Source organism: Chiloscyllium punctatum, chromosome 39, assembly GCF_047496795.1.
Source record: "Chiloscyllium punctatum isolate Juve2018m chromosome 39, sChiPun1.3, whole genome shotgun sequence".
NCBI lineage: Eukaryota > Metazoa > Chordata > Chondrichthyes > Orectolobiformes > Hemiscylliidae > Chiloscyllium > Chiloscyllium punctatum.
This window is the reverse complement of record NC_092777.1, coordinates 30,407,225-30,539,664: the sequence shown is the minus strand read 5'-3', so window position 1 is coordinate 30,539,664 and position 132,440 is coordinate 30,407,225.

Below are 132,440 nucleotides of genomic sequence, written 5' to 3'. Positions count from 1 at the left end.
AGAGAAAAGAAGAGAAAGGAAGAGAAAAGAAGAGAAAGAGAAAGGAGAGAAAAGGAAAGAAGAGTTTAGAGAAAAGAGAAAAGAAGAGACAGGAAGAGAAATGACGAGAAAAGAGAAAATAGAAAGAAAACAAGCGAAAAGAGAAAAGAGAAGACATAGAAAAGAATAGAAAAGAGAAAAGAGAACAGAAGAGAAAAGCAGAGAGATGAAAAAAGAGAAAAGAAGAGAAAAGATGAAATTAGAAAAGCGAAAAGAGGAGAAAAGAGAAAAGAAGAGAAAAGAAAAGAAGAGAAAAGAGAAAAGAGAAAGGGTTAAAGAAGGGTAAACAAGAGAAAAGAGAAAAGAAGAGAAAAGAAGTGAAAAGAGAAAGGGGTAAAGAAGAGAAAAGAAGCTAAAAGAGAAAAAAAAGCTAAAAGAGAAAAGAGAAAAAAGTGAAAAGAAGAGAAAAGAGAAAAGAGAAAGGGTGAAAGAAGAGAAAACAAGAGAAAAGGGAAAAGAGAAAAGAAGAGAAAAGAAGAGAAAGGAGAAAGGTGTAAAGAAGAGAAAAGAAGAGAAAAGAGAAAAGAAGAGAAAAGAAGAGAAATGAAGAGAAAAGAGAAAAGAAGAGAAAACAAGAGCAAAGAGAAAAGAGAAAAGAAGAGAAAACAAGAGAAAAGAGAAAAATGAAAGGGCCAAAGAAGAGAAAAGAAGAGAAAAGAAAAGAATAGAAAAGAAGAGAAAAGAGAAATGAGAAAAGAAGAGAATTAGAAAAGGAAAGAAGAGAAATGAAGAGAAAAGAGAAAAGAAGAGAAATGAAGAAAAGAGAAAAGAGAAAAGAAGAGAAAAGAAGAGAAAAGGGAAAAGAAGACAAAACAAGAGAAAAGAGAAAACAAGAGAAAAGACAAAAGAAGAGAAATGAAGAGAAAAGAAGAGAAAAGAGCAATGAGAAAAGAAGAGAAAACAAGACAAAAGAGAAAATAAGAGAAAAGAAGAGAAAAGAGAAAAGAGAAAGGGGTAAAGCAGAGAAAACAAGAGAAAAGAGAAAAGAAGAGAAAACAAGAGAAAAGAGAAAAGAAGAGAAAAGAAGAGAAAAGAGAAAGGGGTAAAGCAGAGAAAACAAGAGAAAAGAGAAATGAAGAGAAAACAAGAGAGAAGAGAAAGGAGAAAAGAAGGGAAAACAAGAGAAAAGAGAAAAGAAGAAAAAAGACAAGAAGAGTAAAGAGAAAAGAGAAAAGAAGAGAAAAGAAGAGAAATGAAGAGAAAAGTGATCCGAAGACAAAAGAAGAGCAAACAAGAGAAATGAGAAAAGAAGAGCAAAGAAGAGAAAACAAGAGAAATGAAGAGAAAAGAAGAGAAAGAGAAAGGAGAGAAAAGAAAAGAAGAGTAAAGAGAAAAGAGAAAAGAAGAGTAAGGAAGAGAAAAGAAGAGAAAGAGAAAGGAGAGAAAAGAAAAGAAGAGTTTAGAGAAAAGAGAAAAGAAGAGACAGGAAGAGAAATGACGAGAGAAGAGAAAATAGAAAGAAAACAAGCGAAAAGAGAAAAGAGAAGACATAGAAAAGAATAGAAAAGAGAAAAGAGAACAGAAGAGAAAAGCAGAGAGATGAAAAAAGAGAAAAGAGGAGAAAAGATGAAATTAGAAAAGCGAAAAGAGGAGAAAAGAGAAAAGAAGAGAAAAGAGAAAAGAGAAAGGTTTAAAGAAGAGAAAACAAGAGAAAAGAGAAAAGAAGAGAAAAGAAGTGAAAAGAGAAAGGGGTAAAGAAGAGAAAAGAAGCTAAAAGAGAAAAAAAACCTAAAAGAGAAAAAAGTGAAAAGAAGAGAAAAGAGAAAAGAGAAAGGGTTAAAGAAGAGAAAACAAGAGAAAAGAGAAAAGAAGAGAAAAGAAGAGAAAAGAGAAAGGGGTAGAGAAGAGAAAAGAAGATGAAAGAGAAAAAAAACCTAAAAGAGAAAAGAGAAAAAAGTGAAAAGAAGAGAAAAGAGAAAGGGTTAAAGAAGAGAAAACAAGAGAAAAGAGAATAGAGAAAAGAAGTGAAAAGAAGAGAAAAGAAGAGAAAGGAGAAAGGGGTAAAGAAGAGAAAAGAAGAGAAAAGAGAAAAGAAGAGAAAAGAAGAGAAATGAAGAGAAAAGAGAAAAGAAGAGAAAACAAGAGCAAAGAGAAAAGAGAAAAGAAGAGAAAACAAGAGAAAAGAGAAAAATGAAAGGGCCAAAGAAGAGAAAAGAAGAGAAAAGAAAAGAATAGAAAAGAAGAGAAAAGAGAAATGAGAAAAGAAGAGAATTAGAAAAGGAAAGAAGAGAAATGAAGAGAAAAGAGAAAAGAAGAGAAATGAAGAGAAAAGAGAAAAGAGAAAAGAAGAGAAAAGAAGAGAAAAGGGAAAAGAAGACAAAACAAGAGAAAAGAGAAAACAAGAGAAAAGACAAAAGAAGAGAAATGAAGAGAAAAGAAGAGAAAAGAGCAATGAGAAAAGAAGAGAAAACAAGAGAAAAGAGAAAAGAAGAGAAAAGAAGAGAAAAGAGAAAAGAGAAAGGGGTAAAGCAGAGAAAACAACAGAAAAGAGAAAAGAAGAGAAAACAAGAGAAAAGAGAAAAGAAGAGAAAAGAGAAAGGGGTAAAGCAGAGAAAACAAGAGAAAAGAGAAATGAAGAGAAAAGAAGAGAGAAGAGAAAGGAGAAAAGAAGGGAAAACAAGAGAAAAGAGAAAAGAAGAAAAAAGACAAGAAGAGTAAAGAGAAGAGAGAAAAGAAGAGAAAAGAAGAGAAATGAAGAGAAAAGTGATCCGAAGAGAAAAGAAGAGCAAACAAGAGAAATGAGAAAAGAAGAGCAAAGAAGAGAAAAGAAGAGAAATGAAGAGAAAAGAAGAGAAAGAGAAAGGAGAGAAAAGAAAAGAAGAGTAAAGAGAAAAGAGAAAAGAAGAGAAAGGAAGAGAAAAGAAGAGAAAGAAAAACGAGAGAAAAGAAAAGAAGAGTAAAGAGAAAAGAGAAAAGAAGAGACAGGAAGAGAAATGACGAGAGAAGAGAAAATAGAAAGAAAACAAGCGAAAAGAGAAAAGAGAAGACATAGAAAAGAATAGAAAAGAGAAAAGAGAACAGAAGAGAAAAGCAGAGAGATGAAAAAAGAGAAAAGAGGAGAAAAGATGAAATTAGAAAAGCGAAAAGAGGAGAAAAGAGAAAAGAAGAGAAAAGAGAAAAGAGAAAGGTTTAAAGAAGAGAAAACAAGAGAAAAGAGAAAAGAAGAGAAAAGAAGTGAAAAGAGAAAGGGGTAAAGAAGAGAAAAGAAGCTAAAAGAGAAAACAAACCTAAAAGAGAAAAAAGTGAAAAGAAGAGAAAAGAGAAAAGAGAAAGGGTCAAAGAAGAGAAAACAAGAGAAAAGAGAATAGAGAAAAGAAGAGAAAAGAAGAGAAAGGAGAAAGGGGTAAAGAAGAGAAAAGAAGTGAAAAGAGAAAAGAGAAGAGAAAAGAAGAGAAAAGAAGAGAAAAGAAGAGAAAAGAGAAATGAGAAAGGGTTAAAGAAGAGAAAACAAGAGAAAAGAGAAATGAGAAAAGAAGAGAAAAGAAGAGAAAGGAGAAAGGGGTAAAGAAGAGAAAAGAAGAGAAAAGAGAAAAGAAGGGAAATGAAGAGAAAAGAAGAGAAAAGAGAAAACAGAAAGGGTAAAGAAGAGAAAAGAAGTGAAAAGAGAAAAGAAGAGAAATGAAGAGAAAAGAAGAGAAAAGAGAAAAAAGAAAGGGGTAAAGAAGAGAAAAGAGAAAAGAAGAGAAAAGAAGAGAAATGAAGAGAAAAGAGAAAAGAAGAGAAAAGAAGAGAAAAGGGAAAAGAAGACAAAACAAGAGAAAAGAGAAAAGAAGAGAAAACAAGGGAAAAGACAAAAGAAGAGAAATGAAGAGAAAAGAAGAGAAAAGAGAAATGAGAAAAGAAGAGAAAACAAGACAAAAGAGAAAAGAAGAGAAAAGAGAAAAGAGAAAGGGGTAAAGCAGAGAAAACAAGAGAAAAGAGAAAAGAAGAGAAAACAAGAGAAAAGAGAAAAGAAGAGAAAAGAGAAAAGAGAAAGGGGTAAAGAAGAGAAAAGAAGTGAAAAAAGAAAAGAAGAGAAATGAAATGAAAAGAAGAGAAAAGAGAAAAGAGAAGAGAAAAGAAGAGAAAAGAGAAAAGAGAAAGGGTTAAAGAAGGGAAAACAAGAGAAAAGAGAAAAGAAGAGAAAAGAAGTGAAAAGAGAAAGGGGTAGAGAAGAGAAAAGAAGATGAAAGAGAAAAAAAAACCTAAAAGAGAAAAGAGAAAAAAGTGAAAAGAAGAGAAAAGAGAAAGGGTTAAAGAAGAGAAAACAAGAGAAAAGAGAATAGAGAAAAGAAGAGAAAAGAAGAGAAAGGAGAAAGGGGTAAAGAAGAGAAAAGAAGAGAAAAGAGAAAAGAAGAGAAATGAAGAGAAAAGAGAAAAGAGAAAGGGTAAAGAAGAGAAAAGAATTGAAAAGAGAAAAGAAGAGAAATGAAGAGAAAAGAAGAGAAAAGAGAAAAAAGAAAGGGGTAAAGAAGAGAAAAAGAAAACAATAGAAAAGTAGAGAAAAGTAGAGAAAAGAGAAAAGAGAAAGGGTTAAAGAAGAGAAAACAAGAGAAAAGAGAAATGAGAAAAGAAGAGAAAAGAAGAGAAAGGAGAAAGGGGTAAAGAAGAGAAAAGAAGAGAAAAGAGAAAAGAAGGGAAATGAAGAGAAAAGAAGAGAAAAGAGAAAAGAGAAAGGGTAAAGAAGAGAAAAGAAGTGAAAAGAGAAAAGAAGAGAAATGAAGAGAAAAGAAGAGAAAAGAGAAAAAAGAAAGGGGTAAAAAAGAGAAAAAGAAAAGAATAGAAAAGAAGAGAAAAGTAGAGAAAAGAGAAAAGAGAAAGGGTTAAAGAAGAGAAAAGAAGTGAAAAGAGAAAAATTAAAAGGGTAAAGAAGAGAAAAGAAGAGAAAAAGAAAAGAATAGAAAAGAAGAGAATTAGAAAAGGAAAGAAGAGAAATGAAGAGAAAAGAGATCCGAAGAGAAAAGAAGAGCAAACAAGAGAAATGAGAAAAGAAGAGCAAAGAAGAGAAAAGAAGAGAAATGAAGAGAAAAGAAGAGAAAGAGAAAGGAGAGAAAAGAAAAGAAGAGTAAAGAGAAAAGATAAAAGAAGAGAAAGGAAGAGAAAAGAAGAGAAAGAGAAAGGAGAGAAAAGGAAAGAAGAGTTTAGAGAAAAGAGAAAAGAAGAGACAGGAAGTGAAATGACGAGAAAAGAGAAAATAGAAAGAAAACAAGCGAAAAGAGAAAAGAGAAGACATAGAAAAGAATAGAAAAGAGAAAAGAGAACAGAAGAGAAAAGCAGCGAGATGAAAAAAGAGAAAAGAAGAGAAAAGATGAAATTAGAAAAGCGAAAAGAGGAGAAAAGAGAAAAGAAGAGAAAAGAAAAGAAGAGAAAAGAGAAAAGAGAAAGGGTTAAAGAAGGGTAAACAAGAGAAAAGAGAAAAGAAGAGAAAAGAAGTGAAAAGAGAAAGGGGTAAAGAAGAGAAAAGAAGCTAAAAGAGAAAAAAAAGCTAAAAGAGAAAAGAGAAAAAAGTGAAAAGAAGAGAAAAGAGAAAAGAGAAAGGGTGAAAGAAGAGAAAACAAGAGAAAAGGGAAAAGTGAAAAGAAGAGAAAAGAAGAGAAAAGAAGAGAAAGGAGAAAGGGGTAAAGAAGAGAAAAGAAGAGAAAAGAGAAAAGAAGAGAAAAGAAGAGAAATGAAGAGAAAAGAGAAAAGAAGAGAAAACAAGAGCAAAGAGAAAAGAGAAAAGAAGAGAAAACAAGAGAAAAGAGAAAAATGAAAGGGCCAAAGAAGAGAAAAGAAGAGAAAAAGAAAAGAATAGAAAAGAAGAGAAAAGAGAAATGAGAAAAGAAGAGAATTAGAAAAGGAAAGAAGAGAAATGAAGAGAAAAGAGAAAAGAAGAGAAATGAAGAGAAAAGAGAAAAGAGAAAAGAAGAGAAAAGAAGAGAAAAGGGAAAAGAAGACAAAACAAGAGAAAAGAGAAAACAAGAGAAAACAAGAGAAAAGACAAAAGAAGAGAAATGAAGAGAAAAGAAGAGAAAAGAGCAATGAGAAAAGAAGAGAAAACAAGAGAAAAGAGAAAAGAAGAGAAAAGAAGAGAAAAGAGAAAAGAGAAAGGGGTAAAGCAGAGAAAACAAGAGAAAGGAGAAAAGAAGAGAAAACAAGAGAAAAGAGAAAAGAAGAGAAAAGAAGAGAAAAGTGAAAAGAGAAAGGGGTAGAGAAGAGAAAAGAAGATAAAAGAGAAAAAAAAACCGAAAAGAGAAAAGAGAAAAAAGTGAAAAGAAGAGAAAAGAGAAAAGAGAAGAGAAAAGAAGAGAAAAGAGAAAAGAAGAGAAAAGAGAAAAGAGAAAGGGTTAAAGAAGGGAAAACAAGAGAAAAGAGAAAAGAAGAGAAAAGAAGTGAAAAGAGAAAGGGGTAGAGAAGAGAAAAGAAGATAAAAGAGAAAAAAAACCTAAAAGAGAAAAGAGAAAAAAGTGAAAAGAAGAGAAAAGAGAAAGGGTTAAAGAAGAGAAAACAAGAGAAAAGAGAATAGAGAAAAGAAGAGAAAAGAAGAGAAAAGAAGAGAAAGGAGATTGGGGTAAAGAAGAGAAAAGAAGAGAAAAGAGAAAAGAAGAGAAATGAAGAGAAAAGAGAAAAGAGAAAGGGTAAAGAAGAGAAAAGAAGTGAAAAGAGAAAAGAAGAGAAATGAAGAGAAAAGAAGAGAAAAGAGAAAAGAAGAGAAAAGAGAAATGAGAAAGGGTTAAAGAAGAGAAAACAAGAGAAAAGAGAAATGAGAAAAGAAGAGAAAGGAGATTGGGGTAAAGAAGAGAAAAGAAGAGAAAAGAGAAAAGAAGAGAAATGAAGAGAAAAGAGAAAAGAGAAAGGGTAAAGAAGAGAAAAGAAGTGAAAAGAGAAAAGAAGAGAAATGAAGAGAAAAGAAGAGAAAAGAGAAAAGAAGAGAAAAGAGAAATGAGAAAGGGTTAAAGAAGAGAAAACAAGAGAAAAGAGAAATGAGAAAAGAAGAGAAAGGAGAAAGGGGTAAAGAAGAGAAAAGAAGAGAAAAGAGAAAAGAAGGGAAATGAAGAGAAAAGAAGTGAAAAGAGAAAAGAGAAAGGGTAAAGAAGAGAAAAGAAGTGAAAAGAGAAAAGAAGAGAAATGAAGAGAAAAGAAGAGAAAAGAGAAAAAAGAAAGGGGTAAAAAAGAGAAAAAGAAAAGAATAGAAAAGAAGAGAAAAGTAGAGAAAAGAGAAAAGAGAAAGGGTTAAAGAAGAGAAAAGAAGTGAAAAGAGAAAAATGAAAAGGGTAAAGAAGAGAAAAGAAGAGAAAAAGAAAAGAATAGAAAAGAAGAGAAAAGAGAAAAGAGAAATGAGAAAAGAAGAGAATTAGAAAAGGAAAGAAGAGAAATGAAGAGAAAAGAGATCCGAAGAGAAAAGAAGAGCAAACAAGAGAAATGAGAAAAGAAGAGCAAAGAAGAGAAAAGAAGAGAAATGAAGAGAAAAGAAGAGAAAGAGAAAGGAGAGAAAAGAAAAGAAGAGTAAAGAGAAAAGAGAAAAGAAGAGAAAGGAAGAGAAAAGAAGAGAAAGAGAAAGGAGAGAAAAGGAAAGAAGAGTTTAGAGAAAAGAGAAAAGAAGAGACAGGAAGTGAAATGACGAGAAAAGAGAAAATAGAAAGAAAACAAGCGAAAAGAGAAAAGAGAAGACATAGAAAAGAATAGAAAAGAGAAAAGAGAACAGAAGAGAAAAGCAGAGAGATGAAAAAAGAGAAAAGAAGAGAAAAGATGAAATTAGAAAAGCGAAAAGAGGAGAAAAGAGAAAAGAAGAGAAAAGAAAAGAAGAGAAAAGAGAAAAGAGAAAGGGTTAAAGAAGGGTAAACAAGAGAAAAGAGAAAAGAAGAGAAAAGAAGTGAAAAGAGAAAGGGGTAAAGAAGAGAAAAGAAGCTAAAAGAGAAAAAAAAGCTAAAAGAGAAAAGAGAAAAAAGTGAAAAGAAGAGAAAAGAGAAAAGAGAAAGGGTGAAAGAAGAGAAAACAAGAGAAAAGGGAAAAGTGAAAAGAAGAGAAAAGAAGAGAAAAGAAGAGAAAGGAGAAAGGGGTAAAGAAGAGAAAAGAAGAGAAAAGAGAAAAGAAGAGAAAAGAAGAGAAATGAAGAGTAAAGAGAAAAGAAGAGAAAACAAGAGCAAAGAGAAAAGAGAAAAGAAGAGAAAACAAGAGAAAAGAGAAAAATGAAAGGGCCAAAGAAGAGAAAAGAAGAGAAAAAGAAAAGAATAGAAAAGAAGAGAAAAGAGAAATGAGAAAAGAAGAGAATTAGAAAAGGAAAGAAGAGAAATGAAGAGAAAAGAGAAAAGAAGAGAAATGAAGAGAAAAGAGAAAAGAGAAAAGAAGAGAAAAGGGAAAAGAAGACAAAACAAGAGAAAAGAGAAAACAAGAGAAAACAAGAGAAAAGACAAAAGAAGAGAAATGAAGAGAAAAGAAGAGAAAAGAGCAATGAGAAAAGAAGAGAAAACAAGAGAAAAGAGAAAAGAAGAGAAAAGAAGAGAAAAGAGAAAAGAGAAAGGGGTAAAGCAGAGAAAACAAGAGAAAAGAGAAAAGAAGAGAAAACAAGAGAAAAGAGAAAAGAAGAGAAAAGAAGAGAAAAGTGAAAAGAGAAAGGGGTAGAGAAGAGAAAAGAAGATAAAAGAGAAAAAAAAACCGAAAAGAGAAAAGAGAAAAAAGTGAAAAGAAGAGAAAAGAGAAAAGAGAAGAGAAAAGAAGAGAAAAGAGAAAAGAAGAGAAAAGAGAAAAGAGAAAGGGTTAAAGAAGGGAAAACAAGAGAAAAGAGAAAAGAAGAGAAAAGAAGTGAAAAGAGAAAGGGGTAGAGAAGAGAAAAGAAGATAAAAGAGAAAAAAAACCTAAAAGAGAAAAGAGAAAAAAGTGAAAAGAAGAGAAAAGAGAAAGGGTTAAAGAAGAGAAAACAAGAGAAAAGAGAATAGAGAAAAGAAGAGAAAAGAAGAGAAAAGAAGAGAAAGGAGATTGGGGTAAAGAAGAGAAAAGAAGAGAAAAGAGAAAAGAAGAGAAATGAAGAGAAAAGAGAAAAGAGAAAGGGTAAAGAAGAGAAAAGAAGTGAAAAGAGAAAAGAAGAGAAATGAAGAGAAAAGAAGAGAAAAGAGAAAAGAAGAGAAAAGAGAAATGAGAAAGGGTTAAAGAAGAGAAAACAAGAGAAAAGAGAAATGAGAAAAGAAGAGAAAGGAGAAAGGGGTAAAGAAGAGAAAAGAAGAGAAAAGAGAAAAGAAGGGAAATGAAGAGAAAAGAAGTGAAAAGAGAAAAGAGAAAGGGTAAAGAAGAGAAAAGAAGTGAAAAGAGAAAAGAAGAGAAATGAAGAGAAAAGAAGAGAAAAGAGAAAAAAGAAAGGGGTAAAAAAGAGAAAAAGAAAAGAATAGAAAAGAAGAGAAAAGTAGAGAAAAGAGAAAAGAGAAAGGGTTAAAGAAGAGAAAAGAAGTGAAAAGAGAAAAATGAAAAGGGTAAAGAAGAGAAAAGAAGAGAAAAAGAAAAGAATAGAAAAGAAGAGAAAAGAGAAAAGAGAAATGAGAAAAGAAGAGAATTAGAAAAGGAAAGAAGAGAAATGAAGAGAAAAGAGATCCGAAGAGAAAAGAAGAGCAAACAAGAGAAATGAGAAAAGAAGAGCAAAGAAGAGAAAAGAAGAGAAATGAAGAGAAAAGAAGTGAAAGAGAAAGGAGAGAAAAGAAAAGAAGAGTAAAGAGAAAAGAGAAAAGAAGAGAAAGGAAGAGAAAAGAAGAGAAAGAGAAAGGAGAGAAAAGGAAAGAAGAGTTTAGAGAAAAGAGAAAAGAAGAGACAGGAAGTGAAATGACGAGAAAAGAGAAAATAGAAAGAAAACAAGCGAAAAGAGAAAAGAGAAGACATAGAAAAGAATAGAAAAGAGAAAAGAGAACAGAAGAGAAAAGCAGAGAGATGAAAAAAGAGAAAAGAAGAGAAAAGATGAAATTAGAAAAGCGAAAAGAGGAGAAAAGAGAAAAGAAGAGAAAAGAGAAAAGAGAAAGGGTTAAAGAAGAGAAAACAAGAGAAAAGAGAAAAGAAGAGAAAAGAAGTGAAAAGAGAAAGGGGTAAAGAAGAGAAAAGAAGCTAAAAGAGAAAAAAAACCTAAAAGAGAAAAGAGAAAAAAGTGAAAAGAAGAGAAAAGAGAAAAGAGAAAGGGTCAAAGAAGAGAAAACAAGAGAAAAGAGAATAGAGAAAAGAAGAGAAAGGAGAAAGGGGTAAAGAAGAGAAAAGAAGTGAAAAGAGAAAAGAGAAGAGAAAAGAAGAGAAAAGAGAAAAGAAGAGAAAAGAAGAGAAAAGAGAAATGAGAAAGGGTTAAAGAAGAGAAAACAAGAGAAAAGAGAAATGAGAAAAGAAGAGAAAAGAAGAGAAAGGAGAAAGGGGTAAAGAAGAGAAAAGAAGAGAAAAGAGAAAAGAAGGGAAATGAAGAGAAAAGAAGAGAAAAGAGAAAACAGAAAGGGTAAAGAAGAGAAAAGAAGTGAAAAGAGAAAAGAAGAGAAATGAAGAGAAAAGAAGAGAAAAGAGAAAAAAGAAAGGGGTAAAGAAGAGAAAAGAGAAAAGAAGAGAAAAGAAGAGAAATGAAGAGAAAAGAGAAAAGAGAAAAGAAGAGAAAAGAAGAGAAAAGGGAAAAGAAGACCAAACAAGAGAAAAGAGAAAAGAAGAGAAAACAAGGGAAAAGACAAAAGAAGAGAAATGAAGAGAAAAGAAGAGAAAAGAGAAAAGAGAAATGAAGAGAAAACAAGAGAAAAGAGAAAAGAAGAGAAAAGAGAAAAGAGAAAGGGGTAAAGCAGAGAAAACAAGAGAAAAGAGAAAAGAAGAGAAAACAAGAGAAAAGAGAAAAGAAGAGAAAAGAAGAGAAAAGAGAAAAGAGAAAGGGGTAAAGCAGAGAAAACAAGAGAAAAGAGAAATGAAGAGAAAAGAAGAGAAAAGAGAAAAGAAGGGAAATGAAGAGAAAAGAAGAGAAAAGAGAAAGGGTAAAGAAGAGAAAAGAAGTGAAAAGAGAAAAGAAGAGAAATGAAGAGAAAAGAAGAGAAAAGAGAAAAAAGAAAGGGGTAAAAAAGAGAAAAAGAAAAGAATAGAAAAGAAGAGAAAAGTAGAGAAAAGAGAAAAGAGAAAGGGTTAAAGAAGAGAAAAGAAGTGAAAAGAGAAAAATGAAAAGGGTAAAGAAGAGAAAAGAAGAGAAAAAGAAAAGAATAGAAAAGAAGAGAAAAGAGAAAAGAGAAATGAGAAAAGAAGAGAATTAGAAAAGGAAAGAAGAGAAATGAAGAGAAAAGAGATCCGAAGAGAAAAGAAGAGCAAACAAGAGAAATGAGAAAAGAAGAGCAAAGAAGAGAAAAGAAGAGAAATGAAGAGAAAAGAAGAGAAAGAGAAAGGAGAGAAAAGAAAAGAAGAGTAAAGAGAAAAGAGAAAAGAAGAGAAAGGAAGAGAAAAGAAGAGAAAGAGAAAGGAGAGAAAAGGAAAGAAGAGTTTAGAGAAAAGAGAAAAGAAGAGACAGGAAGTGAAATGACGAGAAAAGAGAAAATAGAAAGAAAACAAGCGAAAAGAGAAAAGAGAAGACATAGAAAAGAATAGAAAAGAGAAAAGAGAACAGAAGAGAAAAGCAGAGAGATGAAAAAAGAGAAAAGAAGAGAAAAGATGAAATTAGAAAAGCGAAAAGAGGAGAAAAGAGAAAAGAAGAGAAAAGAAAAGAAGAGAAAAGAGAAAAGAGAAAGGGTTAAAGAAGGGTAAACAAGAGAAAAGAGAAAAGAAGAGAAAAGAAGTGAAAAGAGAAAGGGGTAAAGAAGAGAAAAGAAGCTAAAAGAGAAAAAAAAGCTAAAAGAGAAAAGAGAAAAAAGTGAAAAGAAGAGAAAAGAGAAAAGAGAAAGGGTGAAAGAAGAGAAAACAAGAGAAAAGGGAAAAGTGAAAAGAAGAGAAAAGAAGAGAAAAGAAGAGAAAGGAGAAAGGGGTAAAGAAGAGAAAAGAAGAGAAAAGAGAAAAGAAGAGAAAAGAAGAGAAATGAAGAGAAAAGAGAAAAGAAGAGAAAACAAGAGCAAAGAGAAAAGAGAAAAGAAGAGAAAACAAGAGAAAAGAGAAAAATGAAAGGGCCAAAGAAGAGAAAAGAAGAGAAAAAGAAAAGAATAGAAAAGAAGAGAAAAGAGAAATGAGAAGGGAAATGAAGAGAAAAGAAGTGAAAAGAGAAAAGAGAAAGGGTAAAGAAGAGAAAAGAAGTGAAAAGAGAAAAGAAGAGAAATGAAGAGAAAAGAAGAGAAAAGAGAAAAAAGAAAGGGGTAAAAAAGAGAAAAAGAAAAGAATAGAAAAGAAGTGAAAAGAAGAGAAAAGAGAAAAGAGAAGAGAAAAGAAGAGAAAAGAGAAAAGAAGAGAAAAGAGAAAAGAGAAAGGGTTAAAGAAGGGAAAACAAGAGAAAAGAGAAAAGAAGAGAAAAGAAGTGAAAAGAGAAAGGGGTAGAGAAGAGAAAAGAAGATAAAAGAGAAAAAAAACCGAAAAGAGAAAAGAGAAAAAAGTGAAAAGAAGAGAAAAGAGAAAGGGTTAAAGAAGAGAAAACAAGAGAAAAGAGAATAGAGAAAAGAAGAGAAAAGAAGAGAAAAGAAGAGAAAGGAGATTGGGGTAAAGAAGAGAAAAGAAGAGAAAAGAGAAAAGAAGAGAAATGAAGAGAAAAGAGAAAAGAGAAAGGGTAAAGAAGAGAAAAGAAGTGAAAAGAGAAAAGAAGAGAAATGAAGAGAAAAGAAGAGAAAAGAGAAAAGAAGAGAAAAGAGAAATGAGAAAGGGTTAAAGAAGAGAAAACAAGAGAAAAGAGAAATGAGAAAAGAAGAGAAAGGAGAAAGGGGTAAAGAAGAGAAAAGAAGAGAAAAGAGAAAAGAAGGGAAATGAAGAGAAAAGAAGTGAAAAGAGAAAAGAGAAAGGGTAAAGAAGAGAAAAGAAGTGAAAAGAGAAAAGAAGAGAAATGAAGAGAAAAGAAGAGAAAAGAGAAAAAAGAAAGGGGTAAAAAAGAGAAAAAGAAAAGAATAGAAAAGAAGAGAAAAGTAGAGAAAAGGGAAAAGAGAAAGGGTTAAAGAAGAGAAAAGAAGTGAAAAGAGAAAAATGAAAAGGGTAAAGAAGAGAAAAGAAGAGAAAAAGAAAAGAATAGAAAAGAAGAGAAAAGAGAAAAGAGAAATGAGAAAAGAAGAGAATTAGAAAAGGAAAGAAGAGAAATGAAGAGAAAAGAGATCCGAAGAGAAAAGAAGACCAAACAAGAGAAATGAGAAAAGAAGAGCAAAGAAGAGAAAAGAAGAGAAATGAAGAGAAAAGAAGAGAAAGAGAAAGGAGAGAAAAGAAAAGAAGAGTAAAGAGAAAAGAGAAAAGAAGAGAAAGGAAGAGAAAAGAAGAGAAAGAGAAAGGAGAGAAAAGGAAAGAAGAGTTTAGAGAAAAGAGAAAAGAAGAGACAGGAAGTGAAATGACGAGAAAAGAGAAAATAGAAAGAAAACAAGCGAAAAGAGAAAAGAGAAGACATAGAAAAGAATAGAAAAGAGAAAAGAGAACAGAAGAGAAAAGCAGAGAGATGAAAAAAGAGAAAAGAAGAGAAAAGATGAAATTAGAAAAGCGAAAAGAGGAGAAAAGAGAAAAGAAGAGAAAAGAAAAGAAGAGAAAAGAGAAAAGAGAAAGGGTTAAAGAAGGGTAAACAAGAGAAAAGAGAAAAGAAGAGAAAAGAAGTGAAAAGAGAAAGGGGTAAAGAAGAGAAAAGAAGCTAAAAGAGAAAAAAAAGCTAAAAGAGAAAAGAGAAAAAAGTGAAAAGAAGAGAAAAGAGAAAAGAGAAAGGGTGAAAGAAGAGAAAACAAGAGAAAAGGGAAAAGTGAAAAGAAGAGAAAAGAAGAGAAAAGAAGAGAAAGGAGAAAGGGGTAAAGAAGAGAAAAGAAGAGAAAAGAGAAAAGAAGAGAAAAGAAGAGAAATGAAGAGAAAAGAGAAAAGAAGAGAAAACAAGAGCAAAGAGAAAAGAGAAAAGAAGAGAAAACAAGAGAAAAGAGAAAAATGAAAGGGCCAAAGAAGAGAAAAGAAGAGAAAAAGAAAAGAATAGAAAAGAAGAGAAAAGAGAAATGAGAAAAGAAGAGAATTAGAAAAGGAAAGAAGAGAAATGAAGAGAAAAGAGAAAAGAAGAGAAATGAAGAGAAAAGAGAAAAGAGAAAAGAAGAGAAAAGAAGAGAAAAGGGAAAAGAAGACAAAACAAGAGAAAAGAGAAAACAAGAGAAAACAAGAGAAAAGACAAAAGAAGAGAAATGAAGAGAAAAGAAGAGAAAAGAGCAATGAGAAAAGAAGAGAAAACAAGAGAAAAGAGAAAAGAAGAGAAAAGAAGAGAAAAGAGAAAAGAAGAGAAAAGAAGAGAAAAGTGAAAAGAGAAAGGGGTAGAGAAGAGAAAAGAAGATAAAAGAGAAAAAAAAACCGAAAAGAGAAAAGAGAAAAAAGTGAAAAGAAGAGAAAAGAGAAAAGAGAAGAGAAAAGAAGAGAAAAGAGAAAAGAAGAGAAAAGAGAAAAGAGAAAGGGTTAAAGAAGGGAAAACAAGAGAAAAGAGAAAAGAAGAGAAAAGAAGTGAAAAGAGAAAGGGGTAGAGAAGAGAAAAGAAGATAAAAGAGAAAAAAAACCTAAAAGAGAAAAGAGAAAAAAGTGAAAAGAAGAGAAAAGAGAAAGGGTTAAAGAAGAGAAAACAAGAGAAAAGAGAATAGAGAAAAGAAGAGAAAAGAAGAGAAAGGAGATTGGGGTAAAGAAGAGAAAAGAAGAGAAAAGAGAAAAGAAGAGAAATGAAGAGAAAAGAGAAAAGAGAAAGGGTAAAGAAGAGAAAAGAAGTGAAAAGAGAAAAGAAGAGAAATGAAGAGAAAAGAAGAGAAAAGAGAAAAGAAGAGAAAAGAGAAATGAGAAAGGGTTAAAGAAGAGAAAACAAGAGAAAAGAGAAATGAGAAAAGAAGAGAAAGGAGAAAGGGGTAAAGAAGAGAAAAGAAGAGAAAAGAGAAAAGAAGGGAAATGAAGAGAAAAGAAGTGAAAAGAGAAAAGAGAAAGGGTAAAGAAGAGAAAAGAAGTGAAAAGAGAAAAGAAGAGAAATGAAGAGAAAAGAAGAGAAAAGAGAAAAAAGAAAGGGGTAAAAAAGAGAAAAAGAAAAGAATAGAAAAGAAGAGAAAAGTAGAGAAAAGGGAAAAGAGAAAGGGTTAAAGAAGAGAAAAGAAGTGAAAAGAGAAAAATGAAAAGGGTAAAGAAGAGAAAAGAAGAGAAAAAGAAAAGAATAGAAAAGAAGAGAAAAGAGAAAAGAGAAATGAGAAAAGAAGAGAATTAGAAAAGGAAAGAAGAGAAATGAAGAGAAAAGAGATCCGAAGAGAAAAGAAGAGCAAACAAGAGAAATGAGAAAAGAAGAGCAAAGAAGAGAAAAGAAGAGAAATGAAGAGAAAAGAAGAGAAAGAGAAAGGAGAGAAAAGAAAAGAAGAGTAAAGAGAAAAGAGAAAAGAGAAAGGGTTAAAGAAGAGAAAACAAGAGAAAAGAGAAAAGAAGAGAAAAGAAGTGAAAAGAGAAAGGGGTAAAGAAGAGAAAAGAAGCTAAAAGAGAAAAAAAGCTAAAAGAGAAAAGAGAAAAAAGTGAAAAGAAGAGAAAAGAGAAAAGAGAAAGGGTGAAAGAAGAGAAAACAAGAGAAAAGGGAAAAGTGAAAAGAAGAGAAAAGAAGAGAAAAGAAGAGAAAGGAGAAAGGGGTAAAGAAGAGAAAAGAAGAGAAAAGAGAAAAGAAGAGAAAAGAAGAGAAATGAAGAGAAAAGAGAAAAGAAGAGAAAACAAGAGCAAAGAGAAAAGAGAAAAGAAGAGAAAACAAGAGAAAAGAGAAAAATGAAAGGGCCAAAGAAGAGAAAAGAAGAGAAAAAGAAAAGAATAGAAAAGAAGAGAAAAGAGAAATGAGAAAAGAAGAGAATTAGAAAAGGAAAGAAGAGAAATGAAGAGAAAAGAGAAAAGAAGAGAAATGAAGAGAAAAGAGAAAAGAGAAAAGAAGAGAAAAGAAGAGAAAAGGGAAAAGAAGACAAAACAAGAGAAAAGAGAAAACAAGAGAAAACAAGAGAAAAGACAAAAGAAGAGAAATGAAGAGAAAAGAAGAGAAAAGAGCAATGAGAAAAGAAGAGAAAACAAGAGAAAAGAGAAAAGAAGAGAAAAGAAGAGAAAAGAGAAAAGAGAAAGGGGTAGAGAAGAGAAAAGAAGATAAAAGAGAAAAAAAAACCGAAAAGAGAAAAGAGAAAAAAGTGAAAAGAAGAGAAAAGAGAAAAGAGAAGAGAAAAGAAGAGAAAAGAGAAAAGAAGAGAAAAGAGAAAAGAGAAATGGTTAAAGAAGGGAAAACAAGAGAAAAGAGAAAAGAAGAGAAAAGAAGTGAAAAGAGAAAGGGGTAGAGAAGAGAAAAGAAGATAAAAGAGAAAAAAAACCTAAAAGAGAAAAGAGAAAAAAGTGAAAAGAAGAGAAAAGAGAAAGGGTTAAAGAAGAGAAAACAAGAGAAAAGAGAATAGAGAAAAGAAGAGAAAAGAAGAGAAAAGAAGAGAAAGGAGATTGGGGTAAAGAAGAGAAAAGAAGAGAAAAGAGAAAAGAAGAGAAATGAAGAGAAAAGAGAAAAGAGAAAGGGTAAAGAAGAGAAAAGAAGTGAAAAGAGAAAAGAAGAGAAATGAAGAGAAAAGAAGAGAAAAGAGAAAAGAAGAGAAAAGAGAAATGAGAAAGGGTTAAAGAAGAGAAAACAAGAGAAAAGAGAAATGAGAAAAGAAGAGAAAGGAGAAAGGGGTAAAGAAGAGAAAAGAAGAGAAAAGAGAAAAGAAGGGAAATGAAGAGAAAAGAAGTGAAAAGAGAAAAGAGAAAGGGTAAAGAAGAGAAAAGAAGTGAAAAGAGAAAAGAAGAGAAATGAAGAGAAAAGAAGAGAAAAGAGAAAAAAGAAAGGGGTAAAAAAGAGAAAAAGAAAAGAATAGAAAAGAAGAGAAAAGTAGAGAAAAGAGAAAAGAGAAAGGGTTAAAGAAGAGAAAAGAAGTGAAAAGAGAAAAATGAAAAGGGTAAAGAAGAGAAAAGAAGAGAAAAAGAAAAGAATAGAAAAGAAGAGAAAAGAGAAAAGAGAAATGAGAAAAGAAGAGAATTAGAAAAGGAAAGAAGAGAAATGAAGAGAAAAGAGATCCGAAGAGAAAAGAAGAGCAAACAAGAGAAATGAGAAAAGAAGAGCAAAGAAGAGAAAAGAAGAGAAATGAAGAGAAAAGAAGTGAAAGAGAAAGGAGAGAAAAGAAAAGAAGAGTAAAGAGAAAAGAGAAAAGAAAAGAAAGGAAGAGAAAAGAAGAGAAAGAGAAAGGAGAGAAAAGGAAAGAAGAGTTTAGAGAAAAGAGAAAAGAAGAGACAGGAAGTGAAATGACGAGAAAAGAGAAAATAGAAAGAAAACAAGCGAAAAGAGAAAAGAGAAGACATAGAAAAGAATAGAAAAGAGAAAAGAGAACAGAAGAGAAAAGCAGAGAGATGAAAAAAGAGAAAAGAAGAGAAAAGATGAAATTAGAAAAGCGAAAAGAGGAGAAAAGAGAAAAGAAGAGAAAAGAGAAAAGAGAAAGGGTTAAAGAAGAGAAAACAAGAGAAAAGAGAAAAGAAGAGAAAAGAAGTGAAAAGAGAAAGGGGTAAAGAAGAGAAAAGAAGAGAAAAGAGAAAAGAAGGGAAATGAAGAGAAAAGAAGTGAAAAGAGAAAAGAGAAAGGGTAAAGAAGAGAAAAGAAGTGAAAAGAGAAAAGAAGAGAAATGAAGAGAAAAGAAGAGAAAAGAGAAAAAAGAAAGGGGTAAAAAAGAGAAAAAGAAAAGAATAGAAAAGAAGAGAAAAGTAGAGAAAAGAGAAAAGAGAAAGGGTTAAAGAAGAGAAAAGAAGTGAAAAGAGAAAAATGAAAAGGGTAAAGAAGAGAAAAGAAGAGAAAAAGAAAAGAATAGAAAAGAAGAGAAAAGAGAAAAGAGAAATGAGAAAAGAAGAGAATTAGAAAAGGAAAGAAGAGAAATGAAGAGAAAAGAGATCCGAAGAGAAAAGAAGAGCAAACAAGAGAAATGAGAAAAGAAGAGCAAAGAAGAGAAAAGAAGAGAAATGAAGAGAAAAGAAGTGAAAGAGAAAGGAGAGAAAAGAAAAGAAGAGTAAAGAGAAAAGAGAAAAGAAGAGAAAGGAAGAGAAAAGAAGAGAAAGAGAAAGGAGAGAAAAGGAAAGAAGAGTTTAGAGAAAAGAGAAAAGAAGAGACAGGAAGTGAAATGACGAGAAAAGAGAAAATAGAAAGAAAACAAGCGAAAAGAGAAAAGAGAAGACATAGAAAAGAATAGAAAAGAGAAAAGAGAACAGAAGAGAAAAGCAGAGAGATGAAAAAAGAGAAAAGAAGAGAAAAGATGAAATTAGAAAAGCGAAAAGAGGAGAAAAGAGAAAAGAAGAGAAAAGAGAAAAGAGAAAGGGTTAAAGAAGAGAAAACAAGAGAAAAGAGAAAAGAAGAGAAAAGAAGTGAAAAGAGAAAGGGGTAAAGAAGAGAAAAGAAGCTAAAAGAGAAAAAAAACCTAAAAGAGAAAAGAGAAAAAAGTGAAAAGAAGAGAAAAGAGAAAAGAGAAAGGGTCAAAGAAGAGAAAACAAGAGAAAAGAGAATAGAGAAAAGAAGAGAAAGGAGAAAGGGGTAAAGAAGAGAAAAGAAGTGAAAAGAGAAAAGAGAAGAGAAAAGAAGAGAAAAGAGAAAAGAAGAGAAAAGAAGAGAAAAGAGAAATGAGAAAGGGTTAAAGAAGAGAAAACAAGAGAAAAGAGAAATGAGAAAAGAAGAGAAAAGAAGAGAAAGGAGAAAGGGGTAAAGAAGAGAAAAGAAGAGAAAAGAGAAAAGAAGGGAAATGAAGAGAAAAGAAGAGAAAAGAGAAAACAGAAAGGGTAAAGAAGAGAAAAGAAGTGAAAAGAGAAAAGAAGAGAAATGAAGAGAAAAGAAGAGAAAAGAGAAAAAAGAAAGGGGTAAAGAAGAGAAAAGAGAAAAGAAGAGAAAAGAAGAGAAATGAAGAGAAAAGAGAAAAGAGAAAAGAAGAGAAAAGAAGAGAAAAGGGAAAAGAAGACCAAACAAGAGAAAAGAGAAAAGAAGAGAAAACAAGGGAAAAGACAAAAGAAGAGAAATGAAGAGAAAAGAAGAGAAAAGAGAAAAGAGAAATGAAGAGAAAACAAGAGAAAAGAGAAAAGAAGAGAAAAGAGAAAAGAGAAAGGGGTAAAGCAGAGAAAACAAGAGAAAAGAGAAAAGAAGAGAAAACAAGAGAAAAGAGAAAAGAAGAGAAAAGAAGAGAAAAGAGAAAAGAGAAAGGGGTAAAGCAGAGAAAACAAGAGAAAAGAGAAATGAAGAGAAAAGAAGAGAAAAGAGAAAAGAAGGGAAATGAAGAGAAAAGAAGAGAAAAGAGAAAGGGTAAAGAAGAGAAAAGAAGTGAAAAGAGAAAAGAAGAGAAATGAAGAGAAAAGAAGAGAAAAGAGAAAAAAGAAAGGGGTAAAAAAGAGAAAAAGAAAAGAATAGAAAAGAAGAGAAAAGTAGAGAAAAGAGAAAAGAGAAAGGGTTAAAGAAGAGAAAAGAAGTGAAAAGAGAAAAATGAAAAGGGTAAAGAAGAGAAAAGAAGAGAAAAAGAAAAGAATAGAAAAGAAGAGAAAAGAGAAAAGAGAAATGAGAAAAGAAGAGAATTAGAAAAGGAAAGAAGAGAAATGAAGAGAAAAGAGATCTGAAGAGAAAAGAAGAGCAAACAAGAGAAATGAGAAAAGAAGAGCAAAGAAGAGAAAAGAAGAGAAATGAAGAGAAAAGAAGAGAAAGAGAAAGGAGAGAAAAGAAAAGAAGAGTAAAGAAAAAAGAGAAAAGAAGAGAAAGGAAGAGAAAAGAAGAGAAAGAGAAAGGAGAGAAAAGGAAAGAAGAGTTTAGAGAAAAGAGAAAAGAAGAGACAGGAAGAGAAATGACGAGAAAAGAGAAAATAGAAAGAAAACAAGCGAAAAGAGAAAAGAGAAGACATAGAAAAGAATAGAAAAGAGAAAAGAGAACAGAAGAGAAAAGCAGAGAGATGAAAAAAGAGAAAAGAAGAGAAAGGATGAAATTAGAAAAGCGAAAAGAGGAGAAAAGAGAAAAGAAGAGAAAAGAAAAGAAGAGAAAAGAGAAAAGAGAAAGGGTTAAAGAAGGGTAAACAAGAGAAAAGAGAAAAGAAGAGAAAAGAAGTGAAAAGAGAAAGGGGTAAAGAAGAGAAAAGAAGCTATAAGAGAAAAAAAAGCTAAAAGAGAAAAGAGAAAAAAGTGAAAAGAAGAGAAAAGAGAAAAGAGAAAGGGTGAAAGAAGAGAAAACAAGAGAAAAGGGAAAAGAGAAAAGAAGAGAAAAGAAGAGAAAGGAGAAAGGGGTAAAGAAGAGAAAAGAAGAGAAAAGAGAAAAGAAGAGAAAAGAAGAGAAATGAAGAGAAAAGAGAAAAGAAGAGAAAACAAGAGCAAAGAGAAAAGAGAAAAGAAGAGAAAACAAGAGAAAAGAGAAAAATGAAAGGGCCAAAGAAGAGAAAAGAAGAGAAAAAGAAAAGAATAGAAAAGAAGAGAAAAGAGAAATGAGAAAAGAAGAGAATTAGAAAAGGAAAGAAGAGAAATGAAGAGAAAAGAGAAAAGAAGAGAAATGAAGAGAAAAGAGAAAAGAGAAAAGAAGAGAAAAGAAGAGAAATGGGAAAAGAAGACAAAACAAGAGAAAAGAGAAAACAAGAGAAAACAAGAGAAAAGACAAAAGAAGAGAAATGAAGAGAAAAGAAGAGAAAAGAGCAATGAGAAAAGAAGAGAAAACAAGAGAAAAGAGAAAAGAAGAGAAAAGAAGAGAAAAGAGAAAGGGGTAAAGCAGAGAAAACAAGAGAAAAGAGAAAAGAAGAGAAAACAAGAGAAAAGAGAAAAGAAGAGAAAAGAAGAGAAAAGAGAAAAGAGAAAGGGGTAAAGCAGAGAAAACAAGAGAAAAGAGAAATGAAGAGAAAAGAAGAGAGAAGAGAAAGGAGAAAAGAAGGGAAAACAAGAGAAAAGAGAAAAGAAGAAAAAAGACAAGAAGAGTAAAGAGAAAAGAGAAAAGAAGAGAAAAGAAGAGAAATGAAGAGAAAAGAGATCCGAAGAGAAAAGAAGAGCAAACAAGAGAAATGAGAAAAGAAGAGCAAAGAAGAGAAAAGAAGAGAAATGAAGAGAAAAGAAGAGAAAGAGAAAGGAGAGAAAAGAAAAGAAGAGTAAAGAGAAAAGAGAAAAGAAGAGAAAGGAAGAGAAAAGAAGAGAAAGAGAAAGGAGAGAAAAGGAAAGAAGAGTTTAGAGAAAAGAGAAAAGAAGAGACAGGAAGAGAAATGACGAGAAAAGAGAAAATAGAAAGAAAACAAGCGAAAAGAGAAAAGAGAAGACATAGAAAAGAATAGAAAAGAGAAAAGAGAACAGAAGAGAAAAGCAGAGAGATGAAAAAAGAGAAAAGAAGAGAAAGGATGAAATTAGAAAAGCGAAAAGAGGAGAAAAGAGAAAAGAAGAGAAAAGAAAAGAAGAGAAAAGAGAAAAGAGAAAGGGTTAAAGAAGGGTAAACAAGAGAAAAGAGAAAAGAAGAGAAAAGAAGTGAAAAGAGAAAGGGGTAAAGAAGAGAAAAGAAGCTAAAAGAGAAAAAAAAGCTAAAAGAGAAAAGAGAAAAAAGTGAAAAGAAGAGAAAAGAGAAAAGAGAAAGGGTGAAAGAAGAGAAAACAAGAGAAAAGGGAAAAGTGAAAAGAAGAGAAAAGAAGAGAAAAGAAGAGAAAGGAGAAAGGGGTAAAGAAGAGAAAAGAAGAGAAAAGAGAAAAGAAGAGAAAAGAAGAGAAATGAAGAGAAAAGAGAAAAGAAGAGAAAACAAGAGCAAAGAGAAAAGAGAAAAGAAGAGAAAACAAGAGAAAAGAGAAAAATGAAAGGGCCAAAGAAGAGAAAAGAAGAGAAAAAGAAAAGAATAGAAAAGAAGAGAAAAGAGAAATGAGAAAAGAAGAGAATTAGAAAAGGAAAGAAGAGAAATGAAGAGAAAAGAGAAAAGAAGAGAAATGAAGAGAAAAGAGAACAGAGAAAAGAAGAGAAAAGAAGAGAAAAGGGAAAAGAAGACAAAACAAGAGAAAAGAGAAAACAAGAGAAAACAAGAGAAAAGACAAAAGAAGAGAAATGAAGAGAAAAGAAGAGAAAAGAGCAATGAGAAAAGAAGAGAAAACAAGAGAAAAGAGAAAAGAAGAGAAAAGAAGAGAAAAGAGAAAAGAGAAAGGGGTAAAGCAGAGAAAACAAGAGAAAGGAGAAAAGAAGAGAAAACAAGAGAAAAGAGAAAAGAAGAGAAAAGAAGAGAAAAGTGAAAAGAGAAAGGGGTAGAGAAGAGAAAAGAAGATAAAAGAGAAAAAAAAACCGAAAAGAGAAAAGAGAAAAAAGTGAAAAGAAGAGAAAAGAGAAAAGAGAAGAGAAAAGAAGAGAAAAGAGAAAAGAAGAGAAAAGAGAAAAGAGAAAGGGTTAAAGAAGGGAAAACAAAAGAAAAGAGAAAAGAAGAGAAAAGAAGTGAAAAGAGAAAGGGGTAGAGAAGAGAAAAGAAGATAAAAGAGAAAAAAAACCTAAAAGAGAAAAGAGAAAAAAGTGAAAAGAAGAGAAAAGAGAAAGGGTTAAAGAAGAGAAAACAAGAGAAAAGAGAATAGAGAAAAGAAGAGAAAAGAAGAGAAAAGAAGAGAAAGGAGATTGGGGTAAAGAAGAGAAAAGAAGAGAAAAGAGAAAAGAAGAGAAATGAAGAGAAAAGAGAAAAGAGAAAGGGTAAAGAAGAGAAAAGAAGTGAAAAGAGAAAAGAAGAGAAATGAAGAGAAAAGAAGAGAAAAGAGAAAAGAAGAGAAAAGAGAAATGAGAAAGGGTTAAAGAAGAGAAAACAAGAGAAAAGAGAAATGAGAAAAGAAGAGAAAGGAGAAAGGGGTAAAGAAGAGAAAAGAAGAGAAAAGAGAAAAGAAGGGAAATGAAGAGAAAAGAAGTGAAAAGAGAAAAGAGAAAGGGTAAAGAAGAGAAAAGAAGTGAAAAGAGAAAAGAAGAGAAATGAAGAGAAAAGAAGAGAAAAGAGAAAAAAGAAAGGGGTAAAAAAGAGAAAAAGAAAAGAATAGAAAAGAAGAGAAAAGTAGAGAAAAGAGAAAAGAGAAAGGGTTAAAGAAGAGAAAAGAAGTGAAAAGAGAAAAATGAAAAGGGTAAAGAAGAGAAAAGAAGAGAAAAAGAAAAGAATAGAAAAGAAGAGAAAAGAGAAAAGAGAAATGAGAAAAGAAGAGAATTAGAAAAGGAAAGAAGAGAAATGAAGAGAAAAGAGATCCGAAGAGAAAAGAAGAGCAAACAAGAGAAATGAGAAAAGAAGAGCAAAGAAGAGAAAAGAAGAGAAATGAAGAGAAAAGAAGAGAAAGAGAAAGGAGAGAAAAGAAAAGAAGAGTAAAGAGAAAAGAGAAAAGAAGAGAAAGGAAGAGAAAAGAAGAGAAAGAGAAAGGAGAGAAAAGGAAAGAAGAGTTTAGAGAAAAGAGAAAAGAAGAGACAGGAAGTGAAATGACGAGAAAAGAGAAAATAGAAAGAAAACAAGCGAAAAGAGAAAAGAGAAGACATAGAAAAGAATAGAAAAGAGAAAAGAGAACAGAAGAGAAAAGCAGAGAGATGAAAAAAGAGAAAAGAAGAGAAAAGATGAAATTAGAAAAGCGAAAAGAGGAGAAAAGAGAAAAGAAGAGAAAAGAGAAAAGAGAAAGGGTTAAAGAAGAGAAAACAAGAGAAAAGAGAAAAGAAGAGAAAAGAAGTGAAAAGAGAAAGGGGTAAAGAAGAGAAAAGAAGCTAAAAGAGAAAAAAAACCTAAAAGAGAAAAGAGAAAAAAGTGAAAAGAAGAGAAAAGAGAAAAGAGAAAGGGTCAAAGAAGAGAAAACAAGAGAAAAGAGAATAGAGAAAAGAAGAGAAAGGAGAAAGGGGTAAAGAAGAGAAAAGAAGTGAAAAGAGAAAAGAGAAGAGAAAAGAAGAGAAAAGAGAAAAGAAGAGAAAAGAAGAGAAAAGAGAAATGAGAAAGGGTTAAAGAAGAGAAAACAAGAGAAAAGAGAAATGAGAAAAGAAGAGAAAAGAAGAGAAAGGAGAAAGGGGTAAAGAAGAGAAAAGAAGAGAAAAGAGAAAAGAAGGGAAATGAAGAGAAAAGAAGAGAAAAGAGAAAACAGAAAGGGTAAAGAAGAGAAAAGAAGTGAAAAGAGAAAAGAAGAGAAATGAAGAGAAAAGAAGAGAAAAGAGAAAAAAGAAAGGGGTAAAGAAGAGAAAAGAGAAAAGAAGAGAAAAGAAGAGAAATGAAGAGAAAAGAGAAAAGAGAAAAGAAGAGAAAAGAAGAGAAAAGGGAAAAGAAGACCAAACAAGAGAAAAGAGAAAAGAAGAGAAAACAAGGGAAAAGACAAAAGAAGAGAAATGAAGAGAAAAGAAGAGAAAAGAGAAAAGAGAAATGAAGAGAAAACAAGAGAAAAGAGAAAAGAAGAGAAAAGAGAAAAGAGAAAGGGGTAAAGCAGAGAAAACAAGAGAAAAGAGAAAAGAAGAGAAAACAAGAGAAAAGAGAAAAGAAGAGAAAAGAAGAGAAAAGAGAAAAGAAGGGAAATGAAGAGAAAAGAAGAGAAAAGAGAAAGGGTAAAGAAGAGAAAAGAAGTGAAAAGAGAAAAGAAGAGAAATGAAGAGAAAAGAAGAGAAAAGAGAAAAAAGAAAGGGGTAAAAAAGAGAAAAAGAAAAGAATAGAAAAGAAGAGAAAAGTAGAGAAAAGAGAAAAGAGAAAGGGTTAAAGAAGAGAAAAGAAGTGAAAAGAGAAAAATGAAAAGGGTAAAGAAGAGAAAAGAAGAGAAAAAGAAAAGAATAGAAAAGAAGAGAAAAGAGAAAAGAGAAATGAGAAAAGAAGAGAATTAGAAAAGGAAAGAAGAGAAATGAAGAGAAAAGAGATCCGAAGAGAAAAGAAGAGCAAACAAGAGAAATGAGAAAAGAAGAGCAAAGAAGAGAAAAGAAGAGAAATGAAGAGAAAAGAAGAGAAAGAGAAAGGAGAGAAAAGAAAAGAAGAGTAAAGAAAAAAGAGAAAAGAAGAGAAAGGAAGAGAAAAGAAGAGAAAGAGAAAGGAGAGAAAAGGAAAGAAGAGTTTAGAGAAAAGAGAAAAGAAGAGACAGGAAGAGAAATGACGAGAAAAGAGAAAATAGAAAGAAAACAAGCGAAAAGAGAAAAGAGAAGACATAGAAAAGAATAGAAAAGAGAAAAGAGAACAGAAGAGAAAAGCAGAGAGATGAAAAAAGAGAAAAGAAGAGAAAGGATGAAATTAGAAAAGCGAAAAGAGGAGAAAAGAGAAAAGAAGAGAAAAGAAAAGAAGAGAAAAGAGAAAAGAGAAAGGGTTAAAGAAGGGTAAACAAGAGAAAAGAGAAAAGAAGAGAAAAGAAGTGAAAGGAGAAAGGGGTAAAGAAGAGAAAACAAGAGAAAAGAGAAATGAGAAAAGAAGAGAAAAGAAGAGAAAGGAGAAAGGGGTAAAGAAGAGAAAAGAAGAGAAAAGAGAAAAGAAGGGAAAAGATGAAATTAGAAAAGCGAAAAGAGGAGAAAAGAGAAAAGAGAAAAGAAAAGAAGAGAAAAGAGAAAAGAGAAAGGGTTAAAGAAGGGTAAACAAGAGAAAAGAGAAAAGAAGAGAAAAGAAGTGAAAAGAGAAAGGGGTAAAGAAGAGAAAAGAAGCTAAAAGAGAAAAAAAAGCTAAAAGAGAAAAGAGAAAAAAGTGAAAAGAAGAGAAAAGAGAAAAGAGAAAGGGTGAAAGAAGAGAAAACAAGAGAAAAGGGAAAAGAGAAAAGAAGAGAAAAGAAGAGAAAGGAGAAAGGGGTAAAGAAGAGAAAAGAAGAGAAAAGAGAAAAGAAGAGAAAAGAAGAGAAATGAAGAGAAAAGAGAAAAGAAGAGAAAACAAGAGCAAAGAGAAAAGAGAAAAGAAGAGAAAACAAGAGAAAAGAGAAAAATGAAAGGGCCAAAGAAGAGAAAAGAAGAGAAAAAGAAAAGAATAGAAAAGAAGAGAAAAGAGAAATGAGAAAAGAAGAGAATTAGAAAAGGAAAGAAGAGAAATGAAGAGAAAAGAGAAAAGAAGAGAAATGAAGAGAAAAGAGAAAAGAGAAAAGAAGAGAAAAGAAGAGAAAAGGGAAAAGAAGACAAAACAAGAGAAAAGAGAAAACAAGAGAAAACAAGAGAAAAGACAAAAGAAGAGAAATGAAGAGAAAAGAAGAGAAAAGAGCAATGAGAAAAGAAGAGAAAACAAGAGAAAAGAGAAAAGAAGAGAAAAGAAGAGAAAAGAGAAAGGGGTAAAGCAGAGAAAACAAGAGAAAAGAGAAAAGAAGAGAAAACAAGAGAAAAGAGAAAAGAAGAGAAAAGAAGAGAAAAGAGAAAAGAGAAAGGGGTAAAGCAGAGAAAACAAGAGAAAAGAGAAATGAAGAGAAAAGAAGAGAGAAGAGAAAGGAGAAAAGAAGGGAAAACAAGAGAAAAGAGAAAAGAAGAAAAAAGACAAGAAGAGTAAAGAGAAAAGAGAAAAGAAGAGAAAAGAAGAGAAATGAAGAGAAAAGAGATCCGAAGAGAAAAGAAGAGCAAACAAGAGAAATGAGAAAAGAAGAGCAAAGAAGAGAAAAGAAGAGAAATGAAGAGAAAAGAAGAGAAAGAGAAAGGAGAGAAAAGAAAAGAAGAGTAAAGAAAAAAGAGAAAAGAAGAGAAAGGAAGAGAAAAGAAGAGAAAGAGAAAGGAGAGAAAAGGAAAGAAGAGTTTAGAGAAAAGAGAAAAGAAGAGACAGGAAGAGAAATGACGAGAAAAGAGAAAATAGAAAGAAAACAAGCGAAAAGAGAAAAGAGAAGACATAGAAAAGAATAGAAAAGAGAAAAGAGAACAGAAGAGAAAAGCAGAGAGATGAAAAAAGAGAAAAGAAGAGAAAGGATGAAATTAGAAAAGCGAAAAGAGGAGAAAAGAGAAAAGAAGAGAAAACAAAAGAAGAGAAAAGAGAAAAGAGAAAGGGTTAAAGAAGGGTAAACAAGAGAAAAGAGAAAAGAAGAGAAAAGAAGTGAAAAGAGAAAGGGGTAAAGAAGAGAAAAGAAGCTAAAAGAGAAAAAAAAGCTAAAAGAGAAAAGAGAAAAAAGTGAAAAGAAGAGAAAAGAGAAAAGAGAAAGGGTGAAAGAAGAGATAACAAGAGAAAAGGGAAAAGAGAAAAGAAGAGAAAAGAAGAGAAAGGAGAAAGGGGTAAAGAAGAGAAAAGAAGAGAAAAGAGAAAAGAAGAGAAAAGAAGAGAAATGAAGAGAAAAGAGAAAAGAAGAGAAAACAAGAGCAAAGAGAAAAGAGAAAAGAAGAGAAAACAAGAGAAAAGAGAAAAATGAAAGGGCCAAAGAAGAGAAAAGAAGAGAAAAGAAAAGAATAGAAAAGAAGAGAAAAGAGAAATGAGAAAAGAAGAGAATTAGAAAAGGAAAGAAGAGAAATGAAGAGAAAAGAGAAAAGAAGAGAAATGAAGAGAAAAGAGAAAAGAAGAGAAAAGGGAAAAGAAGACAAAACAAGAGAAAAGAGAAAACAAGAGAAAAGACAAAAGAAGAGAAATGAAGAGAAAAGAAGAGAAAAGAGCAATGAGAAAAGAAGAGAAAACAAGAGAAAAGATAAAAGAAGAGAAAAGAAGAGAAAAGAGAAAAGAGAAAGGGGTAAAGCAGAGAAAACAACAGAAAAGAGAAAAGAAGAGAAAACAAGAGAAAAGAGAAAAGAAGAGAAAAGACGAGAAAAGAGAAAGTGGTAAAGCAGAGAAAACAAGAGAAAAGAGAAATGAAGAGAAAAGAAGAGAGAAGAGAAAGGAGAAAAGAAGGGAAAACAAGAGAAAAGAGAAAAGAAGAAAAAAGACAAGAAGAGTAAAGAGAAGAGAGAAAAGAAGAGAAAAGAAGAGAAATGAAGAGAAAAGTGATCCGAAGAGAAAAGAAGAGCAAACAAGAGAAATGAGAAAAGAAGAGCAAAGAAGAGAAAAGAAGAGAAATGAAGAGAAAAGAAGAGAAAGAGAAAGGAGAGAAAAGAAAAGAAGAGTAAAGAGAAAAGAGAAAAGAAGAGAAAGGAAGAGAAAAGAAGAGAAAGAAAAAGGAGAGAAAAGAAAAGAAGAGTAAAGAGAAAAGAGAAAAGAAGAGACAGGAAGAGAAATGACGAGAGAAGAGAAAATAGAAAGAAAACAAGCGAAAAGAGAAAAGAGAAGACATAGAAAAGAATAGAAAAGAGAAAAGAGAACAGAAGAGAAAAGCAGAGAGATGAAAAAAGAGAAAAGAGGAGAAAAGATGAAATTAGAAAAGCGAAAAGAGGAGAAAAGAGAAAAGAAGAGAAAAGAGAAAAGAGAAAGGGTTAAAGAAGAGAAAACAAGAGAAAAGAGAAAAGAAGAGAAAAGAAGTGAAAAGAGAAAGGGGTAAAGAAGAGAAAAGAAGCTAAAAGAGAAAAAAAACCTAAAAGAGAAAAGAGAAAAAAGTGAAAAGAAGAGAAAAGAGAAAAGAGAAAGGGTCAAAGAAGAGAAAACAAGAGAAAAGAGAATAGAGAAAAGAAGAGAAAGGAGAAAGGGGTAAAGAAGAGAAAAGAAGTGAAAAGAGAAAAGAGAAGAGAAAAGAAGAGAAAAGAGAAAAGAAGAGAAAAGAGAAATGAGAAAGGGTTAAAGAAGAGAAAACAAGAGAAAAGAGAAATGAGAAAAGAAGAGAAAAGAAGAGAAAGGAGAAAGGGGTAAAGAAGAGAAAAGAAGAGAAAAGAGAAAAGAAGGGAAAAGATGAAATTAGAAAAGCGAAAAGAGGAGAAAAGAGAAAAGAGAAAAGAAAAGAAGAGAAAAGAGAAAAGAGAAAGGGTTAAAGAAGGGTAAACAAGAGAAAAGAGAAAAGAAGAGAAAAGAAGTGAAAAGAGAAAGGGGTAAAGAAGAGAAAAGAAGCTAAAAGAGAAAAAAAAGCTAAAAGAGAAAAGAGAAAAAAGTGAAAAGAAGAGAAAAGAGAAAAGAGAAAGGGTGAAAGAAGAGAAAACAAGAGAAAAGGGAAAAGAGAAAAGAAGAGAAAAGAAGAGAAAAGAAGAGAAAGGAGAAAGGGGTAAAGAAGAGAAAAGAAGAGAAAAGAGAAAAGAAGAGAAAAGAAGAGAAATGAAGAGAAAAGAGAAAAGAAGATAAAACAAGAGCAAAGAGAAAAGAGAAAAGAAGAGAAAACAAGAGAAAAGAGAAAAATGAAAGGGCCAAAGGAGAGAAAAGAAGAGAAAAAGAAAAGAATAGAAAAGAAGAGAAAAGAGAAATGAGAAAAGAAGAGAATTAGAAAAGGAAAGAAGAGAAATGAAGAGAAAAGAGAAATGAAGAGAAAAGAGAAAAGAAGAGAAAAGAAGAGAAAAGGGAAAAGAAGACAAAACAAGAGAAAAGAGAAAACAAGAGAAAACAAGAGAAAAGACAAAAGAAGAGAAATGAAGAGAAAAGAAGAGAAAAGAGCAATGAGAAAAGAAGAGAAAACAAGAGAAAAGAGAAAAGAAGAGAAAAGAGAAAAGAGAAAGGGGTAAAGCAGAGAAAACAAGAGAAAAGAGAAAAGAAGAGAAAAGAAGAGATAAGAGAAAAGAAGAGAAAAGAAGAGAAAAGAGAAAGGGGTAAAGCAGAGAAAACAAGAGAAAAGAGAAATGAAGAGAAAAGAAGAGAGAAGAGAAAGGAGAAAAGAAGGGAAAACAAGAGAAAAGATAAAAGAAGAAAAAAGACAAGAAGAGTAAAGAGAAAAGAGAAAAGAAGAGAAAAGAAGAGAAATGAAGAGAAAAGTGATCCGAAGAGAAAAGAAGAGCAAACAAGAGAAATGAGAAAGGAGGAGCAAAGAAGAGAAAAGAAGAGAAATGAAGAGAAAAGAAGAGAAAGAGAAAGGAGAGAAAAGAAAAGAAGAGTAAAGAAGAAAGAGAAAAGAAGAGAAAGGAAGAGAAAAGAGAAAAGAAGAGAAAAGAGAAATGAGAAAGGGTTAAAGAAGAGAAAAGAAGAGAAAAGAGAAATGAGAAAAGAAGAGAAAAGAAGAGAAAGGAGAAAGGGTTAAAGAAGAGAAAAGAAGAGAAAAGAGAAAAGAAGGGAAATGAAGAGAAAAGAAGAGAAAAGAGAAAAGAGAAAGGGTAAAGAAGAGAAAAGAAGTGAAAAGAGAAAAGAAGAGAAATGAAGTGAAAAGAAGAGAAAAGAGAAAAAAGAAAGGGGTAAAGAAGAGAAAAAGAAAAGAATAGAAAAGAAGAGAAAAGTAGAGAAAAGAGAAAAGAGAAAGGGTTAAAGAAGAGAAAAGAAGTGAAAAGAGAAAAATGAAAAGGGTAAAGAAGAGAAAAGAAGAGAAAAAGAAAAGAATAGAAAAGAAGAGAAAAGAGAAAAGAGAAATGAGAAAAGAAGAGAATTAGAAAAGGAAAGAAGAGAAATGAAGAGAAAAGAGATCCGAAGAGAAAAGAAGAGCAAACAAGAGAAATGAGAAAAGAAGAGCAAAGAAGAGAAAAGAAGAGAAATGAAGAGAAAAGAAGAGAAAGAGAAAGGAGAGAAAAGAAAAGAAGAGTAAAGAGAAAAGAGAAAAGAAGAGAAAGGAAGAGAAAAGAAGAGAAAGAGAAAGGAGAGAAAAGGAAAGAAGAGTTTAGAGAAAAGAGAAAAGAAGAGACAGGAAGAGAAATGACGAGAAAAGAGAAAATAGAAAGAAAACAAGCGAAAAGAGAAAAGAGAAGACATAGAAAAGAATAGAAAAGAGAAAAGAGAACAGAAGAGAAAAGCAGAGAGATGAAAAAAGAGAAAAGAAGAGAAAGGATGAAATTAGAAAAGCGAAAAGAGGAGAAAAGAGAAAAGAAGAGAAAAGAAAAGAAGAGAAAAGAGAAAAGAGAAAGGGTTAAAGAAGGGTAAACAAGAGAAAAGAGAAAAGAAGAGAAAAGAAGTGAAAAGAGAAAGGGGTAAAGAAGAGAAAAGAAGCTAAAAGAGAAAAAAAAGCTAAAAGAGAAAAGAGAAAAAAGTGAAAAGAAGAGAAAAGAGAAAAGAGAAAGGGTGAAAGAAGAGAAAACAAGAGAAAAGGGAAAAGAGAAAAGAAGAGAAAAGAAGAGAAAAGAAGAGAAAGGAGAAAGGGGTAAAGAAGAGAAAAGAAGAGAAAAGAGAAAAGAAGAGAAAAGAAGAGAAATGAAGAGAAAAGAGAAAAGAAGAGAAAACAAGAGCAAAGAGAAAAGAGAAAAGAAGAGAAAACAAGAGAAAAGAGAAAAATGAAAGGGCCAAAGAAGAGAAAAAGAAAAGAATAGAAAAGAAGAGAAAAGAGAAATGAGAAAAGAAGAGAATTAGAAAAGGAAAGAAGAGAAATGAAGAGAAAAGAGAAATGAAGAGAAAAGAGAAAAGAAGAGAAAAGAAGAGAAAAGGGAAAAGAAGACAAAACAAGAGAAAAGTGAAAACAAGAGAAAAGACAAAAGAAGAGAAATGAAGAGAAAAGAAGAGAAAAGAGCAATGAGAAAAGAAGAGAAAACAAGAGAAAAGAGAAAAGAAGAGAAAAGAGAAAGGGGTAAAGCAGAGAAAACAAGAGAAAAGAGAAAAGAAGAGAAAAGAAGAGATAAGAGAAAAGAAGAGAAAAGAAGAGAAAATAGAAAGGGGTAAAGCAGAGAAAACAAGAGAAAAGAGAAATGAAGAGAAAAGAAGAGAGAAGAGAAAGGAGAAAAGAAGGGAAAACAAGAGAAAAGAGAAAAGAAGAAAAAAGACAAGAAGAGTAAAGAGAAAAGAGAAAAGAAGAGAAAAGAAGAGAAATGAAGAGAAAAGTGATCCGAAGAGAAAAGAAGAGCAAACAAGAGAAATGAGAAAGGAGGAGCAAAGAAGAGAAAAGAAGAGAAATGAAGAGAAAAGAAGAGAAAGAGAAAGGAGAGAAAAGAAAAGAAGAGTAAAGAAGAAAGAGAAAAGAAGAGAAAGGAAGAGAAAAGAGAAAAGAAGAGAAAAGAGAAAAGAAGGGAAATGAAGAGAAAAGAAGAGAAAAGAGAAAAGAGAAAGGGTAAAGAAGAGAAAAGAAGTGAAAAGAGAAAAGAAGAGAAATGAAGAGAAAAGAAGAGAAAAGAGAAAAAAGAAAGGGGTAAAGAAGAGAAAAAGAAAAGAATAGAAAAGAAGAGAAAAGTAGAGAAAAGAGAAAAGAGAAAGGGTTAAAGAAGAGAAAAGAAGTGAAAAGAGAAAAATGAAAAGGGTAAAGAAGAGAAAAGAAGAGAAAAAGAAAAGATAGAAAAGAAGAGAAAAGAGAAAAGAGAAATGAGAAAAGAAGAGAATTAGAAAAGGAAAGAAGAGAAATGAAGAGAAAAGAGATCCGAAGAGAAAAGAAGAGCAAACAAGAGAAATGAGAAAAGAAGAGCAAAGAAGAGAAAAGAAGAGAAATGAAGAGAAAAGAAGAGAAAGAGAAAGGAGAGAAAAGAAAAGAAGAGTAAAGAGAAAAGAGAAAAGAAGAGAAAGGAAGAGAAAAGAAGAGAAAGAGAAAGGAGAGAAAAGGAAAGAAGAGTTTAGAGAAAAGAGAAAAGAAGAGACAGGAAGAGAAATGACGAGAAAAGAGAAAATAGAAAGAAAACAAGCGAAAAGAGAAAAGAGAAGACATAGAAAAGAATAGAAAAGAGAAAAGAGAACAGAAGAGAAAAGCAGAGAGATGAAAAAAGAGAAAAGAAGAGAAAGGATGAAATTAGAAAAGCGAAAAGAGGAGAAAAGAGAAAAGAAGAGAAAAGAAAAGAAGAGAAAAGAGAAAAGAGAAAGGGTTAAAGAAGGGTAAACAAGAGAAAAGAGAAAAGAAGAGAAAAGAAGTGAAAAGAGAAAGGGGTAAAGAAGAGAAAAGAAGCTAAAAGAGAAAAAAAAGCTAAAAGAGAAAAGAGAAAAAAGTGAAAAGAAGAGAAAAGAGAAAAGAGAAAGGGTGAAAGAAGAGAAAACAAGAGAAAAGGGAAAAGAGAAAAGAAGAGAAAAGAAGAGAAAAGAAGAGAAAGGAGAAAGGGGTAAAGAAGAGAAAAGAAGAGAAAAGAGAAAAGAAGAGAAAAGAAGAGAAATGAAGAGAAAAGAGAAAAGAAGAGAAAACAAGAGCAAAGAGAAAAGAGAAAACAAGAGAAAACAAGAGAAAAGAGAAAAATGAAAGGGCCAAAGGAGAGAAAAGAAGAGAAAAAGAAAAGAATAGAAAAGAAGAGAAAAGAGAAATGAGAAAAGAAGAGAATTAGAAAAGGAAAGAAGAGAAATGAAGAGAAAAGAGAAATGAAGAGAAAAGAGAAAAGAAGAGAAAAGAAGAGAAAAGGGAAAAGAAGACAAAACAAGAGAAAAGTGAAAACAAGAGAAAAGACAAAAGAAGAGAAATGAAGAGAAAAGAAGAGAAAAGTGCAATGAGAAAAGAAGAGAAAACAAGAGAAAAGAGAAAAGAAGAGAAAAGAGAAAGGGGTAAAGCAGAGAAAACAAGAGAAAAGAGAAAAGAAGAGAAAAGAAGAGATAAGAGAAAAGAAGAGAAAAGAAGAGAAAATAGAAAGGGGTAAAGCAGAGAAAACAAGAGAAAAGAGAAATGAAGAGAAAAGAAGAGAGAAGAGAAAGGAGAAAAGAAGGGAAAACAAGAGAAAAGAGAAAAGAAGAAAAAAGACAAGAAGAGTAAAGAGAAAAGAGAAAAGAAGAGAAAAGAAGAGAAATGAAGAGAAAAGTGATCCGAAGAGAAAAGAAGAGCAAACAAGAGAAATGAGAAAGGAGGAGCAAAGAAGAGAAAAGAAGAGAAATGAAGAGAAAAGAAGAGAAAGAGAAAGGAGAGAAAAGAAAAGAAGAGTAAAGAAGAAAGAGAAAAGAAGAGAAAGGAAGAGAAAAGAGAAAAGAAGAGAAAAGAGAAAAGAAGGGAAATGAAGAGAAAAGAAGAGAAAAGAGAAAAGAGAAAGGGTAAAGAAGAGAAAAGAAGTGAAAAGAGAAAAGAAGAGAAATGAAGAGAAAAGAAGAGAAAAGAGAAAAAAGAAAGGGGTAAAGAAGAGAAAAAGAAAAGAATAGAAAAGAAGAGAAAAGTAGAGAAAAGAGAAAAGAGAAAGGGTTAAAGAAGAGAAAAGAAGTGAAAAGAGAAAAATGAAAAGGGTAAAGAAGAGAAAAGAAGAGAAAAAGAAAAGAATAGAAAAGAAGAGAAAAGAGAAAAGAGAAATGAGAAAAGAAGAGAATTAGAAAAGGAAAGAAGAGAAATGAAGAGAAAAGAGATCCGAAGAGAAAAGAAGAGCAAACAAGAGAAATGAGAAAAGAAGAGCAAAGAAGAGAAAAGAAGAGAAATGAAGAGAAAAGAAGAGAAAGAGAAAGGAGAGAAAAGAAAAGAAGAGTAAAGAGAAAAGAGAAAAGAAGAGAAAGGAAGAGAAAAGAAGAGAAAGAGAAAGGAGAGAAAAGGAAAGAAGAGTTTAGAGAAAAGAGAAAAGAAGAGACAGGAAGAGAAATGACGAGAAAAGAGAAAATAGAAAGAAAACAAGCGAAAAGAGAAAAGAGAAGACATAGAAAAGAATAGAAAAGAGAAAAGAGAACAGAAGAGAAAAGCAGAGAGATGAAAAAAGAGAAAAGAAGAGAAAGGATGAAATTAGAAAAGCGAAAAGAGGAGAAAAGAGAAAAGAAGAGAAAAGAAAAGAAGAGAAAAGAGAAAAGAGAAAGGGTTAAAGAAGGGTAAACAAGAGAAAAGAGAAAAGAAGAGAAAAGAAGTGAAAAGAGAAAGGGGTAAAGAAGAGAAAAGAAGCTAAAAGAGAAAAAAAGCTAAAAGAGAAAAGAGAAAAAAGTGAAAAGAAGAGAAAAGAGAAAAGAGAAAGGGTGAAAGAAGAGAAAACAAGAGAAAAGGGAAAAGAGAAAAGAAGAGAAAAGAAGAGAAAAGAAGAGAAAGGAGAAAGGGGTAAAGAAGAGAAAAGAAGAGAAAAGAGAAAAGAAGAGAAAAGAAGAGAAATGAAGAGAAAAGAGAAAAGAAGAGAAAACAAGAGCAAAGAGAAAAGAGAAAAGAAGAGAAAACAAGAGAAAAGAGAAAAATGAAAGGGCCAAAGAAGAGAAAAGAAGAGAAAAAGAAAAGAATAGAAAAGAAGAGAAAAGAGAAATGAGAAAAGAAGAGAATTAGAAAAGGAAAGAAGAGAAATGAAGAGAAAAGAGAAAAGAAGAGAAATGAAGAGAAAAGAGAAAAGAGAAAAGAAGAGAAAAGAAGAGAAAAGGGAAAAGAAGACAAAACAAGAGAAAAGAGAAAACAAGAGAAAACAAGAGAAAAGACAAAAGAAGAGAAATGAAGAGAAAAGAAGAGAAAAGAGCAATGAGAAAAGAAGAGAAAACAAGAGAAAAGAGAAAAGAAGAGAAAAGAAGAGAAAAGAGAAAAGAGAAAGGGGTAAAGCAGAGAAAACAAGAGAAAAGAGAAAAGAAGAGAAAACAAGAGAAAAGAGAAAAGAAGAGAAAAGAAGAGAAAAGAGAAAAGAGAAAGGGGTAAAGCAGAGAAAACAAGAGAAAAGAGAAATGAAGAGAAAAGAAGAGAGAAGAGAAAGGAGAAAAGAAGGGAAAACAAGAGAAAAGAGAAAAGAAGAAAAAAGACAAGAAGAGTAAAGAGAAAAGAGAAAAGAAGAGAAAAGAAGAGAAATGAAGAGAAAAGTGATCCGAAGAGAAAAGAAGAGCAAACAAGAGAAATGAGAAAAGAAGAGCAAAGAAGAGAAAAGAAGAGAAAGAGAAAGGAGAGAAAAGAAAAGAAGAGTAAAGAGAAAAGAGAAAAGAAGAGAAAGGAAGAGAAAAGAAGAGAAAGAGAAAGGAGAGAAAAGAAAAGAAGAGTTTAGAGAAAAGAGAAAAGAAGAGACAGGAAGAGAAATGACGAGAGAAGAGAAAATAGAAAGAAAACAAGCGAAAAGAGAAAAGAGAAGACATAGAAAAGAATAGAAAAGAGAAAAGAGAACAGAAGAGTAAAGCAGAGAGATGAAAAAAGAGAAAAGAGGAGAAAAGATGAAATTAGAAAAGCGAAAAGAGGAGAAAAGAGAAAAGAAGAGAAAAGAGAAAAGAGAAAGGGTTAAAGAAGAGAAAACAAGAGAAAAGAGAAAAGAAGAGAAAAGAAGTGAAAAGAGAAAGGGGTAAAGAAGAGAAAAGAAGCTAAAAGAGAAAAAAAACCTAAAAGAGAAAAGAGAAAAAAGTGAAAAGAAGAGAAAAGAGAAAAGAGAAAGGGTCAAAGAAGAGAAAACAAGAGAAAAGAGAATAGAGAAAAGAAGAGAAAGGAGAAAGGGGTAAAGAAGAGAAAAGAAGTGAAAAGAGAAAAGAGAAGAGAAAAGAAGAGAAAAGAGAAAAGAAGAGAAAAGAGAAATGAGAAAGGGTTAAAGAAGAGAAAACAAGAGAAAAGAGAAATGAGAAAAGAAGAGAAAAGAAGAGAAAGGAGAAAGGGGTAAAGAAGAGAAAAGAAGAGAAAAGAGAAAAGAAGGGAAATGAAGAGAAAAGAAGAGAAAAGAGAAAAGAGAAAGGGTAAAGAAGAGAAAAGAAGTGAAAAGAGAAAAGAAGAGAAATGAAGAGAAAAGAAGAGAAAAGAGAAAAAAGAAAGGGGTAAAGAAGAGAAAAGAGAAAAGAAGAGAAAAGAAGAGAAATGAAGAGAAAAGAGAAAAGAGAAAAGAAGAGAAAAGAAGAGAAAAGGGAAAAGAAGACAAAACAAGAGAAAAGAGAAAAGAAGAGAAAACAAGGGAAAAGACAAAAGAAGAGAAATGAAGAGAAAAGAAGAGAAAAGAGAAAAGAGAAATGAAGAGAAAACAAGACAAAAGAGAAAAGAAGAGAAAAGAGAAAAGAGAAAGGGGTAAAGCAGATAAAACAAGAGAAAAGAGAAAAGAAGAGAAAACAAGGGAAAAGAGAAAAGAAGAGAAAAGAGAAAAGAGAAAGGGGTAAAGAAGAGAAAAGAAGTGAAAAAAGAAAAGAAGAGAAATGAAGTGAAAAGAAGAGAAAAGAGAAAAGAGAAGAGAAAAGAAGAGAAAAGAGAAAAGAAGAGAAAAGAGAAAAGAGAAAGGGTTAAAGAAGGGAAAACAAGAGAAAAGAGAAAAGAAGAGAAAAGAAGTGAAAAGAGAAAGGGGTAGAGAAGAGAAAAGAAGATAAAAGAGAAAAAAAACCTAAAAGAGAAAAGAGAAAAAAGTGAAAAGAAGAGAAAAGAGAAAGGGTTAAAGAAGAGAAAACAAGAGAAAAGAGAATAGAGAAAAGAAGAGAAAAGAAGAGAAAAGAAGAGAAAGGAGAAAGGGGTAAAGAAGAGAAAAGAAGAGAAAAGAGAAAAGAAGAGAAATGAAGAGAAAAGAGAAAAGAGAAAGGGTAAAGAAGAGAAAAGAAGTGAAAAGAGAAAAGAAGAGAAATGAAGAGAAAAGAAGAGAAAAGAGAAAAGAAGAGAAAAGAGAAATGAGAAAGGGTTAAAGAAGAGAAAACAAGAGAAAAGAGAAATGAGAAAAGAAGAGAAAAGAAGAGAAAGGAGAAAGGGGTAAAGAAGAGAAAAGAAGAGAAAAGAGAAAAGAAGGGAAATGAAGAGAAAAGAAGAGAAAAGAGAAAAGAGAAAGGGTAAAGAAGAGAAAAGAAGTGAAAAGAGAAAAGAAGAGAAATGAAGAGAAAAGAAGAGAAAAGAGAAAAAAGAAAGGGGTAAAAAAGAGAAAAAGAAAAGAATAGAAAAGAAGAGAAAAGTAGAGAAAAGAGAAAGGGTTAAAGAAGAGAAAAGAAGTGAAAAGAGAAAAATGAAAAGGGTAAAGAAGAGAAAAGAAGAGAAAAAGAAAAGAATAGAAAAGAAGAGAAAAGAGAAAAGAGAAATGAGAAAAGAAGAGAATTAGAAAAGGAAAGAAGAGAAATGAAGAGAAAAGAGATCCGAAGAGAAAAGAAGAGCAAACAAGAGAAATGAGAAAAGAAGAGCAAAGAAGAGAAAAGAAGAGAAATGAAGAGAAAAGAAGAGAAAGAGAAAGGAGAGAAAAGAAAAGAAGAGTAAAGAGAAAAGAGAAAAGAAGAGAAAGGAAGAGAAAAGAAGAGAAAGAGAAAGGAGAGAAAAGAAAAGAAGAGTTTAGAGAAAAGAGAAAAGAAGAGACAGGAAGAGAAATGACGAGAAAAGAGAAAATAGAAAGAAAACAAGCGAAAAGAGAAAAGAGAAGACATAGAAAAGAATAGAAAAGAAAAATGAGAACAGAAGAGAAAAGCAGAGAGATGAAAAAAGAGAAAAGAGGAGAAAAGATGAAATTAGAAAAGCGAAAAGAGGAGAAAGGAGAAAAGAAGAGAAAAGAGAAAAGAAGAGAAAAGAAGAGAAATGAAGAGAAAAGAGAAAAGAAGAGAAAACAAGAGCAAAGAGAAAAGAGAAAAGAAGAGAAAACAAGAGAAAAGAGAAAAATGAAAGGGCCAAAGAAGAGAAAAGAAGAGAAAAAGAAAAGAATAGAAAAGAAGAGAAAAGAGAAATGAGAAAAGAAGAGAATTAGAAAAGGAAAGAAGAGAAATGAAGAGAAAAGAGAAAAGAAGAGAAATGAAGAGAAAAGAGAAAAGAGAAAAGAAGAGAAAAGAAGAGAAAAGGGAAAAGAAGACAAAACAAGAGAAAAGAGAAAACAAGAGAAAACAAGAGAAAAGACAAAAGAAGAGAAATGAAGAGAAAAGAAGAGAAAAGAGCAATGAGAAAAGAAGAGAAAACAAGAGAAAAGAGAAAAGAAGAGAAAAGAAGAGAAAAGAGAAAAGAGAAAGGGGTAAAGCAGAGAAAACAAGAGAAAAGAGAAAAGAAGAGAAAACAAGAGAAAAGAGAAAAGAAGAGAAAAGAAGAGAAAAGAGAAAAGAGAAAGGGGTAAAGCAGAGAAAACAAGAGAAAAGAGAAATGAAGAGAAAAGAAGAGAGAAGAGAAAGGAGAAAAGAAGGGAAAACAAGAGAAAAGAGAAAAGAAGAAAAAAGACAAGAAGAGTAAAGAGAAAAGAGAAAAGAAGAGAAAAGAAGAGAAATGAAGAGAAAAGTGATCCGAAGAGAAAAGAAGAGCAAACAAGAGAAATGAGAAAAGAAGAGCAAAGAAGAGAAAAGAAGAGAAATGAAGAGAAAAGAAGAGAAAGAGAAAGGAGAGAAAAGAAAAGAAGAGTAAAGAGAAAAGAGAAAAGAAGAGAAAGGAAGAGAAAAGAAGAGAAAGAGAAAGGAGAGAAAAGAAAAGAAGAGTTTAGAGAAAAGAGAAAAGAAGAGACAGGAAGAGAAATGACGAGAGAAGAGAAAATAGAAAGAAAACAAGCGAAAAGAGAAAAGAGAAGACATAGAAAAGAATAGAAAAGAGAAAAGAGAACAGAAGAGAAAAGCAGAGAGATGAAAAAAGAGAAAAGAGGAGAAAAGATGAAATTAGAAAAGCGAAAAGAGGAGAAAAGAGAAAAGAAGAGAAAAGACAAAAGAGAAAGGGTTAAAGAAGAGAAAACAAGAGAAAAGAGAAAAGAAGAGAAAAGAAGTGAAAAGAGAAAGGGGTAAAGAAGAGAAAAGAAGCTAAAAGAGAAAAAAAACCTAAAAGAGAAAAGAGAAAAAAGTGAAAAGAAGAGAAAAGAGAAAAGAGAAAGGGTCAAAGAAGAGAAAACAAGAGAAAAGAGAATAGAGAAAAGAAGAGAAAGGAGAAAGGGGTAAAGAAGAGAAAAGAAGTGAAAAGAGAAAAGAGAAGAGAAAAGAAGAGAAAAGAGAAAAGAAGAGAAAAGAGAAATGAGAAAGGGTTAAAGAAGAGAAAACAAGAGAAAAGAGAAATGAGAAAAGAAGAGAAAAGAAGAGAAAGGAGAAAGGGGTAAAGAAGAGAAAAGAAGAGAAAAGAGAAAAGAAGGGAAATGAAGAGAAAAGAAGAGAAAAGAGAAAAGAGAAAGGGTAAAGAAGAGAAAAGAAGTGAAAAGAGAAAAGAAGAGAAATGAAGAGAAAAGAAGAGAAAAGAGAAAAAAGAAAGGGGTAAAGAAGAGAAAAGAGAAAAGAAGAGAAAAGAAGAGAAATGAAGAGAAAAGAGAAAAGAGAAAAGAAGAGAAAAGAAGAGAAAAGGGAAAAGAAGACAAAACAAGAGAAAAGAGAAAAGAAGAGAAAACAAGGGAAAAGACAAAAGAAGAGAAATGAAGAGAAAAGAAGAGAAAAGAGAAAAGAGAAATGAAGAGAAAACAAGACAAAAGAGAAAAGAAGAGAAAAGAGAAAAGAGAAAGGGGTAAAGCAGATAAAACAAGAGAAAAGAGAAAAGAAGAGAAAACAAGGGAAAAGAGAAAAGAAGAGAAAAGAGAAAAGAGAAAGGGGTAAAGAAGAGAAAAGAAGTGAAAAAAGAAAAGAAGAGAAATGAAGTGAAAAGAAGAGAAAAGAGAAAAGAGAAGAGAAAAGAAGAGAAAAGAGAAAAGAAGAGAAAAGAGAAAAGAGAAAGGGTTAAAGAAGGGAAAACAAGAGAAAAGAGAAAAGAAGAGAAAAGAAGTGAAAAGAGAAAGGGGTAGAGAAGAGAAAAGAAGATAAAAGAGAAAAAAAACCTAAAAGAGAAAAGAGAAAAAAGTGAAAAGAAGAGAAAAGAGAAAGGGTTAAAGAAGAGAAAACAAGAGAAAAGAGAATAGAGAAAAGAAGAGAAAAGAAGAGAAAAGAAGAGAAAGGAGAAAGGGGTAAAGAAGAGAAAAGAAGAGAAAAGAGAAAAGAAGAGAAATGAAGAGAAAAGAGAAAAGAGAAAGGGTAAAGAAGAGAAAAGAAGTGAAAAGAGAAAAGAAGAGAAATGAAGAGAAAAGAAGAGAAAAGAGAAAAGAAGAGAAAAGAGAAATGAGAAAGGGTTAAAGAAGAGAAAACAAGAGAAAAGAGAAATGAGAAAAGAAGAGAAAAGAAGAGAAAGGAGAAAGGGGTAAAGAAGAGAAAAGAAGAGAAAAGAGAAAAGAAGGGAAATGAAGAGAAAAGAAGAGAAAAGAGAAAAGAGAAAGGGTAAAGAAGAGAAAAGAAGTGAAAAGAGAAAAGAAGAGAAATGAAGAGAAAAGAAGAGAAAAGAGAAAAAAGAAAGGGGTAAAAAAGAGAAAAAGAAAAGAATAGAAAAGAAGAGAAAAGTAGAGAAAAGAGAAAGGGTTAAAGAAGAGAAAAGAAGTGAAAAGAGAAAAATGAAAAGGGTAAAGAAGAGAAAAGAAGAGAAAAAGAAAAGAATAGAAAAGAAGAGAAAAGAGAAAAGAGAAATGAGAAAAGAAGAGAATTAGAAAAGGAAAGAAGAGAAATGAAGAGAAAAGAGATCCGAAGAGAAAAGAAGAGCAAACAAGAGAAATGAGAAAAGAAGAGCAAAGAAGAGAAAAGAAGAGAAATGAAGAGAAAAGAAGAGAAAGAGAAAGGAGAGAAAAGAAAAGAAGAGTAAAGAGAAAAGAGAAAAGAAGAGAAAGGAAGAGAAAAGAAGAGAAAGAGAAAGGAGAGAAAAGAAAAGAAGAGTTTAGAGAAAAGAGAAAAGAAGAGACAGGAAGAGAAATGACGAGAAAAGAGAAAATAGAAAGAAAACAAGCGAAAAGAGAAAAGAGAAGACATAGAAAAGAATAGAAAAGAAAAATGAGAACAGAAGAGAAAAGCAGAGAGATGAAAAAAGAGAAAAGAGGAGAAAAGATGAAATTAGAAAAGCGAAAAGAGGAGAAAGGAGAAAAGAAGAGAAAAGAGAAAAGAAGAGAAAAGAAGAGAAATGAAGAGAAAAGAGAAAAGAAGAGAAAACAAGAGCAAAGAGAAAAGAGAAAAGAAGAGAAAACAAGAGAAAAGAGAAAAATGAAAGGGCCAAAGAAGAGAAAAGAAGAGAAAAAGAAAAGAATAGAAAAGAAGAGAAAAGAGAAATGAGAAAAGAAGAGAATTAGAAAAGGAAAGAAGAGAAATGAAGAGAAAAGAGAAAAGAAGAGAAATGAAGAGAAAAGAGAAAAGAGAAAAGAAGAGAAAAGAAGAGAAAAGGGAAAAGAAGACAAAACAAGAGAAAAGAGAAAACAAGAGAAAACAAGAGAAAAGACAAAAGAAGAGAAATGAAGAGAAAAGAAGAGAAAAGAGCAATGAGAAAAGAAGAGAAAACAAGAGAAAAGAGAAAAGAAGAGAAAAGAAGAGAAAAGAGAAAAGAGAAAGGGGTAAAGCAGAGAAAACAAGAGAAAAGAGAAAAGAAGAGAAAACAAGAGAAAAGAGAAAAGAAGAGAAAAGAAGAGAAAAGAGAAAAGAGAAAGGGGTAAAGCAGAGAAAACAAGAGAAAAGAGAAATGAAGAGAAAAGAAGAGAGAAGAGAAAGGAGAAAAGAAGGGAAAACAAGAGAAAAGAGAAAAGAAGAAAAAAGACAAGAAGAGTAAAGAGAAAAGAGAAAAGAAGAGAAAAGAAGAGAAATGAAGAGAAAAGTGATCCGAAGAGAAAAGAAGAGCAAACAAGAGAAATGAGAAAAGAAGAGCAAAGAAGAGAAAAGAAGAGAAATGAAGAGAAAAGAAGAGAAAGAGAAAGGAGAGAAAAGAAAAGAAGAGTAAAGAGAAAAGAGAAAAGAAGAGAAAGGAAGAGAAAAGAAGAGAAAGAGAAAGGAGAGAAAAGAAAAGAAGAGTTTAGAGAAAAGAGAAAAGAAGAGACAGGAAGAGAAATGACGAGAGAAGAGAAAATAGAAAGAAAACAAGCGAAAAGAGAAAAGAGAAGACATAGAAAAGAATAGAAAAGAGAAAAGAGAACAGAAGAGAAAAGCAGAGAGATGAAAAAAGAGAAAAGAGGAGAAAAGATGAAATTAGAAAAGCGAAAAGAGGAGAAAAGAGAAAAGAAGAGAAAAGACAAAAGAGAAAGGGTTAAAGAAGAGAAAACAAGAGAAAAGAGAAAAGAAGAGAAAAGAAGTGAAAAGAGAAAGGGGTAAAGAAGAGAAAAGAAGCTAAAAGAGAAAAAAAACCTAAAAGAGAAAAGAGAAAAAAGTGAAAAGAAGAGAAAAGAGAAAAGAGAAAGGGTCAAAGAAGAGAAAACAAGAGAAAAGAGAATAGAGAAAAGAAGAGAAAGGAGAAAGGGGTAAAGAAGAGAAAAGAAGTGAAAAGAGAAAAGAGAAGAGAAAAGAAGAGAAAAGAGAAAAGAAGAGAAAAGAAGAGAAAAGAGAAATGAGAAAGGGTTAAAGAAGAGAAAACAAGAGAAAAGAGAAATGAGAAAAGAAGAGAAAAGAAGAGAAAGGAGAAAGGGGTAAAGAAGAGAAAAGAAGAGAAAAGAGAAAAGAAGGGAAATGAAGAGAAAAGAAGAGAAAAGAGAAAAGAGAAAGGGTAAAGAAAAGAAAAGAAGTGAAAAGAGAAAAGAAGAGAAATGAAGAGAAAAGAAGAGAAAAGAGAAAAAAGAAAGGGGTAAAGAAGAGAAAAGAGAAAAGAAGAGAAAAGAAGAGAAATGAAGAGAAAAGAGAAAAGAGAAAAGAAGAGAAAAGAAGAGAAAAGGGAAAAGAAGACAAAACAAGAGAAAAGAGAAAAGAAGAGAAAACAAGGGAAAAGACAAAAGAAGAGAAATGAAGAGAAAAGAAGAGAAAAGAGAAAAGAGAAATGAAGAGAAAACAAGACAAAAGAGAAAAGAAGAGAAAAGAGAAAAGAGAAAGGGGTAAAGCAGAGAAAACAAGAGAAAAGAGAAAAGAAGAGAAAACAAGAGAAAAGAGAAAAGAAGAGAAAAGAGAAAAGAGAAAGGGGTAAAGAAGAGAAAAGAAGTGAAAAAAGAAAAGAAGAGAAATGAAGTGAAAAGAAGAGAAAAGAGAAAAGAGAAGAGAAAAGAAGAGAAAAGAGAAAAGAAGAGAAAAGAGAAAAGAGAAAGGGTTAAAGAAGGGAAAACAAGAGAAAAGAGAAAAGAAGAGAAAAGAAGTGAAAAGAGAAAGGGGTAGAGAAGAGAAAAGAAGATAAAAGAGAAAAAAAACCTAAAAGAGAAAAGAGAAAAAAGTGAAAAGAAGAGAAAAGAGAAAGGGTTAAAGAAGAGAAAACAAGAGAAAAGAGAATAGAGAAAAGAAGAGAAAAGAAGAGAAAAGAAGAGAAAGGAGAAAGGGGTAAAGAAGAGAAAAGAAGAGAAAAGAGAAAAGAAGAGAAATGAAGAGAAAAGAGAAAAGAGAAAGGGTAAAGAAGAGAAAAGAAGTGAAAAGAGAAAAGAAGAGAAATGAAGAGAAAAGAAGAGAAAAGAGAAAAGAAGAGAAAAGAGAAATGAGAAAGGGTTAAAGAAGAGAAAACAAGAGAAAAGAGAAATGAGAAAAGAAGAGAAAAGAAGAGAAAGGAGAAAGGGGCAAAGAAGAGAAAAGAAGAGAAAAGAGAAAAGAAGGGAAATGAAGAGAAAAGAAGAGAAAAGAGAAAAGAGAAAGGGTAAAGAAGAGAAAAGAAGAGAAAAAGAAAAGAATAGAAAAGAAGAGAAAAGAGAAAAGAGAAATGAGAAAAGAAGAGAATTAGAAAAGGAAAGAAGAGAAATGAAGAGAAAAGAGATCCGAAGAGAAAAGAAGAGCAAACAAGAGAAATGAGAAAAGAAGAGCAAAGAAGAGAAGAGAAGAGAAATGAAGAGAAAAGAAGAGAAAGAGAAAGGAGAGAAAAGAAAAGAAGAGTAAAGAGAAAAGAGAAAAGAAGAGAAAGGAAGAGAAAAGAAGAGAAAGAGAAAGGAGAGAAAAGAAAAGAAGAGTTTAGAGAAAAGAGAAAAGAAGAGACAGGAAGAGAAATGACGAGAAAAGAGAAAATAGAAAGAAAACAAGCGAAAAGAGAAAAGAGAAGACATAGAAAAGAATAGAAAAGAGAAAAGAGAACAGAAGAGAAAAGCAGAGAGATGAAAAAAGAGAAAAGAGGAGAAAAGATGAAATTAGAAAAGCGAAAAGAGGAGAAAAGAGAAAAGAAGAGAAAAGAGAAAAGAGAAAGGGTTAAAGAAGAGAAAACAAGAGAAAAGAGAAAAGAAGAGAAAAGAAGTGAAAAGAGAAAGGGGTAAAGAAGAGAAAAGAAGCTAAAAGAGAAAAAAAGCTAAAAGAGAAAAGAGAAAAAAGTGAAAAGAAGAGAAAAGAGAAAAGAGAAAGGGTGAAAGAAGAGAAAACAAGAGAAAAGGGAAAAGAGAAAAGAAGAGAAAAGAAGAGAAAAGAAGAGAAAGGAGAAAGGGGTAAAGAAGAGAAAAGAAGAGAAAAGAGAAAAGAAGAGAAAAGAAGAGAAATGAAGAGAAAAGAGAAAAGAAGAGAAAACAAGAGCAAAGAGAAAAGAGAAAAGAAGAGAAAACAAGAGAAAAGAGAAAAATGAAAGGGCCAAAGAAGAGAAAAGAAGAGAAAAAGAAAAGAATAGAAAAGAAGAGAAAAGAGAAATGAGAAAAGAAGAGAATTAGAAAAGGAAAGAAGAGAAATGAAGAGAAAAGAGAAAAGAAGAGAAATGAAGAGAAAAGAGAAAAGAGAAAAGAAGAGAAAAGAAGAGAAAAGGGAAAAGAAGACAAAACAAGAGAAAAGAGAAAACAAGAGAAAACAAGAGAAAAGACAAAAGAAGAGAAATGAAGAGAAAAGAAGAGAAAAGAGCAATGAGAAAAGAAGAGAAAACAAGAGAAAAGAGAAAAGAAGAGAAAAGAAGAGAAAAGAGAAAAGAGAAAGGGGTAAAGCAGAGAAAACAAGAGAAAAGAGAAAAGAAGAGAAAACAAGAGAAAAGAGAAAAGAAGAGAAAAGAAGAGAAAAGAGAAAAGAGAAAGGGGTAAAGCAGAGAAAACAAGAGAAAAGAGAAATGAAGAGAAAAGAAGAGAGAAGAGAAAGGAGAAAAGAAGGGAAAACAAGAGAAAAGAGAAAAGAAGAAAAAAGACAAGAAGAGTAAAGAGAAAAGAGAAAAGAAGAGAAAAGAAGAGAAATGAAGAGAAAAGTGATCCGAAGAGAAAAGAAGAGCAAACAAGAGAAATGAGAAAAGAAGAGCAAAGAAAAGAAAAGAAGAGAAAGAGAAAGGAGAGAAAAGAAAAGAAGAGTAAAGAGAAAAGAGAAAAGAAGAGAAAGGAAGAGAAAAGAAGAGAAAGAGAAAGGAGAGAAAAGAAAAGAAGAGTTTAGAGAAAAGAGAAAAGAAGAGACAGGAAGAGAAATGACGAGAGAAGAGAAAATAGAAAGAAAACAAGCGAAAAGAGAAAAGAGAAGACATAGAAAAGAATAGAAAAGAGAAAAGAGAACAGAAGAGAAAAGCAGAGAGATGAAAAAAGAGAAAAGAGGAGAAAAGATGAAATTAGAAAAGCGAAAAGAGGAGAAAAGAGAAAAGAAGAGAAAAGACAAAAGAGAAAGGGTTAAAGAAGAGAAAACAAGAGAAAAGAGAAAAGAAGAGAAAAGAAGTGAAAAGAGAAAGGGGTAAAGAAGAGAAAAGAAGCTAAAAGAGAAAAAAAACCTAAAAGAGAAAAGAGAAAAAAGTGAAAAGAAGAGAAAAGAGAAAAGAGAAAGGGTCAAAGAAGAGAAAACAAGAGAAAAGAGAATAGAGAAAAGAAGAGAAAGGAGAAAGGGGTAAAGAAGAGAAAAGAAGTGAAAAGAGAAAAGAAGAGAAAAGAGAAAAGAAGAGAAAAGAGAAATGAGAAAGGGTTAAAGAAGAGAAAACAAGAGAAAAGAGAAATGAGAAAAGAAGAGAAAAGAAGAGAAAGGAGAAAGGGGTAAAGAAGAGAAAAGAAGAGAAAAGAGAAAAGAAGGGAAATGAAGAGAAAAGAAGAGAAAAGAGAAAAGAGAAAGGGTAAAGAAGAGAAAAGAAGTGAAAAGAGAAAAGAAGAGAAATGAAGAGAAAAGAAGAGAAAAGAGAAAAAAGAAAGGGGTAAAGAAGAGAAAAGAGAAAAGAAGAGAAAAGAAGAGAAATGAAGAGAAAAGAGAAAAGAGAAAAGAAGAGAAAAGAAGAGAAAAGGGAAAAGAAGACAAAACAAGAGAAAAGAGAAAAGAAGAGAAAACAAGGGAAAAGACAAAAGAAGAGAAATGAAGAGAAAAGAAGAGAAAAGAGAAAAGAGAAATGAAGAGAAAACAAGACAAAAGAGAAAAGAAGAGAAAAGAGAAAAGAGAAAGGGGTAAAGCAGAGAAAACAAGAGAAAAGAGAAAAGAAGAGAAAACAAGAGAAAAGAGAAAAGAAGAGAAAAGAGAAAAGAGAAAGGGGTAAAGAAGAGAAAAGAAGTGAAAAAAGAAAAGAAGAGAAATGAAGTGAAAAGAAGAGAAAAGAGAAAAGAGAAGAGAAAAGAAGAGAAAAGAGAAAAGAAGAGAAAAGAGAAAAGAGAAAGGGTTAAAGAAGGGAAAACAAGAGAAAAGAGAAAAGAAGAGAAAAGAAGTGAAAAGAGAAAGGGGTAGAGAAGAGAAAAGAAGATAAAAGAGAAAAAAAACCTAAAAGAGAAAAGAGAAAAAAGTGAAAAGAAGAGAAAAGAGAAAGGGTTAAAGAAGAGAAAACAAGAGAAAAGAGAATAGAGAAAAGAAGAGAAAAGAAGAGAAAAGAAGAGAAAGGAGAAAGGGGTAAAGAAGAGAAAAGAAGAGAAAAGAGAAAAGAAGAGAAATGAAGAGAAAAGAGAAAAGAGAAAGGGTAAAGAAGAGAAAAGAAGTGAAAAGAGAAAAGAAGACAAAACAAGAGAAAAGAGAAAAGAAGAGAAAACAAGGGAAAAGACAAAAGAAGAGAAATGAAGAGAAAAGAAGAGAAAAGAGAAAAGAGAAATGAAGAGAAAACAAGACAAAAGAGAAAAGAAGAGAAAAGAGAAAAGAGTGGGCGGCACGGTGGCACAGTGGTTAGCACTGCTGCCTCACAGCGCCTGAGACCCGGGTTCAATTCCCGCCTCAGGTGACTGACTGTGTGGAGTTTGCACGTTCTCCCCGTGTCTGCGTGGGTTTCCTCCGGGTGCTCCGGTTTCCTCCCACAGTCCAAAGATGTGCAGGCGAGGTGAATTGGCCAGGCTAAATTGCCCATAGTGTTAGGTAAGGGGTAAATGTAAATGTAGATGTAGGGATATGGGTGGGTTACGCTTCGGCGGGGCGGTGTGGACTTGTTGGGCCGAAGGGCCTGTTTCCACACTGTAAGTAATCTAATCTAATCTAATCTAAAAAAAAAAAAGAGAAATGAAGAGAAAAGAAGAGAAAAGAAGAGAAAAGAGAAATGAGAAAGGGTTAAAGAAGAGAAAACAAGAGAAAAGAGAAATGAGAAAAGAAGAGAAAAGAAGAGAAAGGAGAAAGGGGTAAAGAAGAGAAAAGAAGAGAAAAGAGAAAAGAAGGGAAATGAAGAGAAAAGAAGAGAAAAGAGAAAAGAGAAAGGGTAAAGAAGAGAAAAGAAGTGAAAAGAGAAAAGAAGAGAAATGAAGAGAAAAGAAGAGAAAAGAGAAAAAAGAAAGGGGTAAAAAAGAGAAAAAGAAAAGAATAGAAAAGAAGAGAAAAGTAGAGAAAAGAGAAAGGGTTAAAGAAGAGAAAAGAAGTGAAAAGAGAAAAATGAAAAGGGTAAAGAAGAGAAAAGAAGAGAAAAAGAAAAGAATAGAAAAGAAGAGAAAAGAGAAAAGAGAAATGAGAAAAGAAGAGAATTAGAAAAGGAAAGAAGAGAAATGAAGAGAAAAGACATCCGAAGAGAAAAGAAGAGCAAACAAGAGAAATGAGAAAAGAAGAGCAAAGAAGAGAAAAGAAGAGAAATGAAGAGAAAAGAAGAGAAAGAGAAAGGAGAGAAAAGAAAAGAAGAGTAAAGAGAAAAGAGAAAAGAAGAGAAAGGAAGAGAAAAGAAGAGAAAGAGAAAGGAGAGAAAAGAAAAGAAGAGTTTAGAGAAAAGAGAAAAGAAGAGACAGGAAGAGAAATGACGAGAAAAGAGAAAATAGAAAGAAAACAAGCGAAAAGAGAAAAGAGAAGACATAGAAAAGAATAGAAAAGAGAAAAGAGAACAGAAGAGAAAAGCAGAGAGATGAAAAAAGAGAAAAGAGGAGAAAAGATGAAATTAGAAAAGCGAAAAGAGGAGAAAGGAGAAAAGAAGAGAAAAGAGAAAAGAGAAAGGGTTAAAGAAGAGAAAACAAGAGAAAAGAGAAAAGAAGAGAAAAGAAGTGAAAAGAGAAAGGGGTAAAGAAGAGAAAAGAAGCTAAAAGAGAAAAAAAAGCTAAAAGAGAAAAGAGAAAAAAGTGAAAAGAAGAGAAAAGAGAAAAGAGAAAGGGTGAAAGAAGAGAAAACAAGAGAAAAGGGAAAAGAGAAAAGAAGAGAAAAGAAGAGAAAAGAAGAGAAAGGAGAAAGGGGTAAAGAAGAGAAAAGAAGAGAAAAGAGAAAAGAAGAGAAAAGAAGAGAAATGAAGAGAAAAGAGAAAAGAAGAGAAAACAAGAGCAAAGAGAAAAGAGAAAAGAAGAGAAAACAAGAGAAAAGAGAAAAATGAAAGGGCCAAAGAAGAGAAAAGAAGAGAAAAAGAAAAGAATAGAAAAGAAGAGAAAAGAGAAATGAGAAAAGAAGAGAATTAGAAAAGGAAAGAAGAGAAATGAAGAGAAAAGAGAAAAGAGAAAAGAAGAGAAAAGAAGAGAAAAGGGAAAAGAAGACAAAACAAGAGAAAAGAGAAAACAAGAGAAAACAAGAGAAAAGACAAAAGAAGAGAAATGAAGAGAAAAGAAGAGAAAAGAGCAATGAGAAAAGAAGAGAAAACAAGAGAAAAGAGAAAAGAAGAGAAAAGAAGAGAAAAGAGAAAAGAGAAAGGGGTAAAGCAGAGAAAACAAGAGAAAAGAGAAAAGAAGAGAAAACAAGAGAAAAGAGAAAAGAAGAGAAAAGAAGAGAAAAGAGAAAAGAGAAAGGGGTAAAGCAGAGAAAACAAGAGAAAAGAGAAATGAAGAGAAAAGAAGAGAGAAGAGAAAGGAGAAAAGAAGGGAAAACAAGAGAAAAGAGAAAAGAAGAAAAAAGACAAGAAGAGTAAAGAGAAAAGAGAAAAGAAGAGAAAAGAAGAGAAATGAAGAGAAAAGTGATCCGAAGAGAAAAGAAGAGCAAACAAGAGAAATGAGAAAAGAAGAGCAAAGAAGAGAAAAGAAGAGAAATGAAGAGAAAAGAAGAGAAAGAGAAAGGAGAGAAAAGAAAAGAAGAGTAAAGAGAAAAGAGAAAAGAAGAGAAAGGAAGAGAAAAGAAGAGAAAGAGAAAGGAGAGAAAAGAAAAGAAGAGTTTAGAGAAAAGAGAAAAGAAGAGACAGGAAGAGAAATGACGAGAGAAGAGAAAATAGAAAGAAAACAAGCGAAAAGAGAAAAGAGAAGACATAGAAAAGAATAGAAAAGAGAAAAGAGAACAGAAGAGAAAAGCAGAGAGATGAAAAAAGAGAAAAGAGGAGAAAAGATGAAATTAGAAAAGCGAAAAGAGGAGAAAAGAGAAAAGAAGAGAAAAGACAAAAGAGAAAGGGTTAAAGAAGAGAAAACAAGAGAAAAGAGAAAAGAAGAGAAAAGAAGTGAAAAGAGAAAGGGGTAAAGAAGAGAAAAGAAGCTAAAAGAGAAAAAAAACCTAAAAGAGAAAAGAGAAAAAAGTGAAAAGAAGAGAAAAGAGAAAAGAGAAAGGGTCAAAGAAGAGAAAACAAGAGAAAAGAGAATAGAGAAAAGAAGAGAAAGGAGAAAGGGGTAAAGAAGAGAAAAGAAGTGAAAAGAGAAAAGAGAAGAGAAAAGAAGAGAAAAGAGAAAAGAAGAGAAAAGAAGAGAAAAGAGAAATGAGAAAGGGTTAAAGAAGAGAAAACAAGAGAAAAGAGAAATGAGAAAAGAAGAGAAAAGAAGAGAAAGGAGAAAGGGGTAAAGAAGAGAAAAGAAGAGAAAAGAGAAAAGAAGGGAAATGAAGAGAAAAGAAGAGAAAAGAGAAAAGAGAAAGGGTAAAGAAAAGAAAAGAAGTGAAAAGAGAAAAGAAGAGAAATGAAGAGAAAAGAAGAGAAAAGAGAAAAAAGAAAGGGGTAAAGAAGAGAAAAGAGAAAAGAAGAGAAAAGAAGAGAAATGAAGAGAAAAGAGAAAAGAGAAAAGAAGAGAAAAGAAGAGAAAAGGGAAAAGAAGACAAAACAAGAGAAAAGAGAAAAGAAGAGAAAACAAGGGAAAAGACAAAAGAAGAGAAATGAAGAGAAAAGAAGAGAAAAGAGAAAAGAGAAATGAAGAGAAAACAAGACAAAAGAGAAAAGAAGAGAAAAGAGAAAAGAGAAAGGGGTAAAGCAGAGAAAACAAGAGAAAAGAGAAAAGAAGAGAAAACAAGAGAAAAGAGAAAAAAAGAGAAAAGAGAAAAGAGAAAGGGGTAAAGAAGAGAAAAGAAGTGAAAAAAGAAAAGAAGAGAAATGAAGTGAAAAGAAGAGAAAAGAGAAAAGAGAAGAGAAAAGAAGAGAAAAGAGAAAAGAAGAGAAAAGAGAAAAGAGAAAGGGTTAAAGAAGGGAAAACAAGAGAAAAGAGAAAAGAAGAGAAAAGAAGTGAAAAGAGAAAGGGGTAGAGAAGAGAAAAGAAGATAAAAGAGAAAAAAAACCTAAAAGAGAAAAGAGAAAAAAGTGAAAAGAAGAGAAAAGAGAAAGGGTTAAAGAAGAGAAAACAAGAGAAAAGAGAATAGAGAAAAGAAGAGAAAAGAAGAGAAAAGAAGAGAAAGGAGAAAGGGGTAAAGAAGAGAAAAGAAGAGAAAAGAGAAAAGAAGAGAAATGAAGAGAAAAGAGAAAAGAGAAAGGGTAAAGAAGAGAAAAGAAGTGAAAAGAGAAAAGAAGAGAAATGAAGAGAAAAGAAGAGAAAAGAGAAAAGAAGAGAAAAGAGAAATGAGAAAGGGTTAAAGAAGAGAAAACAAGAGAAAAGAGAAATGAGAAAAGAAGAGAAAAGAAGAGAAAGGAGAAAGGGGCAAAGAAGAGAAAAGAAGAGAAAAGAGAAAAGAAGGGAAATGAAGAGAAAAGAAGAGAAAAGAGAAAAGAGAAAGGGTAAAGAAGAGAAAAGAAGAGAAAAAGAAAAGAATAGAAAAGAAGAGAAAAGAGAAAAGAGAAATGAGAAAAGAAGAGAATTAGAAAAGGAAAGAAGAGAAATGAAGAGAAAAGAGATCCGAAGAGAAAAGAAGAGCAAACAAGAGAAATGAGAAAAGAAGAGCAAAGAAGAGAAGAGAAGAGAAATGAAGAGAAAAGAAGAGAAAGAGAAAGGAGAGAAAAGAAAAGAAGAGTAAAGAGAAAAGAGAAAAGAAGAGAAAGGAAGAGAAAAGAAGAGAAAGAGAAAGGAGAGAAAAGAAAAGAAGAGTTTAGAGAAAAGAGAAAAGAAGAGACAGGAAGAGAAATGACGAGAAAAGAGAAAATAGAAAGAAAACAAGCGAAAAGAGAAAAGAGAAGACATAGAAAAGAATAGAAAAGAGAAAAGAGAACAGAAGAGAAAAGCAGAGAGATGAAAAAAGAGAAAAGAGGAGAAAAGATGAAATTAGAAACGCGAAAAGAGGAGAAAAGAGAAAAGAAGAGAAAAGAGAAAAGAGAAAGGGTTAAAGAAGAGAAAACAAGAGAAAAGAGAAAAGAAGAGAAAAGAAGTGAAAAGAGAAAGGGGTAAAGAAGAGAAAAGAAGCTAAAAGAGAAAAAAAGCTAAAAGAGAAAAGAGAAAAAAGTGAAAAGAAGAGAAAAGAGAAAAGAGAAAGGGTGAAAGAAGAGAAAACAAGAGAAAAGGGAAAAGAGAAAAGAAGAGAAAAGAAGAGAAAAGAAGAGAAAGGAGAAAGGGGTAAAGAAGAGAAAAGAAGAGAAAAGAGAAAAGAAGAGAAAAGAAGAGAAATGAAGAGAAAAGAGAAAAGAAGAGAAAACAAGAGCAAAGAGAAAAGAGAAAAGAAGAGAAAACAAGAGAAAAGAGAAAAATGAAAGGGCCAAAGAAGAGAAAAGAAGAGAAAAAGAAAAGAATAGAAAAGAAGAGAAAAGAGAAATGAGAAAAGAAGAGAATTAGAAAAGGAAAGAAGAGAAATGAAGAGAAAAGAGAAAAGAAGAGAAATGAAGAGAAAAGAGAAAAGAGAAAAGAAGAGAAAAGAAGAGAAAAGGGAAAAGAAGACAAAACAAGAGAAAAGAGAAAACAAGAGAAAACAAGAGAAAAGACAAAAGAAGAGAAATGAAGAGAAAAGAAGAGAAAAGAGCAATGAGAAAAGAAGAGAAAACAAGAGAAAAGAGAAAAGAAGAGAAAAGAAGAGAAAAGAGAAAAGAGAAAGGGGTAAAGCAGAGAAAACAAGAGAAAAGAGAAAAGAAGAGAAAACAAGAGAAAAGAGAAAAGAAGAGAAAAGAAGAGAAAAGAGAAAAGAGAAAGGGGTAAAGCAGAGAAAACAAGAGAAAAGAGAAATGAAGAGAAAAGAAGAGAGAAGAGAAAGGAGAAAAGAAGGGAAAACAAGAGAAAAGAGAAAAGAAGAAAAAAGACAAGAAGAGTAAAGAGAAAAGAGAAAAGAAGAGAAAAGAAGAGAAATGAAGAGAAAAGTGATCCGAAGAGAAAAGAAGAGCAAACAAGAGAAATGAGAAAAGAAGAGCAAAGAAAAGAAAAGAAGAGAAAGAGAAAGGAGAGAAAAGAAAAGAAGAGTAAAGAGAAAAGAGAAAAGAAGAGAAAGGAAGAGAAAAGAAGAGAAAGAGAAAGGAGAGAAAAGAAAAGAAGAGTTTAGAGAAAAGAGAAAAGAAGAGACAGGAAGAGAAATGACGAGAGAAGAGAAAATAGAAAGAAAACAAGCGAAAAGAGAAAAGAGAAGACATAGAAAAGAATAGAAAAGAGAAAAGAGAACAGAAGAGAAAAGCAGAGAGATGAAAAAAGAGAAAAGAGGAGAAAAGATGAAATTAGAAAAGCGAAAAGAGGAGAAAAGAGAAAAGAAGAGAAAAGAGAAAAGAGAAAGGGTTAAAGAAGAGAAAACAAGAGAAAAGAGAAAAGAAGAGAAAAGAAGTGAAAAGAGAAAGGGGTAAAGAAGAGAAAAGAAGCTAAAAGAGAAAAAAAACCTAAAAGAGAAAAGAGAAAAAAGTGAAAAGAAGAGAAAAGAGAAAAGAGAAAGGGTCAAAGAAGAGAAAACAAGAGAAAAGAGAATAGAGAAAAGAAGAGAAAGGAGAAAGGGGTAAAGAAGAGAAAAGAAGTGAAAAGAGAAAAGAGAAGAGAAAAGAAGAGAAAAGAGAAAAGAAGAGAAAAGAGAAATGAGAAAGGGTTAAAGAAGAGAAAACAAGAGAAAAGAGAAATGAGAAAAGAAGAGAAAAGAAGAGAAAGGAGAAAGGGGTAAAGAAGAGAAAAGAAGAGAAAAGAGAAAAGAAGGGAAATGAAGAGAAAAGAAGAGAAAAGAGAAAAGAGAAAGGGTAAAGAAGAGAAAAGAAGTGAAAAGAGAAAAGAAGAGAAATGAAGAGAAAAGAAGAGAAAAGAGAAAAAAGAAAGGGGTAAAGAAGAGAAAAGAGAAAAGAAGAGAAAAGAAGAGAAATGAAGAGAAAAGAGAAAAGAGAAAAGAAGAGAAAAGAAGAGAAAAGGGAAAAGAAGACAAAACAAGAGAAAAGAGAAAAGAAGAGAAAACAAGGGAAAAGACAAAAGAAGAGAAATGAAGAGAAAAGAAGAGAAAAGAGAAAAGAGAAATGAAGAGAAAACAAGACAAAAGAGAAAAGAAGAGAAAAGAGAAAAGAGAAAGGGGTAAAGCAGAGAAAACAAGAGAAAAGAGAAAAGAAGAGAAAACAAGAGAAAAGAGAAAAGAAGAGAAAAGAGAAAAGAGAAAGGGGTAAAGAAGAGAAAAGAAGTGAAAAAAGAAAAGAAGAGAAATGAAGTGAAAAGAAGAGAAAAGAGAAAAGAGAAGAGAAAAGAAGAGAAAAGAGAAAAGAAGAGAAAAGAGAAAAGAGAAAGGGTTAAAGAAGGGAAAACAAGAGAAAAGAGAAAAGAAGAGAAAAGAAGTGAAAAGAGAAAGGGGTAGAGAAGAGAAAAGAAGATAAAAGAGAAAAAAAACCTAAAAGAGAAAAGAGAAAAAAGTGAAAAGAAGAGAAAAGAGAAAGGGTTAAAGAAGAGAAAACAAGAGAAAAGAGAATAGAGAAAAGAAGAGAAAAGAAGAGAAAAGAAGAGAAAGGAGAAAGGGGTAAAGAAGAGAAAAGAAGAGAAAAGAGAAAAGAAGAGAAATGAAGAGAAAAGAGAAAAGAGAAAGGGTAAAGAAGAGAAAAGAAGTGAAAAGAGAAAAGAAGACAAAACAAGAGAAAAGAGAAAAGAAGAGAAAACAAGGGAAAAGACAAAAGAAGAGAAATGAAGAGAAAAGAAGAGAAAAGAGAAAAGAGAAATGAAGAGAAAACAAGACAAAAGAGAAAAGAAGAGAAAAGAGAAAAGAGTGGGCGGCACGGTGGCACAGTGGTTAGCACTGCTGCCTCACAGCGCCTGAGACCCGGGTTCAATTCCCGCCTCAGGTGACTGACTGTGTGGAGTTTGCACGTTCTCCCCGTGTCTGCGTGGGTTTCCTCCGGGTGCTCCGGTTTCCTCCCACAGTCCAAAGATGTGCAGGCGAGGTGAATTGGCCAGGCTAAATTGCCCATAGTGTTAGGTAAGGGGTAAATGTAAATGTAGATGTAGGGATATGGGTGGGTTACGCTTCGGCGGGGCGGTGTGGACTTGTTGGGCCGAAGGGCCTGTTTCCACACTGTAAGTAATCTAATCTAATCTAATCTAAAAAAAAAAGAGAAATGAAGAGAAAAGAAGAGAAAAGAAGAGAAAAGAGAAATGAGAAAGGGTTAAAGAAGAGAAAACAAGAGAAAAGAGAAATGAGAAAAGAAGAGAAAAGAAGAGAAAGGAGAAAGGGGTAAAGAAGAGAAAAGAAGAGAAAAGAGAAAAGAAGGGAAATGAAGAGAAAAGAAGAGAAAAGAGAAAAGAGAAAGGGTAAAGAAGAGAAAAGAAGTGAAAAGAGAAAAGAAGAGAAATGAAGAGAAAAGAAGAGAAAAGAGAAAAAAGAAAGGGGTAAAAAAGAGAAAAAGAAAAGAATAGAAAAGAAGAGAAAAGTAGAGAAAAGAGAAAGGGTTAAAGAAGAGAAAAGAAGTGAAAAGAGAAAAATGAAAAGGGTAAAGAAGAGAAAAGAAGAGAAAAAGAAAAGAATAGAAAAGAAGAGAAAAGAGAAAAGAGAAATGAGAAAAGAAGAGAATTAGAAAAGGAAAGAAGAGAAATGAAGAGAAAAGACATCCGAAGAGAAAAGAAGAGCAAACAAGAGAAATGAGAAAAGAAGAGCAAAGAAGAGAAAAGAAGAGAAATGAAGAGAAAAGAAGAGAAAGAGAAAGGAGAGAAAAGAAAAGAAGAGTAAAGAGAAAAGAGAAAAGAAGAGAAAGGAAGAGAAAAGAAGAGAAAGAGAAAGGAGAGAAAAGAAAAGAAGAGTTTAGAGAAAAGAGAAAAGAAGAGACAGGAAGAGAAATGACGAGAAAAGAGAAAATAGAAAGAAAACAAGCGAAAAGAGAAAAGAGAAGACATAGAAAAGAATAGAAAAGAAAAATGAGAACAGAAGAGAAAAGCAGAGAGATGAAAAAAGAGAAAAGAGGAGAAAAGATGAAATTAGAAAAGCGAAAAGAGGAGAAAGGAGAAAAGAAGAGAAAAGAGAAAAGAAGAGAAAAGAAGAGAAATGAAGAGAAAAGAGAAAAGAAGAGAAAACAAGAGCAAAGAGAAAAGAGAAAAGAAGAGAAAACAAGAGAAAAGAGAAAAATGAAAGGGCCAAAGAAGAGAAAAGAAGAGAAAAAGAAAAGAATAGAAAAGAAGAGAAAAGAGAAATGAGAAAAGAAGAGAATTAGAAAAGGAAAGAAGAGAAATGAAGAGAAAAGAGAAAAGAAGAGAAATGAAGAGAAAAGAGAAAAGAGAAAAGAAGAGAAAAGAAGAGAAAAGGGAAAAGAAGACAAAACAAGAGAAAAGAGAAAACAAGAGAAAACAAGAGAAAAGACAAAAGAAGAGAAATGAAGAGAAAAGAAGAGAAAAGAGCAATGAGAAAAGAAGAGAAAACAAGAGAAAAGAGAAAAGAAGAGAAAAGAAGAGAAAAGAGAAAAGAGAAAGGGGTAAAGCAGAGAAAACAAGAGAAAAGAGAAAAGAAGAGAAAACAAGAGAAAAGAGAAAAGAAGAGAAAAGAAGAGAAAAGAGAAAAGAGAAAGGGGTAAAGCAGAGAAAACAAGAGAAAAGAGAAATGAAGAGAAAAGAAGAGAGAAGAGAAAGGAGAAAAGAAGGGAAAACAAGAGAAAAGAGAAAAGAAGAAAAAAGACAAGAAGAGTAAAGAGAAAAGAGAAAAGAAGAGAAAAGAAGAGAAATGAAGAGAAAAGTGATCCGAAGAGAAAAGAAGAGCAAACAAGAGAAATGAGAAAAGAAGAGCAAAGAAGAGAAAAGAAGAGAAATGAAGAGAAAAGAAGAGAAAGAGAAAGGAGAGAAAAGAAAAGAAGAGTAAAGAGAAAAGAGAAAAGAAGAGAAAGGAAGAGAAAAGAAGAGAAAGAGAAAGGAGAGAAAAGAAAAGAAGAGTTTAGAGAAAAGAGAAAAGAAGAGACAGGAAGAGAAATGACGAGAGAAGAGAAAATAGAAAGAAAACAAGCGAAAAGAGAAAAGAGAAGACATAGAAAAGAATAGAAAAGAGAAAAGAGAACAGAAGAGAAAAGCAGAGAGATGAAAAAAGAGAAAAGAGGAGAAAAGATGAAATTAGAAAAGCGAAAAGAGGAGAAAAGAGAAAAGAAGAGAAAAGACAAAAGAGAAAGGGTTAAAGAAGAGAAAACAAGAGAAAAGAGAAAAGAAGAGAAAAGAAGTGAAAAGAGAAAGGGGTAAAGAAGAGAAAAGAAGCTAAAAGAGAAAAAAAACCTAAAAGAGAAAAGAGAAAAAAGTGAAAAGAAGAGAAAAGAGAAAAGAGAAAGGGTCAAAGAAGAGAAAACAAGAGAAAAGAGAATAGAGAAAAGAAGAGAAAGGAGAAAGGGGTAAAGAAGAGAAAAGAAGTGAAAAGAGAAAAGAGAAGAGAAAAGAAGAGAAAAGAGAAAAGAAGAGAAAAGAAGAGAAAAGAGAAATGAGAAAGGGTTAAAGAAGAGAAAACAAGAGAAAAGAGAAATGAGAAAAGAAGAGAAAAGAAGAGAAAGGAGAAAGGGGTAAAGAAGAGAAAAGAAGAGAAAAGAGAAAAGAAGGGAAATGAAGAGAAAAGAAGAGAAAAGAGAAAAGAGAAAGGGTAAAGAAAAGAAAAGAAGTGAAAAGAGAAAAGAAGAGAAATGAAGAGAAAAGAAGAGAAAAGAGAAAAAAGAAAGGGGTAAAGAAGAGAAAAGAGAAAAGAAGAGAAAAGAAGAGAAATGAAGAGAAAAGAGAAAAGAGAAAAGAAGAGAAAAGAAGAGAAAAGGGAAAAGAAGACAAAACAAGAGAAAAGAGAAAAGAAGAGAAAACAAGGGAAAAGACAAAAGAAGAGAAATGAAGAGAAAAGAAGAGAAAAGAGAAAAGAGAAATGAAGAGAAAACAAGACAAAAGAGAAAAGAAGAGAAAAGAGAAAAGAGAAAGGGGTAAAGCAGAGAAAACAAGAGAAAAGAGAAAAGAAGAGAAAACAAGAGAAAAGAGAAAAAAAGAGAAAAGAGAAAAGAGAAAGGGGTAAAGAAGAGAAAAGAAGTGAAAAAAGAAAAGAAGAGAAATGAAGTGAAAAGAAGAGAAAAGAGAAAAGAGAAGAGAAAAGAAGAGAAAAGAGAAAAGAAGAGAAAAGAGAAAAGAGAAAGGGTTAAAGAAGGGAAAACAAGAGAAAAGAGAAAAGAAGAGAAAAGAAGTGAAAAGAGAAAGGGGTAGAGAAGAGAAAAGAAGATAAAAGAGAAAAAAAACCTAAAAGAGAAAAGAGAAAAAAGTGAAAAGAAGAGAAAAGAGAAAGGGTTAAAGAAGAGAAAACAAGAGAAAAGAGAATAGAGAAAAGAAGAGAAAAGAAGAGAAAAGAAGAGAAAGGAGAAAGGGGTAAAGAAGAGAAAAGAAGAGAAAAGAGAAAAGAAGAGAAATGAAGAGAAAAGAGAAAAGAGAAAGGGTAAAGAAGAGAAAAGAAGTGAAAAGAGAAAAGAAGAGAAATGAAGAGAAAAGAAGAGAAAAGAGAAAAGAAGAGAAAAGAGAAATGAGAAAGGGTTAAAGAAGAGAAAACAAGAGAAAAGAGAAATGAGAAAAGAAGAGAAAAGAAGAGAAAGGAGAAAGGGGCAAAGAAGAGAAAAGAAGAGAAAAGAGAAAAGAAGGGAAATGAAGAGAAAAGAAGAGAAAAGAGAAAAGAGAAAGGGTAAAGAAGAGAAAAGAAGAGAAAAAGAAAAGAATAGAAAAGAAGAGAAAAGAGAAAAGAGAAATGAGAAAAGAAGAGAATTAGAAAAGGAAAGAAGAGAAATGAAGAGAAAAGAGATCCGAAGAGAAAAGAAGAGCAAACAAGAGAAATGAGAAAAGAAGAGCAAAGAAGAGAAGAGAAGAGAAATGAAGAGAAAAGAAGAGAAAGAGAAAGGAGAGAAAAGAAAAGAAGAGTAAAGAGAAAAGAGAAAAGAAGAGAAAGGAAGAGAAAAGAAGAGAAAGAGAAAGGAGAGAAAAGAAAAGAAGAGTTTAGAGAAAAGAGAAAAGAAGAGACAGGAAGAGAAATGACGAGAAAAGAGAAAATAGAAAGAAAACAAGCGAAAAGAGAAAAGAGAAGACATAGAAAAGAATAGAAAAGAGAAAAGAGAACAGAAGAGAAAAGCAGAGAGATGAAAAAAGAGAAAAGAGGTGAAAAGATGAAATTAGAAACGCGAAAAGAGGAGAAAAGAGAAAAGAAGAGAAAAGAGAAAAGAGAAAGGGTTAAAGAAGAGAAAACAAGAGAAAAGAGAAAAGAAGAGAAAAGAAGTGAAAAGAGAAAGGGGTAAAGAAGAGAAAAGAAGCTAAAAGAGAAAAAAAGCTAAAAGAGAAAAGAGAAAAAAGTGAAAAGAAGAGAAAAGAGAAAAGAGAAAGGGTGAAAGAAGAGAAAACAAGAGAAAAGGGAAAAGAGAAAAGAAGAGAAAAGAAGAGAAAAGAAGAGAAAGGAGAAAGGGGTAAAGAAGAGAAAAGAAGAGAAAAGAGAAAAGAAGAGAAAAGAAGAGAAATGAAGAGAAAAGAGAAAAGAAGAGAAAACAAGAGCAAAGAGAAAAGAGAAAAGAAGAGAAAACAAGAGAAAAGAGAAAAATGAAAGGGCCAAAGAAGAGAAAAGAAGAGAAAAAGAAAAGAATAGAAAAGAAGAGAAAAGAGAAATGAGAAAAGAAGAGAATTAGAAAAGGAAAGAAGAGAAATGAAGAGAAAAGAGAAAAGAAGAGAAATGAAGAGAAAAGAGAAAAGAGAAAAGAAGAGAAAAGAAGAGAAAAGGGAAAAGAAGACAAAACAAGAGAAAAGAGAAAACAAGAGAAAACAAGAGAAAAGACAAAAGAAGAGAAATGAAGAGAAAAGAAGAGAAAAGAGCAATGAGAAAAGAAGAGAAAACAAGAGAAAAGAGAAAAGAAGAGAAAAGAAGAGAAAAGAGAAAAGAGAAAGGGGTAAAGCAGAGAAAACAAGAGAAAAGAGAAAAGAAGAGAAAACAAGAGAAAAGAGAAAAGAAGAGAAAAGAAGAGAAAAGAGAAAAGAGAAAGGGGTAAAGCAGAGAAAACAAGAGAAAAGAGAAATGAAGAGAAAAGAAGAGAGAAGAGAAAGGAGAAAAGAAGGGAAAACAAGAGAAAAGAGAAAAGAAGAAAAAAGACAAGAAGAGTAAAGAGAAAAGAGAAAAGAAGAGAAAAGAAGAGAAATGAAGAGAAAAGTGATCCGAAGAGAAAAGAAGAGCAAACAAGAGAAATGAGAAAAGAAGAGCAAAGAAAAGAAAAGAAGAGAAAGAGAAAGGAGAGAAAAGAAAAGAAGAGTAAAGAGAAAAGAGAAAAGAAGAGAAAGGAAGAGAAAAGAAGAGAAAGAGAAAGGAGAGAAAAGAAAAGAAGAGTTTAGAGAAAAGAGAAAAGAAGAGACAGGAAGAGAAATGACGAGAGAAGAGAAAATAGAAAGAAAACAAGCGAAAAGAGAAAAGAGAAGACATAGAAAAGAATAGAAAAGAGAAAAGAGAACAGAAGAGAAAAGCAGAGAGATGAAAAAAGAGAAAAGAGGAGAAAAGATGAAATTAGAAAAGCGAAAAGAGGAGAAAAGAGAAAAGAAGAGAAAAGAGAAAAGAGAAAGGGTTAAAGAAGAGAAAACAAGAGAAAAGAGAAAAGAAGAGAAAAGAAGTGAAAAGAGAAAGGGGTAAAGAAGAGAAAAGAAGCTAAAAGAGAAAAAAAACCTAAAAGAGAAAAGAGAAAAAAGTGAAAAGAAGAGAAAAGAGAAAAGAGAAAGGGTCAAAGAAGAGAAAACAAGAGAAAAGAGAATAGAGAAAAGAAGAGAAAGGAGAAAGGGGTAAAGAAGAGAAAAGAAGTGAAAAGAGAAAAGAGAAGAGAAAAGAAGAGAAAAGAGAAAAGAAGAGAAAAGAGAAATGAGAAAGGGTTAAAGAAGAGAAAACAAGAGAAAAGAGAAATGAGAAAAGAAGAGAAAAGAAGAGAAAGGAGAAAGGGGTAAAGAAGAGAAAAGAAGAGAAAAGAGAAAAGAAGGGAAATGAAGAGAAAAGAAGAGAAAAGAGAAAAGAGAAAGGGTAAAGAAGAGAAAAGAAGTGAAAAGAGAAAAGAAGAGAAATGAAGAGAAAAGAAGAGAAAAGAGAAAAAAGAAAGGGGTAAAGAAGAGAAAAGAGAAAAGAAGAGAAAAGAAGAGAAATGAAGAGAAAAGAGAAAAGAGAAAAGAAGAGAAAAGAAGAGAAAAGGGAAAAGAAGACAAAACAAGAGAAAAGAGAAAAGAAGAGAAAACAAGGGAAAAGACAAAAGAAGAGAAATGAAGAGAAAAGAAGAGAAAAGAGAAAAGAGAAATGAAGAGAAAACAAGACAAAAGAGAAAAGAAGAGAAAAGAGAAAAGAGAAAGGGGTAAAGCAGAGAAAACAAGAGAAAAGAGAAAAGAAGAGAAAACAAGAGAAAAGAGAAAAGAAGAGAAAAGAGAAAAGAGAAAGGGGTAAAGAAGAGAAAAGAAGTGAAAAAAGAAAAGAAGAGAAATGAAGTGAAAAGAAGAGAAAAGAGAAAAGAGAAGAGAAAAGAAGAGAAAAGAGAAAAGAAGAGAAAAGAGAAAAGAGAAAGGGTTAAAGAAGGGAAAACAAGAGAAAAGAGAAAAGAAGAGAAAAGAAGTGAAAAGAGAAAGGGGTAGAGAAGAGAAAAGAAGATAAAAGAGAAAAAAAACCTAAAAGAGAAAAGAGAAAAAAGTGAAAAGAAGAGAAAAGAGAAAGGGTTAAAGAAGAGAAAACAAGAGAAAAGAGAATAGAGAAAAGAAGAGAAAAGAAGAGAAAAGAAGAGAAAGGAGAAAGGGGTAAAGAAGAGAAAAGAAGAGAAAAGAGAAAAGAAGAGAAATGAAGAGAAAAGAGAAAAGAGAAAGGGTAAAGAAGAGAAAAGAAGTGAAAAGAGAAAAGAAGACAAAACAAGAGAAAAGAGAAAAGAAGAGAAAACAAGGGAAAAGACAAAAGAAGAGAAATGAAGAGAAAAGAAGAGAAAAGAGAAAAGAGAAATGAAGAGAAAACAAGACAAAAGAGAAAAGAAGAGAAAAGAGAAAAGAGTGGGCGGCACGGTGGCACAGTGGTTAGCACTGCTGCCTCACAGCGCCTGAGACCCGGGTTCAATTCCCGCCTCAGGTGACTGACTGTGTGGAGTTTGCACGTTCTCCCCGTGTCTGCGTGGGTTTCCTCCGGGTGCTCCGGTTTCCTCCCACAGTCCAAAGATGTGCAGGCGAGGTGAATTGGCCAGGCTAAATTGCCCATAGTGTTAGGTAAGGGGTAAATGTAAATGTAGATGTAGGGATATGGGTGGGTTACGCTTCGGCGGGGCGGTGTGGACTTGTTGGGCCGAAGGGCCTGTTTCCACACTGTAAGTAATCTAATCTAATCTAATCTAAAAAAAAAAGAGAAATGAAGAGAAAAGAAGAGAAAAGAAGAGAAAAGAGAAATGAGAAAGGGTTAAAGAAGAGAAAACAAGAGAAAAGAGAAATGAGAAAAGAAGAGAAAAGAAGAGAAAGGAGAAAGGGGTAAAGAAGAGAAAAGAAGAGAAAAGAGAAAAGAAGGGAAATGAAGAGAAAAGAAGAGAAAAGAGAAAAGAGAAAGGGTAAAGAAGAGAAAAGAAGTGAAAAGAGAAAAGAAGAGAAATGAAGAGAAAAGAAGAGAAAAGAGAAAAAAGAAAGGGGTAAAAAAGAGAAAAAGAAAAGAATAGAAAAGAAGAGAAAAGTAGAGAAAAGAGAAAGGGTTAAAGAAGAGAAAAGAAGTGAAAAGAGAAAAATGAAAAGGGTAAAGAAGAGAAAAGAAGAGAAAAAGAAAAGAATAGAAAAGAAGAGAAAAGAGAAAAGAGAAATGAGAAAAGAAGAGAATTAGAAAAGGAAAGAAGAGAAATGAAGAGAAAAGACATCCGAAGAGAAAAGAAGAGCAAACAAGAGAAATGAGAAAAGAAGAGCAAAGAAGAGAAAAGAAGAGAAATGAAGAGAAAAGAAGAGAAAGAGAAAGGAGAGAAAAGAAAAGAAGAGTAAAGAGAAAAGAGAAAAGAAGAGAAAGGAAGAGAAAAGAAGAGAAAGAGAAAGGAGAGAAAAGAAAAGAAGAGTTTAGAGAAAAGAGAAAAGAAGAGACAGGAAGAGAAATGACGAGAAAAGAGAAAATAGAAAGAAAACAAGCGAAAAGAGAAAAGAGAAGACATAGAAAAGAATAGAAAAGAGAAAAGAGAACAGAAGAGAAAAGCAGAGAGATGAAAAAAGAGAAAAGAGGAGAAAAGATGAAATTAGAAAAGCGAAAAGAGGAGAAAGGAGAAAAGAAGAGAAAAGACAAAAGAGAAAGGGTTAAAGAAGAGAAAACAAGAGAAAAGAGAAAAGAAGAGAAAAGAAGTGAAAAGAGAAAGGGGTAAAGAAGAGAAAAGAAGCTAAAAGAGAAAAAAAAGCTAAAAGAGAAAAGAGAAAAAAGTGAAAAGAAGAGAAAAGAGAAAAGAGAAAGGGTGAAAGAAGAGAAAACAAGAGAAAAGGGAAAAGAGAAAAGAAGAGAAAAGAAGAGAAAAGAAGAGAAAGGAGAAAGGGGTAAAGAAGAGAAAAGAAGAGAAAAGAGAAAAGAAGAGAAAAGAAGAGAAATGAAGAGAAAAGAGAAAAGAAGAGAAAACAAGAGCAAAGAGAAAAGAGAAAAGAAGAGAAAACAAGAGAAAAGAGAAAAATGAAAGGGCCAAAGAAGAGAAAAGAAGAGAAAAAGAAAAGAAAAGAAAAGAAGAGAAAAGAGAAATGAGAAAAGAAGAGAATTAGAAAAGGAAAGAAGAGAAATGAAGAGAAAAGAGAAAAGAGAAAAGAAGAGAAAAGAAGAGAAAAGGGAAAAGAAGACAAAACAAGAGAAAAGAGAAAACAAGAGAAAACAAGAGAAAAGACAAAAGAAGAGAAATGAAGAGAAAAGAAGAGAAAAGAGCAATGAGAAAAGAAGAGAAAACAAGAGAAAAGAGAAAAGAAGAGAAAAGAAGAGAAAAGAGAAAAGAGAAAGGGGTAAAGCAGAGAAAACAAGAGAAAAGAGAAAAGAAGAGAAAACAAGAGAAAAGAGAAAAGAAGAGAAAAGAAGAGAAAAGAGAAAAGAGAAAGGGGTAAAGCAGAGAAAACAAGAGAAAAGAGAAATGAAGAGAAAAGAAGAGAGAAGAGAAAGGAGAAAAGAAGGGAAAACAAGAGAAAAGAGAAAAGAAGAAAAAAGACAAGAAGAGTAAAGAGAAAAGAGAAAAGAAGAGAAAAGAAGAGAAATGAAGAGAAAAGTGATCCGAAGAGAAAAGAAGAGCAAACAAGAGAAATGAGAAAAGAAGAGCAAAGAAGAGAAAAGAAGAGAAATGAAGAGAAAAGAAGAGAAAGAGAAAGGAGAGAAAAGAAAAGAAGAGTAAAGAGAAAAGAGAAAAGAAGAGAAAGGAAGAGAAAAGAAGAGAAAGAGAAAGGAGAGAAAAGAAAAGAAGAGTTTAGAGAAAAGAGAAAAGAAGAGACAGGAAGAGAAATGACGAGAGAAGAGAAAATAGAAAGAAAACAAGCGAAAAGAGAAAAGAGAAGACATAGAAAAGAATAGAAAAGAGAAAAGAGAACAGAAGAGAAAAGCAGAGAGATGAAAAAAGAGAAAAGAGGAGAAAAGATGAAATTAGAAAAGCGAAAAGAGGAGAAAAGAGAAAAGAAGAGAAAAGACAAAAGAGAAAGGGTTAAAGAAGAGAAAACAAGAGAAAAGAGAAAAGAAGAGAAAAGAAGTGAAAAGAGAAAGGGGTAAAGAAGAGAAAAGAAGCTAAAAGAGAAAAAAAACCTAAAAGAGAAAAGAGAAAAAAGTGAAAAGAAGAGAAAAGAGAAAAGAGAAAGGGTCAAAGAAGAGAAAACAAGAGAAAAGAGAATAGAGAAAAGAAGAGAAAGGAGAAAGGGGTAAAGAAGAGAAAAGAAGTGAAAAGAGAAAAGAGAAGAGAAAAGAAGAGAAAAGAGAAAAGAAGAGAAAAGAAGAGAAAAGAGAAATGAGAAAGGGTTAAAGAAGAGAAAACAAGAGAAAAGAGAAATGAGAAAAGAAGAGAAAAGAAGAGAAAGGAGAAAGGGGTAAAGAAGAGAAAAGTAGAGAAAAGAGAAAAGAAGGGAAATGAAGAGAAAAGAAGAGAAAAGAGAAAAGAGAAAGGGTAAAGAAGAGAAAAGAAGTGAAAAGAGAAAAGAAGAGAAATGAAGAGAAAAGAAGAGAAAAGAGAAAAAAGAAAGGGGTAAAGAAGAGAAAAGAGAAAAGAAGAGAAAAGAAGAGAAATGAAGAGAAAAGAGAAAAGAGAAAAGAAGAGAAAAGAAGAGAAAAGGGAAAAGAAGACAAAACAAGAGAAAAGAGAAAAGAAGAGAAAACAAGGGAAAAGACAAAAGAAGAGAAATGAAGAGAAAAGAAGAGAAAAGAGAAAAGAGAAATGAAGAGAAAACAAGACAAAAGAGAAAAGAAGAGAAAAGAGAAAAGAGAAAGGGGTAAAGCAGAGAAAACAAGAGAAAAGAGAAAAGAAGAGAAAACAAGAGAAAAGAGAAAAGAAGAAAAAAGAGAAAAGAGAAAGGGGTAAAGAAGAGAAAAGAAGTGAAAAAAGAAAAGAAGAGAAATGAAGTGAAAAGAAGAGAAAAGAGAAAAGAGAAGAGAAAAGAAGAGAAAAGAGAAAAGAAGAGAAAAGAGAAAAGAGAAAGGGTTAAAGAAGGGAAAACAAGAGAAAAGAGAAAAGAAGAGAAAAGAAGTGAAAAGAGAAAGGGGTAGAGAAGAGAAAAGAAGATAAAAGAGAAAAAAAACCTAAAAGAGAAAAGAGAAAAAAGTGAAAAGAAGAGAAAAGAGAAAGGGTTAAAGAAGAGAAAACAAGAGAAAAGAGAATAGAGAAAAGAAGAGAAAAGAAGAGAAAAGAAGAGAAAGGAGAAAGGGGTAAAGAAGAGAAAAGAAGAGAAAAGAGAAAAGAAGAGAAATGAAGAGAAAAGAGAAAAGAGAAAGGGTAAAGAAGAGAAAAGAAGTGAAAAGAGAAAAGAAGAGAAATGAAGAGAAAAGAAGAGAAAAGAGAAAAGAAGAGAAAAGAGAAATGAGAAAGGGTTAAAGAAGAGAAAACAAGAGAAAAGAGAAATGAGAAAAGAAGAGAAAAGAAGAGAAAGGAGAAAGGGGCAAAGAAGAGAAAAGAAGAGAAAAGAGAAAAGAAGGGAAATGAAGAGAAAAGAAGAGAAAAGAGAAAAGAGAAAGGGTAAAGAAGAGAAAAGAAGAGAAAAAGAAAAGAATAGAAAAGAAGAGAAAAGAGAAAAGAGAAATGAGAAAAGAAGAGAATTAGAAAAGGAAAGAAGAGAAATGAAGAGAAAAGAGATCCGAAGAGAAAAGAAGAGCAAACAAGAGAAATGAGAAAAGAAGAGCAAAGAAGAGAAAAGAAGAGAAATGAAGAGAAAAGAAGAGAAAGAGAAAGGAGAGAAAAGAAAAGAAGAGTAAAGAGAAAAGAGAAAAGAAGAGAAAGGAAGAGAAAAGAAGAGAAAGAGAAAGGAGAGAAAAGAAAAGAAGAGTTTAGAGAAAAGAGAAAAGAAGAGACAGGAAGAGAAATGACGAGAAAAGAGAAAATAGAAAGAAAACAAGCGAAAAGAGAAAAGAGAAGACATAGAAAAGAATAGAAAAGAGAAAAGAGAACAGAAGAGAAAAGCAGAGAGATGAAAAAAGAGAAAAGAGGAGAAAAGATGAAATTAGAAAAGCGAAAAGAGGAGAAAAGAGAAAAGAAGAGAAAAGAGAAAAGAGAAAGGGTTAAAGAAGAGAAAACAAGAGAAAAGAGAAAAGAAGAGAAAAGAAGTGAAAAGAGAAAGGGGTAAAGAAGAGAAAAGAAGCTAAAAGAGAAAAAAAGCTAAAAGAGAAAAGAGAAAAAAGTGAAAAGAAGAGAAAAGAGAAAAGAGAAAGGGTGAAAGAAGAGAAAACAAGAGAAAAGGGAAAAGAGAAAAGAAGAGAAAAGAAGAGAAAAGAAGAGAAAGGAGAAAGGGGTAAAGAAGAGAAAAGAAGAGAAAAGAGAAAAGAAGAGAAAAGAAGAGAAATGAAGAGAAAAGAGAAAAGAAGAGAAAACAAGAGCAAAGAGAAAAGAGAAAAGAAGAGAAAACAAGAGAAAAGAGAAAAATGAAAGGGCCAAAGAAGAGAAAAGAAGAGAAAAAGAAAAGAATAGAAAAGAAGAGAAAAGAGAAATGAGAAAAGAAGAGAATTAGAAAAGGAAAGAAGAGAAATGAAGAGAAAAGAGAAAAGAAGAGAAATGAAGAGAAAAGAGAAAAGAGAAAAGAAGAGAAAAGAAGAGAAAAGGGAAAAGAAGACAAAACAAGAGAAAAGAGAAAACAAGAGAAAACAAGAGAAAAGACAAAAGAAGAGAAATGAAGAGAAAAGAAGAGAAAAGAGCAATGAGAAAAGAAGAGAAAACAAGAGAAAAGAGAAAAGAAGAGAAAAGAAGAGAAAAGAGAAAAGAGAAAGGGGTAAAGCAGAGAAAACAAGAGAAAAGAGAAAAGAAGAGAAAACAAGAGAAAAGAGAAAAGAAGAGAAAAGAAGAGAAAAGAGAAAAGAGAAAGGGGTAAAGCAGAGAAAACAAGAGAAAAGAGAAATGAAGAGAAAAGAAGAGAGAAGAGAAAGGAGAAAAGAAGGGAAAACAAGAGAAAAGAGAAAAGAAGAAAAAAGACAAGAAGAGTAAAGAGAAAAGAGAAAAGAAGAGAAAAGAAGAGAAATGAAGAGAAAAGTGATCCGAAGAGAAAAGAAGAGCAAACAAGAGAAATGAGAAAAGAAGAGCAAAGAAAAGAAAAGAAGAGAAAGAGAAAGGAGAGAAAAGAAAAGAAGAGTAAAGAGAAAAGAGAAAAGAAGAGAAAGGAAGAGAAAAGAAGAGAAAGAGAAAGGAGAGAAAAGAAAAGAAGAGTTTAGAGAAAAGAGAAAAGAAGAGACAGGAAGAGAAATGACGAGAGAAGAGAAAATAGAAAGAAAACAAGCGAAAAGAGAAAAGAGAAGACATAGAAAAGAATAGAAAAGAGAAAAGAGAACAGAAGAGAAAAGCAGAGAGATGAAAAAAGAGAAAAGAGGAGAAAAGATGAAATTAGAAAAGCGAAAAGAGGAGAAAAGAGAAAAGAAGAGAAAAGAGAAAAGAGAAAGGGTTAAAGAAGAGAAAACAAGAGAAAAGAGAAAAGAAGAGAAAAGAAGTGAAAAGAGAAAGGGGTAAAGAAGAGAAAAGAAGCTAAAAGAGAAAAAAAACCTAAAAGAGAAAAGAGAAAAAAGTGAAAAGAAGAGAAAAGAGAAAAGAGAAAGGGTCAAAGAAGAGAAAACAAGAGAAAAGAGAATAGAGAAAAGAAGAGAAAGGAGAAAGGGGTAAAGAAGAGAAAAGAAGTGAAAAGAGAAAAGAGAAGAGAAAAGAAGAGAAAAGAGAAAAGAAGAGAAAAGAGAAATGAGAAAGGGTTAAAGAAGAGAAAACAAGAGAAAAGAGAAATGAGAAAAGAAGAGAAAAGAAGAGAAAGGAGAAAGGGGTAAAGAAGAGAAAAGAAGAGAAAAGAGAAAAGAAGGGAAATGAAGAGAAAAGAAGAGAAAAGAGAAAAGAGAAAGGGTAAAGAAGAGAAAAGAAGTGAAAAGAGAAAAGAAGAGAAATGAAGAGAAAAGAAGAGAAAAGAGAAAAAAGAAAGGGGTAAAGAAGAGAAAAGAGAAAAGAAGAGAAAAGAAGAGAAATGAAGAGAAAAGAGAAAAGAGAAAAGAAGAGAAAAGAAGAGAAAAGGGAAAAGAAGACAAAACAAGAGAAAAGAGAAAAGAAGAGAAAACAAGGGAAAAGACAAAAGAAGAGAAATGAAGAGAAAAGAAGAGAAAAGAGAAAAGAGAAATGAAGAGAAAACAAGACAAAAGAGAAAAGAAGAGAAAAGAGAAAAGAGAAAGGGGTAAAGCAGAGAAAACAAGAGAAAAGAGAAAAGAAGAGAAAACAAGAGAAAAGAGAAAAGAAGAGAAAAGAGAAAAGAGAAAGGGGTAAAGAAGAGAAAAGAAGTGAAAAAAGAAAAGAAGAGAAATGAAGTGAAAAGAAGAGAAAAGAGAAAAGAGAAGAGAAAAGAAGAGAAAAGAGAAAAGAAGAGAAAAGAGAAAAGAGAAAGGGTTAAAGAAGGGAAAACAAGAGAAAAGAGAAAAGAAGAGAAAAGAAGTGAAAAGAGAAAGGGGTAGAGAAGAGAAAAGAAGATAAAAGAGAAAAAAAACCTAAAAGAGAAAAGAGAAAAAAGTGAAAAGAAGAGAAAAGAGAAAGGGTTAAAGAAGAGAAAACAAGAGAAAAGAGAATAGAGAAAAGAAGAGAAAAGAAGAGAAAAGAAGAGAAAGGAGAAAGGGGTAAAGAAGAGAAAAGAAGAGAAAAGAGAAAAGAAGAGAAATGAAGAGAAAAGAGAAAAGAGAAAGGGTAAAGAAGAGAAAAGAAGTGAAAAGAGAAAAGAAGAGAAATGAAGAGAAAAGAAGAGAAAAGAGAAAAGAAGAGAAAAGAGAAATGAGAAAGGGTTAAAGAAGAGAAAACAAGAGAAAAGAGAAATGAGAAAAGAAGAGAAAAGAAGAGAAAGGAGAAAGGGGTAAAGAAGAGAAAAGAAGAGAAAAGAGAAAAGAAGGGAAATGAAGAGAAAAGAAGAGAAAAGAGAAAAGAGAAAGGGTAAAGAAGAGAAAAGAAGTGAAAAGAGAAAAGAAGAGAAATGAAGAGAAAAGAAGAGAAAAGAGAAAAAAGAAAGGGGTAAAAAAGAGAAAAAGAAAAGAATAGAAAAGAAGAGAAAAGTAGAGAAAAGAGAAAGGGTTAAAGAAGAGAAAAGAAGTGAAAAGAGAAAAATGAAAAGGGTAAAGAAGAGAAAAGAAGAGAAAAAGAAAAGAATAGAAAAGAAGAGAAAAGAGAAAAGAGAAATGAGAAAAGAAGAGAATTAGAAAAGGAAAGAAGAGAAATGAAGAGAAAAGACATCCGAAGAGAAAAGAAGAGCAAACAAGAGAAATGAGAAAAGAAGAGCAAAGAAGAGAAAAGAAGAGAAATGAAGAGAAAAGAAGAGAAAGAGAAAGGAGAGAAAAGAAAAGAAGAGTAAAGAGAAAAGAGAAAAGAAGAGAAAGGAAGAGAAAAGAAGAGAAAGAGAAAGGAGAGAAAAGAAAAGAAGAGTTTAGAGAAAAGAGAAAAGAAGAGACAGGAAGAGAAATGACGAGAAAAGAGAAAATAGAAAGAAAACAAGCGAAAAGAGAAAAGAGAAGACATAGAAAAGAATAGAAAAGAGAAAAGAGAACAGAAGAGAAAAGCAGAGAGATGAAAAAAGAGAAAAGAGGAGAAAAGATGAAATTAGAAAAGCGAAAAGAGGAGAAAGGAGAAAAGAAGAGAAAAGACAAAAGAGAAAGGGTTAAAGAAGAGAAAACAAGAGAAAAGAGAAAAGAAGAGAAAAGAAGTGAAAAGAGAAAGGGGTAAAGAAGAGAAAAGAAGCTAAAAGAGAAAAAAAAGCTAAAAGAGAAAAGAGAAAAAAGTGAAAAGAAGAGAAAAGAGAAAAGAGAAAGGGTGAAAGAAGAGAAAACAAGAGAAAAGGGAAAAGAGAAAAGAAGAGAAAAGAAGAGAAAAGAAGAGAAAGGAGAAAGGGGTAAAGAAGAGAAAAGAAGAGAAAAGAGAAAAGAAGAGAAAAGAAGAGAAATGAAGAGAAAAGAGAAAAGAAGAGAAAACAAGAGCAAAGAGAAAAGAGAAAAGAAGAGAAAACAAGAGAAAAGAGAAAAATGAAAGGGCCAAAGAAGAGAAAAGAAGAGAAAAAGAAAAGAATAGAAAAGAAGAGAAAAGAGAAATGAGAAAAGAAGAGAATTAGAAAAGGAAAGAAGAGAAATGAAGAGAAAAGAGAAAACAAGAGAAAAGACAAAAGAAGAGAAATGAAGAGAAAAGAAGAGAAAAGAGCAATGAGAAAAGAAGAGAAAACAAGAGAAAAGAGAAAAGAAGAGAAAAGAAGAGAAAAGAGAAAAGAGAAAGGGGTAAAGCAGAGAAAACAAGAGAAAAGAGAAAAGAAGAGAAAACAAGAGAAAAGAGAAAAGAAGAGAAAAGAAGAGAAAAGAGAAAAGAGAAAGGGGTAAAGCAGAGAAAACAAGAGAAAAGAGAAATGAAGAGAAAAGAAGAGAGAAGAGAAAGGAGAAAAGAAGGGAAAACAAGAGAAAAGAGAAAAGAAGAAAAAAGACAAGAAGAGTAAAGAGAAAAGAGAAAAGAAGAGAAATGAAGAGAAAAGTGATCCGAAGAGAAAAGAAGAGCAAACAAGAGAAATGAGAAAAGAAGAGCAAAGAAGAGAAAAGAAGAGAAATGAAGAGAAAAGAAGAGAAAGAGAAAGGAGAGAAAAGAAAAGAAGAGTAAAGAGAAAAGAGAAAAGAAGAGAAAGGAAGAGAAAAGAAGAGAAAGAGAAAGGAGAGAAAAGAAAAGAAGAGTTTAGAGAAAAGAGAAAAGAAGAGACAGGAAGAGAAATGACGAGAGAAGAGAAAATAGAAAGAAAACAAGCGAAAAGAGAAAAGAGAAGACATAGAAAAGAATAGAAAAGAGAAAAGAGAACAGAAGAGAAAAGCAGAGAGATGAAAAAAGAGAAAAGAGGAGAAAAGATGAAATTAGAAAAGCGAAAAGAGGAGAAAAGAGAAAAGAAGAGAAAAGAGAAAAGAGAAATGAGAAAAGAAGAGAATTAGAAAAGGAAAGAAGAGAAATGAAGAGAAAAGAGATCCGAAGAGAAAAGAAGAGCAAACAAGAGAAATGAGAAAAGAAGAGCAAAGAAGAGAAAAGAAGAGAAATGAAGAGAAAAGAAGAGAAAGAGAAAGGAGAGAAAAGAAAAGAAGAGTAAAGAGAAAAGAGAAAAGAAGAGAAAGGAAGAGAAAAGAAGAGAAAGAGAAAGGAGAGAAAAGGAAAGAAGAGTTTAGAGAAAAGAGAAAAGAAGAGACAGGAAGAGAAATGACGAGAAAAGAGAAAATAGAAAGAAAACAAGCGAAAAGAGAAAAGAGAAGACATAGAAAAGAATAGAAAAGAGAAAAGAGAACAGAAGAGAAAAGCAGAGAGATGAAAAAAGAGAAAAGATGAAATTAGAAAAGCGAAAAGAGGAGAAAAGAGAAAAGAAGAGAAAAGAAAAGAAGAGAAAAGAGAAAAGAGAAAGGGTTAAAGAAGGGTAAACAAGAGAAAAGAGAAAAGAAGAGAAAAGAAGTGAAAAGAGAAAGGGGTAAAGAAGAGAAAAGAAGCTAAACGAGAAAAAAAAGCTAAAAGAGAAAAGAGAAAAAAGTGAAAAGAAGAGAAAAGAGAAAAGAGAAAGGGTGAAAGAAGAGAAAACAAGAGAAAAGGGAAAAGAGAAAAGAAGAGAAAAGAAGAGAAAAGAAGAGAAAGGAGAAAGGGGTAAAGAAGACAAAAGAAGAGAAAAGAGAAAAGAAGAGAAAAGAAGAGAAATGAAGAGAAAAGAGAAAAGAAGAGAAAACAAGAGCAAAGAGAAAAGAGAAAAGAAGAGAAAACAAGAGAAAAGAGAAAAATGAAAGGGCCAAAGAAGAGAAAAGAAGAGAAAAAGAAAAGAATAGAAAAGAAGAGAAAAGAGAAATGAGAAAAGAAGAGAATTAGAAAAGGAAAGAAGAGAAATGAAGAGAAAAGAGAAAAGAAGAGAAATGAAGAGAAAAGAGAAAAGAAGAGAAAAGAAGAGAAAAGGGAAAAGAAGACAAAACAAGAGAAAAGAGAAAACAAGAGAAAACAAGAGAAAAGACAAAAGAAGAGAAATGAAGAGAAAAGAAGAGAAAAGAGCAATGAGAAAAGAAGAGAAAACAAGGGAAAAGAGAAAAGAAGAGAAAAGAGAAAAGAGAAAGGGGTAAAGCAGAGAAAACAAGAGAAAAGAGAAAAGAAGAGAAAACAAGAGATAAGAGAAAAGAAGAGAAAAGAAGAGAAAAGAGAAAGGGGTAAAGCAGAGAAAACAAGAGAAAAGAGAAATGAAGAGAAAAGAAGAGAGAAGAGAAAGGAGAAAAGAAGGGAAAACAAGAGAAAAGAGAAAAGAAGAAAAAAGACAAGAAGAGTAAAGAGAAAAGAGAAAAGAAGAGAAAAGAAGAGAAATGAAGAGAAAAGTGATCCGAAGAGAAAAGAAGAGCAAACAAGAGAAATGAGAAAAGAAGAGCAAAGAAGAGAAAAGAAGAGAAATGAAGAGAAAAGAAGAGAAAGAGAAAGGAGAGAAAAGAAAAGAAGAGTAAAGAGAAAAGAGAAAAGAAGAGAAAGGAAGAGAAAAGAGAAAAGAAGAGAAAAGAGAAATGAGAAAGGGTAAAGAAGAGAAAAGAAGTGAAAAGAGAAAAGAAGAGAAATGAAGAGAAAAGAAGAGAAAAGAGAAAAAAGAAAGGGGTAAAGAAGAGAAAAAGAAAAGAATAGAAAAGAAGAGAAAAGTAGAGAAAAGAGAAAAGAGAAAGGGTTAAAGAAGAGAAAAGAAGTGAAAAGAGAAAAATGAAAAGGGTAAAGAAGAGAAAAGAAGAGAAAAAGAAAAGAATAGAAAAGAAGAGAAAAGAGAAAAGAGAAATGAGAAAAGAAGAGAATTAGAAAAGGAAAGAAGAGAAATGAAGAGAAAAGAGATCCGAAGAGAAAAGAAGAGTAAAGAGAAAAGAGAAAAGAAGAGAAAGGAAGAGAAAAGAAGAGAAAGAGAAAGGAGAGAAAAGAAAAGAAGAGTTTAGAGAAAAGAGAAAAGAAGAGACAGGAAGAGAAATGACGAGAGAAGAGAAAATAGAAAGAAAACAAGCGAAAAGAGAAAAGAGAAGACATAGAAAAGAATAGAAAAGAGAAAAGAGAACAGAAGAGAAAAGCAGAGAGATGAAAAAAGAGAAAAGAGGAGAAAAGATGAAATTAGAAAAGCGAAAAGAGGAGAAAAGAGAAAAGAAGAGAAAAGAGAAAAGAGAAAGGGTTAAAGAAGAGAAAACAAGAGAAAAGAGAAAAGAAGAGAAAAGAAGTGAAAAGAGAAAGGGGTAAAGAAGAGAAAAGAAGCTAAAAGAGAAAAAAAACCTAAAAGAGAAAAGCGAAAAAAGTGAAAAGAAGAGAAAAGAGAAAAGAGAAAGGGTCAAAGAAGAGAAAACAAGAGAAAAGAGAATAGAGAAAAGAAGAGAAAGGAGAAAGGGGTAAAGAAGAGAAAAGAAGTGAAAAGAGAAAAGAGAAGAGAAAAAAAGAGAAAAGAAGAGAAAAGAAGAGAAAAGAGAAATGAGAAAGGGTTAAAGAAGAGAAAACAAGAGAAAAGAGAAATGAGAAAAGAAGAGAAAAGAAGAGAAAGGAGAAAGGGGTAAAGAAGAGAAAAGAAGAGAAAAGAGAAAAGAAGGGAAAAGATGAAATTAGAAAAGCGAAAAGAGGAGAAAAGAGAAAAGAAGAGAAAAGAAAAGAAGAGAAAAGAGAAAAGAGAAAGGGTTAAAGAAGGGTAAACAAGAGAAAAGAGAAAAGAAGAGAAAATAAGTGAAAAGAGAAAGGGGTAAAGAAGAGAAAAGAAGCTAAAAGAGAAAAAAAAGCTAAAAGAGAAAAGAGAAAAAAGTGAAAAGAAGAGAAAAGAGAAAAGAGAAAGGGTGAAAGAAGAGAAAACAAGAGAAAAGGGAAAAGAGAAAAGAAGAGAAAAGAAGAGAAAAGAAGAGAAAGGAGAAAGGGGTAAAGAAGACAAAAGAAGAGAAAAGAGAAAAGAAGAGAAAAGAAGAGAAATGAAGAGAAAAGAGAAAAGAAGAGAAAACAAGAGCAAAGAGAAAAGAGAAAAGAAGAGAAAAGAAGAGAAAAGAGAAAAATGAAAGGGCCAAAGAAGAGAAAAGAAGAGAAAAAGAAAAGAATAGAAAAGAAGAGAAAAGAGAAATGAGAAAAGAAGAGAATTAGAAAAGGAAAGAAGAGAAATGAAGAGAAAAGAGAAATGAAGAGAAAAGAGAAAAGAAGAGAAAAGAAGAGAAAAGGGAAAAGAAGACAAAACAAGAGAAAAGAGAAAACAAGAGAAAACAAGAGAAAAGACAAAAGAAGAGAAATGAAGAGAAAAGAAGAGAAAAGAGCAATGAGAAAAGAAGAGAAAACAAGAGAAAAGAGAAAAGAAGAGAAAAGAGAAAAGAGAAAGGGGTAAAGCAGAGAAAACAAGAGAAAAGAGAAAAGAAGAGAAAAGAAGAGATAAGAGAAAAGAAGAGAAAAGAAGAGAAAAGAGAAAGGGTTAAAGAAGAGAAAACAAGAGAAAAGAGAATAGAGAAAAGAAGAGAAAAGAAGAGAAAAGAAGAGAAAGGAGAAAGGGGTTAAGAAGAGAAAAGAAGAGAAAAGAGAAAAGAAGAGAAATGAAGAGAAAAGAGAAAAGAGAAAGGGTAAAGAAGAGAAAAGAAGTGAAAAGAGAAAAGAAGAGAAATGAAGAGAAAAGAAGAGAAAAGAGAAAAGAAGAGAAAAGAGAAATGAGAAAGGGTTAAAGAAGAGAAAACAAGAGAAAAGAGAAATGAGAAAAGAAGAGAAAAGAAGAGAAAGGAGAAAGGGGTAAAGAAGAGAAAAGAAGAGAAAAGAGAAAAGAAGGGAAATGAAGAGAAAAGAAGAGAAAAGAGAAAAGAGAATGGGTAAAGAAGAGAAAAGAAGTGAAAAGAGAAAAGAAGAGAAATGAAGAGAAAAGAAGAGAAAAGAGAAAAAAGAAAGGGGTAAAAAAGAGAAAAAGAAAAGAATAGAAAAGAAGAGAAAAGTAGAGAAAAGAGAAAAGAGAAAGGGTTAAAGAAGAGAAAAGAAGTGAAAAGAGAAAAATGAAAAGGGTAAAGAAGAGAAAAGAAGAGAAAAAGAAAAGAATAGAAAAGAAGAGAAAAGAGAAAAGAGAAATGAGAAAAGAAGAGAATTAGAAAAGGAAAGAAGAGAAATGAAGAGAAAAGAGATCCGAAGAGAAAAGAAGAGCAAACAAGAGAAATGAGAAAAGAAGAGCAAAGAAGAGAAAAGAAGAGAAATGAAGAGAAAAGAAGAGAAAGAGAAAGGAGAGAAAAGAAAAGAAGAGTAAAGAGAAAAGAGAAAAGAAGAGAAAGGAAGAGAAAAGAAGAGAAAGAGAAAGGAGAGAAAAGGAAAGAAGAGTTTAGAGAAAAGAGAAAAGAAGAGACAGGAAGAGAAATGACGAGAAAAGAGAAAATAGAAAGAAAACAAGCGAAAAGAGAAAAGAGAAGACATAGAAAAGAATAGAAAAGAGAAAAGAGAACAGAAGAGAAAAGCAGAGAGATGAAAAAAGAGAAAAGATGAAATTAGAAAAGCGAAAAGAGGAGAAAAGAGAAAAGAAGAGAAAAGAAAAGAAGAGAAAAGAGAAAAGAGAAAGGGTTAAAGAAGGGTAAACAAGAGAAAAGAGAAAAGAAGAGAAAAGAAGTGAAAAGAGAAAGGGGTAAAGAAGAGAAAAGAAGCTAAAAGAGAAAAAAAAGCTAAAAGAGAAAAGAGAAAAAAGTGAAAAGAAGAGAAAAGAGAAAAGAGAAAGGGTGAAAGAAGAGAAAACAAGAGAAAAGGGAAAAGAGAAAAGAAGAGAAAAGAAGAGAAAAGAAGAGAAAGGAGAAAGGGGTAAAGAAGAGAAAAGAAGAGAAAAGAGAAAAGAAGAGAAAAGAAGAGAAATGAAGAGAAAAGAGAAAAGAAGAGAAAACAAGAGCAAAGAGAAAAGAGAAAAGAAGAGAAAACAAGAGAAAAGAGAAAAATGAAAGGGCCAAAGAAGAGAAAAGAAGAGAAAAAGAAAAGAATAGAAAAGAAGAGAAAAGAGAAATGAGAAAAGAAGAGAATTAGAAAAGGAAAGAAGAGAAATGAAGAGAAAAGAGAAAAGAAGAGAAATGAAGAGAAAAGAGAAAAGAAGAGAAAAGGGAAAAGAAGACAAAACAAGAGAAAAGAGAAAACAAGAGAAAACAAGAGAAAAGACAAAAGAAGAGAAATGAAGAGAAAAGAAGAGAAAAGAGCAATGAGAAAAGAAGAGAAAACAAGGGAAAAGAGAAAAGAAGAGAAAAGAGAAAAGAGAAAGGGGTAAAGCAGAGAATACAAGAGAAAAGAGAAAAGAAGAGAAAACAAGAGATAAGAGAAAAGAAGAGAAAAGAAGAGAAAAGAGAAAGGGGTAAAGCAGAGAAAACAAGAGAAAAGAGAAATGAAGAGAAAAGAAGAGAGAAGAGAAAGGAGAAAAGAAGGGAAAACAAGAGAAAAGAGAAAAGAAGAAAAAAGACAAGAAGAGTAAAGAGAAAAGAGAAAAGAAGAGAAAAGAAGAGAAATGAAGAGAAAAGTGATCCGAAGAGAAAAGAAGAGCAAACAAGAGAAATGAGAAAAGAAGAGCAAAGAAGAGAAAAGAAGAGAAATGAAGAGAAAAGAAGAGAAAGAGAAAGGAGAGAAAAGAAAAGAAGAGTAAAGAGAAAAGAGAAAAGAAGAGAAAGGAAGAGAAAAGAGAAAAGAAGAGAAAAGAGAAATGAGAAAGGGTAAAGAAGAGAAAAGAAGTGAAAAGAGAAAAGAAGAGAAATGAAGAGAAAAGAAGAGAAAAGAGAAAAAAGAAAGGGGTAAAGAAGAGAAAAAGAAAAGAATAGAAAAGAAGAGAAAAGTAGAGAAAAGAGAAAAGAGAAAGGGTTAAAGAAGAGAAAAGAAGTGAAAAGAGAAAAATGAAAAGGGTAAAGAAGAGAAAAGAAGAGAAAAAGAAAAGAATAGAAAAGAAGAGAAAAGAGAAAAGAGAAATGAGAAAAGAAGAGAATTAGAAAAGGAAAGAAGAGAAATGAAGAGAAAAGAGATCCGAAGAGAAAAGAAGAGTAAAGAGAAAAGAGAAAAGAAGAGAAAGGAAGAGAAAAGAAGAGAAAGAGAAAGGAGAGAAAAGAAAAGAAGAGTTTAGAGAAAAGAGAAAAGAAGAGACAGGAAGAGAAATGACGAGAGAAGAGAAAATAGAAAGAAAACAAGCGAAAAGAGAAAAGAGAAGACATAGAAAAGAATAGAAAAGAGAAAAGAGAACAGAAGAGAAAAGCAGAGAGATGAAAAAAGAGAAAAGAGGAGAAAAGATGAAATTAGAAAAGCGAAAAGAGGAGAAAAGAGAAAAGAAGAGAAAAGAGAAAAGAGAAAGGGTTAAAGAAGAGAAAACAAGAGAAAAGAGAAAAGAAGAGAAAAGAAGTGAAAAGAGAAAGGGGTAAAGAAGAGAAAAGAAGCTAAAAGAGAAAAAAAACCTAAAAGAGAAAAGAGAAAAAAGTGAAAAGAAGAGAAAAGAGAAAAGAGAAAGGGTCAAAGAAGAGAAAACAAGAGAAAAGAGAATAGAGAAAAGAAGAGAAAGGAGAAAGGGGTAAAGAAGAGAAAAGAAGTGAAAAGAGAAAAGAGAAGAGAAAAAAAGAGAAAAGAAGAGAAAAGAAGAGAAAAGAGAAATGAGAAAGGGTTAAAGAAGAGAAAACAAGAGAAAAGAGAAATGAGAAAAGAAGAGAAAAGAAGAGAAAGGAGAAAGGGGTAAAGAAGAGAAAAGAAGAGAAAAGAGAAAAGAAGGGAAAAGATGAAATTAGAAAAGCGAAAAGAGGAGAAAAGAGAAAAGAAGAGAAAAGAAAAGAAGAGAAAAGAGAAAAGAGAAAGGGTTAAAGAAGGGTAAACAAGAGAAAAGAGAAAAGAAGAGAAAAGAAGTGAAAAGAGAAAGGGGTAAAGAAGAGAAAAGAAGCTAAAAGAGAAAAAAAAGCTAAAAGAGAAAAGAGAAAAAAGTGAAAAGAAGAGAAAAGAGAAAAGAGAATGGGTGAAAGAAGAGAAAACAAGAGAAAAGGGAAAAGAGAAAAGAAGAGAAAAGAAGAGAAAAGAAGAGAAAGGAGAAAGGGGTAAAGAAGACAAAAGAAGAGAAAAGAGAAAAGAAGAGAAAAGAAGAGAAATGAAGAGAAAAGAGAAAAGAAGAGAAAACAAGAGCAAAGAGAAAAGAGAAAAGAAGAGAAAAGAAGAGAAAAGAGAAAAATGAAAGGGCCAAAGAAGAGAAAAGAAGAGAAAAAGAAAAGAATAGAAAAGAAGAGAAAAGAGAAATGAGAAAAGAAGAGAATTAGAAAAGGAAAGAAGAGAAATGAAGAGAAAAGAGAAATGAAGAGAAAAGAGAAAAGAAGAGAAAAGAAGAGAAAAGGGAAAAGAAGACAAAACAAGAGAAAAGAGAAAACAAGAGAAAACAAGAGAAAAGACAAAAGAAGAGAAATGAAGAGAAAAGAAGAGAAAAGAGCAATGAGAAAAGAAGAGAAAACAAGAGAAAAGAGAAAAGAAGAGAAAAGAGAAAAGAGAAAGGGGTAAAGCAGAGAAAACAAGAGAAAAGAGAAAAGAAGAGAAAAGAAGAGATAAGAGAAAAGAAGAGAAAAGAAGAGAAAAGAGAAAGGGGTAAAGCAGAGAAAACAAGAGAAAAGAGAAATGAAGAGAAAAGAAGAGAGAAGAGAAAGGAGAAAAGAACGGAAAACAAGAGAAAAGAGAAAAGAAGAAAAAAGACAAGAAGAGTAAAGAGAAAAGAGAAAAGAAGAGAAAAGAAGAGAAATGAAGAGAAAAGTGATCCGAAGAGAAAAGAAGAGCAAACAAGAGAAATGAGAAAGGAGGAGCAAAGAAGAGAAAAGAAGAGAAATGAAGAGAAAAGAAGAGAAAGAGAAAGGAGAGAAAAGAAAAGAAGAGTAAAGAAGAAAGAGAAAAGAAGAGAAAGGAAGAGAAAAGAGAAAAGAAGAGAAAAGAGAAATGAGAAAGGGTTAAAGAAGAGAAAAGAAGAGAAAAGAGAAATGAGAAAAGAAGAGAAAAGAAGAGAAAGGAGAAAGGGGTAAAGAAGAGAAAAGAAGAGAAAAGAGAAAAGAAGGGAAATGAAGAGAAAAGAAGAGAAAAGAGAAAAGAGAAAGGGTAAAGAAGAGAAAAGAAGTGAAAAGAGAAAAGAAGAGAAATGAAGAGAAAAGAAGAGAAAAGAGAAAAAAGAAAGGGGTAAAGAAGAGAAAATGAAAAGAATAGAAAAGAAGAGAAAAGTAGAGAAAAGAGAAAAGAGAAAGGGTTAAAGAAGAGAAAAGAAGTGAAAAGAGAAAAATGAAAAGGGTAAAGAAGAGAAAAGAAGAGAAAAAGAAAAGAATAGAAAAGAAGAGAAAAGAGAAAAGAGAAATGAGAAAAGAAGAGAATTAGAAAAGGAAAGAAGAGAAATGAAGAGAAAAGAGATCCGAAGAGAAAAGAAGAGCAAACAAGAGAAATGAGAAAAGAAGAGCAAAGAAGAGAAAAGAAGAGAAATGAAGAGAAAAGAAGAGAAAGAGAAAGGAGAGAAAAGAAAAGAAGAGTAAAGAGAAAAGAGAAAAGAAGAGAAAGGAAGAGAAAAGAAGAGAAAGAGAAAGGAGAGAAAAGGAAAGAAGAGTTTAGAGAAAAGAGAAAAGAAGAGACAGGAAGAGAAATGACGAGAAAAGAGAAAATAGAAAGAAAACAAGCGAAAAGAGAAAAGAGAAGACATAGAAAAGAATAGAAAAGAGAAAAGAGAACAGAAGAGAAAAGCAGAGAGATGAAAAAAGAGAAAAGAAGAGAAAGGATGAAATTAGAAAAGCGAAAAGAGGAGAAAAGAGAAAAGAAGAGAAAAGAAAAGAAGAGAAAAGAGAAAAGAGAAAGGGTTAAAGAAGGGTAAACAAGAGAAAAGAGAAAAGAAGAGAAAAGAAGTGAAAAGAGAAAGGGGTAAAGAAGAGAAAAGAAGCTAAAAGAGAAAAAAAAGCTAAAAGAGAAAAGAGAAAAAAGTGAAAAGAAGAGAAAAGAGAAAAGAGAAAGGGTGAAAGAAGAGAAAACAAGAGAAAAGGGAAAAGAGAAAAGAAGAGAAAAGAAGAGAAAAGAAGAGAAAGGAGAAAGGGGTAAAGAAGAGAAAAGAAGAGAAAAGAGAAAAGAAGAGAAAAGAAGAGAAATGAAGAGAAAAGAGAAAAGAAGAGAAAACAAGAGCAAAGAGAAAAGAGAAAAGAAGAGAAAACAAGAGAAAAGAGAAAAATGAAAGGGCCAAAGAAGAGAAAAGAAGAGAAAAAGAAAAGAATAGAAAAGAAGAGAAAAGAGAAATGAGAAAAGAAGAGAATTAGAAAAGGAAAGAAGAGAAATGAAGAGAAAAGAGAAAAGAAGAGAAATGAAGAGAAAAGAGAAAAGAGAAAAGAAGAGAAAAGAAGAGAAAAGGGAAAAGAAGGCAAAACAAGAGAAAAGAGAAAACAAGAGAAAACAAGAGAAAAGACAAAAGAAGAGAAATGAAGAGAAAAGAAGAGAAAAGAGCAATGAGAAAAGAAGAGAAAACAAGAGAAAAGAGAAAAGAAGAGAAAAGAGAAAAGAGAAAGGGGTAAAGCAGAGAAAACAAGAGAAAAGAGAAAAGAAGAGAAAAGAAGAGAAAAGAGAAAAGAAGAGAAAAGAAGAGAAAAGAGAAAAGAGAAAGGGGTAAAGCAGAGAAAACAAGAGAAAAGAGAAATGAAGAGAAAAGAAGAGAGAAGAGAAAGGAGAAAAGAAGGGAAAACAAGAGAAAAGAGAAAAGAAGAAAAAAGACAAGAAGAGTAAAGAGAAAAGAGAAAAGAAGAGAAAAGAAGAGAAATGAAGAGAAAAGTGATCCGAAGAGAAAAGAAGAGCAAACAAGAGAAATGAGAAAAGAAGAGCAAAGAAGAGAAAAGAAGAGAAATGAAGAGAAAAGAAGAGAAAGAGAAAGGAGAGAAAAGAAAAGAAGAGTAAAGAGAAAAGAAGAGAAAGGAAGAGAAAAGAAGAGAAAGAGAAAGGAGAGAAAAGAAAAGAAGAGTTTAGAGAAAAGAGAAAAGAAGAGACAGGAAGAGAAATGACGAGAGAAGAGAAAATAGAAAGAAAACAAGCGAAAAGAGAAAAGAGAAGACATAGAAAAGAATAGAAAAGAGAAAAGAGAACAGAAGAGAAAAGCAGAGAGATGAAAAAAGAGAAAAGAGGAGAAAAGATGAAATTAGAAAAGCGAAAAGAGGAGAAAAGAGAAAAGAAGAGAAAAGAGAAAAGAGAAAGGGATAAAGAAGAGAAAACAAGAGAAAAGAGAAAAGAAGAGAAAAGAAGTGAAAAGAGAAAGGGGTAAAGAAGAGAAAAGAAGCTAAAAGAGAAAAAAAACCTAAAAGAGAAAAAAGTGAAAAGAAGAGAAAAGAGAAAAGAGAAAGGGTCAAAGAAGAGAAAACAAGAGAAAAGAGAATAGAGAAAAGAAGAGAAAAGAAGAGAAAGGAGAAAGGGGTAAAGAAGAGAAAAGAAGTGAAAAGAGAAAAGAGAAGAGAAAAGAAGAGAAAAGAGAAAAGAAGAGAAAAGAAGAGAAAAGAGAAATGAGAAAGGGTTAAAGAAGAGAAAACAAGAGAAAAGAGAAATGAGAAAAGAAGAGAAAAGAAGAGAAAGGAGAAAGGGGTAAAGAAGAGAAAAGAAGAGAAAAGAGAAAAGAAGGGAAATGAAGAGAAAAGAAGAGAAAAGAGAAAAGAGAAAGGGTAAAGAAGAGAAAAGAAGTGAAAAGAGAAAAGAAGAGAAATGAAGAGAAAAGAAGAGAAAAGAGAAAAAAGAAAGGGGTAAAGAAGAGAAAAGAGAAAAGAAGAGAAAAGAAGAGAAATGAAGAGAAAAGAGAAAAGAGAAAAGAAGAGAAAAGAAGAGAAAAGGGAAAAGAAGACAAAACAAGAGAAAAGAGAAAAGAAGAGAAAACAAGGGAAAAGACAAAAGAAGAGAAATGAAGAGAAAAGAAGAGAAAAGAGAAAAGAGAACAGAAGAGAAAAGCAGAGAGATGAAAAAAGAGAAAAGAAGAGAAAAGATGAAATTAGAAAAGCGAAAAGAGGAGAAAAGAGAAAAGAAGAGAAAAGAAAAGAAGTGAAAAGAGAAAAGAGAAAGGGTTCAAGAAGGGAAAACAAGAGAAAAGAGAAAAGAAGAGAAAAGAGAAAGGGGTAAAGAAGAGAAAAGAAGCTAAAAGAGAAAAAAAAGCTAAAAGAGAAAAGAGAAAAAAGTGAAAAGAAGAGAAAAGAGAAAAGAGAAAGGGTGAAAGAAGAGAAAACAAGAGAAAAGAGAAAAGAGAAAAGAAGAGAAAAGAAGAGAAAGGAGAAAGGGGTAAAGAAGAGAAAAGAAGAGAAATGAAGAGAAAAGACAAAAGAAGAGAAAACAAGAGCAAAGAGAAAAGAGAAAAGAAGAGAAAACAAGAGAAAAGAGAAAAATGAAAGGGCCAAAGAAGAGAAAAGAAGAGAAAAAGAAAAGAATAGAAAAGAAGAGAAAAGAGAAATGAGAAAAGAAGAGAATTAGAAAAGGAAAGAAGAGAAATGAAGAGAAAAGAGAAAAGAAGAGAAAAGAAGAGAAATGAAGAGAAAAGAGAAAAGAGAAAAGAAGAGAAAAGAAGAGAAAAGGGAAAAGAAGACAAAACAAGAGAAAAGAGAAAAGAAGAGAAAACAAGAGAAAAGACAAAAGAAGAGAAATGAAGAGAAAAGAAGAGAAAAGAGAAATGAGAAAAGAAGAGAAAACAAGAGAAAAGAGAAAAGAAGAGAAAAGAGAAAGGGGTAAAGCAGAGAAAACAAGAGAAAAGAGAAAAGAAGAGAAAACAAGAGAAAAGAGAAAAGAAGAGAACAGAAGAGAAAAGAGAAAAGAGAAAGGGGTAAAGCAGAGAAAACAAGAGAAAAGAGAAATGAAGAGAAAAGAAGAGAGAAGAGAAAGGAGAAAAGAAGGGAAAACAAGAGAAAAGAGAAAAGAAGAAAAAAGACAAGAAGTGTAAAGAGAAAAGAGAAAAGAAGAGAAAAGTGGAGAAAGAGAAAGGAGAGAAAAGAAAAGAACAGTAAAGAGAAAAGAGAAAAGAAGAGAAAGTACGAGAAAAGAAGAGAAAGAGAAAGGAGAGAAAAGAAAAGAAGAGTTTAGAGAAAAGAGAAAAGAACAGACAGGAAGAGAAATGACGAGAGAAGAGAAAATAGAAAGAAAACAAGCGAAAAGAGAAAAGAGAAGACATAGAAAAGAATAGAAAAGAGAAAAGAGAACAGAAGAGAAAAGCAGAGAGATGAAAAAAGAGAAAAGAAGAGAAAAGATGAAATTAGAAAAGCGAAAAGAGGAGAAAAGAGAAAAGAAGAGAAAAGAAAAGAAGTGAAAAGAGAAAAGAGAAAGGGTTCAAGAAGGGAAAACATGAGAAAAGAGAAAAGAAGAGAAAAGAGAAAGGGGTAAAGAAGAGAAAAGAAGCTAAAAGAGAAAAAAAAGCTAAAAGAGAAAAGAGAAAAAAGTGAAAAGAAGAGAAAAGAGAAAAGAGAAAGGGGTAAAGCAGAGAAAACAAGAGAAAAGAGAAAAGAAGAGAAAAGAAGAGAAAAGAGAAAAGAGAAAGGGGTAAAGCAGAGAAAACAAGAGAAAAGAGAAATGAAGAGAAAAGAAGAGAGAAGAGAAAGGAGAAAAGAAGGGAAAACAAGAGAAAAGAGAAAAGAAGAAAAAAGACAAGAAGAGTAAAGAGAAAAGAGAAAAGAAGAGAAAAGAAGAGAAAAGAAGAGAAAAGTGATCCGAAGAGAAAAGAAGAGCAAACAAGAGAAATGAGAAAAGAAGAGCAAAGAAGAGAAAAGAAGAGAAATGAAGAGAAAAGAAGAGAAAGAGAAAGGAGAGAAAAGAAAAGAAGAGTAAAGAGAAAAGAAGAGAAAGGAAGAGAAAAGAAGAGAAAGAGAAAGGAGAGAAAAGAAAAGAAGAGTTTAGAGAAAAGAGAAAAGAAGAGACAGGAAGAGAAATGACGAGAGAAGAGAAAATAGAAAGAAAACAAGCGAAAAGAGAAAAGAGAAGACATAGAAAAGAATAGAAAAGAGAAAAGAGAACAGAAGAGAAAAGCAGAGAGATGAAAAAAGAGAAAAGAGGAGAAAAGATGAAATTAGAAAAGCGAAAAGAGGAGAAAAGAGAAAAGAAGAGAAAAGAGAAAAGAGAAAGGGATAAAGAAGAGAAAACAAGAGAAAAGAGAAAAGAAGAGAAAAGAAGTGAAAAGAGAAAGGGGTAAAGAAGAGAAAAGAAGCTAAAAGAGAAAAAAAACCTAAAAGAGAAAAAAGTGAAAAGAAGAGAAAAGAGAAAAGAGAAAGGGTCAAAGAAGAGAAAACAAGAGAAAAGAGAATAGAGAAAAGAAGAGAAAAGAAGAGAAAGGAGAAAGGGGTAAAGAAGAGAAAAGAAGTGAAAAGAGAAAAGAGAAGAGAAAAGAAGAGAAAAGAGAAAAGAAGAGAAAAGAAGAGAAAAGAGAAATGAGAAAGGGTTAAAGAAGAGAAAACAAGAGAAAAGAGAAATGAGAAAAGAAGAGAAAAGAAGAGAAAGGAGAAAGGGGTAAAGAAGAGAAAAGAAGAGAAAAGAGAAAAGAAGGGAAATGAAGAGAAAAGAAGAGAAAAGAGAAAAGAGAAAGGGTAAAGAAGAGAAAAGAAGTGAAAAGAGAAAAGAAGAGAAATGAAGAGAAAAGAAGAGAAAAGAGAAAAAAGAAAGGGGTAAAGAAGAGAAAAGAGAAAAGAAGAGAAAAGAAGAGAAATGAAGAGAAAAGAGAAAAGAGAAAAGAAGAGAAAAGAAGAGAAAAGGGAAAAGAAGACAAAACAAGAGAAAAGAGAAAAGAAGAGAAAACAAGGGAAAAGACAAAAGAAGAGAAATGAAGAGAAAAGAAGAGAAAAGAGAAAAGAGAACAGAAGAGAAAAGCAGAGAGATGAAAAAAGAGAAAAGAAGAGAAAAGATGAAATTAGAAAAGCGAAAAGAGGAGAAAAGAGAAAAGAAGAGAAAAGAAAAGAAGTGAAAAGAGAAAAGAGAAAGGGTTCAAGAAGGGAAAACAAGAGAAAAGAGAAAAGAAGAGAAAAGAGAAAGGGGTAAAGAAGAGAAAAGAAGCTAAAAGAGAAAAAAAAGCTAAAAGAGAAAAGAGAAAAAAGTGAAAAGAAGAGAAAAGAGAAAAGAGAAAGGGTGAAAGAAGAGAAAACAAGAGAAAAGAGAAAAGAGAAAAGAAGAGAAAAGAAGAGAAAGGAGAAAGGGGTAAAGAAGAGAAAAGAAGAGAAATGAAGAGAAAAGACAAAAGAAGAGAAAACAAGAGCAAAGAGAAAAGAGAAAAGAAGAGAAAACAAGAGAAAAGAGAAAAATGAAAGGGCCAAAGAAGAGAAAAGAAGAGAAAAAGAAAAGAATAGAAAAGAAGAGAAAAGAGAAATGAGAAAAGAAGAGAATTAGAAAAGGAAAGAAGAGAAATGAAGAGAAAAGAGAAAAGAAGAGAAAAGAAGAGAAATGAAGAGAAAAGAGAAAAGAGAAAAGAAGAGAAAAGAAGAGAAAAGGGAAAAGAAGACAAAACAAGAGAAAAGAGAAAAGAAGAGAAAACAAGAGAAAAGACAAAAGAAGAGAAATGAAGAGAAAAGAAGAGAAAAGAGAAATGAGAAAAGAAGAGAAAACAAGAGAAAAGAGAAAAGAAGAGAAAAGAGAAAGGGGTAAAGCAGAGAAAACAAGAGAAAAGAGAAAAGAAGAGAAAACAAGAGAAAAGAGAAAAGAAGAGAACAGAAGAGAAAAGAGAAAAGAGAAAGGGGTAAAGCAGAGAAAACAAGAGAAAAGAGAAATGAAGAGAAAAGAAGAGAGAAGAGAAAGGAGAAAAGAAGGGAAAACAAGAGAAAAGAGAAAAGAAGAAAAAAGACAAGAAGTGTAAAGAGAAAAGAGAAAAGAAGAGAAAAGTGGAGAAAGAGAAAGGAGAGAAAAGAAAAGAACAGTAAAGAGAAAAGAGAAAAGAAGAGAAAGTACGAGAAAAGAAGAGAAAGAGAAAGGAGAGAAAAGAAAAGAAGAGTTTAGAGAAAAGAGAAAAGAACAGACAGGAAGAGAAATGACGAGAGAAGAGAAAATAGAAAGAAAACAAGCGAAAAGAGAAAAGAGAAGACATAGAAAAGAATAGAAAAGAGAAAAGAGAACAGAAGAGAAAAGCAGAGAGATGAAAAAAGAGAAAAGAAGAGAAAAGATGAAATTAGAAAAGCGAAAAGAGGAGAAAAGAGAAAAGAAGAGAAAAGAAAAGAAGTGAAAAGAGAAAAGAGAAAGGGTTCAAGAAGGGAAAACATGAGAAAAGAGAAAAGAAGAGAAAAGAGAAAGGGGTAAAGAAGAGAAAAGAAGCTAAAAGAGAAAAAAAAGCTAAAAGAGAAAAGAGAAAAAAGTGAAAAGAAGAGAAAAGAGAAAAGAGAAAGGGTGAAAGAAGAGAAAACAAGAGAAAAGAGAAAAGAGAAAAGAAGAGAAAAGAAGAGAAAGGAGAAAGGGGTAAAGAAGAGAAAAGAAGAGAAATGAAGAGAAAAGACAAAAGAAGAGAAAACAAGAGCAAAGAGAAAAGAGAAAAGAAGAGAAAACAAGAGAAAAGAGAAAAATGAAAGGGCCAAAGAAGAGAAAAGAAGAGAAAAAGAAAAGAATAGAAAAGAAGAGAAAAGAGAAATGAGAAAAGAAGAGAATTAGAAAAGGAAAGAAGAGAAATGAAGAGAAAAGAGAAAAGAAGAGAAAAGAAGAGAAATGAAGAGAAAAGAGAAAAGAGAAAAGAAGAGAAAAGAAGAGAAAAGGGAAAAGAAGACAAAACAAGAGAAAAGAGAAAAGAAGAGAAAACAAGAGAAAAGACAAAAGAAGAGAAATGAAGAGAAAAGAAGAGAAAAGAGAAATGAGAAAAGAAGAGAAAACAAGAGAAAAGAGAAAAGAAGAGAAAAGAGAAAGGGGTAAAGCAGAGAAAACAAGAGAAAAGAGAAAAGAAGAGAAAACAAGAGAAAAGAGAAAAGAAGAGAACAGAAGAGAAAAGAGAAAAGAGAAAGGGGTAAAGCAGAGAAAACAAGAGAAAAGAGAAATGAAGAGAAAAGAAGAGAGAAGAGAAAGGAGAAAAGAAGGGAAAACAAGAGAAAAGAGAAAAGAAGAAAAAAGACAAGAAGTGTAAAGAGAAAAGAGAAAAGAAGAGAAAAGAAGAGAAAGAGAAAGGAGAGAAAAGAAAAGAACAGTAAAGAGAAAAGAGAAAAGAAGAGAAAGTACGAGAAAAGAAGAGAAAGAGAAAGGAGAGAAAAGAAAAGAAGAGTTTAGAGAAAAGAGAAAAGAACAGACAGGAAGAGAAATGACGAGAGAAGAGAAAATAGAAAGAAAACAAGCGAAAAGAGAAAAGAGAAGACATAGAAAAGAATAGAAAAGAGAAAAGAGATCAGAAGAGAAAAGCAGAGAGATGAAAAAAGAGAAAAGAGGAGAAAAGATGAAATTAGAAAAGCGAAAAGAGGAGAAAAGAGAAAAGAGAAAAGAGAAAGGGTTAAAGAAGGGAAAACAAGAGAAAAGAGAAAAGAAGTGAAAAGAGAAAGGGGTAAAGAAGAGAAAAGAAGCTAAAAGAGAAAAAAAAGCTAAAAGAGAAAAGAGAAAAAAGTGAAAAGAAGAGAAAAGAGAAAAGAGAAAGGGATAAAGAAGAGAAAACAAGAGAAAAGAGAATAGAGAAAAGAAGAGAAAAGAAGAGAAAGGAGAAAGGGGTAAAGAAGAGAAAAGAAGAGAAAAAAGAGAAAAGAGAAAAGGGAAAAAACGAAAAAAGAGAAAAGAAAAGAGAAAAGAAGAGAAAAGAGAAAAGAGATAAGAAGGGAAAAGAAGAGAAAAGAGAAAAGAGAAAAGAAGACAAAACAAGAGAAAAGAGAAAAGAAGAGAAAACAAGAGAAAAGACAAAAGAAGAGAAATGAAGAGAAAAGAAGAGAAAGAGAAAGGAGAGAAAAGAAAAGAAGAGTTTAGAGAAAAGAGAAAAGAAGAGACAGGAAGAGAAATGACGAGAGAAGAGAAAATAGAAAGAAAACAAGCGAAAAGAGAAAAGAGAAGACATAGAAAAGAATAGAAAAGAGAAAAGAGAACAGAAGAGAAATGCAGAGAGATGAAAAAAGAGAAAAGAGGAGAAAAGATGAAATTAGAAAAGCGAAAAGAGGAGAAAAGAGAAAAGAAGAGAAAAGAGAAAAGAGAAAGGGTTAAAGAAGAGAAAACAGGAGAAAAGAGAAAAGAAGAGAAAAGAAGTGAAAAGAGAAAGGGGTAAAGAAGAGAAAAGAAGCTAAAAGAGAAAAAAAACCTAAAAGAGAAAAGAGAAAAAAGTGAAAAGAAGAGAAAAGAGAAAAGAGAAAGGGTTAAAGAAGAGAAAACAAGAGAAAAGAGAATAGAGAAAAGAAGAGAAAAGAAGAGAAAGGAGAAACGGGTAAAGAAGAGAAAAGAAGAGAAAAGAGAAAAGAAGAGAAATGAAGAGAAAAGAGAAAAGAGAAAGGGTAAAGAAGAGAAAAGAAGTGAAAAGAGAAAAGAAGAAAAATGAAGAGAAAAGAAGAGAAAAGAGAAAAGAGAAGAGAAAAGAAGAGAAAAGAGAAAAGAAGAGAAAAGAAGAGAAAAGAGAAATGAGAAATGGTTAAAGAAGAGAAAACAAGAGAAAAGAGAAATGAGAAAAGAAGAGAAAAGAAGAGAAAGGAGAAAGGGGTAAAGAAGAGAAAAGAAGAGAAAAGAGAAAAGAAGGGAAATGAAAAGAAGAGAAAAGAGAAAAGAGAAAGGGTAAAGAAGAGAAAAGAAGTGAAAAGAGAAAAGAAGAGAAATGAAGAGAAAAGAAGAGAAAAGAGAAAAAAGAAAGGGGTAAAGAAGAGAAAAAGAAAACAATAGAAAAGAAGAGAAAAGTAGAGAAAAGAGAAAGGGTTAAAGAAGAGAAAAGAAGTGAAAAGAGAAAAATGAAAGGGGTAAAGAAGAGAAAAGAAGAGAAAAAGAAAAGAATAGAAAAGAAGAGAAAAGAGAAAAGAGAAATGAGAAAAGAAGAGAATTCGAAAAGGAAAGAAGAGAAATGAAGAGAAAAGAGATCCGAAGAGAAAAGAAGAGCAAACAAGAGAAATGAGAAAAGAAGAGCAAAGAAGAGAAAAGAAGAGAAATGAAGAGAAAAGAAGAGAAAGAGAAAGGAGAGAAAAGAAAAGAAGAGTATAGAGAAAAGAGAAAAGAAGAGAAAGGAAGAGAAAAGAAGAGAAAGAGAAAGGAGAGAAAAGGAAAGAAGAGTTCAGAGAAAAGAGAAAAGAAGAGACAGGAAGAGAAATGACGAGAAAAGAGAAAATAGAAAGAAAACAAGCGAAAAGAGAAAAGAGAAGACATAGAAAAGAATAGAAAAGAGAAAAGAGAACAGAAGAGAAAAGCAGAGAGATGAAAAAAGAGAAAAGAAGAGAAAAGATGAAATTAGAAAAGCGAAAAGAGGAGAAAAGAGAAAACAAGAGAAAAGAGAAAAGAAGAGAAAAGAAGTGAAAAGAGAAAGGGGTAAAGAAGAGAAAAGAAGCTAAAAGAGAAAAAAAAGCTAAAAGAGAAAAGAGAAAAAAGTGAAAAGAAGAGAAAAGAGAAAAGAGAAAGGGTGACAGAAGAGAAAACAAGAGAAAAGAGAAAAGTGAAAAGAAGAGAAAAGAAGAGAAAGGAGAAAGGGGTAAAGAAGAGAAAAGAAGAGAACAGAGAAAAGAAGAGAAAAGAAGAGAAATGAAGAGAAAAGAGAAAAGAAGAGAAAACAAGAGCAAAGAGAAAAGAGAAAAGAAGAGAAAACAAGAGAAAAGAGAAACATGAAAGGGCCAAAGAAGAGAAAAAGAAAAGAATAGAAAAGAAGAGAAAAGAGAAATGAGAAAAGAAAAGAATTAGAAAAGGAAAGAAGAGAAATGAAGAGAAAAGAGAAAAGAAGAGAAAAGAGAAAAGAGAAAGGGTAAAGAAGAGAAAAGAAGTGAAAAGAGAAAAGAAGAGAAATGAAGAGAAAAGAAGAGAAAAGAGAAAAAAGAAAGGGGTAAAGAAGAGAAAAAGAAAACAATAGAAAAGAAGAGAAAAGTAGAGAAAAGAGAAAGGGTTAAAGAAGAGAAAAGAAGTGAAAAGAGAAAAATGAAAGGGGTAAAGAAGAGAAAAGAAGAGAAAAAGAAAAGAATAGAAAAGAAGAGAAAAGAGAAAAGAGAAATGAGAAAAGAAGAGAATTAGAAAAGGAAAGAAGAGAAATGAAGAGAAAAGAGATCCGAAGAGAAAAGAAGAGCAAACAAGAGAAATGAGAAAAGAAGAGCAAAGAAGAGAAAAGAAGAGAAATGAAGAGAAAAGAAGAGAAAGAGAAAGGAGAGAAAAGAAAAGAAGAGTATAGAGAAAAGAGAAAAGAAGAGAAAGGAAGAGAAAAGAAGAGAAAGAGAAAGGAGAGAAAAGGAAAGAAGAGTTCAGAGAAAAGAGAAAAGAAGAGACAGGAAGAGAAATGACGAGAAAAGAGAAAATAGAAAGAAAACAAGCGAAAAGAGAAAAGAGAAGACATAGAAAAGAATAGAAAAGAGAAAAGAGAACAGAAGAGAAAAGCAGAGAGATGAAAAAAGAGAAAAGAAGAGAAAAGATGAAATTAGAAAAGCGAAAAGAGGAGAAAAGAGAAAACAAGAGAAAAGAGAAAAGAAGAGAAAAGAAGTGAAAAGAGAAAGGGGTAAAGAAGAGAAAAGAAGCTAAAAGAGAAAAAAAAGCTAAAAGAGAAAAGAGAAAAAAGTGAAAAGAAGAGAAAAGAGAAAAGAGAAAGGGTGACAGAAGAGAAAACAAGAGAAAAGAGAAAAGTGAAAAGAAGAGAAAAGAAGAGAAAGGAGAAAGGGGTAAAGAAGAGAAAAGAAGAGAACAGAGAAAAGAAGAGAAAAGAAGAGAAATGAAGAGAAAAGAGAAAAGAAGAGAAAACAAGAGCAAAGAGAAAAGAGAAAAGAAGAGAAAACAAGAGAAAAGAGAAACATGAAAGGGCCAAAGAAGAGAAAAAGAAAAGAATAGAAAAGAAGAGAAAAGAGAAATGAGAAAAGAAAAGAATTAGAAAAGGAAAGAAGAGAAATGAAGAGAAAAGAGAAAAGAAGAGAAAAGAAGAGAAATGAAGAGAAAAGAGGAAAGAGAAGAGAAGAGAAAAGAAGAGAAAAGGGAAAAGAAGACAAAACAAGAGAAAAGAGAAAAGAAGAGAAAACAAGAGAAAAGACAAAAGAAGAGAAATGAAGAGAAAAGAAGAGAAAAGAGAAATGAGAAAAGAAGAGAAAACAAGAGAAAAGAGAAAAGAAGAGAAAAGAAGAGAAAAGAGAAAGGGGTAAAGCAGAGAAAACAAGAGAAAAGAGAAAAGAAGAGAAAACAAGAGAAAAGAGAAAAGAAGAGAAAAGAAGAGAAAAGAGAAAAGAGAAAGGGGTAAAGCAGAGAAAACAAGAGAAAAGAGAAATGAAGAGAAAAGAAGAGAGAAGAGAAAGGAGAAAAGAAGGGAAAACAAGAGAAAAGAGAAAAGAAGAGAAAACAAGAGAAAAGACAAAAGAAGAGAAATGAAGAGAAAAGAAGAGAAAAGAGAAATGAGAAAAGAAGAGAAAACAAGAGAAAAGAGAAAAGAAGAGAAAACAAGAGAAAAGACAAAAGAAGAGAAATGAAGAGAAAAGAAGAGAAAAGAGAAATGAGAAAAGGAGAGAAAACAAGAGAAAAGAGAAAAGAAGAGAAAAGAAGAGAAAAGAGAAAAGAGAAAGGGGTAAAGCAGAGAAAACAAGAGAAAAGAGAAAAGAAGAGAAAACAAGAGAAAAGAGAAAAGAAGAGAAAAGAAGAGAAAAGAGAAAAGAGAAAAGAAGAGAATTAGAAAAGGAAAGAAGAGAAATGAAGAGAAAAGAGAAAAGAAGAGAAATGAAGAGAAAAGAGAAAAGAGAAAAGAAGAGAAAAGAAGAGAAAAGGGAAAAGAAGGCAAAACAAGAGAAAAGAGAAAACAAGAGAAAACAAGAGAAAAGACAAAAGAAGAGAAATGAAGAGAAAAGAAGAGAAAAGAGCAATGAGAAAAGAAGAGAAAACAAGAGAAAAGAGAAAAGAAGAGAAAAGAGAAAAGAGAAAGGGGTAAAGCAGAGAAAACAAGAGAAAAGAGAAAAGAAGAGAAAAGAAGAGAAAAGAGAAAAGAAGAGAAAAGAAGAGAAAAGAGAAAAGAGAAAGGGGTAAAGCAGAGAAAACAAGAGAAAAGAGAAATGAAGAGAAAAGAAGAGAGAAGAGAAAGGAGAAAAGAAGGGAAAACAAGAGAAAAGAGAAAAGAAGAAAAAAGACAAGAAGAGTAAAGAGAAAAGAGAAAAGAAGAGAAAAGAAGAGAAATGAAGAGAAAAGTGATCCGAAGAGAAAAGAAGAGCAAACAAGAGAAATGAGAAAAGAAGAGCAAAGAAGAGAAAAGAAGAGAAATGAAGAGAAAAGAAGAGAAAGAGAAAGGAGAGAAAAGAAAAGAAGAGTAAAGAGAAAAGAAGAGAAAGGAAGAGAAAAGAAGAGAAAGAGAAAGGAGAGAAAAGAAAAGAAGAGTTTAGAGAAAAGAGAAAAGAAGAGACAGGAAGAGAAATGACGAGAGAAGAGAAAATAGAAAGAAAACAAGCGAAAAGAGAAAAGAGAAGACATAGAAAAGAATAGAAAAGAGAAAAGAGAACAGAAGAGAAAAGCAGAGAGATGAAAAAAGAGAAAAGAGGAGAAAAGATGAAATTAGAAAAGCGAAAAGAGGAGAAAAGAGAAAAGAAGAGAAAAGAGAAAAGAGAAAGGGATAAAGAAGAGAAAACAAGAGAAAAGAGAAAAGAAGAGAAAAGAAGTGAAAAGAGAAAGGGGTAAAGAAGAGAAAAGAAGCTAAAAGAGAAAAAAAACCTAAAAGAGAAAAAAGTGAAAAGAAGAGAAAAGAGAAAAGAGAAAGGGTCAAAGAAGAGAAAACAAGAGAAAAGAGAATAGAGAAAAGAAGAGAAAAGAAGAGAAAGGAGAAAGGGGTAAAGAAGAGAAAAGAAGTGAAAAGAGAAAAGAGAAGAGAAAAGAAGAGAAAAGAGAAAAGAAGAGAAAAGAAGAGAAAAGAGAAATGAGAAAGGGTTAAAGAAGAGAAAACAAGAGAAAAGAGAAATGAGAAAAGAAGAGAAAAGAAGAGAAAAGAGAAAAGAAGGGAAATGAAGAGAAAAGAAGAGAAAAGAGAAAAGAGAAAGGGTAAAGAAGAGAAAAGAAGTGAAAAGAGAAAAGAAGAGAAATGAAGAGAAAAGAAGAGAAAAGAGAAAAAAGAAAGGGGTAAAGAAGAGAAAAGAGAAAAGAAGAGAAAAGAAGAGAAATGAAGAGAAAAGAGAAAAGAGAAAAGAAGAGAAAAGAAGAGAAAAGGGAAAAGAAGACAAAACAAGAGAAAAGAGAAAAGAAGAGAAAACAAGGGAAAAGACAAAAGAAGAGAAATGAAGAGAAAAGAAGAGAAAAGAGAAAAGAGAACAGAAGAGAAAAGCAGAGAGATGAAAAAAGAGAAAAGAAGAGAAAAGATGAAATTAGAAAAGCGAAAAGAGGAGAAAAGAGAAAAGAAGAGAAAAGAAAAGAAGTGAAAAGAGAAAAGAGAAAGGGTTCAAGAAGGGAAAACATGAGAAAAGAGAAAAGAAGAGAAAAGAGAAAGGGGTAAAGAAGAGAAAAGAAGCTAAAAGAGAAAAAAAAGCTAAAAGAGAAAAGAGAAAAAAGTGAAAAGAAGAGAAAAGAGAAAAGAGAAAGGGTGAAAGAAGAGAAAACAAGAGAAAAGAGAAAAGAGAAAAGAAGAGAAAAGAAGAGAAAGGAGAAAGGGGTAAAGAAGAGAAAAGAAGAGAAATGAAGAGAAAAGACAAAAGAAGAGAAAACAAGAGCAAAGAGAAAAGAGAAAAGAAGAGAAAACAAGAGAAAAGAGAAAAATGAAAGGGCCAAAGAAGAGAAAAGAAGAGAAAAAGAAAAGAATAGAAAAGAAGAGAAAAGAGAAATGAGAAAAGAAGAGAATTAGAAAAGGAAAGAAGAGAAATGAAGAGAAAAGAGAAAAGAAGAGAAAAGAAGAGAAATGAAGAGAAAAGAGAAAAGAGAAAAGAAGAGAAAAGAAGAGAAAAGGGAAAAGAAGACAAAACAAGAGAAAAGAGAAAAGAAGAGAAAACAAGAGAAAAGACAAAAGAAGAGAAATGAAGAGAAAAGAAGAGAAAAGAGAAATGAGAAAAGAAGAGAAAACAAGAGAAAAGAGAAAAGAAGAGAAAAGAGAAAGGGGTAAAGCAGAGAAAACAAGAGAAAAGAGAAAAGAAGAGAAAACAAGAGAAAAGAGAAAAGAAGAGAACAGAAGAGAAAAGAGAAAAGAGAAAGGGGTAAAGCAGAGAAAACAAGAGAAAAGAGAAATGAAGAGAAAAGAAGAGAGAAGAGAAAGGAGAAAAGAAGGGAAAACAAGAGAAAAGAGAAAAGAAGAAAAAAGACAAGAAGTGTAAAGAGAAAAGAGAAAAGAAGAGAAAAGAAGAGAAAGAGAAAGGAGAGAAAAGAAAAGAACAGTAAAGAGAAAAGAGAAAAGAAGAGAAAGTACGAGAAAAGAAGAGAAAGAGAAAGGAGAGAAAAGAAAAGAAGAGTTTAGAGAAAAGAGAAAAGAACAGACAGGAAGAGAAATGACGAGAGAAGAGAAAATAGAAAGAAAACAAGCGAAAAGAGAAAAGAGAAGACATAGAAAAGAATAGAAAAGAGAAAAGAGATCAGAAGAGAAAAGCAGAGAGATGAAAAAAGAGAAAAGAGGAGAAAAGATGAAATTAGAAAAGCGAAAAGAGGAGAAAAGAGAAAAGAGAAAAGAGAAAGGGTTAAAGAAGGGAAAACAAGAGAAAAGAGAAAAGAAGTGAAAAGAGAAAGGGGTAAAGAAGAGAAAAGAAGCTAAAAGTGAAAAAAAAGCTAAAAGAGAAAAGAGAAAAAAGTGAAAAGAAGAGAAAAGAGAAAAGAGAAAGGGATAAAGAAGAGAAAACAAGAGAAAAGAGAATAGAGAAAAGAAGAGAAAAGAAGAGAAAGGAGAAAGGGGTAAAGAAGAGAAAAGAAGAGAAAAAAGAGAAAAGAGAAAAGGGAAAAAACGAAAAAAGAGAAAAGAAAAGAGAAAAGAAGAGAAAAGAGAAAAGAGATAAGAAGGGAAAAGAAGAGAAAAGAGAAAAGAGAAAAGAAGACAAAACAAGAGAAAAGAGAAAAGAAGAGAAAACAAGAGAAAAGACAAAAGAAGAGAAATGAAGAGAAAAGAAGAGAAAGAGAAAGGAGAGAAAAGAAAAGAAGAGTTTAGAGAAAAGAGAAAAGAAGAGACAGGAAGAGAAATGACGAGAGAAGAGAAAATAGAAAGAAAACAAGCGAAAAGAGAAAAGAGAAGACATAGAAAAGAATAGAAAAGAGAAAAGAGAACAGAAGAGAAATGCAGAGAGATGAAAAAAGAGAAAAGAGGAGAAAAGATGAAATTAGAAAAGCGAAAAGAGGAGAAAAGAGAAAAGAAGAGAAAAGAGAAAAGAGAAAGGGTTAAAGAAGAGAAAACAGGAGAAAAGAGAAAAGAAGAGAAAAGAAGTGAAAAGAGAAAGGGGTAAAGAAGAGAAAAGAAGCTAAAAGAGAAAAAAAACCTAAAAGAGAAAAGAGAAAAAAGTGAAAAGAAGAGAAAAGAGAAAAGAGAAAGGGTTAAAGAAGAGAAAACAAGAGAAAAGAGAATAGAGAAAAGAAGAGAAAAGAAGAGAAAGGAGAAACGGGTAAAGAAGAGAAAAGAAGAGAAAAGAGAAAAGAAGAGAAATGAAGAGAAAAGAGAAAAGAGAAAGGGTAAAGAAGAGAAAAGAAGTGAAAAGAGAAAAGAAGAAAAATGAAGAGAAAAGAAGAGAAAAGAGAAAAGAGAAGAGAAAAGAAGAGAAAAGAGAAAAGAAGAGAAAAGAAGAGAAAAGAGAAATGAGAAATGGTTAAAGAAGAGAAAACAAGAGAAAAGAGAAATGAGAAAAGAAGAGAAAAGAAGAGAAAGGAGAAAGGGGTAAAGAAGAGAAAAGAAGAGAAAAGAGAAAAGAAGGGAAATGAAAAGAAGAGAAAAGAGAAAAGAGAAAGGGTAAAGAAGAGAAAAGAAGTGAAAAGAGAAAAGAAGAGAAATGAAGAGAAAAGAAGAGAAAAGAGAAAAAAGAAAGGGGTAAAGAAGAGAAAAAGAAAACAATAGAAAAGAAGAGAAAAGTAGAGAAAAGAGAAAGGGTTAAAGAAGAGAAAAGAAGTGAAAAGAGAAAAATGAAAGGGGTAAAGAAGAGAAAAGAAGAGAAAAAGAAAAGAATAGAAAAGAAGAGAAAAGAGAAAAGAGAAATGAGAAAAGAAGAGAATTAGAAAAGGAAAGAAGAGAAATGAAGAGAAAAGAGATCCGAAGAGAAAAGAAGAGCAAACAAGAGAAATGAGAAAAGAAGAGCAAAGAAGAGAAAAGAAGAGAAATGAAGAGAAAAGAAGAGAAAGAGAAAGGAGAGAAAAGAAAAGAAGAGTATAGAGAAAAGAGAAAAGAAGAGAAAGGAAGAGAAAAGAAGAGAAAGAGAAAGGAGAGAAAAGGAAAGAAGAGTTCAGAGAAAAGAGAAAAGAAGAGACAGGAAGAGAAATGACGAGAAAAGAGAAAATAGAAAGAAAACAAGCGAAAAGAGAAAAGAGAAGACATAGAAAAGAATAGAAAAGAGAAAAGAGAACAGAAGAGAAAAGCAGAGAGATGAAAAAAGAGAAAAGAAGAGAAAAGATGAAATTAGAAAAGCGAAAAGAGGAGAAAAGAGAAAACAAGAGAAAAGAGAAAAGAAGAGAAAAGAAGTGAAAAGAGAAAGGGGTAAAGAAGAGAAAAGAAGCTAAAAGAGAAAAAAAAGCTAAAAGAGAAAAGAGAAAAAAGTGAAAAGAAGAGAAAAGAGAAAAGAGAAAGGGTGACAGAAGAGAAAACAAGAGAAAAGAGAAAAGTGAAAAGAAGAGAAAAGAAGAGAAAGGAGAAAGGGGTAAAGAAGAGAAAAGAAGAGAACAGAGAAAAGAAGAGAAAAGAAGAGAAATGAAGAGAAAAGAGAAAAGAAGAGAAAACAAGAGCAAAGAGAAAAGAGAAAAGAAGAGAAAACAAGAGAAAAGAGAAACATGAAAGGGCCAAAGAAGAGAAAAAGAAAAGAATAGAAAAGAAGAGAAAAGAGAAATGAGAAAAGAAAAGAATTAGAAAAGGAAAGAAGAGAAATGAAGAGAAAAGAGAAAAGAAGAGAAAAGAGAAAAGAGAAAGGGTAAAGAAGAGAAAAGAAGTGAAAAGAGAAAAGAAGAGAAATGAAGAGAAAAGAAGAGAAAAGAGAAAAAAGAAAGGGGTAAAGAAGAGAAAAAGAAAACAATAGAAAAGAAGAGAAAAGTAGAGAAAAGAGAAAGGGTTAAAGAAGAGAAAAGAAGTGAAAAGAGAAAAATGAAAGGGGTAAAGAAGAGAAAAGAAGAGAAAAAGAAAAGAATAGAAAAGAAGAGAAAAGAGAAAAGAGAAATGAGAAAAGAAGAGAATTAGAAAAGGAAAGAAGAGAAATGAAGAGAAAAGAGATCCGAAGAGAAAAGAAGAGCAAACAAGAGAAATGAGAAAAGAAGAGCAAAGAAGAGAAAAGAAGAGAAATGAAGAGAAAAGAAGAGAAAGAGAAAGGAGAGAAAAGAAAAGAAGAGTATAGAGAAAAGAGAAAAGAAGAGAAAGGAAGAGAAAAGAAGAGAAAGAGAAAGGAGAGAAAAGGAAAGAAGAGTTCAGAGAAAAGAGAAAAGAAGAGACAGGAAGAGAAATGACGAGAAAAGAGAAAATAGAAAGAAAACAAGCGAAAAGAGAAAAGAGAAGACATAGAAAAGAATAGAAAAGAGAAAAGAGAACAGAAGAGAAAAGCAGAGAGATGAAAAAAGAGAAAAGAAGAGAAAAGATGAAATTAGAAAAGCGAAAAGAGGAGAAAAGAGAAAACAAGAGAAAAGAGAAAAGAAGAGAAAAGAAGTGAAAAGAGAAAGGGGTAAAGAAGAGAAAAGAAGCTAAAAGAGAAAAAAAAGCTAAAAGAGAAAAGAGAAAAAAGTGAAAAGAAGAGAAAAGAGAAAAGAGAAAGGGTGACAGAAGAGAAAACAAGAGAAAAGAGAAAAGTGAAAAGAAGAGAAAAGAAGAGAAAGGAGAAAGGGGTAAAGAAGAGAAAAGAAGAGAACAGAGAAAAGAAGAGAAAAGAAGAGAAATGAAGAGAAAAGAGAAAAGAAGAGAAAACAAGAGCAAAGAGAAAAGAGAAAAGAAGAGAAAACAAGAGAAAAGAGAAACATGAAAGGGCCAAAGAAGAGAAAAAGAAAAGAATAGAAAAGAAGAGAAAAGAGAAATGAGAAAAGAAAAGAATTAGAAAAGGAAAGAAGAGAAATGAAGAGAAAAGAGAAAAGAAGAGAAAAGAAGAGAAATGAAGAGAAAAGAGGAAAGAGAAGAGAAGAGAAAAGAAGAGAAAAGGGAAAAGAAGACAAAACAAGAGAAAAGAGAAAAGAAGAGAAAACAAGAGAAAAGACAAAAGAAGAGAAATGAAGAGAAAAGAAGAGAAAAGAGAAATGAGAAAAGAAGAGAAAACAAGAGAAAAGAGAAAAGAAGAGAAAAGAAGAGAAAAGAGAAAGGGGTAAAGCAGAGAAAACAAGAGAAAAGAGAAAAGAAGAGAAAACAAGAGAAAAGAGAAAAGAAGAGAAAAGAAGAGAAAAGAGAAAAGAGAAAGGGGTAAAGCAGAGAAAACAAGAGAAAAGAGAAATGAAGAGAAAAGAAGAGAGAAGAGAAAGGAGAAAAGAAGGGAAAACAAGAGAAAAGAGAAAACAAGAGAAAAGACAAAAGAAGAGAAATGAAGAGAAAAGAAGAGAAAAGAGAAATGAGAAAAGAAGAGAAAACAAGAGAAAAGAGAAAAGAAGAGAAAACAAGAGAAAAGACAAAAGAAGAGAAATGAAGAGAAAAGAAGAGAAAAGAGAAATGAGAAAAGGAGAGAAAACAAGAGAAAAGAGAAAAGAAGAGAAAAGAAGAGAAAAGAGAAAAGAGAAAGGGGTAAAGCAGAGAAAACAAGAGAAAAGAGAAAAGAAGAGAAAACAAGAGAAAAGAGAAAAGAAGAGAAAAGAAGAGAAAAGAGAAAAGAGAAAAGAAGAGAATTAGAAAAGGAAAGAAGAGAAATGAAGAGAAAAGAGAAAAGAAGAGAAATGAAGAGAAAAGAGAAAAGAGAAAAGAAGAGAAAAGAAGAGAAAAGGGAAAAGAAGGCAAAACAAGAGAAAAGAGAAAACAAGAGAAAACAAGAGAAAAGACAAAAGAAGAGAAATGAAGAGAAAAGAAGAGAAAAGAGCAATGAGAAAAGAAGAGAAAACAAGAGAAAAGAGAAAAGAAGAGAAAAGAGAAAAGAGAAAGGGGTAAAGCAGAGAAAACAAGAGAAAAGAGAAAAGAAGAGAAAAGAAGAGAAAAGAGAAAAGAAGAGAAAAGAAGAGAAAAGAGAAAAGAGAAAGGGGTAAAGCAGAGAAAACAAGAGAAAAGAGAAATGAAGAGAAAAGAAGAGAGAAGAGAAAGGAGAAAAGAAGGGAAAACAAGAGAAAAGAGAAAAGAAGAAAAAAGACAAGAAGAGTAAAGAGAAAAGAGAAAAGAAGAGAAAAGAAGAGAAATGAAGAGAAAAGTGATCCGAAGAGAAAAGAAGAGCAAACAAGAGAAATGAGAAAAGAAGAGCAAAGAAGAGAAAAGAAGAGAAATGAAGAGAAAAGAAGAGAAAGAGAAAGGAGAGAAAAGAAAAGAAGAGTAAAGAGAAAAGAAGAGAAAGGAAGAGAAAAGAAGAGAAAGAGAAAGGAGAGAAAAGAAAAGAAGAGTTTAGAGAAAAGAGAAAAGAAGAGACAGGAAGAGAAATGACGAGAGAAGAGAAAATAGAAAGAAAACAAGCGAAAAGAGAAAAGAGAAGACATAGAAAAGAATAGAAAAGAGAAAAGAGAACAGAAGAGAAAAGCAGAGAGATGAAAAAAGAGAAAAGAGGAGAAAAGATGAAATTAGAAAAGCGAAAAGAGGAGAAAAGAGAAAAGAAGAGAAAAGAGAAAAGAGAAAGGGATAAAGAAGAGAAAACAAGAGAAAAGAGAAAAGAAGAGAAAAGAAGTGAAAAGAGAAAGGGGTAAAGAAGAGAAAAGAAGCTAAAAGAGAAAAAAAACCTAAAAGAGAAAAAAGTGAAAAGAAGAGAAAAGAGAAAAGAGAAAGGGTCAAAGAAGAGAAAACAAGAGAAAAGAGAATAGAGAAAAGAAGAGAAAAGAAGAGAAAGGAGAAAGGGGTAAAGAAGAGAAAAGAAGTGAAAAGAGAAAAGAGAAGAGAAAAGAAGAGAATAGAGAAAAGAAGAGAAAAGAAGAGAAAAGAGAAATGAGAAAGGGTTAAAGAAGAGAAAACAAGAGAAAAGAAAAATGAGAAAAGAAGAGAAAAGAAGAGAAAGGAGAAAGGGGTAAAGAAGAGAAAAGAAGAGAAAAGAGAAAAGAAGGGAAATGAAGAGAAAAGAAGAGAAAAGAGAAAAGAGAAAGGGTAAAGAAGAGAAAAGAAGTGAAAAGAGAAAAGAAGAGAAATGAAGAGAAAAGAAGAGAAAAGAGAAAAAAGAAAGGGGTAAAGAAGAGAAAAGAGAAAAGAAGAGAAAAGAAGAGAAATGAAGAGAAAAGAGAAAAGAAGAGAAAAGAAGAGAAAAGGGAAAAGAAGACAAAACAAGAGAAAAGAGAAAAGAAGAGAAAACAAGGGAAAAGACAAAAGAAGAGAAATGAAGAGAAAAGAAGAGAAAAGAGAAAAGAGAACAGAAGAGAAAAGCAGAGAGATGAAAAAAGAGAAAAGAAGAGAAAAGATGAAATTAGAAAAGCGAAAAGAGCAGAAAAGAGAAAAGAAGAGAAAAGAAAAGAAGTGAAAAGAGAAAAGAGAAAGGGTTCAAGAAGGGAAAACAAGAGAAAAGAGAAAAGAAGAGAAAAGAGAAAGGGGTAAAGAAGAGAAAAGAAGCTAAAAGAGAAAAAAAAGCTAAAAGAGAAAAGAGAAAAAAGTGAAAAGAAGAGAAAAGAGAAAAGAGAAAGGGTGAAAGAAGAGAAAACAAGAGAAAAGAGAAAAGAGAAAAGAAGAGAAAAGAAGAGAAAGGAGAAAGGGGTAAAGAAGAGAAAAGAAGAGAAATGAAGAGAAAAGACAAAAGAAGAGAAAACAAGAGCAAAGAGAAAAGAGAAAAGAAGAGAAAACAAGAGAAAAGAGAAAAATGAAAGGGCCAAAGAAGAGAAAAGAAGAGAAAAAGAAAAGAATAGAAAAGAAGAGAAAAGAGAAATGAGAAAAGAAGAGAATTAGAAAAGGAAAGAAGAGAAATGAAGAGAAAAGAGAAAAGAAGAGAAAAGAAGAGAAATGAAGAGAAAAGAGAAAAGAGAAAAGAAGAGAAAAGAAGAGAAAAGGGAAAAGAAGACAAAACAAGAGAAAAGAGAAAAGAAGAGAAAACAAGAGAAAAGACAAAAGAAGAGAAATGAAGAGAAAAGAAGAGAAAAGAGAAATGAGAAAAGAAGAGAAAACAAGAGAAAAGAGAAAAGAAGAGAAAAGAGAAAGGGGTAAAGCAGAGAAAACAAGAGAAAAGAGAAAAGAAGAGAAAACAAGAGAAAAGAGAAAAGAAGAGAACAGAAGAGAAAAGAGAAAAGAGAAAGGGGTAAAGCAGAGAAAACAAGAGAAAAGAGAAATGAAGAGAAAAGAAGAGAGAAGAGAAAGGAGAAAAGAAGGGAAAACAAGAGAAAAGAGAAAAGAAGAAAAAAGACAAGAAGTGTAAAGAGAAAAGAGAAAAGAAGAGAAAAGTGGAGAAAGAGAAAGGAGAGAAAAGAAAAGAACAGTAAAGAGAAAAGAGAAAAGAAGAGAAAGTACGAGAAAAGAAGAGAAAGAGAAAGGAGAGAAAAGAAAAGAAGAGTTTAGAGAAAAGAGAAAAGAACAGACAGGAAGAGAAATGACGAGAGAAGAGAAAATAGAAAGAAAACAAGCGAAAAGAGAAAAGAGAAGACATAGAAAAGAATAGAAAAGAGAAAAGAGAACAGAAGAGAAAAGCAGAGAGATGAAAAAAGAGAAAAGAAGAGAAAAGATGAAATTAGAAAAGCGAAAAGAGGAGAAAAGAGAAAAGAAGAGAAAAGAAAAGAAGTGAAAAGAGAAAAGAGAAAGGGTTCAAGAAGGGAAAACATGAGAAAAGAGAAAAGAAGAGAAAAGAGAAAGGGGTAAAGAAGAGAAAAGAAGCTAAAAGAGAAAAAAAAGCTAAAAGAGAAAAGAGAAAAAAGTGAAAAGAAGAGAAAAGAGAAAAGAGAAAGGGTGAAAGAAGAGAAAACAAGAGAAAAGAGAAAAGAGAAAAGAAGAGAAAAGAAGAGAAAGGAGAAAGGGGTAAAGAAGAGAAAAGAAGAGAAATGAAGAGAAAAGACAAAAGAAGAGAAAACAAGAGCAAAGAGAAAAGAGAAAAGAAGAGAAAACAAGAGAAAAGAGAAAAATGAAAGGGCCAAAGAAGAGAAAAGAAGAGAAAAAGAAAAGAATAGAAAAGAAGAGAAAAGAGAAATGAGAAAAGAAGAGAATTAGAAAAGGAAAGAAGAGAAATGAAGAGAAAAGAGAAAAGAAGAGAAAAGAAGAGAAATGAAGAGAAAAGAGAAAAGAGAAAAGAAGAGAAAAGAAGAGAAAAGGGAAAAGAAGACAAAACAAGAGAAAAGAGAAAAGAAGAGAAAACAAGAGAAAAGACAAAAGAAGAGAAATGAAGAGAAAAGAAGAGAAAAGAGAAATGAGAAAAGAAGAGAAAACAAGAGAAAAGAGAAAAGAAGAGAAAAGAGAAAGGGGTAAAGCAGAGAAAACAAGAGAAAAGAGAAAAGAAGAGAAAACAAGAGAAAAGAGAAAAGAAGAGAACAGAAGAGAAAAGAGAAAAGAGAAAGGGGTAAAGCAGAGAAAACAAGAGAAAAGAGAAATGAAGAGAAAAGAAGAGAGAAGAGAAAGGAGAAAAGAAGGGAAAACAAGAGAAAAGAGAAAAGAAGAAAAAAGACAAGAAGTGTAAAGAGAAAAGAGAAAAGAAGAGAAAAGAAGAGAAAGAGAAAGGAGAGAAAAGAAAAGAACAGTAAAGAGAAAAGAGAAAAGAAGAGAAAGTACGAGAAAAGAAGAGAAAGAGAAAGGAGAGAAAAGAAAAGAAGAGTTTAGAGAAAAGAGAAAAGAACAGACAGGAAGAGAAATGACGAGAGAAGAGAAAATAGAAAGAAAACAAGCGAAAAGAGAAAAGAGAAGACATAGAAAAGAATAGAAAAGAGAAAAGAGATCAGAAGAGAAAAGCAGAGAGATGAAAAAAGAGAAAAGAGGAGAAAAGATGAAATTAGAAAAGCGAAAAGAGGAGAAAAGAGAAAAGAGAAAAGAGAAAGGGTTAAAGAAGGGAAAACAAGAGAAAAGAGAAAAGAAGTGAAAAGAGAAAGGGGTAAAGGAGAGAAAAGAAGCTAAAAGAGAAAAAAAAGCTAAAAGAGAAAAGAGAAAAAAGTGAAAAGAAGAGAAAAGAGAAAAGAGAAAGGGATAAAGAAGAGAAAACAAGAGAAAAGAGAATAGAGAAAAGAAGAGAAAAGAAGAGAAAGGAGAAAGGGGTAAAGAAGAGAAAAGAAGAGAAAAAAGAGAAAAGAGAAAAGGGAAAAAACGAAAAAAGAGAAAAGAAAAGAGAAAAGAAGAGAAAAGAGAAAAGAGATAAGAAGGGAAAAGAAGAGAAAAGAGAAAAGAGAAAAGAAGACAAAACAAGAGAAAAGAGAAAAGAAGAGAAAACAAGAGAAAAGACAAAAGAAGAGAAATGAAGAGAAAAGAAGAGAAAGAGAAAGGAGAGAAAAGAAAAGAAGAGTTTAGAGAAAAGAGAAAAGAAGAGACAGGAAGAGAAATGACGAGAGAAGAGAAAATAGAAAGAAAACAAGCGAAAAGAGAAAAGAGAAGACATAGAAAAGAATAGAAAAGAGAAAAGAGAACAGAAGAGAAATGCAGAGAGATGAAAAAAGAGAAAAGAGGAGAAAAGATGAAATTAGAAAAGCGAAAAGAGGAGAAAAGAGAAAAGAAGAGAAAAGAGAAAAGAGAAAGGGTTAAAGAAGAGAAAACAGGAGAAAAGAGAAAAGAAGAGAAAAGAAGTGAAAAGAGAAAGGGGTAAAGAAGAGAAAAGAAGCTAAAAGAGAAAAAAAACCTAAAAGAGAAAAGAGAAAAAAGTGAAAAGAAGAGAAAAGAGAAAAGAGAAAGGGTTAAAGAAGAGAAAACAAGAGAAAAGAGAATAGAGAAAAGAAGAGAAAAGAAGAGAAAGGAGAAACGGGTAAAGAAGAGAAAAGAAGAGAAAAGAGAAAAGAAGAGAAATGAAGAGAAAAGAGAAAAGAGAAAGGGTAAAGAAGAGAAAAGAAGTGAAAAGAGAAAAGAAGAAAAATGAAGAGAAAAGAAGAGAAAAGAGAAAAGAGAAGAGAAAAGAAGAGAAAAGAGAAAAGAAGAGAAAAGAAGAGAAAAGAGAAATGAGAAATGGTTAAAGAAGAGAAAACAAGAGAAAAGAGAAATGAGAAAAGAAGAGAAAAGAAGAGAAAGGAGAAAGGGGTAAAGAAGAGAAAAGAAGAGAAAAGAGAAAAGAAGGGAAATGAAAAGAAGAGAAAAGAGAAAAGAGAAAGGGTAAAGAAGAGAAAAGAAGTGAAAAGAGAAAAGAAGAGAAATGAAGAGAAAAGAAGAGAAAAGAGAAAAAAGAAAGGGGTAAAGATGAGAAAAAGAAAACAATAGAAAAGAAGAGAAAAGTAGAGAAAAGAGAAAGGGTTAAAGAAGAGAAAAGAAGTGAAAAGAGAAAAATGAAAGGGGTAAAGAAGAGAAAAGAAGAGAAAAAGAAAAGAATAGAAAAGAAGAGAAAAGAGAAAAGAGAAATGAGAAAAGAAGAGAATTAGAAAAGGAAAGAAGAGAAATGAAGAGAAAAGAGATCCGAAGAGAAAAGAAGAGCAAACAAGAGAAATGAGAAAAGAAGAGCAAAGAAGAGAAAAGAAGAGAAATGAAGAGAAAAGAAGAGAAAGAGAAAGGAGAGAAAAGAAAAGAAGAGTATAGAGAAAAGAGAAAAGAAGAGAAAGGAAGAGAAAAGAAGAGAAAGAGAAAGGAGAGAAAAGGAAAGAAGAGTTCAGAGAAAAGAGAAAAGAAGAGACAGGAAGAGAAATGACGAGAAAAGAGAAAATAGAAAGAAAACAAGCGAAAAGAGAAAAGAGAAGACATAGAAAAGAATAGAAAAGAGAAAAGAGAACAGAAGAGAAAAGCAGAGAGATGAAAAAAGAGAAAAGAAGAGAAAAGATGAAATTAGAAAAGCGAAAAGAGGAGAAAAGAGAAAACAAGAGAAAAGAGAAAAGAAGAGAAAAGAAGTGAAAAGAGAAAGGGGTAAAGAAGAGAAAAGAAGCTAAAAGAGAAAAAAAAGCTAAAAGAGAAAAGAGAAAAAGTGAAAAGAAGAGAAAAGAGAAAAGAGAAAGGGTGACAGAAGAGAAAACAAGAGAAAAGAGAAAAGTGAAAAGAAGAGAAAAGAAGAGAAAGGAGAAAGGGGTAAAGAAGAGAAAAGAAGAGAACAGAGAAAAGAAGAGAAAAGAAGAGAAATGAAGAGAAAAGAGAAAAGAAGAGAAAACAAGAGCAAAGAGAAAAGAGAAAAGAAGAGAAAACAAGAGAAAAGAGAAACATGAAAGGGCCAAAGAAGAGAAAAAGAAAAGAATAGAAAAGAAGAGAAAAGAGAAATGAGAAAAGAAAAGAATTAGAAAAGGAAAGAAGAGAAATGAAGAGAAAAGAGAAAAGAAGAGAAAAGAGAAAAGAGAAAGGGTAAAGAAGAGAAAAGAAGTGAAAAGAGAAAAGAAGAGAAATGAAGAGAAAAGAAGAGAAAAGAGAAAAAAGAAAGGGCTAAAGAAGAGAAAAAGAAAACAAAAGAAAAGAAGAGAAAAGTAGAGAAAAGAGAAAGGGTTAAAGAAGAGAAAAGAAGTGAAAAGAGAAAAATGAAAGGGGTAAAGAAGAGAAAAGAAGAGAAAAAGAAAAGAATAGAAAAGAAGAGAAAAGAGAAAAGAGAAATGAGAAAAGAAGAGAATTAGAAAAGGAAAGAAGAGAAATGAAGAGAAAAGAGATCCGAAGAGAAAAGAAGAGCAAACAAGAGAAATGAGAAAAGAAGAGCAAAGAAGAGAAAAGAAGAGAAATGAAGAGAAAAGAAGAGAAAGAGAAAGGAGAGAAAAGAAAAGAAGAGTATAGAGAAAAGAGAAAAGAAGAGAAAGGAAGAGAAAAGAAGAGAAAGAGAAAGGAGAGAAAAGGAAAGAAGAGTTCAGAGAAAAGAGAAAAGAAGAGACAGGAAGAGAAATGACGAGAAAAGAGAAAATAGAAAGAAAACAAGCGAAAAGAGAAAAGAGAAGACATAGAAAAGAATAGAAAAGAGAAAAGAGAACAGAAGAGAAAAGCAGAGAGATGAAAAAAGAGAAAAGAAGAGAAAAGATGAAATTAGAAAAGCGAAAAGAGGAGAAAAGAGAAAACAAGAGAAAAGAGAAAAGAAGAGAAAAGAAGTGAAAAGAGAAAGGGGTAAAGAAGAGAAAAGAAGCTAAAAGAGAAAAAAAAGCTAAAAGAGAAAAGAGAAAAAAGTGAAAAGAAGAGAAAAGAGAAAAGAGAAAGGGTGACAGAAGAGAAAACAAGAGAAAAGAGAAAAGTGAAAAGAAGAGAAAAGAAGAGAAAGGAGAAAGGGGTAAAGAAGAGAAAAGAAGAGAACAGAGAAAAGAAGAGAAAAGAAGAGAAATGAAGAGAAAAGAGAAAAGAAGAGAAAACAAGAGCAAAGAGAAAAGAGAAAAGAAGAGAAAACAAGAGAAAAGAGAAACATGAAAGGGCCAAAGAAGAGAAAAAGAAAAGAATAGAAAAGAAGAGAAAAGAGAAATGAGAAAAAAAAAGAATTAGAAAAGGAAAGAAGAGAAATGAAGAGAAAAGAGAAAAGAAGAGAAAAGAAGAGAAATGAAGAGAAAAGAGGAAAGAGAAGAGAAGAGAAAAGAAGAGAAAAGGGAAAAGAAGACAAAACAAGAGAAATAGAAAAGAAGAGAAAACAAGAGAAAAGACAAAAGAAGAGAAATGAAGAGAAAAGAAGAGAAAAGAGAAATGAGAGAGGAAGAGAAAACAAGAGAAAAGAGAAAAGAAGAGAAAAGAAGAGAAAAGAGAAAGGGGTAAAGCAGAGAAAACAAGAGAAAAGAGAAAAGAAGAGAAAACAAGAGAAAAGAGAAAAGAAGAGAAAAGAAGAGAAAAGAGAAAAGAGAAAGGGGTAAAGCAGAGAAAACAAGAGAAAAGAGAAATGAAGAGAAAAGAAGAGAGAAGAGAAAGGAGAAAAGAAGGGAAAACAAGAGAAAAGAGAAAAGAAGAGAAAACAAGAGAAAAGACAAAAGAAGAGAAATGAAGAGAAAAGAAGAGAAAAGAGAAATGAGAAAAGAAGAGAAAACAAGAGAAAAGAGAAAAGAAGAGAAAACAAGAGAAAAGACAAAAGAAGAGAAATGAAGAGAAAAGAAGAGAAAAGAGAAATGAGAAAAGGAGAGAAAACAAGAGAAAAGAGAAAAGAAGAGAAAAGAAGAGAAAAGAGAAAAGAGAAAGGGGTAAAGCAGAGAAAACAAGAGAAAAGAGAAAAGAAGAGAAAACAAGAGAAAAGAGAAAAGAAGAGAAAAGAAGAGAAAAGAGAAAAGAGAAAGGGGTAAAGCAGAGAAAACAAGAGAAAAGAGAAATGAAGAGAAAAGAAGAGAGAAGAGAAAGGAGAAAAGAAGGGAAAACAAGAGAAAAGAGAAAAGAAGAAAAAAGACAAGAAGTGTAAAGAGAAAAGAGAAAAGAAGAGAAAAGAAGAGAAATGAAGAGAAAAGTGATCCGAAGAGAAAAGAAGAGCAAACAAGAGAAATGAGAAAAGAAGAGCAAAGAAGAGAAAAGAAGAGAAATGAAGAGAAAAGAAGAGAAAGAGAAAGGAGAGAAAAGAAAAGAAGAGTAAAGAGAAAAGAGAAAAGAAGAGAAAGGAAGAGAAAAGAAGAGAAAGAGAAAGGAGAGAAAAGAAAAGAAGAGTTTAGAGAAAAGAGAAAAGAAGAGACAGGAAGAGAAATGACGAGAGAAGAGAAAATTGAAAGAAAACAAGCGAAAAGAGAAAAGAGAAGACATAGAAAAGAATAGAAAAGAGAAAAGAGAACAGAAGAGAAAAGCAGAGAGATGAAAAAAGAGAAAAGATGAAATTAGAAAAGCGAAAAGAGGAGAAAAGAGAAAAGAAGAGAAAAGAGAAAAGAGAAAGGGTTAAAGAAGGGAAAACAAGAGAAAAGAGAAAAGAAGAGAAAAGAAGTGAAAAGAGAAAGGGGTAGAGAAGAGAAAAGAAAATAAAAGAGAAAAAAAACCTAAAAGAGAAAAGAGAAAAAAGTGAAAAGAAGAGAAAAGAGAAAAGAGAAAGGGTTAAAGAAGAGAAAACAAGAGAAAAGAGAATAGAGAAAAGAAGAGAAAAGAAGAGAAAAGAAGAGAAAGTAGAAAGGGGTAAAGAAGAGAAAAGAAGAGAAAAGAGAAAAGAAGAGAAATGAAGAGAAAAGAGAAAAGAGAAAGGGTAAAGAAGAGAAAAGAAGTGAAAAGAGAAAAGAAGAGAAATGAAGAGAAAAGAAGAGAAATGAGAAAAGAAGAGAAAAGAGAAATGAGAAAAGGTTAAAGAAGAGAAAACAAGAGAAAAGAGAAATGAGAAAAGAAGAGAAAGGAGAAAGGGGTAAAGAAGAGAAAAGAAGAGAAAAGAGAAAAGAAGGGAAATGAAGAGAAAAGAAGAGAAAAGAGAAAAGAGAAAGGGTAAAGAAGAGAAAAGAAGTGAAAAGAGAAAAATGAAAGGGGTAAAGAAGAGAAAAGAAGAGAAAAAGAAAAGAATAGAAAAGAAGAGAAAAGAGAAAAGAGAAATGAGAAAAGAAGAGAATTAGAAAAGGAAAGAAGAGAAATGAAGAGAAAAGAGATCCGAAGAGAAAAGAAGAGCAAACAAGAGAAATGAGAAAAGAAGAGCAAAGAAGAGAAAAGAAGAGAAATGAAGAGAAAAGAAGAGAAAGAGAAAGGAGAGAAAAGAAAAGAAGAGTATAGAGAAAAGAGAAAAGAAGAGAAAGGAAGAGAAAAGAAGAGAAAGAGAAAGGAGAGAAAAGGAAAGAAGAGTTCAGAGAAAAGAGAAAAGAAGAGACAGGAAGAGAAATGACGAGAAAAGAGAAAATAGAAAGAAAACAAGCGAAAAGAGAAAAGAGAAGACATAGAAAAGAATAGAAAAGAGAAAAGAGAACAGAAGAGAAAAGCAGAGAGATGAAAAAAGAGAAAAGAAGAGAAAAGATGAAATTAGAAAAGCGAAAAGAGGAGAAAAGAGAAAACAAGAGAAAAGAGAAAAGAAGAGAAAAGAAGTGAAAAGAGAAAGGGGTAAAGAAGAGAAAAGAAGCTAAAAGAGAAAAAAAAGCTAAAAGAGAAAATAGAAAAAAGTGAAAAGAAGAGAAAAGAGAAAAGAGAAAGGGTGACAGAAGAGAAAACAAGAGAAAAGAGAAAAGAGAAAAGAAGAGAAAAGAAGAGAAAGGAGAAAAGGGTAAAGAAGAGAAAAGAAGAGAAAAGAGAAAAGAAGAGAAAAGAAGAGAAATGAAGAGAAAAGAGAAAAGAAGAGAAAACAAGAGCAAAGAGAAAAGAGAAAAGAAGAGAAAACAAGAGAAAAGAGAAACATGAAAGGGCCAAAGAAGAGAAAAGAAGAGAAAAAGAAAAGAATAGAAAAGAAGAGAAAAGAGAAATGAGAAAAGAAGAGAATTAGAAAAGGAAAGAAGAGAAATGAAGAGAAAAGAGAAAAGAAGAGAAAAGAAGAGAAATGAAGAGAAAAGAGAAAAGAGAAGAGAAGAGAAAAGAAGTGAAAAGAGAAAAGAAGAGAAAACAAGAGAAAAGACAAAAGAAGAGAAATGAAGAGAAAAGAAGAGAAAAGAGAAATGAGAAAAGAAGAGAAAACAGGAGAAAAGAGAACAGAAGAGAAAACAAGAGAAAAGACAAAAGAAGAGAAATGAAGAGAAAAGAAGAGAAAAGAGAAATGAGAAAAGAAGAGAAAACAAGAGAAAAGAGAAAAGAAGAGAAAAGAAGAGAAAAGAGAAAAGAGAAAGGAGAAAAGAAGAGAAAACAAGAGAAAAGAGAAAAGAAGAGAAAACAAGAGAAAAGAGAAAAGAAGAGAAAAGAAGAGAAAAGAGAAAAGAGAAAGGGGTAAAGCAGAGAAAACAAGAGAAAAGAGAAATGAAGAGAAAAGAAGAGAGAAGAGAAAGGAGAAAAGAAGGGAAAACAAGAGAAAAGAGAAAAGAAGAAAAAAGACAAGAAGTGTAAAGAGAAAAGAGAAAAGAAGAGAAAAGAAGAGAAATGAAGAGAAAAGTGATCCGAAGAGAAAAGAAGAGCAAACAAGAGAAATGAGAAAAGAAGAGCAAAGAAGAGAAAAGAAGAGAAATGAAGAGAAAAGAAGAGAAAGAGAAAGGAGAGAAAAGAAAAGAAGAGTAAAGAGAAAAGAGAAAAGAAGAGAAAGGAAGAGAAAAGAAGAGAAAGAGAAAGGAGAGAAAAGAAAAGAAGAGTTTAGAGAAAAGAGAAAAGAAGAGACAGGAAGAGAAATGACGAGAGAAGAGAAAATAGAAAGTAAACAAGCGAAAAGAGAAAAGAGAAGACATAGAAAAGAATAGAAAAGAGAAAAGAGAACAGAAGAGAAAAGCAGCGAGATGAAAAAAGAGAAAAGAAGAGAAAAGATGAAATTAGAAAAGCGAAAAGAGGAGAAAAGAGAAAAGAAGAGAAAAGAAAAGAAGAGAAAAGAGAAAGGGTTAAAGAAGGGTAAACAAGAGAAAAGAGAAAAGAAGAGAAAAGAAGTGAAAAGAGAAAGGGGTAAAGAAGAGAAAAGAAGCTAAAAGAGAAAAAAAAGCTAAAAGAGAAAAGAGAAAAATGTGAAAAGAAGAGAAAAGAGAAAAGAGAAAGGGTGAAAGAAGAGAAAACAAGAGAAAAGGGAAAAGAGAAAAGAAGAGAAAAGAAGAGAAAAGAAGAGAAAGGAGAAAGGGGTAAAGAAGAGAAGAGAAGAGAAAAGAGAAAAGAATAGAAAAGAAGAGAAAAGAGAAATGAGAAAAGAAGAGAATTAGAAAAGGAAAGAAGAGAAATGAAGAGAAAAGAGAAAAGAAGAGAAATGAAGAGAAAAGAGAAAAGAGAAAAGAAGAGAAAAGAAGAGAAAAGGGAATAGAAGACAAAACAAGAGAAAAGAGAAAACAAGAGAAAAGACAAAAGAAGAGAAATGAAGAGAAAAGAAGAGAAAAGAGCAATGAGAAAAGAAGAGAAAACAAGAGAAAAGAGAAAAGAAGAGAAAAGAAGAGAAAAGAGAAAAGAGAAAGGGGTAAAGCAGAGAAAACAAGAGAAAAGAGAAAAGAAGAGAAAACAAGAGAAAAGAGAAAAGAAGAGAAAAGAAGAGAAAAGAGAAAGGGGTAAAGCAGAGAAAACAAGAGAAAAGAGAAATGAAGAGAAAAGAAGAGAGAAGAGAAAGGAGAAAAGAAGGGAAAACAAGAGAAAAGAGAAAAGAAGAAAAAAGACAAGAAGAGTAAAGAGAAAAGAGAAAAGAAGAGAAAAGAAGAGAAATGAAGAGAAAAGTGATCCGAAGAGAAAAGAAGAGCAAACAAGAGAAATGAGAAAAGAAGAGCAAAGAAGAGAAAAGAAGAGAAATGAAGAGAAAAGAAGAGAAAGAGAAAGGAGAGAAAAGAAAAGAAGAGTAAAGAGAAAAGAGAAAAGAAGAGAAAGGAAGAGAAAAGAAGAGAAAGAGAAAGGAGAGAAAAGGAAAGAAGAGTTTAGAGAAAAGAGAAAAGAAGAGACAGGAAGAGAAATGACGAGAAAAGAGAAAATAGAAAGAAAACAAGCGAAAAGAGAAAAGAGAAGACATAGAAAAGAATAGAAAAGAGAAAAGAGAACAGAAGAGAAAAGCAGCGAGATGAAAAAAGAGAAAAGAAGAGAAAAGATGAAATTAGAAAAGCGAAAAGAGGAGAAAAGAGAAAAGAAGAGAAAAGAAAAGAAGAGAAAAGAGAAAAGAGAAAGGGTTAAAGAAGGGTAAACAAGAGAAAAGAGAAAAGAAGAGAAAAGAAGTGAAAAGAGAAAGGGGTAAAGAAGAGAAAAGAAGCTAAAAGAGAAAAAAAAGCTAAAAGAGAAAAGAGAAAAAAGTGAAAAGAAGAGAAAAGAGAAAAGAGAAAGGGTGAAAGAAGAGAAAACAAGAGAAAAGGGAAAAGAGAAAAGAAGAGAAAAGAAGAGAAAAGAAGAGAAAGGAGAAAGGGGTAAAGAAGAGAAAAGAAGAGAAAAGAGAAAAGAAGAGAAAAGAAGAGAAATGAAGAGAAAAGAGAAAAGAAGAGAAAACAAGAGCAAAGAGAAAAGAGAAAAGACGAGAAAACAAGAGAAAAGAGAAAAATGAAAGGGCCAAAGAAGAGAAAAGAAGAGAAAAGAAAAGAATAGAAAAGAAGAGAAAAGAGAAATGAGAAAAGAAGAGAATTAGAAAAGGAAAGAAGAGAAATGAAGAGAAAAGAGAAAAGAAGAGAAATGAAGAGAAAAGAAGAGAAAAGGGAAAAGAAGACAAAACAAGAGAAAAGAGAAAACAAGAGAAAAGACAAAAGAAGAGAAATGAAGAGAAAAGAAGAGAAAAGAGCAATGAGAAAAGAAGAGAAAACAAGAGAAAAGAGAAAAGAAGAGAAAAGAAGAGAAAAGAAGAGAAAAGAGAAAGGGGTAAAGCAGAGAAAACAAGAGAAAAGAGAAAAGAAGAGAAAACAAGAGAAAAGAGAAAAGAAGAGAAAAGAAGAGAAAAGAGAAAAGAGAAAGGGGTAAAGCAGAGAAAACAAGAGAAAAGAGAAAAGAAGAGAAAACAAGAGAAAAGAGAAAAGAAGAGAAAAGAAGAGAAAAGAGAAAGGGGTAAAGCAGAGAAAACAAGAGAAAAGAGAAATGAAGAGAAAAGAAGAGAGAAGAGAAAGGAGAAAAGAAGGGAAAACAAGAGAAAAGAGAAAAGAAGAAAAAAGACAAGAAGAGTAAAGAGAAAAGAGAAAAGAAGAGAAAAGAAGAGAAAGAGAAAGGAGAGAAAAGAAAAGAAGAGTATAGAGAAAAGAGAAAAGAAGAGAAAGGAAGAGAAAAGAAGAGAAAGAGAAAGGAGAGAAAAGGAAAGAAGAGTTCAGAGAAAAGAGAAAAGAAGAGACAGGAAGAGAAATGACGAGAAAAGAGAAAATAGAAAGAAAACAAGCGAAAAGAGAAAAGAGAAGACATAGAAAAGAATAGAAAAGAGAAAAGAGAACAGAAGAGAAAAGCAGAGAGATGAAAAAAGAGAAAAGAAGAGAAAAGATGAAATTAGAAAAGCGAAAAGAGGAGAAAAGAGAAAACAAGAGAAAAGAGAAAAGAAGAGAAAAGAAGTGAAAAGAGAAAGGGGTAAAGAAGAGAAAAGAAGCTAAAAGAGAAAAAAAAGCTAAAAGAGAAAAGAGAAAAAAGTGAAAAGAAGAGAAAAGAGAAAAGAGAAAGGGTGACAGAAGAGAAAACAAGAGAAAAGAGAAAAGAGAAAAGAAGAGAAAAGAAGAGAAAGGAGAAAAGGGTAAAGAAGAGAAAAGAAGAGAAAAGAGAAAAGAAGAGAAAAGAAGAGAAATGAAGAGAAAAGAGAAAAGAAGAGAAAACAAGAGCAAAGAGAAAAGAGAAAAGAAGAGAAAACAAGAGAAAAGAGAAACATGAAAGGGCCAAAGAAGAGAAAAGAAGAGAAAAAGAAAAGAATAGAAAAGAAGAGAAAAGAGAAATGAGAAAAGAAGAGAATTAGAAAAGGAAAGAAGAGAAATGAAGAGAAAAGAGAAAAGAAGAGAAAAGAAGAGAAATGAAGAGAAAAGAGAAAAGAGAAGAGAAGAGAAAAGAAGTGAAAAGAGAAAAGAAGAGAAAACAAGAGAAAAGACAAAAGAAGAGAAATGAAGAGAAAAGAAGAGAAAAGAGAAATGAGAAAAGAAGAGAAAACAGGAGAAAAGAGAACAGAAGAGAAAACAAGAGAAAAGACAAAAGAAGAGAAATGAAGAGAAAAGAAGAGAAAAGAGAAATGAGAAAAGAAGAGAAAACAAGAGAAAAGAGAAAAGAAGAGAAAAGAAGAGAAAAGAGAAAAGAGAAAGGAGAAAAGAAGAGAAAACAAGAGAAAAGAGAAAAGAAGAGAAAACAAGAGAAAAGAGAAAAGAAGAGAAAAGAAGAGAAAAGAGAAAGGGGTAAAGCAGAGAAAACAAGAGAAAAGAGAAATGAAGAGAAAAGAAGAGAGAAGAGAAAGGAGAAAAGAAGGGAAAACAAGAGAAAAGAGAAAAGAAGAAAAAAGACAAGAAGTGTAAAGAGAAAAGAGAAAAGAAGAGAAAAGAAGAGAAATGAAGAGAAAAGTGATCCGAAGAGAAAAGAAGAGCAAACAAGAGAAATGAGAAAAGAAGAGCAAAGAAGAGAAAAGAAGAGAAATGAAGAGAAAAGAAGAGAAAGAGAAAGGAGAGAAAAGAAAAGAAGAGTAAAGAGAAAAGAGAAAAGAAGAGAAAGGAAGAGAAAAGAAGAGAAAGAGAAAGGAGAGAAAAGAAAAGAAGAGTTTAGAGAAAAGAGAAAAGAAGAGACAGGAAGAGAAATGACGAGAGAAGAGAAAATAGAAAGTAAACAAGCGAAAAGAGAAAAGAGAAGACATAGAAAAGAATAGAAAAGAGAAAAGAGAACAGAAGAGAAAAGCAGCGAGATGAAAAAAGAGAAAAGAAGAGAAAAGATGAAATTAGAAAAGCGAAAAGAGGAGAAAAGAGAAAAGAAGAGAAAAGAAAAGAAGAGAAAAGAGAAAGGGTTAAAGAAGGGTAAACAAGAGAAAAGAGAAAAGAAGAGAAAAGAAGTGAAAAGAGAAAGGGGTAAAGAAGAGAAAAGAAGCTAAAAGAGAAAAAAAAGCTAAAAGAGAAAAGAGAAAAAAGTGAAAAGAAGACAAAAGAGAAAAGAGAAAGGGTGAAAGAAGAGAAAACAAGAGAAAAGGGAAAAGAGAAAAGAAGAGAAAAGAAGAGAAAAGAAGAGAAAGGAGAAAGGGGTAAAGAAGAGAAGAGAAGAGAAAAGAGAAAAGAATAGAAAAGAAGAGAAAAGAGAAATGAGAAAAGAAGAGAATTAGAAAAGGAAAGAAGAGAAATGAAGAGAAAAGAGAAAAGAAGAGAAATGAAGAGAAAAGAGAAAAGAGAAAAGAAGAGAAAAGAAGAGAAAAGGGAAAAGAAGACAAAACAAGAGAAAAGAGAAAACAAGAGAAAAGACAAAAGAAGAGAAATGAAGAGAAAAGAAGAGAAAAGAGCAATGAGAAAAGAAGAGAAAACAAGAGAAAAGAGAAAAGAAGAGAAAAGAAGAGAAAAGAGAAAAGAGAAAGGGGTAAAGCAGAGAAAACAAGAGAAAAGAGAAAAGAAGAGAAAACAAGAGAAAAGAGAAAAGAAGAGAAAAGAAGAGAAAAGAGAAAGGGGTAAAGCAGAGAAAACAAGAGAAAAGAGAAATGAAGAGAAAAGAAGAGAGAAGAGAAAGGAGAAAAGAAGGGAAAACAAGAGAAAAGAGAAAAGAAGAAAAAAGACAAGAAGAGTAAAGAGAAAAGAGAAAAGAAGAGAAAAGAAGAGAAATGAAGAGAAAAGTGATCCGAAGAGAAAAGAAGAGCAAACAAGAGAAATGAGAAAAGAAGAGCAAAGAAGAGAAAAGAAGAGAAATGAAGAGAAAAGAAGAGAAAGAGAAAGGAGAGAAAAGAAAAGAAGAGTAAAGAGAAAAGAGAAAAGAAGAGAAAGGAAGAGAAAAGAAGAGAAAGAGAAAGGAGAGAAAAGGAAAGAAGAGTTTAGAGAAAAGAGAAAAGAAGAGACAGGAAGAGAAATGACGAGAAAAGAGAAAATAGAAAGAAAACAAGCGAAAAGAGAAAAGAGAAGACATAGAAAAGAATAGAAAAGAGAAAAGAGAACAGAAGAGAAAAGCAGCGAGATGAAAAAAGAGAAAAGAAGAGAAAAGATGAAATTAGAAAAGCGAAAAGAGGAGAAAAGAGAAAAGAAGAGAAAAGAAAAGAAGAGAAAAGAGAAAAGAGAAAGGGTTAAAGAAGGGTAAACAAGAGAAAAGAGAAAAGAAGAGAAAAGAAGTGAAAAGAGAAAGGGGTAAAGAAGAGAAAAGAAGCTAAAAGAGAAAAAAAAGCTAAAAGAGAAAAGAGAAAAAAGTGAAAAGAAGAGAAAAGAGAAAAGAGAAAGGGTGAAAGAAGAGAAAACAAGAGAAAAGGGAAAAGAGAAAAGAAGAGAAAAGAAGAGAAAAGAAGAGAAAGGAGAAAGGGGTAAAGAAGAGAAAAGAAGAGAAAAGAGAAAAGAAGAGAAAAGAAGAGAAATGAAGAGAAAAGAGAAAAGAAGAGAAAACAAGAGCAAAGAGAAAAGAGAAAAGACGAGAAAACAAGAGAAAAGAGAAAAATGAAAGGGCCAAAGAAGAGAAAAGAAGAGAAAAGAAAAGAATAGAAAAGAAGAGAAAAGAGAAATGAGAAAAGAAGAGAATTAGAAAAGGAAAGAAGAGAAATGAAGAGAAAAGAGAAAAGAAGAGAAATGAAGAGAAAAGAAGAGAAAAGGGAAAAGAAGACAAAACAAGAGAAAAGAGAAAACAAGAGAAAAGACAAAAGAAGAGAAATGAAGAGAAAAGAAGAGAAAAGAGCAATGAGAAAAGAAGAGAAAACAAGAGAAAAGAGAAAAGAAGAGAAAAGAAGAGAAAAGAAGAGAAAAGAGAAAGGGGTAAAGCAGAGAAAACAAGAGAAAAGAGAAAAGAAGAGAAAACAAGAGAAAAGAGAAAAGAAGAGAAAAGAAGAGAAAAGAGAAAAGAGAAAGGGGTAAAGCAGAGAAAACAAGAGAAAAGAGAAAAGAAGAGAAAACAAGAGAAAAGAGAAAAGAAGAGAAAAGAAGAGAAAAGAGAAAGGGGTAAAGCAGAGAAAACAAGAGAAAAGAGAAATGAAGAGAAAAGAAGAGAGAAGAGAAAGGAGAAAAGAAGGGAAAACAAGAGAAAAGAGAAAAGAAGAAAAAAGACAAGAAGAGTAAAGAGAAAAGAGAAAAGAAGAGAAAAGAAGAGAAAGAGAAAGGAGAGAAAAGAAAAGAAGAGTATAGAGAAAAGAGAAAAGAAGAGAAAGGAAGAGAAAAGAAGAGAAAGAGAAAGGAGAGAAAAGGAAAGAAGAGTTCAGAGAAAAGAGAAAAGAAGAGACAGGAAGAGAAATGACGAGAAAAGAGAAAATAGAAAGAAAACAAGCGAAAAGAGAAAAGAGAAGACATAGAAAAGAATAGAAAAGAGAAAAGAGAACAGAAGAGAAAAGCAGAGAGATGAAAAAAGAGAAAAGAAGAGAAAAGATGAAATTAGAAAAGCGAAAAGAGGAGAAAAGAGAAAACAAGAGAAAAGAGAAAAGAAGAGAAAAGAAGTGAAAAGAGAAAGGGGTAAAGAAGAGAAAAGAAGCTAAAAGAGAAAAAAAAGCTAAAAGAGAAAAGAGAAAAAAGTGAAAAGAAGAGAAAAGAGAAAAGAGAAAGGGTGACAGAAGAGAAAACAAGAGAAAAGAGAAAAGAGAAAAGAAGAGAAAAGAAGAGAAAGGAGAAAAGGGTAAAGAAGAGAAAAGAAGAGAAAAGAGAAAAGAAGAGAAAAGAAGAGAAATGAAGAGAAAAGAGAAAAGGAGAGAAAACAAGAGCAAAGAGAAAAGAGAAAAGAAGAGAAAACAAGAGAAAAGAGAAACATGAAAGGGCCAAAGAAGAGAAAAGAAGAGAAAAAGAAAAGAATAGAAAAGAAGAGAAAAGAGAAATGAGAAAAGAAGAGAATTAGAAAAGGAAAGAAGAGAAATGAAGAGAAAAGAGAAAAGAAGAGAAAAGAAGAGAAATGAAGAGAAAAGAGAAAAGAGAAGAGAAGAGAAAAGAAGTGAAAAGAGAAAAGAAGAGAAAACAAGAGAAAAGACAAAAGAAGAGAAATGAAGAGAAAAGAAGAGAAAAGAGAAATGAGAAAAGAAGAGAAAACAGGAGAAAAGAGAACAGAAGAGAAAACAAGAGAAAAGACAAAAGAAGAGAAATGAAGAGAAAAGAAGAGAAAAGAGAAATGAGAAAAGAAGAGAAAACAAGAGAAAAGAGAAAAGAAGAGAAAAGAAGAGAAAAGAGAAAAGAGAAAGGAGAAAAGAAGAGAAAACAAGAGAAAAGAGAAAAGAAGAGAAAACAAGAGAAAAGAGAAAAGAAGAGAAAAGAAGAGAAAAGAGAAAGGGGTAAAGCAGAGAAAACAAGAGAAAAGAGAAATGAAGAGAAAAGAAGAGAGAAGAGAAAGGAGAAAAGAAGGGAAAACAAGAGAAAAGAGAAAAGAAGAAAAAAGACAAGAAGTGTAAAGAGAAAAGAGAAAAGAAGAGAAAAGAAGAGAAATGAAGAGAAAAGTGATCCGAAGAGAAAAGAAGAGCAAACAAGAGAAATGAGAAAAGAAGAGCAAAGAAGAGAAAAGAAGAGAAATGAAGAGAAAAGAAGAGAAAGAGAAAGGAGAGAAAAGAAAAGAAGAGTAAAGAGAAAAGAGAAAAGAAGAGAAAGGAAGAGAAAAGAAGAGAAAGAGAAAGGAGAGAAAAGAAAAGAAGAGTTTAGAGAAAAGAGAAAAGAAGAGACAGGAAGAGAAATGACGAGAGAAGAGAAAATAGAAAGTAAACAAGCGAAAAGAGAAAAGAGAAGACATAGAAAAGAATAGAAAAGAGAAAAGAGAACAGAAGAGAAAAGCAGCGAGATGAAAAAAGAGAAAAGAAGAGAAAAGATGAAATTAGAAAAGCGAAAAGAGGAGAAAAGAGAAAAGAAGAGAAAAGAAAAGAAGAGAAAAGAGAAAGGGTTAAAGAAGGGTAAACAAGAGAAAAGAGAAAAGAAGAGAAAAGAAGTGAAAAGAGAAAGGGGTAAAGAAGAGAAAAGAAGCTAAAAGAGAAAAAAAAGCTAAAAGAGAAAAGAGAAAAAAGTGAAAAGAAGACAAAAGAGAAAAGAGAAAGGGTGAAAGAAGAGAAAACAAGAGAAAAGGGAAAAGAGAAAAGAAGAGAAAAGAAGAGAAAAGAAGAGAAAGGAGAAAGGGGTAAAGAAGAGAAGAGAAGAGAAAAGAGAAAAGAATAGAAAAGAAGAGAAAAGAGAAATGAGAAAAGAAGAGAATTAGAAAAGGAAAGAAGAGAAATGAAGAGAAAAGAGAAAAGAAGAGAAATGAAGAGAAAAGAGAAAAGAGAAAAGAAGAGAAAAGAAGAGAAAAGGGAAAAGAAGACAAAACAAGAGAAAAGAGAAAACAAGAGAAAAGACAAAAGAAGAGAAATGAAGAGAAAAGAAGAGAAAAGAGCAATGAGAAAAGAAGAGAAAACAAGAGAAAAGAGAAAAGAAGAGAAAAGAAGAGAAAAGAGAAAAGAGAAAGGGGTAAAGCAGAGAAAACAAGAGAAAAGAGAAAAGAATAGAAAACAAGAGAAAAGAGAAAAGAAGAGAAAAGAAGAGAAAAGAGAAAGGGGTAAAGCAGAGAAAACAAGAGAAAAGAGAAATGAAGAGAAAAGAAGAGAGAAGAGAAAGGAGAAAAGAAGGGAAAACAAGAGAAAAGAGAAAAGAAGAAAAAAGACAAGAAGAGTAAAGAGAAAAGAGAAAAGAAGAGAAAAGAAGAGAAATGAAGAGAAAAGTGATCCGAAGAGAAAAGAAGAGCAAACAAGAGAAATGAGAAAAGAAGAGCAAAGAAGAGAAAAGAAGAGAAATGAAGAGAAAAGAAGAGAAAGAGAAAGGAGAGAAAAGAAAAGAAGAGTAAAGAGAAAAGAGAAAAGAAGAGAAAGGAAGAGAAAAGAAGAGAAAGAGAAAGGAGAGAAAAGGAAAGAAGAGTTTAGAGAAAAGAGAAAAGAAGAGACAGGAAGAGAAATGACGAGAAAAGAGAAAATAGAAAGAAAACAAGCGAAAAGAGAAAAGAGAAGACATAGAAAAGAATAGAAAAGAGAAAAGAGAACAGAAGAGAAAAGCAGCGAGATGAAAAAAGAGAAAAGAAGAGAAAAGATGAAATTAGAAAAGCGAAAAGAGGAGAAAAGAGAAAAGAAGAGAAAAGAAAAGAAGAGAAAAGAGAAAAGAGAAAGGGTTAAAGAAGGGTAAACAAGAGAAAAGAGAAAAGAAGAGAAAAGAAGTGAAAAGAGAAAGGGGTAAAGAAGAGAAAAGAAGCTAAAAGAGAAAAAAAAGCTAAAAGAGAAAAGAGAAAAAAGTGAAAAGAAGAGAAAAGAGAAAAGAGAAAGGGTGAAAGAAGAGAAAACAAGAGAAAAGGGAAAAGAGAAAAGAAGAGAAAAGAAGAGAAAAGAAGAGAAAGGAGAAAGGGGTAAAGAAGAGAAAAGAAGAGAAAAGAGAAAAGAAGAGAAATGAAGAGAAAAGAGAAAAGAAGAGAAAACAAGAGCAAAGAGAAAAGAGAAAAGACGAGAAAACAAGAGAAAAGAGAAAAATGAAAGGGCCAAAGAAGAGAAAAGAAGAGAAAAGAAAAGAATAGAAAAGAAGAGAAAAGAGAAATGAGAAAAGAAGAGAATTAGAAAAGGAAAGAAGAGAAATGAAGAGAAAAGAGAAAAGAAGAGAAATGAAGAGAAAAGAAGAGAAAAGGGAAAAGAAGACAAAACAAGAGAAAAGAGAAAACAAGAGAAAAGACAAAAGAAGAGAAATGAAGAGAAAAGAAGAGAAAAGAGCAATGAGAAAAGAAGAGAAAACAAGAGAAAAGAGAAAAGAAGAGAAAAGAAGAGAAAAGAAGAGAAAAGAGAAAGGGGTAAAGCAGAGAAAACAAGAGAAAAGAGAAAAGAAGAGAAAACAAGAGAAAAGAGAAAAGAAGAGAAAAGAAGAGAAAAGAGAAAAGAGAAAGGGGTAAAGCAGAGAAAACAAGAGAAAAGAGAAAAGAAGAGAAAACAAGAGAAAAGAGAAAAGAAGAGAAAAGAAGAGAAAAGAGAAAGGGGTAAAGCAGAGAAAACAAGAGAAAAGAGAAATGAAGAGAAAAGAAGAGAGAAGAGAAAGGAGAAAAGAAGGGAAAACAAGAGAAAAGAGAAAAGAAGAAAAAAGACAAGAAGAGTAAAGAGAAAAGAGAAAAGAAGAGAAAAGAAGAGAAAGAGAAAGGAGAGAAAAGAAAAGAAGAGTATAGAGAAAAGAGAAAAGAAGAGAAAGGAAGAGAAAAGAAGAGAAAGAGAAAGGAGAGAAAAGGAAAGAAGAGTTCAGAGAAAAGAGAAAAGAAGAGACAGGAAGAGAAATGACGAGAAAAGAGAAAATAGAAAGAAAACAAGCGAAAAGAGAAAAGAGAAGACATAGAAAAGAATAGAAAAGAGAAAAGAGAACAGAAGAGAAAAGCAGAGAGATGAAAAAAGAGAAAAGAAGAGAAAAGATGAAATTAGAAAAGCGAAAAGAGGAGAAAAGAGAAAACAAGAGAAAAGAGAAAAGAAGAGAAAAGAAGTGAAAAGAGAAAGGGGTAAAGAAGAGAAAAGAAGCTAAAAGAGAAAAAAAAGCTAAAAGAGAAAAGAGAAAAAAGTGAAAAGAAGAGAAAAGAGAAAAGAGAAAGGGTGACAGAAGAGAAAACAAGAGAAAAGAGAAAAGAGAAAAGAAGAGAAAAGAAGAGAAAGGAGAAAAGGGTAAAGAAGAGAAAAGAAGAGAAAAGAGAAAAGAAGAGAAAAGAAGAGAAATGAAGAGAAAAGAGAAAAGAAGAGAAAACAAGAGCAAAGAGAAAAGAAGAGAAAACAAGAGAAAAGAGAAACATGAAAGGGCCAAAGAAGAGAAAAGAAGAGAAAAAGAAAAGAATAGAAAAGAAGAGAAAAGAGAAATGAGAAAAGAAGAGAATTAGAAAAGGAAAGAAGAGAAATGAAGAGAAAAGAGAAAAGAAGAGAAAAGAAGAGAAATGAAGAGAAAAGAGAAAAGAGAAGAGAAGAGAAAAGAAGTGAAAAGAGAAAAGAAGAGAAAACAAGAGAAAAGACAAAAGAAGAGAAATGAAGAGAAAAGAAGAGAAAAGAGAAATGAGAAAAGAAGAGAAAACAGGAGAAAAGAGAACAGAAGAGAAAACAAGAGAAAAGACAAAAGAAGAGAAATGAAGAGAAAAGAAGAGAAAAGAGAAATGAGAAAAGAAGAGAAAACAAGAGAAAAGAGAAAAGAAGAGAAAAGAAGAGAAAAGAGAAAAGAGAAAGGAGAAAAGAAGAGAAAACAAGAGAAAAGAGAAAAGAAGAGAAAACAAGAGAAAAGAGAAAAGAAGAGAAAAGAAGAGAAAAGAGAAAGGGGTAAAGCAGAGAAAACAAGAGAAAAGAGAAATGAAGAGAAAAGAAGAGAGAAGAGAAAGGAGAAAAGAAGGGAAAACAAGAGAAAAGAGAAAAGAAGAAAAAAGACAAGAAGTGTAAAGAGAAAAGAGAAAAGAAGAGAAAAGAAGAGAAATGAAGAGAAAAGTGATCCGAAGAGAAAAGAAGAGCAAACAAGAGAAATGAGAAAAGAAGAGCAAAGAAGAGAAAAGAAGAGAAATGAAGAGAAAAGAAGAGAAAGAGAAAGGAGAGAAAAGAAAAGAAGAGTAAAGAGAAAAGAGAAAAGAAGAGAAAGGAAGAGAAAAGAAGAGAAAGAGAAAGGAGAGAAAAGAAAAGAAGAGTTTAGAGAAAAGAGAAAAGAAGAGACAGGAAGAGAAATGACGAGAGAAGAGAAAATAGAAAGTAAACAAGCGAAAAGAGAAAAGAGAAGACATAGAAAAGAATAGAAAAGAGAAAAGAGAACAGAAGAGAAAAGCAGCGAGATGAAAAAAGAGAAAAGAAGAGAAAAGATGAAATTAGAAAAGCGAAAAGAGGAGAAAAGAGAAAAGAAGAGAAAAGAAAAGAAGAGAAAAGAGAAAGGGTTAAAGAAGGGTAAACAAGAGAAAAGAGAAAAGAAGAGAAAAGAAGTGAAAAGAGAAAGGGGTAAAGAAGAGAAAAGAAGCTAAAAGAGAAAAAAAAGCTAAAAGAGAAAAGAGAAAAAAGTGAAAAGAAGACAGAAGAGAAAAGAGAAAGGGTGAAAGAAGAGAAAACAAGAGAAAAGGGAAAAGAGAAAAGAAGAGAAAAGAAGAGAAAAGAAGAGAAAGGAGAAAGGGGTAAAGAAGAGAAGAGAAGAGAAAAGAGAAAAGAATAGAAAAGAAGAGAAAAGAGAAATGAGAAAAGAAGAGAATTAGAAAAGGAAAGAAGAGAAATGAAGAGAAAAGAGAAAAGAAGAGAAATGAAGAGAAAAGAGAAAAGAGAAAAGAAGAGAAAAGAAGAGAAAAGGGAAAAGAAGACAAAACAAGAGAAAAGAGAAAACAAGAGAAAAGACAAAAGAAGAGAAATGAAGAGAAAAGAAGAGAAAAGAGCAATGAGAAAAGAAGAGAAAACAAGAGAAAAGAGAAAAGAAGAGAAAAGAAGAGAAAAGAGAAAAGAGAAAGGGGTAAAGCAGAGAAAACAAGAGAAAAGAGAAAAGAAGAGAAAACAAGAGAAAAGAGAAAAGAAGAGAAAAGAAGAGAAAAGAGAAAGGGGTAAAGCAGAGAAAACAAGAGAAAAGAGAAATGAAGAGAAAAGAAGAGAGAAGAGAAAGGAGAAAAGAAGGGAAAACAAGAGAAAAGAGAAAAGAAGAAAAAAGACAAGAAGAGTAAAGAGAAAAGAGAAAAGAAGAGAAAAGAAGAGAAATGAAGAGAAAAGTGATCCGAAGAGAAAAGAAGAGCAAACAAGAGAAATGAGAAAAGAAGAGCAAAGAAGAGAAAAGAAGAGAAATGAAGAGAAAAGAAGAGAAAGAGAAAGGAGAGAAAAGAAAAGAAGAGTAAAGAGAAAAGAGAAAAGAAGAGAAAGGAAGAGAAAAGAAGAGAAAGAGAAAGGAGAGAAAAGGAAAGAAGAGTTTAGAGAAAAGAGAAAAGAAGAGACAGGAAGAGAAATGACGAGAAAAGAGAAAATAGAAAGAAAACAAGCGAAAAGAGAAAAGAGAAGACATAGAAAAGAATAGAAAAGAGAAAAGAGAACAGAAGAGAAAAGCAGCGAGATGAAAAAAGAGAAAAGAAGAGAAAAGATGAAATTAGAAAAGCGAAAAGAGGAGAAAAGAGAAAAGAAGAGAAAAGAAAAGAAGAGAAAAGAGAAAAGAGAAAGGGTTAAAGAAGGGTAAACAAGAGAAAAGAGAAAAGAAGAGAAAAGAAGTGAAAAGAGAAAGGGGTAAAGAAGAGAAAAGAAGCTAAAAGAGAAAAAAAAGCTAAAAGAGAAAAGAGAAAAAAGTGAAAAGAAGAGAAAAGAGAAAAGAGAAAGGGTGAAAGAAGAGAAAACAAGAGAAAAGGGAAAAGAGAAAAGAAGAGAAAAGAAGAGAAAAGAAGAGAAAGGAGAAAGGGGTAAAGAAGAGAAAAGAAGAGAAAAGAAGAGAAATGAAGAGAAAAGAGAAAAGAAGAGAAAACAAGAGCAAAGAGAAAAGAGAAAAGACGAGAAAACAAGAGAAAAGAGAAAAATGAAAGGGCCAAAGAAGAGAAAAGAAGAGAAAAGAAAAGAATAGAAAAGAAGAGAAAAGAGAAATGAGAAAAGAAGAGAATTAGAAAAGGAAAGAAGAGAAATGAAGAGAAAAGAGAAAAGAAGAGAAATGAAGAGAAAAGGGAAAACAAGACAAAACAAGAGAAAAGAGAAAACAAGAGAAAAGACAAAAGAAGAGAAATGAAGAGAAAAGAAGAGAAAAGAGCAATGAGAAAAGAAGAGAAAACAAGAGAAAAGAGAAAAGAAGAGAAAAGAAGAGAAAAGAAGAGAAAAGAGAAAGGGGTAAAGCAGAGAAAACAAGAGAAAAGAGAAAAGAAGAGAAAACAAGAGAAAAGAGAAAAGAAGAGAAAAGAAGAGAAAAGAGAAAAGAGAAAGGGGTAAAGCAGAGAAAACAAGAGAAAAGAGAAAAGAAGAGAAAACAAGAGAAAAGAGAAAAGAAGAGAAAAGAAGAGAAAAGAGAAAGGGGTAAAGCAGAGAAAACAAGAGAAAAGAGAAATGAAGAGAAAAGAAGAGAGAAGAGAAAGGAGAAAAGAAGGGAAAACAAGAGAAAAGAGAAAAGAAGAAAAAAGACAAGAAGAGTAAAGAGAAAAGAGAAAAGAAGAGAAAAGAAGAGAAAGAGAAAGGAGAGAAAAGAAAAGAAGAGTATAGAGAAAAGAGAAAAGAAGAGAAAGGAAGAGAAAAGAAGAGAAAGAGAAAGGAGAGAATAGGAAAGAAGAGTTCAGAGAAAAGAGAAAAGAAGAGACAGGAAGAGAAATGACGAGAAAAGAGAAAATAGAAAGAAAACAAGCGAAAAGAGAAAAGAGAAGACATAGAAAAGAATAGAAAAGAGAAAAGAGAACAGAAGAGAAAAGCAGAGAGATGAAAAAAGAGAAAAGAAGAGAAAAGATGAAATTAGAAAAGCGAAAAGAGGAGAAAAGAGAAAACAAGAGAAAAGAGAAAAGAAGAGAAAAGAAGTGAAAAGAGAAAGGGGTAAAGAAGAGAAAAGAAGCTAAAAGAGAAAAGAGAAAAAAGTGAAAAGAAGAGAAAAGAGAAAAGAGAAAGGGTGACAGAAGAGAAAACAAGAGAAAAGAGAAAAGAGAAAAGAAGAGAAAAGAAGAGAAAGGAGAAAAGGGTAAAGAAGAGAAAAGAAGAGAAAAGAGAAAAGAAGAGAAAAGAAGAGAAATGAAGAGAAAAGAGAAAAGAAGAGAAAACAAGAGCAAAGAGAAAAGAGAAAAGAAGAGAAAACAAGAGAAAAGAGAAACATGAAAGGGCCAAAGAAGAGAAAAGAAGAGAAAAAGAAAAGAATAGAAAAGAAGAGAAAAGAGAAATGAGAAAAGAAGAGAATTAGAAAAGGAAAGAAGAGAAATGAAGAGAAAAGAGAAAAGAAGAGAAAAGAAGAGAAATGAAGAGAAAAGAGAAAAGAGAAGAGAAGAGAAAAGAAGTGAAAAGAGAAAAGAAGAGAAAACAAGAGAAAAGACAAAAGAAGAGAAATGAAGAGAAAAGAAGAGAAAAGAGAAATGAGAAAAGAAGAGAAAACAGGAGAAAAGAGAACAGAAGAGAAAACAAGAGAAAAGACAAAAGAAGAGAAATGAAGAGAAAAGAAGAGAAAAGAGAAATGAGAAAAGAAGAGAAAACAAGAGAAAAGAGAAAAGAAGAGAAAAGAAGAGAAAAGAGAAAAGAGAAAGGAGAAAAGAAGAGAAAACAAGAGAAAAGAGAAAAGAAGAGAAAACAAGAGAAAAGAGAAAAGAAGAGAAAAGAAGAGAAAAGAGAAAAGAGAAAGGGGTAAAGCAGAGAAAACAAGAGAAAAGAGAAATGAAGAGAAAAGAAGAGAGAAGAGAAAGGAGAAAAGAAGGGAAAACAAGAGAAAAGAGAAAAGAAGAAAAAAGACAAGAAGTGTAAAGAGAAAAGAGAAAAGAAGAGAAAAGAAGAGAAATGAAGAGAAAAGTGATCCGAAGAGAAAAGAAGAGCAAACAAGAGAAATGAGAAAAGAAGAGCAAAGAAGAGAAAAGAAGAGAAATGAAGAGAAAAGAAGAGAAAGAGAAAGGAGAGAAAAGAAAAGAAGAGTAAAGAGAAAAGAGAAAAGAAGAGAAAGGAAGAGAAAAGAAGAGAAAGAGAAAGGAGAGAAAAGAAAAGAAGAGTTTAGAGAAAAGAGAAAAGAAGAGACAGGAAGAGAAATGACGAGAGAAGAGAAAATAGAAAGAAAACAAGCGAAAAGAGAAAAGAGAAGACATAGAAAAGAATAGAAAAGAGAAAAGAGAACAGAAGAGAAAAGCAGCGAGATGAAAAAAGAGAAAAGAAGAGAAAAGATGAAATTAGAAAAGCGAAAAGAGGAGAAAAGAGAAAAGAAGAGAAAAGAAAAGAAGAGAAAAGAGAAAGGGTTAAAGAAGGGTAAACAAGAGAAAAGAGAAAAGAAGAGAAAAGAAGTGAAAAGAGAAAGGGGTAAAGAAGAGAAAAGAAGCTAAAAGAGAAAAAAAAGCTAAAAGAGAAAAGAGAAAAAAGTGAAAAGAAGACAAAAGAGAAAAGAGAAAGGGTGAAAGAAGAGAAAACAAGAGAAAAGGGAAAAGAGAAAAGAAGAGAAAAGAAGAGAAAAGAAGAGAAAGGAGAAAGGGGTAAAGAAGAGAAGAGAAGAGAAAAGAGAAAAGAATAGAAAAGAAGAGAAAAGAGAAATGAGAAAAGAAGAGAATTAGAAAAGGAAAGAAGAGAAATGAAGAGAAAAGAGAAAAGAAGAGAAATGAAGAGAAAAGAGAAAAGAGAAAAGAAGAGAAAAGAAGAGAAAAGGGAAAAGAAGACAAAACAAGAGAAAAGAGAAAACAAGAGAAAAGACAAAAGAAGAGAAATGAAGAGAAAAGAAGAGAAAAGAGCAATGAGAAAAGAAGAGAAAACAAGAGAAAAGAGAAAAGAAGAGAAAAGAAGAGAAAAGAGAAAAGAGAAAGGGGTAAAGCAGAGAAAACAAGAGAAAAGAGAAAAGAAGAGAAAACAAGAGAAAAGAGAAAAGAAGAGAAAAGAAGAGAAAAGAGAAATGAAGAGAAAAGAAGAGAGAAGCGAAAGGAGAAAAGAAGGGAAAACAAGAGAAAAGAGAAAAGAAGAAAAAAGACAAGAAGAGTAAAGAGAAAAGAGAAAAGAAGAGAAAAGAAGAGAAATGAAGAGAAAAGTGATCCGAAGAGAAAAGAAGAGCAAACAAGAGAAATGAGAAAAGAAGAGCAAAGAAGAGAAAAGAAGAGAAATGAAGAGAAAAGAAGAGAAAGAGAAAGGAGAGAAAAGAAAAGAAGAGTAAAGAGAAAAGAGAAAAGAAGAGAAAGGAAGAGAAAAGAAGAGAAAGAGAAAGGAGAGAAAAGGAAAGAAGAGTTTAGAGAAAAGAGAAAAGAAGAGACAGGAAGAGAAATGACGAGAAAAGAGAAAATAGAAAGAAAACAAGCGAAAAGAGAAAAGAGAAGACATAGAAAAGAATAGAAAAGAGAAAAGAGAACAGAAGAGAAAAGCAGCGAGATGAAAAAAGAGAAAAGAAGAGAAAAGATGAAATTAGAAAAGCGAAAAGAGGAGAAAAGAGAAAAGAAGAGAAAAGAAAAGAAGAGAAAAGAGAAAAGAGAAAGGGTTAAAGAAGGGTAAACAAGAGAAAAGAGAAAAGAAGAGAAAAGAAGTGAAAAGAGAAAGGGGTAAAGAAGAGAAAAGAAGCTAAAAGAGAAAAAAAAGCTAAAAGAGAAAAGAGAAAAAAGTGAAAAGAAGAGAAAAGAGAAAAGAGAAAGGGTGAAAGAAGAGAAAACAAGAGAAAAGGGAAAAGAGAAAAGAAGAGAAAAGAAGAGAAAAGAAGAGAAAGGAGAAAGGGGTAAAGAAGAGAAAAGAAGAGAAAAGAGAAAAGAAGAGAAAAGAAGAGAAATGAAGAGAAAAGAGAAAAGAAGAGAAAACAAGAGCAAAGAGAAAAGAGAAAAGACGAGAAAACAAGAGAAAAGAGAAAAATGAAAGGGCCAAAGAAGAGAAAAGAAGAGAAAAGAAAAGAATAGAAAAGAAGAGAAAAGAGAAATGAGAAAAGAAGAGAATTAGAAAAGGAAAGAAGAGAAATGAAGAGAAAAGAGAAAAGAAGAGAAATGAAGAGAAAAGGGAAAAGAAGACAAAACAAGAGAAAAGAGAAAACAAGAGAAAAGACAAAAGAAGAGAAATGAAGAGAAAAGAAGAGAAAAGAGCAATGAGAAAAGAAGAGAAAACAAGAGAAAAGAGAAAAGAAGAGAAAAGAAGAGAAAAGAAGAGAAAAGAGAAAGGGGTAAAGCAGAGAAAACAAGAGAAAAGAGAAAAGAAGAGAAAACAAGAGAAAAGAGAAAAGAAGAGAAAAGAAGAGAAAAGAGAAAAGAGAAAGGGGTAAAGCAGAGAAAACAAGAGAAAAGAGAAAAGAAGAGAAAACAAGAGAAAAGAGAAAAGAAGAGAAAAGAAGAGAAAAGAGAAAGGGGTAAAGCAGAGAAAACAAGAGAAAAGAGAAATGAAGAGAAAAGAAGAGAGAAGAGAAAGGAGAAAAGAAGGGAAAACAAGAGAAAAGAGAAAAGAAGAAAAAAGACAAGAAGAGTAAAGAGAAAAGAGAAAAGAAGAGAAAAGAAGAGAAAGAGAAAGGAGAGAAAAGAAAAGAAGAGTATAGAGAAAAGAGAAAAGAAGAGAAAGGAAGAGAAAAGAAGAGAAAGAGAAAGGAGAGAAAAGGAAAGAAGAGTTCAGAGAAAAGAGAAAAGAAGAGACAGGAAGAGAAATGACGAGAAAAGAGAAAATAGAAAGAAAACAAGCGAAAAGAGAAAAGAGAAGACATAGAAAAGAATAGAAAAGAGAAAAGAGAACAGAAGAGAAAAGCAGAGAGATGAAAAAAGAGAAAAGAAGAGAAAAGATGAAATTAGAAAAGCGAAAAGAGGAGAAAAGAGAAAACAAGAGAAAAGAGAAAAGAAGAGAAAAGAAGTGAAAAGAGAAAGGGGTAAAGAAGAGAAAAGAAGCTAAAAGAGAAAAAAAAGCTAAAAGAGAAAAGAGAAAAAAGTGAAAAGAAGAGAAAAGAGAAAAGAGAAAGGGTGACAGAAGAGAAAACAAGAGAAAAGAGAAAAGAGAAAAGAAGAGAAAAGAAGAGAAAGGAGAAAAGGGTAAAGAAGAGAAAAGAAGAGAAAAGAGAAAAGAAGAGAAAAGAAGAGAAATGAAGAGAAAAGAGAAAAGAAGAGAAAACAAGAGCAAAGAGAAAAGAGAAAAGAAGAGAAAACAAGAGAAAAGAGAAACATGAAAGGGCCAAAGAAGAGAAAAGAAGAGAAAAAGAAAAGAATAGAAAAGAAGAGAAAAGAGAAATGAGAAAAGAAGAGAATTAGAAAAGGAAAGAAGAGAAATGAAGAGAAAAGAGAAAAGAAGAGAAAAGAAGAGAAATGAAGAGAAAAGAGAAAAGAGAAGAGAAGAGAAAAGAAGTGAAAAGAGAAAAGAAGAGAAAACAAGAGAAAAGACAAAAGAAGAGAAATGAAGAGAAAAGAAGAGAAAAGAGAAATGAGAAAAGAAGAGAAAACAGGAGAAAAGAGAACAGAAGAGAAAACAAGAGAAAAGACAAAAGAAGAGAAATGAAGAGAAAAGAAGAGAAAAGAGAAATGAGAAAAGAAGAGAAAACAAGAGAAAAGAGAAAAGAAGAGAAAAGAAGAGAAAAGAGAAAAGAGAAAGGGGTAAAGCAGAGAAAACAAGAGAAAAGAGAAAAGAAGAGAAAACAAGAGAAAAGAGAAAAGAAGAGAAAAGAAGAGAAAAGAGAAAAGAGAAAGGGGTAAAGCAGAGAAAACAAGAGAAAAGAGAAATGAAGAGAAAAGAAGAGAGAAGAGAAAGGAGAAAAGAAGGGAAAACAAGAGAAAAGAGAAAAGAAGAAAAAAGACAAGAAGTGTAAAGAGAAAAGAGAAAAGAAGAGAAATGAAGAGAAAAGTGATCCGAAGAGAAAAGAAGAGCAAACAAGAGAAATGAGAAAAGAAGAGCAAAGAAGAGAAAAGAAGAGAAATGAAGAGAAAAGAAGAGAAAGAGAAAGGAGAGAAAAGAAAAGAAGAGTAAAGAGAAAAGAGAAAAGAAGAGAAAGGAAGAGAAAAGAAGAGAAAGAGAAAGGAGAGAAAAGAAAAGAAGAGTTTAGAGAAAAGAGAAAAGAAGAGACAGGAAGAGAAATGACGAGAGAAGAGAAAATAGAAAGAAAACAAGCGAAAAGAGAAAAGAGAAGACATAGAAAAGAATAGAAAAGAGAAAAGAGAACAGAAGAGAAAAGCAGCGAGATGAAAAAAGAGAAAAGAAGAGAAAAGATGAAATTAGAAAAGCGAAAAGAGGAGAAAAGAGAAAAGAAGAGAAAAGAAAAGAAGAGAAAAGAGAAAGGGTTAAAGAAGGGTAAACAAGAGAAAAGAGAAAAGAAGAGAAAAGAAGTGAAAAGAGAAAGGGGTAAAGAAGAGAAAAGAAGCTAAAAGAGAAAAAAAAGCTAAAAGAGAAAAGAGAAAAAAGTGAAAAGAAGAGAAAAGAGAAAAGAGAAAGGGTGAAAGAAGAGAAAACAAGAGAAAAGGGAAAAGAGAAAAGAAGAGAAAAGAAGAGAAAGGAGAAAGGGGTAAAGAAGAGAAGAGAAGAGAAAAGAGAAAAGAATAGAAAAGAAGAGAAAAGAGAAATGAGAAAAGAAGAGAATTAGAAAAGGAAAGAAGAGAAATGAAGAGAAAAGAGAAAAGAAGAGAAATGAAGAGAAAAGAGAAAAGAGAAAAGAAGAGAAAAGAAGAGAAAAGGGAAAAGAAGACAAAACAAGAGAAAAGAGAAAACAAGAGAAAAGACAAAAGAAGAGAAATGAAGAGAAAAGAAGAGAAAAGAGCAATGAGAAAAGAAGAGAAAACAAGAGAAAAGAGAAAAGAAGAGAAAAGAAGAGAAAAGAGAAAAGAGAAAGGGGTAAAGCAGAGAAAACAAGAGAAAAGAGAAAAGAAGAGAAAACAAGAGAAAAGAGAAAAGAAGAGAAAAGAGAAAGGGGTAAAGCAGAGAAAACAAGAGAAAAGAGAAATGAAGAGAAAAGAAGAGAGAAGAGAAAGGAGAAAAGAAGGGAAAACAAGAGAAAAGAGAAAAGAAGAAAAAAGACAAGAAGAGTAAAGAGAAAAGAGAAAAGAAGAGAAAAGAAGAGAAATGAAGAGAAAAGTGATCCGAAGAGAAAAGAAGAGCAAACAAGAGAAATGAGAAAAGAAGAGCAAAGAAGAGAAAAGAAGAGAAATGAAGAGAAAAGAAGAGAAAGAGAAAGGAGAGAAAAGAAAAGAAGAGTAAAGAGAAAAGAGAAAAGAAGAGAAAGGAAGAGAAAAGAAGAGAAAGAGAAAGGAGAGAAAAGGAAAGAAGAGTTTAGAGAAAAGAGAAAAGAAGAGACAGGAAGAGAAATGACGAGAAAAGAGAAAATAGAAAGAAAACAAGCGAAAAGAGAAAAGAGAAGACATAGAAAAGAATAGAAAAGAGAAAAGAGAACAGAAGAGAAAAGCAGCGAGATGAAAAAAGAGAAAAGAAGAGAAAAGATGAAATTAGAAAAGCGAAAAGAGGAGAAAAGAGAAAAGAA